The sequence below is a fragment of the Grus americana genome, chromosome 2 (assembly GCF_028858705.1).
Source record: "Grus americana isolate bGruAme1 chromosome 2, bGruAme1.mat, whole genome shotgun sequence".
Classification (NCBI taxonomy): Eukaryota; Metazoa; Chordata; class Aves; order Gruiformes; family Gruidae; genus Grus; species Grus americana.
The window spans coordinates 50400768-50544946 of NC_072853.1; the positions used below are offsets into that span (position 1 = coordinate 50400768).

The following is a 144179-nucleotide window of genomic DNA, read 5'->3' on the forward strand; positions in this document are numbered from 1 at the left end:
TGTGTTTCTGGGGGGTGGGGGGAATCACCAAAAGAGGGGGCACCCTGCCCCTGCCGCCCTGCATCTCCCCGGCTTTCTCCCTTGGGGGATACTGCCCCTGGGGTCAGCTGGGCTTCCCGGCTCCCAGCCATTGTCGGAAACTCAGCTGCTGCTCAGGACTGCAAAAAGTTTAGCCTGTTATAGAGAAAAAGCCTGAAAAGTCAGCCGTCTGCTTCAGGAGGTGGAGGAGCCTCACCCAGGTATAGGGAGGTCTGGAAGAGATGGGTCTCTGCAAAGTTTTCTGAAGTTTTGACTTGATCAAGACTGTAGAGAATAAAAAAAAAAAAAAAAAAAAAAAAGCGCCTTCTGACTCACTCTCTTCCCAAGACTGCCCTAGCCCAGGGCATTTTCCCTGCCTTGGGAAGTGTTGCAAAATTTGAGCTTGCCCTGGAGGTCTCTCTCACTAATTACTGGATATCCTGGTTTTGTGTAAGGACACAGGCAGAACCTTCCCACAGGTTCTTCTTTACGGCATGGGAAAAAAAACTCGAAACACTGATTTCTGTTTCAGCATCCCCAGCAGACTGCTGTGAAGGGCTGATTGCACACTCGAGGGGATCTCTTTCTGGAGCCATCCTCCCCAGCTCTGGGGCATCACTCACCAAGAGTCTCTAAGAAGCGAGGAATTTCAAAGGCAAAAACCAACCTTACTTTTAATATTTGCCCGCTGTACCTGAAGTTTGGGTCACTTTCAAATTTTTCCCCCTGTAATAAAGAAGGCTAAAGCTTTCAAATTAGAAGCAAAGACTCGGAGAGCTGTGTGAGATGAGGCCTGTTGGAGTTCACACTGCCCGCCGGCTGTGCTGCAAAGGGCTAATGAATCGGCTGGTGAAAGGCAGGGTGCAGAAAATTACAGCCCTGGCCCTGACAAGAGGTAGCGCAACCCTGATTACCATGTCAGCTTGACGCAAGGCAGATGCTCGCATGAGCTGTAAGCCTCCATCCATGGTTTATTAACATTAGTGGAGGAAAACTGCTTCAACTCTGAGGTGTTGAATAGCCCATGCTGTATCTACATGTCTTCTGGTATCTACTGTATCTATACATCTTCTGCTCATTCCAGCCTCTTCTTTCAGCATCAGTCAGGCCACCAACTCCTGTGGACAGCACACATATCCCCCCATTCCTGCATCCTGCAGTGCTGCAGCTCTGTGGCTGGACCACCTTCTTGCCACTCCTCCAAAGAGAGAAGATTACAGAGGGTTTCTCCAAATTTTAGGAAACATGAAGTTAAGAACAAAAGCTTCATTGAACAGGAAGCAACAATTAAAGGATTTCTTCCCAAACAGAAATTACTCAATAAGTCTGCTTCATTAAATACATAGCCTGCATACACATACCCACCTACTTTGATGGATTTTTTAATTTTTATTTTTCTAGAAAGGCCCTTTCCTGTCATTTCTGTAAATGAAAGCCTCTGCTAGAATGCATGTAAAGGTATCACCAAAGCTCCTGGAGAGAGGAGCGAGCTCTGCCTACAGTCCTCCGAGCGCCTTCTCCTTTTCCTGCCCTCCTTTCTTGAGAAGTCCCGCTGATCAGCCCTTCAAGGGAGTCTTTATTCTCTGCCCAATTTTGCACAAAGGTATCAAAGGATTTTAACATATTAAAACTTGCAACCTCTTCAAGAATTTGTCTCCTTCCTCCCTCTCTCCTTGTTGCTGGAGTTTCACGCCTGGGAGCTGTTACAACTCAGCCCTTACAAGAAGTAGGGTATTTCTTTTAAAAAGTTACTTAGCCATCCTTATACACACAGTGTACATGTATATTCACACATAATTACTTGAAAAAAAATATTCCCCCTCCTCCCTTCCAGCTTCTAAGGACAGAAATAAGAAACACCTTCAAATAACTGTAAATAATAAACCCCGTCACGCTAAACACTTCAAAGTAGAAGTGCAAATATCTCAAGAAGCTTGGGGAGCTACACATAATTATGAATTAGCTCTCAAAAACAGATACAGATGATCTGTCAGATAATTTTTCATTCCAAATAGATTTTAAAATAATATTCCCTGTGATCTGGTAGAGAGGGTAACCACTTACTGATAAGTGCAGCTCTTCAAGGAAAGCGGAGTGGGACCGCGCATGCCAAGCTGCTGAGATGAAGACGACTTTTTTGCCTTTGCAATACCCATGAAGAAGACTCCCACCTTTTCTCCATCATGCCAGGGCACAGCCCCAGGGGATGCAGTGTTTCAGTGACGCTACTGATGGGCAGAGCTCTGGAGAAACATGTACTGGTCACTCCCTGGGGCCTCAGCGCAGGTCTTGCTACTGCCCAACGTCCAGCTGAATCACGCAAGACATAGCTATGCCCTTTCCTACTTCTGAGACAGAAAGAGGCTGAAGAGGAGATACCTGGAAGAGCTGTGGGGCTGTGAGATGGGAGTTGGGGAAGAGAAGGGATGACTGGCTCTGATGGGGTCTCTGGCAAGAACCTCAGGTGGTTCTGAAGAGACAATCCTACCAGGGAAACATCCCTTGGAAGGTGGGAAGTACCTACTGCTGCAAGGATCTTGTAGAAAACCATTGACCAAAGTAGGACTTAATGGTAGAAGTCTTGGCCACCACGAAACACAAACTTCCTGCGAGACTCTGCTCCCTGCACAGAAAGCAGCAGCCTCAGGGCTGACATGAGCTGACCTGCACCACCACCTCCTTCCACGCCAGAACAGCCATTCAACTTTCAAGTCCAGGATGACAATCCTCCTTGTCCTCCCACCTTCACAGCAAAAACCTTTTCAAAAGCAGGTGTCTGGAGGCAACCTGTGAACTGTGAAGCAGGGAATCCTGAGAAGAGGCTGGGTAGCAAAGTTAGCAGCTAACACACCAGAATAGCTAGAGAGAGCAGGCACGGAGTGACCAGGAAAGAAGAGGTGGTAGGAACAAGGACTGATGTACCTGGAAGGAGAAGACTGGGTTTCTTGCCTATTCCTTCAAAGTGCTACTAAGCCAAAAGGGGTGCTCACCTAGCTTACAAAAGCCCTGCACCAAGTGAAACACTGGCACTGTGGCCTGCAGACAGGTAGCCTGCCTACTAGATGAGGGTAGGACAGAGAAGACACTGACAGGTGGTTACAAGCCCAGCGCCAAAAGTGGCAAAACTGAGAGGTCCGGTGTGCTACGTTCTAGTGTCTTGGTACTCAGTTTTGCACTCATCAGAGGTGCAAAGCCTTCACTTCAGATTGCAGTCATCTCCAGAGCTGCAGGCTTTAGCCACGAGATTTTGGATAACGATGGCTGGATCCAGCTCTTGGAGGATGTAGACGTCATGTGTGCTACATGCAGAGGGAAGCGTATGCAGTGCTTGGCCTCAGACACCCAGCAGCCCTCATTTGCAAAGTTGCTGGGAGCAAGCCCATTTCATCAAGTCCAATCACTTGGACTGTGTGCCCCTTCAGGACATCCTTGTTTGCCTCAGTCTTTCTTTCTTCACCCCAGTGACTACAAATGAAGAGGAAAGCACAGAACAGAGCAAAGAGATGAACCTGGAGCACAGCTGACGGCATTTTTTGCCGAGCAGCGCACTCACATGGGAGGACACAGGTGCCTACAAGAGAGTGGGCCTAGAACAACTCGATGCAAACAGTAGCCTTAAGCTGCTCGTGTCAAAGTGTCCAAGAGAGTGCAATGGCTTTGAGGAATCATCTAGCAACGTCTCAGGGGCCCCCGCTACCTTCCTCATTAAACCTTGCACAAAGCTGCGGGGTGTGTTAGTGCACTCTGGCTGGTCTTTCCCAGGAGAGGAAGGGAAAAGCTGGAGTCAAAGACAGTGCAAAGGGCTGGCTTCAGTGGTAGGACTTGAAAATGGCAATGCAGAGAAAAAGCAGCAGCTGGAGGAGAAAGAGTACAGGGCCCCTTTTGTAACATAAAAAACTCGTCTTACTATGCTTTTCAGATAGCTGCAGACAAGAGCCAGCAACAACAGCTTTCCCCCCCAAAACTGTATATACTATTTTCCCTAAATTCAGAATACTGGAGCAGTAGGGGCAGTTCTCCAGGCAGCTCGGTGCATCAGAAACAGGCACTAGGCTAGCAGGCCGTCTGGACAGCAAGAAGTGCCCGGCGTAAGTTTTAGAGCTCTCGCAGCATCGGTGACATAGACAGCTCTGCTGCTAGGTCCCCAAGCCTGAACATGAGCATGCCAAGAACTAGGAGGCACGGGAGCACCGTGGCAGGGTTTGTCTTCGTCGCCTCATGACTGGGCTTTTGGTGTTTGCATAAGGAGCAGTCCGCCTGCCCATCAAAGGTCATGAGACAGGGAAAAGGTGGGAAGTGAACCTGTGGTCATCTTTTCTTAACTCCCAGTGTGGCTGGGCAAAGCTCAACTGTCTCGCTAAGTGCCACTTCAGAGGACACTTGTTCTTCTCAGAAACAACGCTGAGCTTGAATGAGACGCAGGTAGAAAAAGAAAAGTATTTTTAGCCTTTGCACCAAGGCCTTGTCTGCCACTGTCTGAAATTAGGCCTAAAGACCTGCTGAAAAAACTTTCTGAAAATGCCTGCTATTCCTTACAGGATAAAATTTTGGGGTTGGGGTGTTTTGGTGGGGGGGAAAGAGGTGGCACACAGGGAGGAACTACTGGTGAAAGAGACAAGTTGCTGTGGCAGCAATGAAAGCATGCAATCTGCATCGTAGGCAAGCCATAAAACCACTTGAATCATCTGTCATTTTATATATATCTATTTATCAATTAAGTTATTTTCTCCAACATCTTTCATATTAAGTATCTATCGCATTAGTTTAAAGAAGACAAAGAGGCAGGCCAATATGCAGATGCTCATCTTTGTTCTCCAACCTGCACTTAATTAATTGTGAGTTGCTTTAAAAATAATTTAGGACAATGCTTCCACTGCACATTGCTGAAGTCTGAGACGGTCCCTGTGTTTTTATTTCCCAGAACGCGTGCAAAGTGCTTACCTCTTCCCAGGTGTTAAAAAAACCCAAACCCAAACAACCCAGCCTCTGTGCTGACCAACTGGGGGAAATCAGACAAGTAAGAGGTTGCTGCTTCTCCCTGCTCCCCCCCCTTCAAGTAATTCTTTGCTCTGTCACCTAGTTCTGTTTAAAAACCTTAAAATATAGATGTTTATCTTTAATACGTCACGAGGCAACCGTGCCAATTACGATAGCCGGGGCTCGCTCTCAGAGCCACGCCATTAGTCATGGTGATGACAGCTTCAGACGCTGAATTTCTCACATTAGGAAACAAAGTTACCGATTTATTATTTTTAATAAAATAATTGCTTTAATGCAGTATTTAAAATAATTTTTAACATCTGATCAATAAGATACAGTACACAAATATGGAAAATGCTGCACTTTACATAAAAAGTAAAGCTAAGCATTTAATTATACAAAACAATTTTGCCTGATGCCATCAATATCTTGCAAACTATAGCTTAGTCAAAGTACTGCTTTTCTTATATATATATATATAAGCTATATATACATATATAAATAATTTACAGCATTCATTTACTAGATTTGTTTACTACTGTTCCAACACAAAAAACATAACTGATTCAAAACTTATTGAATTTGAAAATTATCTGCAGTGGTTCTGACGGTGGAGGGCATTTGAATGATCGCTTCAAGTTTTGAAGTAGCATGCCAAATAACCATAGGAAGCCTGTTCCTTCAAAGAAAAAAAAGTTTCAGCAGGAAGCCATTCACTACAGTCAGTGCCCTTCCTACCAGTCCTGGGAAATAGCCATGCTGTACAGCACTGTGTCAGGGGAGGCAAAATGTTTGGAGGTTGGGGAGAAGGGCGACCCAGAGGTTTTTCCTGCCACCACAAGGCAGTATTTACCAGCAAGCAGAAAAATCTTTGCATCTATCCTAGTAGTCTTAATAATCCGGAGTCCAGGCAACCAGGCAACTGTCTAAATACCTTCTATTTGGGAAGTCTCCCTGTTATACCACATTAAGGTATTAAATCAATATTCTAAATAAAGCAGTGAATCCTGTGCTTTGCAAACACTGCTCTTCTCCTTAAGAGAGTCGCCAGCTGCAAAGTTTCAATGCATCTCAAGTCTTCCCTTTTTTGCAGTCAGCACAGATTGCTTTCGTTCATTTCTTTCTACATCCATGCTCAAGTTCAATGCTATTTTTTTATATCTACAGAAAGATAAACTGTTTCTTCTGTTTACCCTTCCTTTTTAGGCTCTTTCACTCCTTGTATTCAAGTTTAATAACTCCAAATTTTTCCCGAACATCGAAGTATGCCCTAACTACACTGTCTGGTGTACTTCACTCACAAGAACGACCTATTTGTGCACCTCCCCTCAGTCACTTTCTCAGAGGAAAGGAGGAGAGCAGTCGAGGAGAGGTAGGGGCGAGAAAGCACCCCTCATTCTTTTGCTTGCTACTTCACTCTCCACTAACGAGCATCCAGTAATAATTCTAAACCCAGAAAATTTAAGGAGATGCTAAGTCAGATAGGCAATACATTAGCATGTTGACTGACTGCTGGTTCATGATTAAATACAGTTGCCATGCTATGCAGTGCCTTTAAAGTGTTATTTGCTTCCCTAAATAAGGTTGGAAGAAGGCACTACATGTAGAACAGATGTTGCAGACACTGGAGTACTGAAGCAAGCGACATACGTGAACTAGGGACACATACCAAGCCCTCAGAGCCTGCAAGACAGTTAAATGCAAGCAGGTAGTTAGGTGCTTGTGTGTGCAGCTCAGTGTTTTCACTGGTTTACAGACTGGTTTAAGCCAAATATTATTAAAAACCCTACAGGTGCTAAGTTAGGTATTTAATAAAAATGTTTATCTGTAAACAAGAGTTATCCTTACAACGGATCATTTTCCAGAAATTGGAATTTCAAGACAGTGCAACAATGCTTCAGTGTTTTCTTTGGCAGTAGACAGCAAGTTGAAATGTAAAATTCAAATCACTTCAGAAGAGCACGGTACAAGGTTAGAGAATGCTTCATCTCCCTCTCTTGTTCCATGCAGAATATCAAGTCCCTGAGACAGACACGGGTTATTCTTGGACAGAGCAGCTGTTTCGTAAGGCTAAAACCTGATGATCCAGGAGCAATTCCATTGCCTTTCAAATCCTAAATGGGGGAGGGAGAGAGGAAAAAAAAACATTAGAATTCCATGTAAATACAAGGTTTTTGACCAAACTGGTTGGATTATACTGCCTACTTGCATAAAACTAGCCTGCTGATGTTCGGCTTTATGTATTGAAAACCAGCAATCCAGAAGTCCTTGCATATTGAATACTTTAAAAGACAAAGCAAGCACTTGTCAGTTAATGGTTTATTTTAGTCAAAGCAATGAAAAGACTCTTAGTACAAAAAAAATAAATTCATGTTTTTAAAAAATATATTATTATGATAAGATAAATAACAGCCATTTCACTGAAGTCATACCACGTAAACACTTGCACTGAGAAAGGACAACCTAACTATGAAGAAGGTACTACCACAGTTCCTATGCAGAGCCTCAGGCTGTGCAAGGCTCTTACTCCCACTTGCAAACACCCAAGCTCCAGATGTTCACATCTCTTCTTGAAGGAAACCATCACTGCGAGTGGGTTCTAGCCTTGAAACACGGCCAGGAGAAACTCTTACGCCAGCCATCACCTGTGAATTGTCCTTTAAGGGAGCAACACACACACACACACACACACAGTCGAAGCATCCACGTGTTCAGAACTCTGTACCCGAGCCTATCCATGTCAGTTGGCTGCCTCGCTTGGTTATGAAAGCGCAATTGGTAGGAGATGATGATGTTTAGTAGTTACACATTCAGGCTACTGGAATGAGCAACCCCCACGCATTCCAAAATGCCCCAAGATTTATTATTAGGGGCGGGGAGGCGGAAGATTACCATGAGCTGCACAATAGACTGGCTACTTATCTTGGAGCCAATCTATGCTACACAGCCAGTCTCTTATCACTACTGGAGGGTTCTTGGTAATGAATGCAATTTGTACAAATACGAGTGCTCAGTCTCTGTAACTTCAGTAAGGCAATGCCTGCCAGCATCAACACCACTTGGAGATGGTGTTGCTTGGATGCCGTGTTAACTATATCAATTCTTACCCTAACACTCTCTGCAAGACTTCAGCAAAATGACTTTGCCCACTTTGCTTAGAGAAATCGGGTTAAACCCCCCATATATTAGAAACAAATACCAGCACTAGACTATCTATAGCAGTGAATGCTACTGTTGTTAGGGGGGAAGCATTGAAATTTATTAACAAAATAAAGAGATTCACCAGAGAGCACGCACTAACCGCAGAAAACCCAGGGCACATTGCAGAAATGGAAGCTGTATTTCTTACTAGCAGCATGCAGGGTATTCAACACCATTTCATTTGCTTTACAGTCGATACTATTAAACACTATGAAATGCCATCATTTGAAACTTTCAGTTTGTTAAATGGCTTGGAACAAATGCGTGCGTGGGGAAGACTGCTGGCCACATCGCACAGAGAGGGCACTGCTGTCCTGGTAAGACACAAAAGGGTCACGGTTCAAGTTTGTCATATGACAACCCTGAAGGATCCAGGGAAAAGATAGCTCTGCAATGCAGCTGCCAGCACGGGTTGAAAAGGAGGTCAATCTAACAGGATGCAGCAGAAGGCCTGAGGCAATGTTATAAATGAAACAAACCCCAAGGGTTTTCAGTAACCCAGCAGCAATGTCCTTTATAATTCAAAGAACTTTATGGAGGTGAAAGTATTTTCTCTCTAAATAGTCATTAGACTAGAAGTCTTACCTTTAAAAAGACACCAAACAAAGCCACCTCAATCTTGTTCACTCCCTTCCAAAAAGGGGGCAGACAGCACAAATCCCCAAACCTGCTTTGGAAGCTGTTGGAGCTGCAAGATGCTACCATAGGGCAGAAGCACCACACTGCCTGAGTTTGAGACAGAGTTATGGATTTGTTTATTCTTTAATTCTTACCTATCATGCCCAGTGTAGAGACGTAAAGCAATGTTATCCTGTAATATCACACCCAAAGCCAAAGCTTATCCTGGACTCCTGTTTGCCAAGACAGTCAGTGCATACTTCTAAGTTTCACGTAGCATCACATGGGCTTATCTGAGCTACCAAGTACAGCATTTCAGGGGCCAGGAGCTCTTTAGTTACTGAACATATCTAAACCAACAGCTGCTACCACATCCAAGTTAAAAGAAAAGGTCCTTCTATCAAATTGCATGATGGTTTAAAATTAAAGAAACCAACAGACAGCCTAGGTCATTCTAGTCCAGACTGGGACTGTGTTGGGGAACGCACTCTGAACTAAGTTTATACAGGGATGAGCGCTAACTCCTTTTAGCTACTGTCCCCTACAGCTGCATTGAAACGCTGGTCTTTGACGGTTTTGTTTTGGACTTTGGACCAAGCAGTGGAGGGTGAGGTACTGACTGTCTTTTTGTAACAGAACATTTAGAGAACCAAAAGTGAAAACGCTTAAAGTTAAGATGTCATCTGCGCATTAAAACAAACCATCACAGGTGCCTCTGTTAATGTCCAAGACCTTATTTAAGAAGCACCCAACTCTTGAGCTCTCCAGCTGACACAAGGGACACTTTAGGGGAGGGTCCTCTGCTGCTCAGTTCTCAGAGCCTCCTCTTGGGCAGCAGGTCATCTTGTCTGGCCCTAAGCAACAGTCAGCAGTCCTCTCATTTACATCTCATATACCCCTTCCTGCACAGAAGTTTCCTCGTGCTGTTTTTGAGCCCTTAATACCCTGGTTAGAACACCACCAGCCCACCCCTTGCTCCCAGACATCTCTATTATCTTCCTCTCAGTTGGGCAGCGACCACTTGTATCTTGCTATTTTGGGGGATTCTTCACTGTAAAAGCCTTCAGCCTACCCTAAGACAGCTTTGTGAGCCTCTGATGAGGGGAAATGAAAAAGTCCTGCTTTTCAACCAGGCCACAGCCAAGTACGAAGATAAGTGAATGTAAAACGCATCCCTGTAGAACCAATTCTAGGAAAGGGTACTGCATCCAGCCTGCATCCCTCTTCTGCAACATCTAATTATTACTGCCTTAACTAGCAACTTCTTTTTCTTTTTTCATTTTTTCTTTTTTTACATTGGGAATACTCCTTCTCTCCACAGGGGAGGCTGGAAGACATCAGCTGTATCCTGAAGTTCCTGCCTTTCACTGAACCCCCAGCACCCCACTTTCCTTCTAAAAGAGAAACAACGCAGAGACACGCAGCCCAGGAGAGGTAACTGCCAGCATCAATACTACCAGTCAACCTGAATATCAACCACCTGGGTATCAAGAGCTGACAGACTCTGTTTGTAAGCCAGGTAAGGCACCGTGCCAATGTGGCTCTGCACCGCTGGAAACCGCCCTTCACAGTACTGAGACCACCAGCTGCCTTAACACCAGCCCCAGGAGGCCACAACAGCTGCCGTCCTGCTTTTGGCCTGTCCTCAGAGCGAAGTAAAATCAGCAACTTTGCCAAAGCAACACGCCGTCACTCTTTCTTGATCCTCAGTGCCTTTTATATACCCCTGACAGAGATCAGTTACTCTCAGTGATCCTGGCAGCAGAAGACATTGTGGAGCTCCTGCTGTAGTCTCATGCCTGCTGTGCAGCTAGTTTTGTTGACAGGTTGTTTCCGAAACCTGTTTTAAGATCTCTAGAGCTCTCTCCAGTGGCTGGACTGAGAATTAAATACCAACTCTCTCTGAACAGGCAAGAGTGAAGTTGATACAGAGCCACAGCTCACAAGAAGGCTCTTCCTTTACCTGAGCTACCATGACCACCTTATTCCTAGTTTCCAAGGTATCTGGAGCATGTGATCCACAAGTCTGGATCACAGGTACTGACAAGGATATCAAAGTTGCTCAGAGCTATTCTACAGGGCCTGACACAAAGCTCAGAGGGGTCAGATGACACTTCCCTTCCCACCAAGCCCAGGTCAGGCTCAGTGAGCTGTTCCTGATGGGGTACATGTTCCCTTCTCAAATTCAATGGCTTCACACCAATCACATTCAAAATGTTAAACTCTTGAGAGGGGGGCACTTTAAGGAAGAGCAAAGTGTTCAGTCAAATGTTAAAAGTCAAGCCAAGAGTTCTCGTTTCAATTTTTGGTGTGGCATAAACACATCTCAGTCCCGGAGCCAAGATCCCAAGAGAGCAAACTGTCATTGCAGCTCTGCTGTGCATTATAAAAATACCACCAGCAGAAGGAAGCAAAGTCACGAGACCGTTTTCAATGACATCTCCAAACACTGAAAAATTACAGCTGTGCGCAGCAGAGACATTGCCAAAAGGTGGTAAGAACACCTAGCAAATCAGAGCAAAAGCATCCAGGTTCAAACCACCCACACCCCCCCACTCTGTCACCTGTGGTCACACTGAGGTCGGTGGTATCTGGTATACCCTGTACATTAGCTGCCCAGCTGTAAAACACAGAACGCATTCCTGTCTCACAGGAAGAAAAAAAAGGTTAAAAAGCCCTTAACACATCGTGGAGTGCTCAAACGCTTTCCTGGGTCTCCCCCAGCAGCAAAGGGGAAGGAAGAGACCCTGTCAGAATTGTGACAGTTTTGCTTGTACTACTAAGTGTCTAATTTAGGCCAGAGAAAACAAAGTGAAAGAAGTTGATATTGCTTTGGTGACAAGCCAGCCTACCAATGCTTGCCTATTCTAACAAGCCTCAGTCTGATAGACCCCACTTTCACAATACTAAAATACTATATTACTCAATATTTATATGATTCTTTTTTTAAAATAAAGTTGGTTGTGTTAGGTGGTTTGGGTTTTGGGGAGTTTTGTTTTTAACGTTATAGACCACTAGGGTAGATCAAGCCAATGTCTGAAAGGCTTAGATCCAGGCTGCTTCTCGTGCAACCGCAAACAAACATGTATATTTATGATGTTATCTGCAGCCTACAAAGAAGCCTCACGAAGCTGTCAGATCCATAGAATAGAGAACGCTATTCAGCTATGCATTTTTCCTCAGATTTCATTGCAACATTCCTACAAGTCCTTTCAAATGTAGGCAACAACATGTTTTACATATTGAAACAAATTACTGCAAATATAATGTCAGTTTATTCACTATTATGCCCAAGATTCATGTACGCATGTCACTTTGTATGGCTACATCAGATGCTTAATCTGTACCTGGAGGTAATGAATACTACACAAATATGTCATTTTAGTTAATAGACAATTATTAAGCTGAAATTTTCTGGCTCTTTGCCACATCATTTTAAGCAATGTATTGTCAACTAAATTATAAATCTCTTGACCCTTCACATGTCATCAACATTTGCGCGTTACCAATATGTTCAGCCTAAAGCTACAACGCAATTAGTCATTTAAATTGCAGATATCTTTCACACATAAGAAGAATTAAGTTCATCTCTAGTACAGAGAAGGCACGATATGGGTCAATGAACTGTATTTCTGAAGTGTGTGAATGGCAGTCGAGAATATTTTTGCCTGTTTACATGGGAAAAAATTCACATCAAGTGTATGGCCTAGACTGACAGCAGCCAGGAAATTCAGTGCTGAAACTGAAACTCTCTAGCTTACAGGGCTGTGCTTAGTTAGATCTTGCAGCAGATAAGTAAAATGCTGAAGCCATATTTTATAATTGTAGTAATACTTTTAGCTCCTCTCTTCCCCAAAGGTATGACCACGCTGTAGACTCTTCAATTGTCCAATAGCTTGAATAAGAAGCAGAAACTGGAATCAAGAGTCTGCATACGTTAAGCATATGCAAAGTATTAAAAAAACCCAAACCCTCCTGCATCACTTTAGATCTATGGGCTGGGGGAAGGGGTGGTAAAGACAGAAAGAGACACAGAGAAATAGAGGGAAACCCCTCAAGTGTAGAAATAGATTTTGTAGTCTGGCTCTGAACACCTACTTACATGCAAGTAGTCTAGGTCCAATTTAAAGTGATTGCTTTTAAATTCATTTTCTGCAGCTTTTAAGAAAATACTTTAGCAGACTATCATGTACCAATGCCAAGCACTAGCCAGCAGCCTCTCTGTGCCCCATGGATATACAGGGAGCAGCAAACCTATCATCATTCACTACAGAGCCAACTTCTGCGTTTAACTCACATTTAGCCACAGTCACATCCTTAACACCAATACTGAAGTTGACAAATTATGCTAGCATGTCCTCTCATCAGAGGAGCTTATGGCCAAAAAAGGCGGCAGTAACTTGTCAAGCTACCACTTGTAAGAACGTAAAGCCACATACTCCTTAACTACCACACATCCCTCCCGCAAATGCCAAAAAAAACGAAAGCAATTTGATTGTCACACAGTGGAAAAAACAAAACTTTTGTCTTCCCAAATCATTTGGAAGAGTCAGGGTTTTCTTTCATTCTGCAGAAAAGGACTTGCTGCTCAAAGGCTTAGCTCTTCCTAGGTCAGCCTAAAGAGCATTTCCAAAGTTTAAACAAGCACAGTATACAGAATATGTTTAATCAACATGCATACCGGCATCCTAAGCTGTAAAGCAAGAAGGGTAAAGTTTAAGTTCTGGTAACAATGATCACATCTGGCAGAGACTGAGCCCTAGAAGAGAAGACAACAAGCTTGTTCTCTCCACCCACAATCAAAACTAAAAATGGAACAATGACCAGTGTGGTAAACAAGACATTTCTCCCATTTCTTCTTGCCAAACTTCTTCCCAGGGGAATACAAGATTATTTGTGGATTGCTGTTTTAGAAGATGTGCTTCACCCTGGAAGTATCACATTGTTTTTATGCATGGTGGCCAGAGCTAGGAGTTTGACATAAAGACAGTACTTGAATGGCTCTGCACTGATCCCAGGATATCAGTTGCATCATTTACTTCTGTGGCAGCTACTTCCAGTAGCCTAAGTTTCCACAGCAGAGTTAGACTACGGGTGGCAAGGCAAGACCTACACTTACTAACAGAGCAGCCAGTCTTGGCAGTGGACGGAACAGCCACAAGCAGTATCTGGAACGAAGAAATTTCCTTTGCCATTGCATCAGGCAAAAAGAAAGAAAAGACACAAGATTTACACGAGTCAATGCAACCAGCCTGGAAGAAGGCAAGTGAAGCGCTTTGCTGGCTTTGGCTGGGATAGAGTTAATTTTCTTCACAGTAGCTAGTATGGGGCTGTGTTTTAGATTTGTGCTGACAACAGTGTTGATAATACATGGACATTTTTGTTACTGCTGAGCAGTGCTCACACAGAGCCAAGGCCTTTTTTGCTCCTCACCCCACCCCACCAGTGAGCAGGTAGGGGGTGCACAAGGAGTTGGGAGGGGACACAGCCAGGACAGCTGACCCCAACTGACCAAAGGGACATTCCATACCATATGATGTCATGCTCAGCATATAAAGCTGGGGGAAGAAGGAGGACATTCGGAGTGATGGCATTTGTCTTCCCACGCAACCGTTATGTGTGATGGAGCCCTGCTTTCCTGGAGATGGCTGAACACCTGTCTGCCCATGGGAAGTGGTGAATGAATTTCTTGGTTTGCTTTGCTTGTGTGCGCATTGTTTGCTTTACCTATTCAACTGTCTTTATCTCAACCCACGAGTTTTCTCGCTTTTACCCTTCTGATTCTCTCCCCCATCCCACCAGGGAGGAGTGAGCGAGCGGCTGCGTGGGGCTTAGCTGCCGGCTGGGGTTAAACCACAACAATCACTTTGGAGCAAGACAGACCGCATCGCTTCCAAGTAGTTAGTGTGTTATCACTGAGCCAGAAGAAGGATGAGAAGCAAGCAGTCTCTCCCAAAAAATTACACAGAAGTGCAGGCGTCCAGCTAAATTTTCCTGTGTAAAGTAGAAGAATGGTCCAATCAGTCTCCAGAAGCTGACCATAAGAGTAACAGCCAGTCTCCTAACTCTACTTTCAAAACATATGTTGACTTTTTATTTTCCTCCCCACTGCACGATACCACATAAACAGACTGCTCTTAGTTCAAGGCCAAAGACGACCTTGAACCCAGGACACCTTTGGATAGAAGGATAGAAAGTTTAAGGACTCAGAACTGCAGTCTGTTTGCTCACAGAAAAAAGCTTTAAATAACTGCAAGGGTTTTCAAACTTCTAAGACTCCAGTTACAGCGAGAATGAGACAAAGCTGTTTCCAAAATAGCTTTGTCATCAGAAAACCAGTAAGACTTAATCCAAAATAATCTTTGACTATTTCTCAGCATTGAAAACATTATGGGGCATGTTACCAACCAATAAAAACTATGAAACAGAACACAAAATTGGGAAAATAAGTCTGTGGCTTCAAGCTTACTTTTTTTCTGATCTGTTTTAGAAGTGTTCTCCCTTCTCAACATGAGTTATTTTTTCAATTCTTCCCACACTTTAATTCATTACTGTTCATCACATGCCCCCAAACTGGGGGAAGACAAGAGGTGGGTACAAATACACAAACCCGAAAACACATATGAATCAAATCCAAAAGCCCCTCCCCCTCATTGTATCCAAAAGTGTCCAGAGGGACCAGAATGAGAGAGATGAAGATATTACCACCTCTGGAATACAAGTAGCACCAATTAACACATTTTCACAATAGAAGGATTTTCTTACTAGGATTTTCTCAAATTACTCTTTCTGAACAATACCATTCAAATGTTAAGTTGCAGTGAAGAGAACATGCAAAACTACCCAAACGAGTATTTCTTACAAGGGAAAAAGAATTCCCATTAAACTGATGCCTTTTTTTCTTTTTTCTTTTTTTCATTAGGCCTAGAGCATTAGCCTTCTTTTTTCATTCTATGATCATCATGGATTTGCCCCTACTGCTATTTCAAGTTTAGCGATACATAAGCATTAATCATGGCAAGATATAGTTGACCCTTTTTATGTTGCTTTTAGGTCCAAATTAGTTGACAGACACTCCTCTGGGCAAGAGCCTCTTTCTTTCTTTGTTACCTGCCACACAATGAGGTGACAAAGAAAGGCCTGGTAAGCAGGCCTCTAGCTGTAAAGCACACGCTCATGCCACCACATGTTCTAGATCCCAGATTAAAATAATCCAAATAAAGAAAGCAGAATTTAAAAGAACAAGATAGGATGTGCAGGAATCAGACATTCAACTACCCCAGGAAAAAGACTTTCCAGAAGAGGTAGAAAGCCAGGTGGTAGAGTGTGGCAAAACAGATACCCAGGGCTGAAGAACCGTCGCAATTAAACCCAAATGCTCATCTGTGGAGAAAAGAAACATGGTATGCTAACAAAATGCTGTTCTTAGCACTTCACACTTACTGTTACTGCAACCATACCAACCCAGTCTGCTGAGCTGCGCTCTTCCAGTACCCATTAATTTTGGTACTGAATAAAGAAAGGCAAATATGCAACAAATTTGCTTACAGAGTTTCACTTTTTTAATACATACTGTAACTGATTATTTCTTCCCTGTCTCCCCAAATACCTTACGGCTTCAGTTTACATCACTAATGGCTTGAAACAATTCCTTTCCTTTAATTATTTCAGTAGGCAATGATAAAAAGAAGCTGAACGGAGTCAACTTTGCTCTAACATGGACATAAGAGATACCATCGTTGTACAAAGAATATTATCCAACAAAAGTTGAAGTCTTAGTTAAAAAAAATCAAATGCAGTTAGCATCAGTGATTTCATTCAATACTGTCAAAGGATCATTCGCATTCAGGAATAACTTCTGCCATCACAACTGTCTACCACGATATTAGGCTTTAAAAAAAGTAAAAAATGGTCACAGGAGTATTACGCACAGATTTACTCCTTTCCATTGCATAGTCAGGAAGTTCTGACATTTAAGATTACTTGAGAGTAAAGCTGTCTGTATTTGCAATTTGAAATGAGAAAGTACATCCTGCCTGTTTAAATTATTCTCAGACAGGTTGCCCAAAAAGATGATTTTAAAGATGCCCAAATGTGTATCTGCCTAAGGCCATATTGTACTTGCTTTCCGTTTCAAAGACCTCCTTTCATCTCGGAAGAATGGAATGTTGTTTACTGCTCAGGATGTTTTGCCATGTTATCACGAATGTATTACGAATGTTCTGCTTCTTGAACTAGAGAGTGTTTGTCAAAACCATTCTTTATTCTATATGAGAAGTCATAAGCCTTTTATAAATCCTGCTCAGATATATTGGGACACTTAAACGTCTAAGTCTAAACATCCTTCTCAAGTTTGCTATCCTGTATAATTTCACAAAAAAGAAAAAAGATCCGCAGAGAGTTGCTTTCCGGTAGCATGAAGCCTAAGTACTAGGTACTGGAATGCAAGATTGCATGCGAGAAACTAAAGTAGTTTCACGGGCAGAATTACTTTCACCTACTGCCCTTACAACTCAGTCTAGTAAGGCAACCTATAGGAGAAGCATCTTAAAATACAGCAGGTAAATTTGTGACAATGATATGCTATTATGGTCAATTTTAGGCATGTTATGTCCACTTCCTTTTAAACTGGCAATGTAAATAATGGATCACCACCTTTCAATAGCAACGCTGTTATCTGTCTCACTTTGGCACAATCTCATAAAGCTTTTAATAAAGCAGACACACCGCAGACGATGAGAAATAACTGAAAAGTACCTAACAGGCAGACTTGTTAAATATTCAGAAACAAATCCGGCAATAATTACAGAAAACCACTACGAAGAACAGGAATAGTTACTCGATAGAAGCTTGGGGGAAGAGGAGAAAAGGATGCGGAAAACTGTTCTTGTGCTAGACTCATTTTTTCAAAGTTTTTCCAGTGGTATTATTAAAAAAAAAAAACAAAACTATACCTTCAGCTTCATGTGAAAATGCATTAAAAAACTTCAAAGAAGTGAAAAATAGCTGCTCAAAAGCTGGGATTGCTGCTTTCTGCAGCTTGTTTAGATACAAATTCCTTCACTTTACTTGCGGGAAATGGGGAGCATTCAAGGAACTAATTGTGTCTCCATGTCAGAAAAAAAAAAATCACGAGAAACAAGTTTACCTCACCTCCTTAGAGAGGTCTCTTGTCACAGTCCAGGCTGAGGGAAAACCTACAGGACAGTTACATTGCAAGTAATTGAGCTTTATTAAAGGTCCTTCCAGACTCCAGTATGCAAAAACACAAAAGTATTTTCAATCCTATCATCAACTTAAGCTTCCTAGGCCACAAGAATGAAAAATACTTGAGGTTTATCAGAAAGGACAACTTTACCACCACTTCTTCCACACAAAAGTTACTTTCCAGGCTTCTGTTCACTGTGCTTGGGTCACAAGCCAACCAGCCATTCACTTGAGCAAGGCTGAGGTTTCACGAGAAAGAGGGGTACAACTGGCAACAACACTTGAACGACAGCCCGCAACACATTTCTCCCATCTCCAGCCAAGATGATTGCTAACAGAAGTAGGCTGTCAGTCTCCTTGGAAAGAATTTCTGCAGCCCCTCAAGCTTCCCAGTGTGGTGGGTTGACCCTGGCTGGAGGCCAGGTGCCCACCAGAGCCGCTCTCTCACTCCCCTCCTTCACTAGACAGGGGAGAAAAGGTATAACAAAACGCTTGTGGGGCGAGATAAGGACAGGGAAAGATCATTCACTAATTATTGTCATGAGCAAAACAGACTCACCTTAGAGAAAAATTCATCTAATTTATTACTAAACAAAACAGAGTAGAGGAATGAGAAATAAAATCAAATCTTAAAACACCTCCCCCCACCCCTCCCATCTTCCCAGGCTCAACTTCACTCCCGGCTTCAACCTCCTCCCCCCTCAGTGGCACAGGGGGACGGGGAATGGGGGTTGGGGTCAGTTCATCACACGTTGTCTCTGCTGCTTCTTCATCCTCAGAGGGAGGACTCCTCACACTCTTCCCTTGCTCCAACATGGAGTCCCTCTCATGGGAGACAGTCCTTCACGAATTTCTCCAACGTGAGTCTCTCCCACGGGCTACAGTCCTTCATGAACTGCTCCAACGTGGGTCTCTCCCATGGGCTACAGTCCTTCAGGAGCAGACTGCTCCAGCGTGGGTCCCCCACAAGGTCACAAGTCCTGCCAGCAAACCTGCTCCAGCCTGGCCTTCCCTCTCCACGGGTTCACAAGTCCTGCCAGGAGCTTGCTCCAGCACGAGCTTCCCACAGGGCCACAGCCTCCTTCAGGTGCCTCCACCTGCTCCGGTGTGGGGTCCTCCACGGGCTGCAGGTGGAATCTCTACACCCCCTCATCCTTCCTCCATGGGCTGCAGGGGGACAGCCTGCTTCACCATGGCCTTCACCACGGGCTGCAGGGGGATCTCTGCTCCGGCGCCTGGAGCTCCTCCTACCCCTCCTTCTGCACTGACCTTGGTGTCTGCAGAGTTTCTTACATCTTCTCACTCCTCTCTCCGGCCGCAAAAGCTCTCTCTAACTGTTTTTTTCCCCTTCTTAAACATGTTATCACAGAGGCGGGCCCGTCTTGGAGCCGGCTGGCATTGGCTCTGTCAGACACAGGGGAAGCTTCTAGCAGCTTCTCACAGAAGCCACCCCTGTAGCCCCCCCGCTACCAAAACCTTGCCACGCAAACCCAATACACCAGGTACCGGAAACAGTTAATCTCCAGTACAACATCAAGAGATTTGTTCAGACCAAGATTTTTTAAAAGCGCCTTCAAGGCACTTTTACAACAAAGCATGAGCCAGAAAAAGGTGATCTGGGTCATTACAGGAACTAAACAGTCTAGCTTTATTTATTTATTTATTGCTTTGTGGGGAGATCTAGCCAAGGCAAACTCACAGGATATTTGAAAAGAGTCCCTGGGCATTGTGCGTGGAAAAAAGTCCACAGCCAAATGTCAAAGGAAGAGTTATTTCAAAAGCCTCATGACTTCAACTGAGGGGCCATGATACCTAGCTGCTGTAGAAGACCACCACATCTTCATTACCCTCCACTGCAGATGAAGTTTCTCTTACCCATTATTTCACTTAGTCCTTTACACGCACTCTTATTCACAGTTCTTCCTATAACACACAATGAAACATCCCCATCAAATTTACCAGAAACAATGCTTTTAAGTATCTTAACATATGGGCTAGTTTTCTTACAGTATGTAACCAGCCATTTCATGTAAGAGAATTCTCAGTTCTTCCTACCGGGAAAGATAAAAGTAATTCAGTATGAAGATACAACAACATGCAAGTCATCTCCGTACCTCCAGCCCAGATCCAACGTTTGATGAATCCAATGGTCTTTTCTTCCTTGGTCCAATGGCTGCCAGAGCTGTGAGGTTGGCTTCTCTTTGTTGCATTTGTGCTAACTCCAATTGTTGCATCTAATTTAAAAAGAAAACACCTATATTAATTATGATATACCAAAGGTCTTGGTTCTCTTTATGGCAGCTTCAGACAGCTCTGCAGTCCCTACTGAAACCATGTATTTCACAGCATCTTTTCCTGTCTTTCTGGACACTTTTGATAGATACCAATACTCAGTCATGCTTACAGCCTTGAAATGCTAACAGCCCTATAGATAGCACTGTTTAAGTAACACGTTATGGAGACTGCATAGTGGTATCAACACAGGAGCATTGCTGCTGGTTCCTCAGCTCATAACCTTTACCATTTCTGATTAACAGAAAATATTGATCAGAACTGGTTTATGAGGCAGGATCAGTATTAAAAGTTGAAGTTATCGAGTTCTGTGAACTGGCCATATTCTTAATTAAAAATCTCAGTTCATGACTGCACAAGATGACACTCAATTTCTTCACGCTGTATTACCTGAACCCAGCACTCAATATTGCCATTCTGAAACATCTTATTATCCAACTGAACAGGATGCTGTCAGGTTCACCGATATTCTTCCTTTTCCCAGTACATATTTGAATCTTCAGGTATATCTGAAGCAAGTTAGAGATACGCTGCATATATTTATTTTCACTCACCTCCAAAAAACTGTTGAACACAAATAAACCCTTAGAAACAACCTCCACCTGGGTTAGGTAAACCCAGGAAAGGAGGGAAACCCATAGTCAAGACAATTAAAAAAAAAAAAAAAAAAAAGAAAAAAGTTTTACCTCCACATTTCAAGGTACACACTACCACATTCTATTCGATAACTATAGATGCCAGCTGCTCTGGAGCTCGACCCAGTCAAGTCAGCCCAATAGACTTACTAGCTTGGATTGGCCACCTTGCTAATGCAATCACGCTGCTTTCAGACCCATCAGCCATCCAACTTGCAGCATGAGTAGGGCGGAGTGCTCTCTCTCTCTGTATTTACTCAGGTTGAGTTTGTCCTTAAACACAAAACTTCTAGGTTTGATGTTAATCCTGAAATGATCTGACGTGCAACTACAACAGCTCCTTAGCCCATGCTCTCCCCACTCTCAGGACTTACAAAATCTGTTTGGATGGGAATTCTCTACATTCATGCATGTCCATGTCTTTAAAGAAAATACAGCTGTATCATGGTAGCAAAGCATCCAACTATCCTCCCTTCCCTCAATCCCACAAATCACAAAAAAAAGAAAATAAATTAATTGGAATTCCTCATTCAGTCAGTACAGATATTTTGCTAACTACGCTTGCAATACACAATGTTTTTGCTTGCTTTTCAGCTCTCAGAGATCCCACTTGGAGAAGAGAAATTCAGCTGGTTAAGAACTGAGCTTGTAGCACTTGCTACTACTTAAGTAAGAATCCATAATAAGATAAAAAAAGCACATGGGGGTTTTTTGGGAGTGTTTTTTTGTTGTTGTTGAGTTTAGGGGTTTTTGTTTGGGTTAGTTTTTGGGGTGTGGGTTTGGTTTTTTTTTTCATTGTTTGGTTGGGGTTTTTTTTGGGGGGGGGGGGAAGTCTGTTATTTTACTTCAGATAGGTAGATTTATTCTTATTTTAGTGATGCTGGTAGCTTCACATCAAGTATTTCAGCCATCTAGGCTATTTAAAGAAAAATGGTATTTTCAGTGCAAGATTCCTAAAAGGACATCCTGCCCTGTAAGACTCAAACTATACACATGTTCAAGATTTTTCAACAGACACCAGGGAACGCAAGACTTTGACATACCTATGTTGAGAATAGTTGGTTTTTTGGTTTGTTTTTTTCTGAAGATGAGACAAATGATTCGGTTACAAAAACAACATCATTTGCAAGAAAGCTTTGATCACACTACATAGGCTTTTCCTTACAGAAATGTAAGGAAAATGTACTTCTTGAACACTAGATACCATCATTCACTTACCACATACGCTATTCTTGCTTTTGTGCGCAGTGTAAACATTTATGACCATATTTATCAGAATTATATCAGTTCTGAATGTGGTTTTTTGTTTGTTTGTCCTTTTCAAAGTATAAAGTATTGCTTTCAAGAATATTTTAGAGACTGTAAGGTTTTTATGTCCCTTAAACTTGAAAACTACAGTTCTGCAATTGTCTGACATTATGTCCAGCTGGCCTATTTGCATAAGATGTTTAAGATAAACTTCCCTTTAATCTCAGTCTTACATATGTATATTTATATTCAAGAACACATTGCAACCAATCAGGAATGGGGGGGAAATAAGACTAAATCTTAAAAAGTAACTTGAAACTTCACAAATTCTGTGCAACACTGAGGCTTAGAACCTATTCACCTTCCTACTAGCAATGTAGTTCAGTCGTCACGGTGGCCAAGACAACAGTGGAAATGCACGTCATTACCATCACCTACTCTCCTCACTGCATTTTCCACCTCATAACCAGTCAAAAGATTTTTCAAATCAGGCAGAACCTCACCAGAGTTTCAGAGCAAAAGAAAAAAAAGAAATCATAGTCTTGTTGCATTCTAGACATCTTGGGGATTTTTCTGAGAACATAATTAAGACAAATGAATTTAAACATTCAATCTCCATAATGGACTCAACAGATCTCCATTAAGCGATATGGGCAGACATCCAAATTACCCTGCTGAAGCCAGCAAAATCATCTTTTCATCAAGTTTTGTTCTATTAAAAAGTGTGAGATTAAATGTCCAAACATCGTGTGAGCAGTTAAAAGCACAGGATAAGAGAAGACAGGCAGATAACATCAAGGGATACCCGAGGATACTGGCTGGCTAACTACTGCTGGATTTTCCTAAACAAGATTAGGAAAGAGCAAGAGACAACTATGTTGAGTCAAATCTTCCTTTAACAGATAGTTCTGTAGCACACAAGTTAGGGCAGAAAGATCACTGCAGCAGGTGAAAGACAGTAAAAGCAGTATATACACTTTATTAAAATATAACAGCTGGATCCAGTATTGTTTCCCTTCTAGGGGCCAGTTTACTAATACTGGTGTCTCCAACTAGAATAGGATACAAATAGGAACTGTCATACCCAGGTTTGTATCTTGAAAAAAGATGATTTATCTCTCTTGAAGACAGAAGCGTGTAATGGCAATTCAAGAGGAGCAGGGGAAACCTACACTACACATCAGACCCACAAACTAGCAGGTTTCCCCTCAACCTGACCTACTTCATCTGCTGAAAGATGCTGCTGTTCCACCACGACACAGGAGTCCAACACATGTTCTGCTCAAAATTCATTCCTCAAGAAGGGCATTGAGAGGGGACAGTCTCCAGGCAAGAGGCAAATGCATGTTCACACTCCTTCTCCCCCCTTTCTGATTTTTACATACACTAAGAATCGCAGTACAGAGAGTTCTAAAAACCTGTGTATAAAGATCAAATTGCTGTGAAAACGTCTCAGAACTTGTAAAATAGTCTTTGTTGCTGCTGGCCTTTTTAATAATAAAAATAGGGTTTAAAGTCTGGTCTTGCAGCAAGCAGGAATCTCTAGGGTGACACAATAACCATTTTAGTTAATCTGACCTGCAGCACAAATCAAGAAGTAAGGTATGTTTTAAAGTCCTCCCTTATAGTGAAATGGCATTTGCAGCATGGCTGTAATCACACAAAATGAAAGGTTTTAAAATTGACCTCTCTGTTCTTCACTCAATCTTCTACTGAGTAAAATATTTCTTTTTCTGCTCACAGAAATTCTATCTCACTTATGTCTCATACTCTACATTTCAGAAAATATGCAAAGTCTATTTTTACTACTACGCCAATGACATTTTTGTGGCATTTTAATATTAAAAATTAAATTTCAAGTTGCATAAGAAAAAGTACTTCAGCTATGAGATGCTGAGACTTTTTTTTTAAAGCAATACTGCAAATTGGCTTTAAACCCTTTCAGTTACGAAGTACATGATATGTGGTTGTTAGCATTATCAGAGCTCCAATAATTCAAGTTATGCAAATCTCTCAAGACTTTCTCTAAACACTGCAAGGAAGAATCCCTTAAATATAACTGAAGAAAGGAAAAAGTATAGTCTACCACAAATAAAGTCAACTAATTCACACCAGCTAACCCATCATGTGTACAGCAGCAGGTGGCTGTATTATCAAAGCAGGGAAATGGAAGAGCTACCTTGCTGAATACACGTTCACCTTTGAAAAGGAGTAACAAAACCCCTTGTGTCTCGTCACAAAGTACCCAAAGCAGAACAGGGTATTTGATACAAGCTTTCGGAGAAGACAAAGCACATGAAACCTTTACTCTCTAGATCCTCAAGAATGGTTTTACCGGTGAAGATTTCTTTATAGGTAGAGACAAGAAATTAAGCATCTGTATTAGCCAGGGCTCACAGAGCAGCAACAGGTCTGAGGTTGAAGAAAAGCCAAACAGGTGGCACTTGTCCAGCACAATGCTGGCAGATGACATGCACTTCAAGACATTCATACCCACTGCCCACTTCTGCAGGAGCTTCAATACGTAAAGTACTAGGAATAAATGGAGAGAGATTTATTTTCTCCACTTCTCAGATTTAAGTGCTAGGAACTTATGTTTAGCAAAAAAAACCCACCCCAAAATAGTCTTGGCAATGCAATAACAAATAAATACAGTCGTATAGATGTACATGAGCGCAGAAGAAATGCTAGGAAGACAGATGGGGAAGCTAAACACCACAATTCTGGACTTGGTTATAATTGATATAAGGGAAAGACTAAAAAGCATATTGGGTTTAATATCAAGAAAAAAGTAGGTATGTCTCCACATATGACATTGTAGGCTGACAGAGTATGGGACAGATTGAATAAATATTTAAAGTAACAGAAGAACTGGCAGGAAAGGAAACCAGGAAAGGCTGAAGTTAATGTATGCCTAAGGGTTATGTGTGCTATCCAGCAATAAGTACATCAGGAGTAATAAAAGCACTAAAGTAGATGAACAAGAATTTGTATAAGACTTGCGGGGGAAAAAAAGCAAGGAATATAAGCGTACAAAAGAGGCAGAAGCATCCAATTCTTTCAGCTTCCACAATAAAGAAATTAAACAATAATGAATATTAAAATTCAAAGTAAGTCAAAGCAACTGTGACCAAATATCAACGTTTACTTTCTTCTAGCTTGCATCAGTGAAAAAGGAACCTGAACACCTATATGGGTAATTACTATTACCCTTTACCAGGCACTTTAAAAAAAACCTAAATATTGAGGTATCTTTTAAGTGGGGCCACTTATCCCACCAAACTGATGTCTGTGTCTTCTTTCTATCCAGTCTTTTTTCTGACCATCTTTTTCAAAGTTTCACTGGGTTTCACTGTGTCCTCCATTTAGTGCTTTGAAAGTTTTCTACTGCTCCCAGTCGCTTCTCCCTTCATTGTCTTTGGAAAAAAAAGAAATTTTTTTTTTGCATTCCCTTTAAGCATTTTAAGGAACTTGTGACGAAAATGAAAAATAAACCTTAAAAATCTGTTTTCAATCCCAAGCCTCTCGCACTGGTTGTCATAAAGCTCAATGAGCATTACTGCCTCCAGCCTCTACCTTTCCTATACAAAATTTTCTGCCCTACAGGTTGAATGCAGCTGAATAGCTGACTTCTCATATGGGGGACATTCTCTGAGGAAAACTGACATTTAAAGGCTCCTCTCGTCTTGCCTATAATGCAATTTCTCTTCTTGCAATTGCTTCCTTTCAAATTGTTTTAATTATCCATACAATTACTTTCCACTGACTTTTCCCTCTGTTGTAATTTAGATTTAACAGCAGAAAGGCAGAATACACATGCACTGGTTTGCTATACAGTCCTAACTTATAACAGGGCTGTATGTTACACTGTAGGATTTCTCCTAGGTTAATATTCCACATGCACACTTCAGTGGCAGAACAGCCCCTACCATGGCTGTGTCCGCCAAGACCAGGTGCCTTGTCTGACTAGAACTAAAGGGTGCAATAAGATGTTTCAGAAAACAGCATTTTTTTCCAGGATAGTCATGAAGTAAGGTACCAAGAGGAAAAAAAAAAAAATTTCTCCAGTTGATATTTGACATTCTCTAGTATATAAACAACTAGGTCCTCACAAAATTTAAGAAAAAAGTCCAGGATGCATTGACTTCTTGACTCCTACTGTTGCCCATTCTTGTTAAGATTTTCTGCAGTGTCTATTTCCCTTTACAAGAGTTTTCTTTGTTTTGTTTAACAATTATTGATGCGTGTCTGTTATTCTATAACACCTGGAGCATACATGCTTTCACCTGTGCAGTCTCATCAGCTTGCCTTACTTGGAGGCCCAGAGAAGTTCCTGGGTGTCTAGCATCCAGCATCAAGCTCTCTCTCTGTCTGGTTTTCACTAAAGACAGTTACTATCATCTTCCAAGCCAGCTGGTGTTAGGGTATCCGACACAGTATCTCAGCTCCTCTTTTCTTATGCTCCTTCTAAACACCAAGAGGATTTCTTCCCTGACTTTCTGCAAGACTCATAACACACTGAATCTCTGATGAGTAGGGCTACACTGCAGGTAACAAAATTTGTGTCTGTTCAATAATCATGCTTCTTTTTAAAAACATGCAGAAGCAGGTAAGAAACACTACGGAACAATAAAGATAATATATAAATCAGATAATTAAGCAGAAGCTCTCAGGATGCCACTGAAGGCTCATAAAAGGCAATTGATTGCGATGAGATCTTACTTTGCTCACAGCATCATATTTGCTTTTTTGAGAGATTATGGTTAACTAGGGAGTTTCTTTTTCCCCTGCCACAAGAGTGGTCTTAAAGAATTTGAACCAGTAGGTCCAGAAGTCTAAATACAGAAGCAGCACAAGAGGTGTGGAGAAAAAAAGAAACAGACAGCTTGAAAATGTGGGTTGGTGACAGTAGGGAGACAAGCAGACAAAGAATCAGGTTATAGTTACTTGTTATCTGAGGATGTGAGAGGAAGTAAGGGAGAGTGTTAGGATGGACACATGAAATAGAAAAAAAAAAAAAGATGATTTTTGAAAAAAAGATACTACAGAACAACTAAATTTCAGTCACTATAGCACCCAGGAACTCACTGGAATCATACAGACTTTTTTTCCAAAGTTTTTGACGGGGGTGTTTTTGTTTCTATAAAAAACCCTAGGGTTTGCTATTTTCCTCCCAGTTGATACTAAAGGTTGAACGTTCTCAACATCTCATCTGCTACCGTCTTGTGACATCTGTGTCAAAATTGTAACAGTAAAATGCACAAGTGCATCAAGCAGGCAGGAACAAAGGACTGGGAAGACCTGTGCAGTCGTATGTGAACAGAGCTGCTGGAAGAAGCAGGAGGAATGAGGCAGGCAAGATCTGCTGTCCATCAGGTGCTCCACACACTCCTTCCCCTAGTTCAAGATGCGGCTGCTCACCTTTATCAACTGATAGATGATGCAAGGTGCCACAAAGTAAGAGCAGAGATGAAGGTAGCTACCACAGAATAAGCAAAGATGCTATCAGTGCAATACCCACTCACCTGCTCCACCCCAAACAGCAATCTTGCACATGTACAATCTGAAAGGTTTGCCCAGCCTCAGCCTTAAGCTTTCTGAAGCCATGCTACAAGCACATTCACTTTTGAGGATGAGAGACAGAAGTACAAAAGATCAGGGTTTATATTTAAATTTACAGTACACACTGCTTAATGCTGACATTTTTACAGGTCTTCTGGGATGCACTGTTCATACAGCACACTTGTGCATTTGACAGTATCCTACACCTACTCAATTTAAATAAGTTCATCTCAGAAAAGGGATGAAGCCAGAGATAAACTATAAATTAAGGCTAAAAGAATTGCTTCTACTGAACATTTTCTTTGTTACTGGAAGTATAGTTGAAAGTAGAACAGGAAATAGCAGAAAGCACCTAAAAAATGTTATGGCTTAAAAGTGCAAGCATCAGGGACAATGCAAGGACTGTATCCTCTCAGCTTGCAGTGGCAGATAAGCCTGAATGAAAAGCAGGGGTAATTCACCCAGACTTTGAGAACGCCTTTGCAAAAGAGCTGGCCCATGAGGTGAGCAAGGACAAAATTCTTGAGTGCACAAAGGAGGAGCTTGGGGCAAGCCTTCCAGCTGTCTCAGAAGGAATGTGCACTTTCTGTAGCTATTAAAATCTGCTAAAACAGGTAAAGGGGGAAGTAAATAAAGACTTAATTCATAGCAAGCTATGTAGACTAAGAATATAGGAAAGTAAATGACTTAGCACAGGGGAAGTTTGAGGCAATAGGTCATGCAAAAAGGGATGAAAAGGTCACAGCAATTATGTATAGCTTTTGGATAAAAGAATCCACTGCTGAGTCTCTGGATGTACTTCCAGCAATGTGAAGATGTTGCCTCCAGCTGCTGGATGACAGCACATCCTGGATTTATAAGTATTCATTGTTAGGATGTACACTCTGCATTTTGGGAAACGTTACTGTAGAATGTGCTCCAGTGCCATTACCCCACACCATCTCCCTTCCCCCAGGGGTCACCATCAACACATAAAAGACAGTTTTAAGCAAGGAAGGCCCATATTCATTCTTAAAGAACTTTAAGTAAATCAGATCAGGCTTTCCAGTGGATACTCAACCAGAGTGTCCTGGAAAGGATCTGTTTCCAGCTGACAGAGGTACCAAAATTCCCAAGTGTGGTTTCTTAGGAGCAGGCTACACTCACAACACAACAAGACAGGCAATGGTGAGCCTTTTCAGGCTTTCATCCCAGTACACACTGTGCTTCTGTGTTACCAGTTTCAGCCTTGGGATATTGGTCGATTTTTATTTTGCTCTTATCCCAGCTCTACTCATGTTTGCATTTTTTAATGCAAATGTGTGCTGACCATTTATCTCCAAACTGTCAATAAAGTGACAAAACTGACCAGCTGCATTTGGGCTCATTTCCACTCAAGCTTGAGACGGTCTCACAGATAAGAAAGCACCCGGGCACAGAAGGTGGGTTTCCCGTGCGGCACGCAAAGCCTGGGGAAGTTCTGGCTACCTCGTTCTCCGGAGAACGAAGCAGCAGGACAGAGGGCAAAGCAATACCAACACAAAGATCTGCGCTGTCCCAAGAGGCACATCTCCTCTTGATGAAGCAGTCAGAGACCATCACTCTGGGAGCAGCACAGCATGGAGAAATATGCAGGACAAATGCGATGAAGGCTGTGTTAGTCTGGCACAAGATAAGATACACAGAAGTGGGTGAACACCAAGAACTAAAATTAAGACTCCTTCTTCGCTCTGTTGGCTCCTTTTTTGTACACCTGTATGCCACTTTTAAAAAGCAATCTCATTAACAATACCAACCAACCTAAAAAAAGATCCAAACCACATACCTAACTTCTTTCTGTTATAAATATCCAAATCACAGAATATTTTTCAAGATCCTACACATCATTGTTCAGAGAAAAAGAGAAAAGAAGCTGCATAAACGAATCGCTTTGCAGTGTTATATTAAAAAGAAAGAACCTTTAGAAAAGACCAGATGATGCACAGGTAAAGCTACCTACAAAACAAGACAAATTAGCATCACCCACTGATTGCTGATCCTAGTGGCACTAGAGGCAAACTGGGAAGGGCTTCAGGGCAACTTTGTACTCACAGATTGTAAGCATGAAGAAAGAGTTATAAGCAGAAAGAAAGAATTAGAAGATAGATAGTAATGCAAGTTCCTTCTCTCTCCTCTTATTTTACAAATTTCTTCTACTATGGCGCAAATCCAGAGCATTGATTCTAATACTATTTTACTGGATTTTCATTTGTTTTGCCTGGGCTCCTACATTAATCCAAACAATAAGGGCCTTTAAAGCATTCATAAATAACCTGCTGCTGCTGCTGGCACCTAGGAGCCAAGTGCAGCAATGTTAAGCAACAACAAATTTCATAGTTCAAGAGGCACAGTTAAGGAAAAAGGTTGCTCAGAAAATCACTCTCATTTAGCACAAAGATCCTTAAAAATTGCATGAAATCAGTCAAGTAACTATAGAAACCAATTTCTTCAGCTCTGTATCACACGTCTCACACCTCAATTGTCTTTATTATCGTCTGCTGTCAGATCCTTAATCAGAAATGTGAACAGGCTTGATGATTTATTCAGCAGGGAAAAGAATCTGTAGGTCAAGTGAAAAATTTCACACACACATACACACGCACACACATCTTCAACCTTAGGTACTTTCATTTCATTCTGTTCCCAGTAGCTCTGGGGGCAACTCCAGTGAGATCCAATATTAAGGCTCAATTAAAATAAGCTCCAATTAGTGGAGCTTTTTTCTCTCAGGCTAGAAAAGTCAGGAAATGGATATTGGGAAATGTAAAAAGTCAGCTACTGAGAGGAGGCTGCAGACATAAATGAACTTATTTGTTGATTTCTACAGTTGCTATGCAGAGGCCTCTGGGAGTAAAAGCTTAACCAGTCTAAGCTATAAACTAAAACCCCTGCAGCTAAACATGAACTGTGTGAAACAAGGGCTCCATTCCAGAACAGAAAACTGCTGGGCCCAGAAAATTAAAAGCCAGAGGCGTTTTCCATTTAAAACTAAATCCCAGTACCGCCTCCCAGCCAAAGAATTATAAGCAGTATCAGATTTACAAAACGAACAATTACCCTGGAAAAATGTAGCCTATTGTACAGTCCCAGATGCTAAATCTCAAAGTTTCTTTTTTTTTTTTTTCTTCTTCTAATCCCACATTATATTCCTACAAAGTATACTGCTACAGTTTACAAAGGACTGTTTCTAGACAGGACTGAAACTACAAAAATAAAATGTTAAAAAAGAGAGCTCATAATTCATTGACCTCATTTGAAGCACTGCCCTTGCCTGTGGCAGTTCCTGTCCTTCCCCAAGGCCTCTGCAAATGGTATGCAGCAGCAAAATAAACCCTGACCTAATTGCCAGGACAGGGCTGCCAACCTTCTCTCAACACACAAAGGCAAGCATGGTAACTGGAAAGTCCTACCTCTTTCGCTTTCTGCTTTAACCGCAGTTGCTCTGGATCTTCTTTATTGGAACGGCTCTACCAAAGGAAGAGGAAAAAGATTGAATAGAAATTGCTGGCATCCAAACACCATCATATCCGTTAAATATTTAATAAATGACAATTTTCTGTGGTGATTGAAAGATTTAGCTCCAGGGGTGAATGCCTCAATCCAGACTGGCTTCCCTCCCCCTCCACGCACATACGCGCACCCCCCTCCTCATCTGGGCCGGCTGCCTCTGCTCTAGCCTGAAGCAAGATTAAGCTGAAAATGATGCTAACACTGTCAGTCAGGTCCAGTCTAGGCATGATGTTGTTCATGTCAGCAGCAGACACTTAAAAAGGACAGGAAGTATAGGAAAGAAAGGGAGTCGTACTCATGCAAGTACAACACAATTCTTTCAAGTCTAGATTAGGCTTCCACCCAAGGGGCTCCAGAATTCAGCTTGAAATAAAAAAAAAAAAAAACCACCCAAAAAACCCCACCCAACCAAAAAATCCCACCCACCAAACAGAAGATGATCAAGTCACACCAGATGGAGCAATATCTACTGATTTATTTATTTTTGCTCCTGTTCTTGAGGGGAGGGAAGAGGGAAGAAGAGTAGCTCCATCAGGGGTTTGCAGATGCTAGGGTACTAGCTCCAAGGCTAGTCCGCTGATCTGACTACAGAAAGCAAATACATCCGTCAGGCTCCAGTTTGAACACGAACAGTGAGCCCATATATTCAAATAGTGCCATACACAGATATGGAGAAAGACATACCAATTTCAGAGCCAGAAATAGAGCCAGGAAGGATGTTTACAGCTACGTGAATACTTCTTTTATTTCATTTTGACCAGTAGGAATAATCTCAAAGGAAGAGTTTACCCCACCACACATTTGAAAGAGCTCCCATGATTTTTTTTAAAGAATGTATAAAGCCAAAATCCTTTTCTGTATGGCCTAAGCTATCCTAAACATTACGGATTTCCAGTTACAGGGTTAATGGTTACTACAGTTAAAGCAGAAATAGGAGAAACTTGAAGATGTTCACCAGTCTAAAGGACACCACTACTTCCTGCGAAAGCAAGAAGTGAAGTTCTTACCTTGGCTGCTCGAAGCAACATTTCACGTTCCTCTTCATCCTTTCTCTGCTTTTCTAGGTGATCAAGCTTTTCAAGAAATCTCAGCTGTGCTCTGGTATCGCTAGATACGATGTACCTATCACTCCCCTGGAAAGAGAAGTTTGTTATAGACGACCAGACTTTTATATACACCGCTAGAGCTAATAAACCCAATGGGAACACCCTGAGAAGAACAACACTATTTTTTCAAAGCTGAAAAGTGTAGGCTGTTTTAGAAAGACTTAAGTGGTAGGTAGTCATTTACACATGTCCTCTCCATTGAAGCACGTTCCCTGGCATCTGTGACTAGTAAGAGTTATTGAACAAGTGACATTAACAATGTCTAGTCTATATTGACTATAATGACAATAAAGTTTTTAAGTCTAAAGGCTAAAATTTTGTTTTAAACAGCAACTTTATAACCTGTAAACATATGTACAAGACTGTCTTCTGGACAGGTTAAGAAGGGAAAAGAAAAAAAAAAAGAAATTGTAAAGCAGTAAAACATCATATTATCATATTCTTTCCCCTTTAAAGAAAAAGGGTAAAGAAAAAATAAAATTTGACATTTTAAGTTTCCAGTCTTTGGTGTTCTAGTTTCAGCCATTTAACCCAGAATTTGAAATAAGCCTCATCTGATATTTCCAAAAAGAAGTTTTATGGAGTAGTGGGGTAGTTTACAAGTAATTATAATGAATCTTGGGGATGGGGAAAATGACATAAATTATATATGGTTTATCATAGCTTTAGGAATATATATTTTTGCCTCAGTGGATGCTCTCAAGTCATAGAAGTGGAAGTCATCCGGTCCAGCCCCCTGTGCAAAGCTGGGCCAGTGAATACTAATGAATAGTTCCAACAATAACTGGACACTCATGCATTGAAACAAGACTACAATCCTTTTGGTCTAAAAAAATTAACAATCAGTAGTTTATCTTTCATACTATTTTTGCCCTCACTGGAAAGTCTGAGTTTAGTTTTACATAGTTCACCAAGTTTCCTTTTACTTTACATCTAAAACGTGGTCAACTAGCAATGAAAAGTTTGTTTTTACTAGTCTGCTCTTCCAAAGACAGGCTATTTAAGCCATGCATTGGCCAGAGGGCATTAGGCAAAACAAGGCAGGGAGCCCATTCTAGATGAGGCATGTCTGTACCACCTGTTTGTACCACTCTTTAATGCACGTCCTAGAGTCATCTTCTTTCCCTGTAACTTTGTGAACTTGTCTTTTCCTGAGAAATTTATCCGTGGGCTTTTACAAGTCAAACACACCATATACTTTCAGCAACCCTTCTTTCTACCCTACTCCAATCTCACACTTTAATGAAGCAACCTTGAGACACAACTGTTCCAGAATAAGCACAACATATTTTACAGCTATATTTTAGGCAAGTGTATATTTTAAGTATATGGACTATCAGTGACTTCCATTGCTAAATTTTTAGTTTTCAAACACACTACACTCAGACTTTTCTTGCTACACCCAGTCACATACTTTTAAAAGCTGGGAGGAAAGTGAAAGTCTTCTGGTGGGGCACCATTGTCTCCCAATCTGAATTCTCACAACCCAGCCAGAGCATGAAATCAATTCCTCTTCTGGTATTAAGTTTGTTCCTTTTCAATGAGCCACCACATTATCATGGATCACCAACTGTGGCTCAGACCACACCATGTGTTGCAACCAAGGAGACTTTTATTCCCAAGCAGAGTCTGTGGCTCTGCAAAAAAAGTCCAGTGAGCCTTTCCTCCTTCTTCTGTTACTGCTCAATTTTTTTTTTCACTGCTCCCCACAAAACATACACTACTTTGAGTCAGTCTCAGTACATTAGTACAATTTCTTTTGAAGCAGCAGTTTATAATAATACACCACCATGTTGCAATCCTTTTAAAGGGACAAAGAAGAAAGTCATATTACTAGAAGATTATTTTTTCCAAAGTTTAGAAGTGTTTTGCTTTGGAATGCCCAAATTTGGAGTTAGATACTTAGGTTTTTGAAGTCAAATTCAAGACTCTACGCCAATCAGGAACACAAACCTCTCAACCAGAAGCACCCCAATGCCCTACCATGAGCTTAGATGGGACAAAAAATGAGTACATTCATAACAGCATTTCAGCTCATCAACAACTGTTTTAAGATATCTTATTTCAGGTCTTTTTAGAAGAGGAACACCTGTGGTTATATTTTGTCCTGCTCAATAAATTTGTTCTCTGTGATAATTTAGCACTGAACTGCTCAGGCGGAAGACATTTTATTGTATACCTGTTCATAATTTGTAGCCATTAGTGTTATGATGAAGCAACTTAGATTCAGTTTTTCTCCATATAAACTGCACTCCAGTCCACCAGGAAAGAAGTTGGAAGAATCCCACAAAGACCAGTTCTCCCATGAAATCTGAACAGTTTAAGTCATGTTGAACAGCCTTGCTGAGGACAGAGCAGGAACGAGGGAGTTGCAGAGGCTCAGCTACTATGCGGGAACCTATATAGCTTTGGCTTTTATACAGTCAACCCCTAAACCAAGTTAATAACAGAAAAGCTTCTGATAAGTTACTTCTGCACTCTGCAGTTTGATGGCAGCATGGGGTGGGTAGGAGGAGGCTGGCTGTTTTCACATCCAAGAGTGCTCACTCCTTCACTACATTTAGAGTTCACCCCCTAAACCAATGCCTATCAATAGCCTAGAGGGAAAAGAGGGCAGGGGCAAGCACTAGGGAGATGGAATACAGGGGTGCGTAAATGCATATATAAATACATAACAGGGGTCCAAAACCCTGTAGTGTTCTGGTCTTGAACTTAGATTTCTAAGTCTGTCAGCAACTCTCACAATAATATTACTCACAAACACAATCCTGTAGGACACTCCTCTGTAATGGAATACCGTTTTCCTAACGAAGAAGGGTACCTGTGCCTCCAGGGTTATTATGCCCATTACTTCGTTTGTTTGTTTGTGTTGTTTTTGAGAAAAGACGAAAAGAAAGCAAGCTTACTGTAGCCTTAAAATCTTATCATTGCTTCGGCAATTCAATCAGACAAAAACCTATCAGTTTTTCTATTGCTTTAGTTCAATGAGAAAGAAATCAGCCCTATCAAGCCCACTGTCCACACACATTCCTCTGTCTGCAAGACACTAAGTCTGACTGGTTACTGAGGACTTCAGCTTCCATCTCACTTTTGCTCATGAACTCTACTGGATTTCCCACTTTGGAGAGACTACACAGAACATGTGCAGATTTCTAAAGAATTCTTATTAAAAAACTCTATACTTTTTCTGTATTGATTTTTTCTTTCTACTGCATCTTCTTCTAGCAAGGAACAGCACACTCCAACTACTCCATACATCACTATAAATACTTGGAAGTTTCCAAATAGTTCCTGGTCTTTACTATTGCTTCTCCAGTGCTTAAAAGACTATAAAAAGTGTTCAGCACAAAAATAACTCCTATCCCATCAGTTAGCTGCTCGTTAAATTTCATTAAGTATAAAATTCCTGTAAAAATAAAAACCCAAACAAACAAGAACTTAAGAGTTGATAGATACATCTGCTCCTAACTTCCAATTTTTTTCTAAAACAGCTTGATACTGAAAAAATTAAGGGTTAATATCTTATTATTGAATGACAAAAAAGGCCTCAAAAGGGCTATTTTGGCCTCTAGGAAGTTATTGCTTCCCATTTGTACCATACAAGCATCTTAAAGGATACTGGCTCACTGGAACCCAATGTACTTAATATTGAATGGAGCTAATACAAGAGGGAGGGGAGAGAATCTTAAGTAGCACTGGCAGAAAAAAAGTTCCAGGAACTTTAAGATCAAAGGGGTGTCTGCCTTCACATGAAGCACCTTCTAAAAATAAAATACTCAGTTCAGTTTCCCAAGGGTTTTTACTGAGCCAATACTGCAGTTCTACCAACAGTAAATGCGTAAAGCAAACACAAGCCCCTAAATCAACCCGACCACCAAGAGCGTTCAAAAATAGCTTTACATTTACCATGCAAGACAGATTTTGTATAAGAGCCACCGCTTCTATGGAAGAGGAGAAACACGTGCATTTACTCTCATGCTGGGTTTTAAGAGCACCTATCCAACAAGTACATTGGAAAACGTAAGAAATAGTTAGAGGCTGTAAACAGTTAAAACAAAATCAGCCTTCGGTAGATACGGAAAATGCGCATATTGCATATGATGTACCTATACTTGGAAGAGGTTTACCTTCAAGGCTGCAAAGCAGGAAAACTTTGGTGCAAAACTTGCTTAATGATTTCCTTTACCTTGTGGGTTGATACTCTGTGCTGAGCAATTACAGTCAGTTTTTCTAGGAGCCCTCGTAATCTCTCCTGTGTAGCGTGGGAGATCAAGTTCACAACATCAGAGTTAAGTTCCATAATGTCATGCCTTTTACCTGTGGAAGCAGAGAAAATCCATTACGTGTTTTAGTAGTAGCTGATAATTGAAATAATTAGCACAGCAGGTATTCTGTTCCCCCTGGAAGTCATACCCATTATGAATAAAGGTTTGGAGATTATGATTTTCCTGGTAAAGTCACAACTTCAAAGATCTTAGACATTACATTAATAAAACTTAGCCTGGAGCTTCAGAAAATATAGACATTGTTTCACTTAGCCTCCAGAACCACTCTCCTTGCAAGGTCATTTATAGGACAAAGTTAATAAGAACACAAATCAAGCTTCATGTTCGGGGAGGGGGAGAAGCGGTAGCTGTAGAAATTAGTGCCATATTCTGTTAATTCCAGTAATTAAAAAAAAATAGAGAATTACATTTTGCCCTACTTGACACCGTGCTTGTTAACAACTCATGACATTTATTCAATGAGTAGGGATGGTTTTTGCAGCACATTCTGAGCACATGGGACCCTCTCACCTGCCTCGACCGACTGGCACAGAGCAGACCAACCCCATTGTCCCATGGCAGCAGCTCGGACAACATAGATCAAGTCGGGCCAGGGTCATCACGCCATCACCTTCAACCTTTTCTCCCAGGCTGCCGCTGCCTCTCTGCATTTCAGCAGCTGCGACCGAGGCTGGCGACAGCTCCAAGCAAAGCTGTCCCAGCCCTGTGCCCGGAGCTGGGCATCACCTTTGCAACCTTCCTGTGGCTGCGGGCTGCTGACGAGGGAAGCCTTCCCGTGGTTGACACCATCAATCGCTCAACGCAACTCTGTCAAGACACCTGGATGGCAGCAACTTTTCCCTGGTAGGCACGGCAGGCAGCAGTTTCACACGCTTCATACGTCATACCCATCAGAAGTGCTTTTCCTTGCCCCTCACTGCATTTACAGCAGCTGTAATACTTTATGATTCAATATACAGCATGGCTTCAAAAACCTATTTTGGTATTTATTGCCAAGTGGAGTGTTAAGAATGGATAAACAGTACACTGTAAACAAAACCTAATCACCTGTTTCATTTGCCTTTGCTACTTCAACTGAAAACGAGTAACAATCTCACAAGACAGGGAGAATCTACAATGTCTTCCCAGATACGAGCAAAGTATTCCCGCTGTTTGATCTTGGCCAGTAAGCATTGGACCATACCTTAGCTGCCTGCAAAGCTCATTTTCCTGAAGCACCTTTCACCACTTTCTCAGCAGTCTCCCACTATATGATCAGAATATTGAAATATCAACTTAAAGATAAACCAAATTCCCTCCAAAACTCAACACCTCCCTCCACACACACTTCCTAAACCAATGAGGGCAAGGTTCAAGAGCAGAAGGGTTCATTTTCTGAATTGCTGTACTCCCTGACAGTATTCCTTTCCTTGCAATCAAAACACTTTTCATTTACAACATGAATAATAATTATTATTATTATAATAACATGGAATGGCTACCATGCCAGTCATGAAACAGCCAGAATTGTATTTTCCATCTTCTGATGAATTGTCTTCACACCCCAAACCAGATACTTATTCTGGAATAAGTCCTTTCCCTTTATGTTTTTGTAGAGGTCTTTTTTTTTCCCTTATATCTACTTCCCATGGATGACCGGTTAACCATCTACTGAATTTTGAGAAAAGCTTCTAGGCACCAGTTTCAACGTGTATTTTCCCTTTTCCACTAGTAGCGCAGCATTTACTTCACTCAACGATGCCCCACACAGCTCAGATGGCACATCTGGCTAACTGGTGTGGGCTGTACTGAGGTAGCAGATAGCATTTGCAGGTTACACTCTCGTCACGGGCTAGCTGCTTAGTCTGGACTAAGAACAAGTTGTGTGTAGAAAGACTTCGCAATCACGTAGTTAAACGACTGTGACAGAATTATGACTGCATGTATGAACTGCAGGCTTTCCTGAACACTCAGCAGTAAAACTCACTGTTCCAGTATGGCAAGCTACCAGGCAGAGAGCAGGAGCAAGGAGTTGAGCAACGTTCATCCAGTTTGCTGTACACAGCAGTGGTACCAATCAGCGTGGTGCTATACAAATGCATGCTCCCTGCTCTGACATAATACAACATTGCTAAGCAACAGTTATTATTTTGCTCAGAAACTAACAGCTGAGATGATACATACACTAAAAACTTCCTACTACAGTTTAGTCTCAGCCATTCAACATACATTCCACAGTATTATTCACTAATACAAACAGCTTTAACATTTTTTGCATAAAATTAACGAAAGATTTTTCCATAGAAGGAGTCATAAACAAAGGTCTGCCCTGTACATATTGGCACTTTGAAACTTCTTCCTCATCACATGGGCAGGATCTATAACATTGGTCAATAGAGTACATATATCTGAACAGGCTGAGGAATGCAAAAGTTGTTAGCAAAGTCAGTGTAATGCATCAAGTTAGGAGGTGCAGAAATAGCAAAGCACACTTAAGTGTTTGATTTGACACTAGCATCTATATGGTGGTTTTGTGTACCATTAACTTCAAAGTTGCTCAGTTCTCACATGTAAAAGTGGCACCAATTTCTTTTTTCTGGTTGTGCTTCAGACTATTTCCATGTAAAAAAGCAGGAAACAGTTGTTTCCTAGAAGGGGATTTAAAAACTCAGTATAGTTTGGTAGAAACCCATGAACTGAGATGGCAGATCTTAACAGCTCCAGCTCCTTCTTCAAAGATTGGAGGCTGGCTGATGGAACAGGCAAGGAGATACTATACACGTACATACATATTATGTATGCTTTGTTCTCACCTATGTTCAAGATCTTCTTCCGAAGCGCTTCCGATGAGAGAAAAGGTTCATCTGCACAAGAGCGGATCACTGTACCAACGAGCTCCGAGTTTGTTGCCAAAATGCACGCATTCTCCTCGTTGAGATTGACCCCAGCCATAGAAGTCACATCATTTATGTCATCTTCATCTCTGCTAAAGAGAAAATCAACATTTTATGCTTGGTTCAAAATGGATACAAACAAAAAGCCTCCTAACTATCAACAAACATTCATGTATCTTGGAGGCTACCTCATACAATAGATGTTTAGCGTGGCCGTGGACAGGGACAGGCGGCTCCCAAGAGCTTTCACACTTCAGTGAAGTGCCTCTCAAAGGTTAGCCTGATGAATACTCAGTTGCTAGGCATGCAAATCCTTTACATGAAACTGAAATTTTGAGCAAGCTCGGAAACCAAGGATTGAGGTAAAGTTGGATTAAAAGTCCCCACAAGCCCCCCACCCTGCACCACCGCTCTCACAGCCTGAAATTTGTTCTAAAACTCTAATTCACCAGGTAGAATCAAGTGATGAATAAAGTTGAATACTGACTCATTGAACTTACAAACAAGCTTATTTTCTGAGATGTCTACCCTACAAACTGAAGCTTTCCCTTAAAAAATAAGATAAAAATGCTCCTTATCAGTGGTATACAGAAACAACGAGACCTTACCCTTTGACTCAGTCCTACCATACAGTACTTAAGTGCATAGCAGGGAGGATGCTACGCTTCTGAAGAACAGCAGCAGAGCTCTAGTTCTTAACATCCCTCCATTAGCTGGATCCTGCTTTAGCAGCTTTGATCTACATGTTCAAACTAAAAACTCAAGTCTGGCATACTTAGGGCTAATAGAGCTAAGGCGAGCTGCAATCATGGCAAAGCTTGTGTTAAGCAAATAGCTTGTAAGCCTCAGCTTTTTTCTTTTTTTTTTTTTAAATCATTTTAGATAAAATACTGAATGAATTTTATATGGGAAAAGTTTTTGCAAGACTTTAGTAATGAAAATACCCAAGTTATTTTCAATTAAGTTTAGATCATCAAAAGAAAGCTTTTTTTGCTTCACAAAGTGACAAAGGTCCTAATGGTAGCTTCAAGGGTTTAGAACTGACGCAAGCCAGCATTATTAATACAGACAGGTGGAAGTACTCAATCCAAAGGTCTTTTGATTTGGAAAACAAAAGAAAACAAAACCAAAAACCACACACTCCTTCCTCCTGAAAAGTATTCTCTGGCAAGGTTTGATAAAGTTCATCTTCAGAAAATACTGTGTGGCCTACATAACTCTTGAACAACGGGTTAGTCAGAAACTTGCCATTCTTAGGTGAAATGGGATGTCTTGGAGGCTGTCTTCTGCCTGGCAACAGGTAGAAACTGAAGTTATTAGAACATGGGTTGGGTTTGAGCAATACTCAAAAGACACAAGAAAGTTGCAGGATTTTTTTCTTAAACTATAGATGCTTTTTCTCCTTTGGGCTTCAATAGGTTTCTATGGCGTAAGTCTTCTCCCACAAACTTCTAGAGAGAAGCCTGGCTAGGAAAGGAGTCCAGCCTTCCCCTACTCCTCCCACCGTTCATTTGTGTGCCCTCATGGCTAGGAGTTTCTAGGTGATTTGTTTGAGGAAAAGGGGACCCGACGGATTCTCAAGACAGCTTCATTAAGCCTAACCAGATATAGCTTCCTGACTAGGCTAAGGAAAGTGTTAAACCCTAGGATTGTCAGAATGGTTACATGACCACAGTTACAATTCCAAGCTGAAGTCACCGCTGTCAGGACCTCTTCCCTCTTCCTACCCCTTCACAACCAGCAGCTGAGCAGTTCCAAGCATATACTCATGCTCTATCAGTCTGAGACCCTGATCTTTCAAGAAGTGTGTGAATGAAGCTTCACTGCATGCTAATTGAGTGCTAACTGATCTTCACAAGTACGCTCCAGTTTCCTCCTCTTAATGACCACTACAGAGAAGTCTTTGCTGGTGGCAGAGACAAGAATCCAATCAAAGTGCAGTGACTGCCACGGATCTGCTGATAAAGGAGATTGCAAAATCAGCACAACTAGCACCAAGAACATGCCACACAAGCTATCAGAGCTGCAGATGCTGGAACCTGTATAGCATGCAGTTTCAGTAAATCATTTCACCTTTTAATCTGGCCACAGACTCCAAATACTCAAGCAAGAAGGAGGTAAACTTCTATACTATACATCTATCCACCTTTCCACATATACATGTTTCAGTTCTCTTTATTTTTTAATAAATATTTTCTTTAATATTTCCATGCACACAGTCTTGTGCATACACACATACAAGAGCTTACATGCATGTAGACATCTCTACTATTTTCAAGGACCAATTCTGACTTCATCACTGTGGGACATAAGTTCGCAGTAAGCCACCAAGTCACTAGCCTGGATGGAAGCGTAATTTGCACCTATGAAAATACTGCTGCAGTTATTTTCCTTAACCCAAAGAAGTTACATTACATCATTACATTTCCTTAGAAGTACAGCTCACTAAAGACTAATGTAAGTTTCAGAAGCTGCATTTTCTGCTTTTTACTATTCTTTTTTTCCTTGCTGTTCAAACAAACCTCAATCATTTTCAGGAAGTTATTATGTACTTTGAGTAAGCTATAAAAATCATTCTACTAAAGTGACATAATTAGAATATTCAAGAGTATATATGCAGATATTTCTATTGGATATGGACTTGCTTTTATTTTCAGCAATCCTTCTGTAAAGTCCCTCTTCTACACCGCTTCCTTTAATACTCTTTGCATTTGATGACATCACATCCAGAAATCAACAAGAAAAAACTTTCCCAGCTGTTACAAGTCTCCGGTGCTTTAAGCTTATCAGGGCAAGGGGGAAAACAGAACATCGAGTTCTGAGCATTACCCTGCATGAAGTCAGGCTCGACATTTATACTGAATACTCCACTGGAAAAGAAGCCCAAGCAATGCTGATGTACCTCACATCTATGAATTTGCCTCTATCAGCTGAAAAGTGAGTTTGTGGCACCCTCTGGTGTTTCATCAACGCACATGTCATCTTCTGAATATTTACTCCATTTTATACAACAGTTAAAGGGAAAACTAGAAAGGCGCACTTAACCCAAACCTCTGGGCACCATCAGAGACAACTATGTGGGACAGAACAATTCCAGCAGAGCAAGAACCACCAGCGTTCCCCACCACTGTGGGGCAGGAGAGGCAGCTGCCCACATGTTCTCCCCTCTGCTGTCTCACTCCTGTTTGTCTGCTAGTGGAGATCACTGATGCCTTCCAGACAAAATGCACAAGTCAGAGTTGTATGTGCTTTGGAGAACAACTCTATTAAATAGAACAGATGTAAAAAAATATTTGATGATGCAAATACATGTCTTATTTTTCCAGGGTGCTCTAGCATATACTTTACAGAAAAATGTAGAGCAGTTTATAAAAATCTTGATGCTTTTAAAACAGACTTCCCTTTCCAATACATGCCATGGGACAATCAAGTGCCAGGATGCTCATGCTTAGCTGAAATCTTCTCATTTCTAGAAGACTTTTTTTTTTTTAATTGGGAGGTGAGGATCACCATTTTTTCTACTGCTTATCTCAAGCAAGCAGACCAGCCCATTAAAGAGCAGACAAGGTCAAATTGCAGCTTATTAAGTACAGCTTGGTGAGTATTACATTCCTGAATCCTAACCTAACCTAGTCACACAGTGGCAAAGGGAGTCAGGCTTGATGGCATACCACAATGAGAAGCCACGGTTTGAAGTGTCAGGTGTACAGTCACATCAGTTACAAGATATGCTCTCTGCCCATTACAAATCTCATCACAAAACCCGAAAGGGGGCCATGGTGCTTCTCTCTGCCTCACAAATGATCAGCCAGTTGATGGATCACAAGTCAGAGAACAGCTGTGCTGGGAATAATAGAAGTCAGGACAGAAGAGAGCAAGGAATGTCTACTGCCCAGGCCAGATTAACGCTATGTGGTGCTAGACCTGCTTGGAGAACATGGATACTCGACCTAGGGAAGCCAGAAGTTCAGGTACACGCTGCCCAGGTTCAGATATATAAAGATTCTCACATGTAGTTTTTCAGGTCAGAAAGTTTGGCTATATCGGTGAAAAGGAGAAGCACCAGGGTTGTATCCAAAGAGACACATTCTTCATAGACAAGAGATTTACTAGAAAAGTTTAAGGTGAGTTAGAGATTTCAAATCTGAATTCTCATGGACTTAAGTTACTTTGAAAATCATAATCCAAAAGCAAGAACAGAAACCCATCTAGGATCACACTGTAAAAGCAGAGTTTTTCCTACACTAACAATTTAACATTTCAAGGAGGGAACTTGAAGAATTCAAAACTTTTTCGTGTCAGACAGTTGATATATTCTAATTGGAAGATCACAGAAAAAAATTGTTTCTAGGTTTTTTTGGTGGGAGTTTGTTGATTTTGGTGGTTTGTTTTGTTGGGTTTTTTTAATTATATTTATGAAGTGATTTCTTTTTCAAACATCACTACCCAAAATTACATCCCAAATTATACTCTGAAGTATATTTCATAAGAGCTGGAGGCAGCTGAACACAGCTATTGCTTTAACATCAAATTTTCATTTCAAATTCTGGCTACCAGTTTTTTAAGTGTTTGGTGTACACAACAATAGCTCTCTGTCTGTATCAGTGCACACAAAACTGTAGCTTTCAAGAGATGAGAAGTCAACTGGTCAACAAGACAAAGGTCATGCCTGCTTTTATCCCTGGAAGAGCAACTTCAGGCTTGCCTTAAAGTCCGAAGACCAATAATAGCCCATACCTCTGTTCCAACATTAGATTTCGGAGCTACAAAAAATAATTTCTGCTTTTGAAAAGTTAATCAGTTATCAGAACTAAAAAGCTTTAAGCATTCTTGTAATCTAAAGGCCTAGACAATAAGCCAGAAGCCATAATTAGAGGTGTAGTCAAAGACTTTCACCTCTACATACAGGAACAAGCTTGTAATAGGAGCTAATAAAAGATTTCGAAATATAGCATAGAGCTTTAGACAGGTTAACAGCCAGTCCAAATAACAGTTCACTGCTATCCGTCCACCTGTAAGAAACAGAGGTTATATCTGCTTTAATCCTATGGAGAGCTTTTAATACAAGGTAACTTTGCTTTAGATTAGTTAATAGTACTCATAGGATGAAGATCAATATGCCTCCCCTATGAGTGAAAAAATTGATACATATTAATGCACACTGTTTATATAATTACGCTCTTGTGATGAAAATCCAACCTCATCAGGACAGTTTTCTTATATTAAGAATAATTAACATCTGCTATGAGGTCAAAAATTTTAGGTTCCCCCTTGCCAATTAGTGAAAAACACCTATCATAAACAAGTTTCTAAAGAAAGTTGCTTTCATCTGGGCTCTGCTCCCACCTCTACGCTTGCTGTCTGTTTCTTTTGTTCCTTCCTATAGTAAACTTATGCTATTGTTTATTTTTACCTGAAGGATGTTGTTCCATTCTCTTTTATTTTAGCTTTCTGAACAGGAGATGCTTGAAGTGACAGAATTTTATTTCCTGGCAGGGTAATTTGTTTCAGAATGGAACCTAAAACAAAACAAAGAACACACCATAGTAGAAAACAAAATGCTAAGAAAACTGTTTAATCAGTTCATACTTCTAACAAAGGCTACTGCAGACTCAATAACAACTCATTAGGTCCATTTGAAAACCAGATACTCCAGAGTCTTACATTCTACAAGTTCTGTACGGCCAAAAATCCTACACGCTCTCAGCGAACACCCTCCTCTGTGCTGACCAATGCAAGGTTTTAGCGAAAACCGCAAGGAGCTTACAGTACTTTAACAAGTACAAATGTTTGACTGACATGCTTTTAACAGGTGCCAGAAGTAGACACAGCTCTGAGTTCTCATCAGAACTCCAAGCAGACAGTAAAGATGTTCAACTTACGCACAGAGCTGGTTGCTCCCGATAGACAACCACCTTCTTACATTCCTACCATCCACCAACAGCCTGCACTTATTTCTAGACCTCAGCAATCCTCTCCCTTCTCCATCAAAAATGTTCCCCTTTACCTGCAGGAAACTGGTTAGTTTGAACAAGCGTATTCAGCGGCATCCTATTCTCAGCAGATGTCTGTAGGGTCAGCGTTGAGGGCTGTGGGAGTGTGGATACTTGCTTTACAATGCTTCCTGATGGTTGTTGGACTACCTGGGAGTGGAATATCCAGTACCAAGAGTGAGAAGAGCTAAACATACAGAGAAGTAAACAGTATCAACATGTTCATTCAGCCAGAAGTGCTGCTGGGCATGCATGCATGTCTAGCTTTCACTTTAAAGCAAACAGCATGCTCAGAAAAAACCTCACCTTTTTTTTTAAAAAAAAAAAAACCAAAAAACAAACCACTTGGTGACAAGAAATCTTAACAACTGGTGGTAAGCTTTAAGCTCCAGCTCATTCAGTGAGCTCTAACAGACACTTCACCCCTACTCTCCATTGATAACCATATTAGACCGAATTTCACTGAGTATTACACAATCCATTACACTAAGAGGCTTTCCTCTCCTTAAGTATTGTTTAACAGACTAACAATTGAATAATGAGTCTGCCTGCCAACAAGTTCAAAAGGGTAGGTATCACATACACCTAGTTAAAAAGAGAAAACACCAAAACAAACAGAAGTCTCGCATGAAATCCTTTTCTTGTCAAGAATTAACAGTACAGATTAGAAAGTTACTAATGCATTTTTGGAGCCACAACATCAATTGTAAATTGAAATGCTGAGTTTCAAAGCGTTAAGCAAAAGTACCCTGAACACATCAGTTACTGGGAACACAAAGTACCAACTAGCAACACCTATAGCGAGTAGAGCCTCTACACAAAAACATCAGTATACACTGCTGAAGGGTACAAAGGAAAGGGGTTGATAGTTTTGTTTAAAGAGGCTCTTGAAAGAAACAAAACCAGACAGCAGGATGTCATCACAACACAGACCTACAGGCATAGCCCCTAAATACTAATTCTTCCTCTTGAGGGGCAGCTATTAAAATGCAAGCAAGTAATAAAATTGCAGCATCCCTAAAAGCCTCATTTCTCAGCCTCTTAGCTAGCAGAATGCGGGCTGCAGATTTTGATACATCCTTTGGAAAAGTTCTTGATTACAAGTAATAGCAAGAATCTTGTGCTTTGGTAAAAACACACAGTTATCAACATCCTTAGCTTGAATCCTACTTTTTTAGCAGTAAAAGCTAATACAAAGGAAATTTCAGAGTAGAGAAACCACTTTTTCTCCTCTACATCTTTTTTTCTAACTTCAGAAAGTCTAAAGAGTGCTTGTACAGTAACACTGCACAAGTTTAATTAAATAAAAAATTGACATTTATTGTACTTCAGAAATTAGGCTGTCTCCTTCTGTCATCTAACTTCAGATTTATCAGTAAACATCATCAGGGTAAGTATCACACATTCAGAAAAGGAGGTACTTTGCATATCAAATACTCAAGATACACCCCACCCACCTCCATATTAGTCTGCAAATAGCATCATGGTTTGGCATAGCAGCAGAACATAGAACATAGAACAACTGAGCTGAAGGTGGTGTTTGAAAACCAGACAATGAACAGGCAGTTCTTGAGAAGAAACATAAGATCTGTATCTCCCAACTTTTTATGCAGAGGAAAGAACCACAGGAGTACAGGGAGGGACTGTGGACAGAGTCAAGGCTCACACAGGCAGCACTGCCTTACACACTGGTACACAGGCTAACATTTGCTTCTGTGTGTTTGATCTTTCTGAAAGATCCAGCTTCCATATGCTGGAAATTGAAAATAATGTTAACAGCATCATTTATATGTTCAGATATTCACTGACCCACCGACCAGCTTGGATAAAGTACACACAGGCTCTGCCAGCACCCACGCTGCCATGCACCTAGAAATCCTCCCTACCACCAGCAAGAACGATGCTTCATCTTCAGCATGGCAAAACACTGAAACAGCACAGGAGGAAACATAAGCGTTCAAGATGAAGGTGCGGCAGACAAAAAGAACAGAGATAACCAATGTTAAATCAATAGCCTAGGTGGAGATTGGGAAGTAAGTCAAGTAACTGAGGAGACTAGATCAACAATAAACCAGAAAGCTCATTTTGTGTTTGCTATTCTAGCTGCTAGACTAACAAACTGTGGAAGTCCTTGGGACTTGCAACAGAACAGGGCAACAATCCTAGAAATTTCAACAAGGATCTAATGCCAGAAAAAAAGTATTAAAAAACCCAGATAATATCTGTAAGAAAGAGCTATTGCCTCTTTTCTTTAGGTTAGCAGCAAGAAGTAATAAAAAAAAAGGGAATGTTCCTTAGTGCCCCGTTAAGTAGGTTGACAGACATCAGAATAAAAAGCACCAACGCTCTTTAGTAAAAAAAGTGCAATGTAGCATCCAGCTGACAGCATAGGGACGGCTGCCTGAGAGAGACTTTGATTAGCCCTACTTGAACCTGTTTTGTATTCATAGAGCAAAGTTTGGAGATCAGCGGAGAGATGGTAAGGTATCACCACAAGCAGTGCTGCTTCATGAAGGAAGCGTCACCAGCTGAATGCAAAAGCATACATCCAGGACTAAAAAAAAAACCAAACTCTTGAAAAATAACAGAGGAGATTCTCTGCTCAACCAAACTCAGCTCTAAGGGGACTCGACACTAACAACAACTCATTAAGAACGAGTGGTTGGAACAGCACAAGCACTTCACTCCTTGCTTCATTCACTAGCAACGTCCAGGGAGCACGTCTCACTGGTAATTGCAGGGACTACACCATAAAACTCTTGCTCTTTATGTTTAATGTGAAGCTGTAGTCTCACAGCAGCTTTCTCACCTTTGGAAACAGCGGCTGGTAATGTAAATTTTAATTTATTTTGCTTTAACAAGAAACAAAACCACACTACAGAAAGACAAGCTTTCTCTCCAAGATGAGACTTCTGTGTATGCCAATGCCCTTAAATGAGGCCGTGTTAAGAAAGTCACTGGAACAGAACCCTATCCAAGATACAACTCTCACAGCATGGGCGTGCCATCAACCCCAACAGCATCCCTGAAGAACAGGTCCCTCAGCGTCCACCATACAAACCCAGAGTTTCAATACTTATGCTACAGAAAAGACAGTTACACATTGCATCACTCTGGTCACGATTTTGGTATTAAAATACTGCAGTGCTGGATTCTTAAGCAGCACCAACGTTATATGGGAGCTGGCACATGAAAGTTTGCTTAAACATTCCCAAGCACAAGAGACCTAAATTAGAAATGGGCATGCAGAGGGAGTGTATGGCATCAGATAACCCTACGGGCTAGAAAGGGAAAGAAATTGCTGGCAGCATTGTATGGACAGATTTGCACAGCTGGCATTTGCTTCCTTTCAGCTGGCAGCAGGACCCTTCTGTTCAGGGAGGGGAGGTCTAGCTTTGTTTTCTTGTGGGAGGAAAACAGACCCTCTGTCCTTTCAAGGAACTGCACCAGGGAAGCCCTAGAAGATAGCAGCTGCTTCTACTAACTGTGCTCTTCATGCTAATACATTGTCTGAACAAACACCAAGCTCCTGATATGGCTAAGCTACAAAGTGGTCAACTCAGCCCTTTAACTACAAGACCAAAATTAAACAGGTATTTTGAAGAGCAAGTATTCTAATCACCATGCCTGGGATCTACCCAAATGAGGATAAAAAGCCCATGTTTTGTATGCAATTCAATGCTCGTAAGGCACAGCGAAGAAAAGCAATTGCAATAGGCTGCCACACAGCAGTAGTTGAGGAGGCAGAAGTCATTTCTTGAGTTCACCAATATCATATTCAAGAAGTGTTTTGACTCCCCAGTGTAGAGTTAAGCTTCCTCGTCTATTTGTACAGATGGTCAACCTTTCCCCTGGATTACATGGCTTGCTGTGTAGCCAACAGACTGCTCTCCAGCCCTTGTTCAACCTAAGAAGCCCTCATTTTCTTCTGGCTGGAATTTCAAATTTAGTCCTTAAAGACAGTAAGGGTATCAACTCCTTTTCCAATTTGGCTTTAGCTACTACCATCAAAGACTGTTAGTGCATGTGCTTGATAACTTTTTAAAACAAGCCCACTCATAAAAGGACCCCCCATCCTCTCCATATAGTTGAGTGCTTTGTTCTTTTTAAGCAAATCTGAGAAGGTGAAAAGCTGGTAGTGTAAGGTCTTTATTTAGAATGCAAGATTCTTGTATTGCATCCACCTTATGCACTTTGAAAGGAAGAAAAAAAAGCAAAACATTTTAGGGGTCTGAAGACTGTTAAATCAAGTATACACAATAAACAAACTACAAAGGAAATTCACACACTAGATACCCTAATATACCTGTGGAAAGTAAATCTTTACAAGGAAGTCCTATTCAAGAATCAAGTTATTTATCTGCCAAAGGGATACTATTCTCTCCCAAGCACTTGAGAACATTATTTGCAGGTAGACCAGTCAGACAGCATACTACTTAGTATCTCGAACACCCATATACCAAACCTAATGTATTTCACAACGTCGCTCTTTTGGGTATACCTGTGATCCACAGTTTGTTGGTATTTAACATTAACATTAGCAAGTAGTTAACCTGTGCCAAGAAAAAAATGTTAACACATTGCTATTGAGGGTATTGTTTTAATAAGACATTTATTCCTCCTGGAATTTGTTAGCTACTGAGGCCTGATAGAAAAAGCTCACTTTTGGATGACTTCATAATTAACATGTCTTAGTAAATTTGGAGGTCAGAACTCTGCTCTGAAAAGCTCCTTGAGCTAGTTTGTACATTTCAGTTAACATATCACTAAACATCATCAAGCCACCTGGTGCCTGCAAAGTATCCAGAGTAGGAACTACCAAGGTAGAGAGAGTGGAATCCCTGGTGGCTAGCTGAGGCACAGCCCTAACAAGGCATCGAATAGTAATTGATATAAGCATCCCACCAGCAATTTCTGTTTCTGACACTAGCGTTTCCTGCCTTTTCTTTCTGATGCAAACCTAGCCTGGCTGCACGCATAGCAGGGGTCAGAACTCGTGTCCCCTCGCGTCTCAAGCTGGACGTTCAGTCTGGTGGAATGATGGTCGGCATGTCTTGCAAGAGACCGAGCTTACAGTTTGGCTTTAGGTTCACCTTTCCAGCAAGGGCTCAATATCCCTAACTATGACAAACATAACTGATTAACTCATGACAGACTAGCTTCATATATTTAAAAAAAAAAAAAGCTAAGATCTAAATTGATATCCTCTTTACAAAACAGTAAGAGTCAAAGTAAAGAAGCCTGGCTACAGAGAAGCAGAGAAATTCATCTTACCAACTGTTTCACTTTAACCACCTGCTGAGCACCCACTGACTGCGCAACGATAGAGTTTGGCTGTGAGATTTTAATACTGATTGGGGTTCCAATGACCGGTTTCAGAGGCTGGAGGGGGGTTGCTGCTGAAGATGCCACTGTAGAGACCAGCAGTGGCTTTGCAGACTGGAGAGAGGACGTTGCTACCGCAGAGGTGAAGACTGGCTTGACAGTTTGGATAGCAGTCAGCCCTGATGTTGCTGTCGTCATGGCGAGGACTGAAGCTGCAGGCCGAAGAGATGCTGCCACCGCTGCAGAGGCAGGAACAGGCTTCACGGTCTGCAGAGAAGCTGTCGCTGGCGCACTGACAAGGACGGGTTTTGTAACCGGAGAGGCTGTGACTGTTACAGAAGCAGACACCGGTTTTGTAACTGGAAGAGAAGTTGTTGCTACAGCTGAGGTTGCCACTGCTATCGAAGGAGTTGGTGCTGCAGAAGTACAAATTGAAACAGCTTCTTGGGTTGGAGCTGGCTGCTGCATACACTGCTGGATAAAGCTCTGAGCATTGGGCATTACCTGCCGTAAGGCAAGCATGCTTTTCTAGAAGAAAACAAAAAAAACCACTGGATGTAACATCAGCAGTCTTCCACAATACTGATACGTTAGCAACTGAATCTGCTTCCTCATCTTCCAATTTAATTTTTCATGAGACAATAAATTGCTTATTCCAACCAAGTTTTGCTAGAATTCAGGCACCCTTAAATTGATGACGATACTGCTCAGTGAAGACCACAAGAATCACCAATACAGGCTGAGCAAAGGTCAACAGTCACCATGGCTTCACTGCATGTAGCAAATGCCACCTATAGGGAAACTCACCCATAACTGTGTTCTTTTGTTTAGATTTTTCAATTTGAAATTTGTGTTCTAGAAAAAGACCATTTTAACTGTTTTACTACCTCAAAAAATTTTGTTTTGCCAAAAACCCCTGCTACATTGTAACAGCTGTGTTTATTCCACTGAGCCTGACAGAGAACTACAAATTATCCAATAAAGTCAGAAACACACTCTGAAGATATAAGTGCTTCTATACCAATACAGCTGTATCTACACTAGGGGGAGATACCACTTTAATAATGCCTGTATAGCTGCAGCAGCACGACTTAAGCCAGATAGGTCTCTGGAACAAGAGAACATTAGTAAAGGTATCTGGCAACATCTCATTTTTACTACAGCTATGTTTGAGAAGGTTAATGGACAGAATAATCTTCAAGCCCTCCACAGATTTTTCTCCTTGACTGTTTACAATCTGTTACGGCTCAGAACCAGGGGAAATCAGTTCTGCAGCTACCTGTATTTTCTCACAAACCCTTTTTTCTCCCCCTAACAGTTTCTGAAGTCTGTAAGAATCTCCAGCACAGTGCTGTTGCTCTGGGCTTCACGTGAAAGGAACATGTTGTCTCACATGCTAATATATCGAGTGAACAAATTGTTTGTGCCTTCTGTGGCACACCTATCTCTAATGTTCATTTCCTTTTCTTTTTAAAGGCTTCTCAGTTTTCCACATGCTCCCGATGTAATTTATTTACCAAAAGCATCCAGCACAGACTTGAAAATCAAGCAGGCTCTACAGCCAAAGTCACTGTACTTTTCCACTTATTGGAATAGATAAAAAACAAAACGCATGCAACAACTTCATAAAAAACCTGCAGCTCAAAGATAAAAGACAACTGCACAGAGTCCTCCCTAAAATTCCACTTCAGTAGCTGGAAGTCAATTGGCAATAAGCTGTATCACATTTCTTTCCAGACTCGAGCTGCAAGTGTTTCCCCCACAAACAAGGCCAGCACCAATCCTCACAGCACCTTAGAGAAGTGCTCCTGAAGGCACCTTCCATTTAGCACTCAATCCTGTCACAGCTGCCCAGCAGCTACACACCAATTAAGTCCAGTCTGTATCAACTACACATCCTTAGCGTATTTCAGAAAAAAAAAAAAAAGCAATCAGGGTGCAAGATGTTTTAAAGGATGGTAACACTATAGTCAGCTAACGTTGTTTAGTCACTGTCATGGTCAAAGTTTTTGAAGTCATAGTATTTCATTGTTAATACAGAGTACAACAGGGAGAGAGCACCTTGTCAAGAATTATGGAGTATGGATACTGCCAAAACAGAAAAGCCTAGATGGGGCCAGTACCTGGCAGCATGCTGCAGGAGAAACGTGCAACACCTCTGCCATGATGGGTCAGGGTCTGAGACACCCATGCTGATGAACCCAACTTAACTTCTGTGGAACTGCCTCAAGGTCTGTGCACCACATGTCACAACTCTCTAAACTGTGGCATGGCTTATTAACTCAGGCTGAGCAGCTCTGAGTGTGTGAAGACAGCACGGTGCCTGAGCTAATAAACTCCTGGGGGACCAAAAAGGATAGAAGCATTACCAAGTGCTGCGCAGCCACCTTGTCTCAGCCCAACTCCTCTGCATGAACTAGTCCAAGGCTTACCAGCCCCAGATGATGTCTAGCTGTGCCAGACTTAGGCTGAGTCTATGTGGAGCTACTGAGGCTCACCTGCACTGGCCGCAAGCACATGCAGCCAGCCCACCTCCAGCAGGGTTCATCAGCCAGGGCCCTGCAGAAGGCAGCTACGCTACTTCTGAAGCCAAACTTCCCTGGCAGTTAGCAGAGCTCTGCCAAGACTCCACGCAGCTCACAGAAAACCTCTGCTGCTCACACTGACCCTGCATCCACAGCCTGGTCCTTCTGCAGCCAGAGCTACACTACATGCAGGAAGGCCTGAGCTTTTTGCTTTTTTTTTTGCCTCCTTTTTTTTTTTTTTCCAAAGCTTTTGCGTGGGCTTTTAAGAAACCTCCAGGAAATTAAACAGAGAATAAGTAAGTGACCAATATGAAAATTTTGTATCAAGCCCTGCAGAAAAGACTGTAGTCTTCTAGACTCATGGCAAACTTTCTAGCAAAGCATCTAAAGGCTGCTGCTGTAACAAAACTATTCATACCACACTTTAACAGATTAACATCAGCCATCTAAAGTAATATCAACATTATCATGTGCATTGTTATGCTGTCAGATACTGAGAAAGAAGACAAACTCCAGAAAACCTCTGTCCCAGCCTATTCTTCCTTGATTCTCAACTATGCCTATAGTGAATGGCAAGGAAAAGTACAGATCTATCAAACCTAAGAATACTATGTGCGTTGCAATTAAATATAACCAAGTTTTCAATGTTTTCAGTAGAACTGAATGCTTGCTATACAAAGATGTTTTTTATTTTGATCATTAATAAATTCCATTCTACCATATGATTTAAAATGTTAAGAGTGCCTTTTTTTCTTATTTACATGATTATTTGCTTGAATGGAGGTAGAGTTATCCTCAGTTACTCTTCCGAACTTGCAGTAGTCCTGTCAGACTTCCTGGAGAAAGGGATTGGGTTTTTTCCACCTCTACTTAAACACAAACCAGCAGACAGATGAGTACTACCTTTATGTAGATTCTCTGAGCTTAAAAACCACCTAAGTTGTACACAGCCTCCGTTGTCAGTCTTCTGTATTAGAACTTAGTATGGTTGCAGTTTTGATAAGAAAATAAAAGGTCATCTTACTATAGCTGCTCTACTCTAGATGCACCAAAACATTAGTCTCCACTAATGACTAGAGGGTAATTTACTCTCCAATTTAAAAACACAGCATGAGTTACTCCTCTGAAATCCTCCCTCCCCCAAAAAAGGTGTCTAAGAGCAACAGTCACTCAGGGCTAGGTTAAATAGCATTTCCTCAAGCAACACGGGCAAACACCTATTTGAACGCTCTCCTTCCTTTCCTTTTCTGGTCATCCCTCCTCCCCTCATTAAATACTACATATCCACAATCACTTACCTTGAGAAAAGGAACTAAATATGGTTGTGGAGATGACTTGAGCTCTATGTATAGCTTTTTTGTGAATTCTTCTGGTTCAATTTTTGCTTCCTAAGAGGAAAGTATAATTACAATGGTAAGTTATAACTATGAATCCAGGACATTTTTCCCCAGGTGTATCAAAATTCATGGAGATTTACATTATTGTGAAATTGTTCAATATCAATACTCACATGTTTTTTTCCCTCATTTATAAACAAAAGGTTTTAGGATAGAATGATGTTGTAATTTAGATACAGTATTATCAAATCAAATTACTTTCTTAAACTCCAGGCAGGTAAGGCACTTAAGGATACTTGTTCAAACACCTCACTGAAGTGAGCTGATAGAAACAAGTTTATAAGTAGCACTGAGTACCTCATTGTTATGCAGAAATATTTAAAATCCACCAAGAATACTCTTTTCTGCAAAAGTAGTTTATCTGCATAAAGATCAATTTAAAGCAATGGGAGACAAAAGACAGCTCAGTAGCTTTGGTAAGACAGTTCTAGTCTAACACACACATAGCATAATAAAGCACAACACTTAACATCTTTCAAAAGCAGGAGAAACTGAACATCAGAGCATCACTTTTGCATACAACTACGGTAACAGCCCTCCAGCTAGGTAACAGTCCTCCAGCTTGCAATGCTTTCCGCTCTACCCCAACACAAACATCTGACTGAAGGGTTTGGGAGGGTTAGGAAGCTGTAGCAGACTTCTGAGACCCCTCACTCACTACTTCAGTGCCACCATGACAGGGCTAAGGGGGTGGGTAGCCCCAGACACTGCTGCCCTGTCTCACCCTCCCAGGTGAAACCCTGCCACAGAGTCACCAAGAGCATTACCTCCTCCAAGAAGGTACAGACACACAAGGAAGAGGGGCCCCAGCATCAATCTCTGTGTCTACAGAGAAATTACTCCTCTCACCCATATTCTCCTTCGGAACAATCGTTCCAAGGAGCAAGGGTTTTAAGGATTGTGTATTCACAAACAGAACTTACAGCACCTCTCTTATTTAGTAGTTTGATCTGCTGCCTGTTAGGTCTCGAGCTACGGATACAGGTCACCGAGGCCTCACTGATACAGATGCAGTGATTTGGCATGCTACATCTCAGTGTATATAAGGCACTTGACACCCACTTCATGAGATGCTGCCTTAAGGACCATTTTACTTCACAGCTGTCATTTACTCATTTCCCTCATGCATATGAAACATTAATTTATTTTGCATTTAAATCATACACACACACTGAATGGCAGAACAGTAGTATTTTTAAAATATTACATAAAGCAAACAAATGCACAGTTAAACAATGTATTAGTGTCTGGTAATAACTGTTCTTAAAAAAAACCATAAGTACTGTAAGCATGAGAAAGAACAATTCTAGTGTTTTTCTACATAATCAAGGTGTACAGTCCAGCAGGGGCACAAAGGCAGAGGAAAAAAAGAGGAAACAAATAGATTTGCAATGGTACATCTTAAAACAATCTGCTCTCTGAAATTACACCTCCATCTACACCACGCTTTTCTAGACTGAAAAGTCCTTTGGTACCACTAGAAAAGTCATCTCCCTCCACCAGCCTGCAGCCTTCTGCTACAGTGGAACAACAAAACAACAGCAGCGGTCAAATGCCAAGACAAGAAGTGGCAGGAGAAATCATTACCAAGAAAACCCAGCTGTGCTGGGGTACAGCACAAAGCACCATACAGAAGCCACCTGCAAGGACAGAGTGAGAGAGGTTGGCAGCTACCACATTATTTTCTCCATCCCATTGTCTAAAGACACAGATAATGTCACGCTTGTTCCACTGGAGCTTCACTATCAACCTGTAAGTTCTGTCTTGGAGTAAAGCAGTAGTATAGACTTAGCACTGCACTACAACCTCCACAGTAACACTTTTGCCACTGGGGACTGAAAACTACACTACCATGAAAAAAAAAAAAAAGCTGCTTAGACCCAGAAGTTGTGGTAACGCTATCAGCTCCTCCTGCTATAGTTACCTGTGTGCTTAAAATGAAACAGGAAAGTGAGAGGGGGAAAACACAGCATGGGATCCAGTTAAAAGTAAGAGTTATAATGTAAGACTTAAAGAGGGTCAGATGCACGCAGCCACAAATCCAACTCTTCAGCTGTTTAAAAAATAAAAAATAAAAAGACAAGAAATAAAACTACAATAAAGTCAACATCAAAACTGACACACAAGTGATGCAGACTTTGTTTAAAAAGAAAAGTCTCACCAATAGATTCTGCACCAGATTCTTCACATTCTGCCCCATCTCAGGGGCTTGAGGTCCACTAGATGCCAGTTTTATTAGCGTAGCAAGAAAATTCTTGCATTTCTTCACATTCTCTAGCATCTCCTAACATGGAAATAAAGAGAAGCCTGTTAGATGTTGCATTGGCTCTCCAACCTCTGATGAATATAGAAAATGTTAATTTTTAATTAAAAACTTTTTTTCTTCCTTACTGTAGAATCGCTGGTCTGTGCTACTGTTGTGCCCTCTGCTTTCACAGAGACTGCCTTTTGGGAGAAAGCTTGTGCAGGTGGTCCTGTAACTGGAAGTTTTACAGGTGTTCCAGTACTCGAAGGCTTTACAGCAGTAACTGTAGTAACACTAGCCGTTGCAGCTGCTGGCTGAAAAGAAAAATTAACAGTTTTTAACCAAAGACTAACGTGACAAACATACCGTATTCTGCTAGCATATAAGGTAGCACCCTCACTCCACATACTATTTAAAACAAATAAACGCATTTTTACCTTCGCCTTTAAAGTTTGGATTGCTTTGCTTTGAGAGGCTTTATTTAATAGAGTAAGTGACAGAACCCCCACAGCTGTAATTGTATTTTTAAATCAAGGGTGGGGGGAAGAAATGACAAAGGCTCACCTAGACTGAAGCACTGCCTGCAACTTCAAGCGAAGAGAGAAAGGTAGGGTTGTCTTGAAGAAACCAACATATTAACTTTGCCAAGCTCCTACAGTCTAAGACTAATGAATTTTGGACAACGCTAAGCCAGGTGATACCACTCTGAAGATAAATACAATCTTAAGTGGTTATTTATCTTCCTTTCTTCCCCTGCAGCTCCTCTCCCAATTGCAATATCCCTTACTCTTCCTATCACACGAGCAGTAGGCAAAAGACGTCGCATCCACTTTTGAAGGATGCATGTGCCAGCAGAAGCAGCCAGCTGAGCAAATGCACCTAACAAGTTCTTCCTGCCTTTACCTTGTGGGCAGCAATTTGGATCTCTTTCTGCTCTGCCAAGACACAAACTCTCACAAAGTTCAGTTATTTTGAGACCTCTTTTTAAAATCTCATTAGAATTTACCGATAGATTCAGAAGCTCCAGCAACAGGAGAGTAACAAAGGTTTTGGAAAAAAGGACACCACAACTACCTCTCTCCTTTGCAAACCAGGCTAAATAGTAGTTTCCAGAGGAAAACCTACTAAATGGAAGTATTTCTACTTCAGATTTTAAAGAAAGGAAAACAATAAAAAAACCCACATTAAAAAAAACCCAACACAGTTCTGATACAACAGAATACAGTATGAGTAAAAGACTTTGCCTTTATAAAAACCACTACTTTCAATTTCTCAACTTGAAAACTGAAAAGCCAGATTGAACCCACAGGTTACGGAAAAGCAAGATTTTCAGGTTAGCATTCAAAACCTGAAGTTGGATGTCGTTTTTCCTCCAAACCTCTCAAGAGAAAGGGAAAGTCTGGTTTTGAAGGCCAAATTCTAGGTTCAGATCTGCGCAACGCAATTGTTTTCACTGACTCTTAACACACTTAAACACCAAAGTTTAGTCCAGCAATCACGAATCAATACTTGCTAATTGCATTAATGATAACACAGTAGCACTAGAGCCCAACTTGCCCTACCATGGATAAAACAAAAACTCGTCAGAGTTGGACAGGCATCATGTAGAATATCAAAGGGCTTTTAAGTCTTTCGGGATAGGGAAAATTAATGAACAAACATTTAAAGCTAAAGCAAAACACTGGTACTTTTGTCATTTATTTATAATTTTTTTTTTTTTTCCCTGGGTGGGTCCCCCCACCACCCAAGCTGCTGCTGGCTTGACATGAAAGAAGCAGGCAGCTACCAGAAAGCTTTCCAGCTTAGGCTCCCACTGTTGGTAACACTTTAATAGCTCTTGGCAGGATCTTTGCCACCACCACTGCCTCTTCCAAGGATGAGGCTCAACAGCTCTAAGACCACAGGGAGGCAAACTGGGCACGAGAATCCCAGAAACAGATGGATGGGAGGAAGACGGAAGGGGACAGAGTACAGATCTGTCAAGCTGCAATGCCCTGGGCTTTTAAAAGCTGAAAACATGAGGTTCGGGGAGCTGATCTCTTGCAAATTCCAGCGTGTTTACATATCAAGACCAGAACGGCATTTTATCAGCTGAGGGAGGGAACAACAGGAAGTCTGCTGGACCCTTTTCCCAAGAAGATGAATATATGGGAATTAACTTCTGTCATCTGCCCTCAACCTTTTTCACTACTGACAATTCTCATTCTCACTTCAAGCAACGCAGAAACAGTCGCCATAAAAAATGGCATTAATCCTGCATATTTTGAAGTCATTTCAAAAGAAGAAGTGCTCTGCATCTAAATGAGAGTGCCCCAGCATGATGCTAATTAGATACTTTGCAGCTTCGTTACCCCATCTGGAAAGAAGGTAAAAAAATAAAAATGTGCAGGTATTTTGTCTAACCTCAGAGCTTAAACATTCAGGAATGTCAAAATGGAAATATTTTCATAGATGAGGAGAATAATCCTGGAGACAGTAACTAGAGTTTTGCAGATAGCAGTGTTCTGAGTTGTACTTAGCACAGGATAGGAGTTACATAGCCAAGCCAAAGATTATTTCTTCCCCGCTGTCTCCCACTTTTTGTGATGACATCATACTTCCACACCAACACTCCTCTCCTGTGGCCTCAAAAAAACTGTCAAGACTAATAGCAAGTTTTTTTACAACTGATAAATGAACTGCTGCTAAGGAAATCAGAACCAAAGACTCTTCCTTTCTTTTCCCAGACAGTTCCTGCAACCTTATGCACAGACTCCCTTGTCAGCAGTCTTCTCTGCCCCAGGGCGAGGAGTGAAGTGGCCCTGTGATGGCAAGATGTATCCATATTGCACCTATTTACTCTTTGCTGTACAGAGGGCTTTGCAATCCTCTGCAAAACAGAGTGGCTCCAAGGAAGTCACGCCAAACAGAATGGCACTATTTTTCCCCCAGAGTCATTGTGCCTGCTGTTTAAATCCAGCCCTATGGCTTGTTAGAAGGGTTCAAGTTTCTACAACAGAAAAAAAAATATGGCTTACAAAGATACTCCATGTCTACCTCCTTAAATATCTCAGAAGAACACAAGTTAAATTGATTATATCAAAACTGAACTAAGTAAGTACAGAAGAACCAAGTCAAAAGGCAGACGTAAGTTTAAAAAGAAAAAGTGGTAAGTCTCAGTGTTTATCCACATGAGAGCGCAAGGATGCAGGCAGCATCATCCATCAGATGGAAGAAATCTTTACCTTCATCTCTTCTCCACAGTGCAAGGGTAGTATAGTAGATGACTACTGCTTTTATAACCTAAAGATCTCTGTGCAAAGATCACAAGCACTTGGTTTGCAAGCTAGTATTCAAAAATAAAAGTGGGTAAGGAATACTCCTTACTGTACTTAGACACAAAGGGTAAGTTGTTTCCATTCTAAGCAAAATAGAAAACATATTAAGAGAAGCCTCTAGGTTTTCCCCCTTCAACCCCAACATTATCCATCTGTAGTGAGAAGGAAGAGAAAAAAGATCAGAGCTGTGAGCAGTTTTCAGTTTCAGATAGAGAAGAACAACAGGAGGAAGAATTTGTAAGTCAGACTGTTAGTTACCACTGTCAGCGAACATATCCCCCAATCCTTCAAATACCCTCAAGGTCAAGAACATACATCCAGTGAGGTTTTTTGAATGACTGATCCTGATCATTTACTGAGTGCTCAGTCAACCGCTACAGCCCAGTCTCCTTCAAGCTCTTGTTCACAAAAGAAAAGGTATGTACAAGCCAGACTTCTTCCCAATTTCTCTTCCAGGTTATGAGAAGAACAGAATATTTCAGCTGTAGAAAGGAGTGGTTTTATTTTCATCACATGTGCTCATCCAGAACTGTGGTCCTCAAGAACAGAAGAAGAATTGTATCTAGAAGTCTCATACTCTACAGGTACCAAGAGCCTCTTCAGAAAAGTCCTACAATATTTTTCTCTGGAAAAAAAGAAGTAAGACCTAAGAAATAAGACAGAAACACTACCTAAAAATAACAAGGCATTTCCAACCACTGTCTATTTACAGTCATATCTGTGGAACCTGTCTTCCAAATTCAATTAGATAACAGACGTCTTCAGCTATGACCTTCCTTCAGCTTTTAATGAGGGGGAAAAAAAATGTAGACCTGAAAAAAGAGCTTGACTAGTGCAGACAGCTCATCTTCCCCTCAACAACATTCCAGGTATACTTTTTCCCCCCCCCAAGGAATCAGGGAATCTGAACAGGAGAGAGCATTAGGAAGTCTCCATTCCCAGAAAAGCATCAGCTAGAGCTTGAAGGAGTTGTGTCATGGGGTACAAAACCACTGGAAATAGCTCTCTGAACTATTTATTTTATCCATTGTTCATGCGCTTTCCCCTGTAGTGAGAGAAGATGAGCTGACACACACTAGAAGCATAATTAAATTATGCGTTTAAAAAGAGACATTCAGGAAAGAATTTATCACGAGGACAAAAGTTACCAGCTCAGTGAAAACCACATTAGAGTTAGAAATAACAAGAATGCATCCATATTTTCTTCACTTCTCTGTGTCACTTATTGTTATCCCACCGCACTATAAAGCTTGCCACCTACCTGTATTACAGCAGGTGGCTGAACAGTAGAAGCCACAGCATTTGTTGTTTGAGATAATGGTTTCACAGGAGTAGCTGCTACTTTTTTTAGCAACTGGGTGCCAGAGTTCTTAAAAACAAAACAAATCAAACACAAACGTGCAGAGAACAGTTGTCAGACAAGCCAATAACAAAACAGTCACTGAAGTTAATACCTGCTCTTGTCCGATATAAGACACCCACTCTCACAGTAACAATACAGTCATCATTCACATAGCCCATACGGTTTAAACACTGTTCAAAGCAGCTATGTGTCTATCAGTTTAATACTCAAGAACAGATTCAGAGACATTTAGATGCAATGCCTAATCAGAACAAAACAGTTAAAGGATGAGCATGGTGGCAAGACCTATGCAGATGGCTACTTTCTTCGTACCCGCTCTTACTCTTGTGTGCTGACTACGTTACAAGAGATGGAAGAAAAAGCCAGCAGACCTCAGGGAAGGAGGAACCTCCAGGGGACATGGGAAAGGTCCTCAGCTTCAGAGAAGTATCCCACCAGAGGATCACAAGGTTGCAGTTACTAGCAGTAACCATTTAGGTAGGTCTGCTGGCTTGGGGTTGTTTTGGGTTTTTTTTCCTTAAAACGCTTTACATCACCATCATCACCAGCAGAGAGGAATGCCTTAATTTGAACTATACCATATGTAACAGCTAGCAGCTTTTTCAAACTCAGAAAGCAAAGCACATAGTGATGTTTATGTCCAAACACCATCATGCTGTTCGGAAAGCATTCAAATGCTTATTTAACCCTCCATAAGTTATTTACAAACTCTGTTATAACTACATAACATACAGCTACAACAAATTAAAGCTATGAGAGAAGTTACCTGTACAGCACATATTCTGATTGCAGGTGTGCTGGTCGGTGCAGATGGTCTCACGCTTGTGTTATTTTGTGGCTGACTCTGTGCTCGTGCTATTGCTTGTTGAGATACTAGCATTAGTTGGCCATTACTGCTTCTGATAAGAACAGTTCCTGTTGGAGAAAAACATCCAGACTGTTAGAAATTAAGCGATATGGCTTTCCTGTGCTTCTGTGGAAGAAATAACTAGACCACGCTGATAAGATAATGTAATATTTAGTTTCTTACTCCAAGGAACAGCTGCCAAGAAATGTAAAAGCTAAGCGTACATCAGCTTTACTCTGCATTTTATGACAGAAAATAATTCCTAAAGTCAAGAGAAAAACTTAACTAGACAGCTACATCGAAACACTACATGTATACAAGACTCGAACTGCAAAGCAGTACACCATCTGAGTCAAAAAGATATTTTGGACATTAAAAAGACAGGCACACCTCCCCCTGATAATCTGTGATTACTTTAACGGCAGTTCTTCAACCTGCAAAATTCATTACCACTATCAGACTTGGTTGCTTCTATACATTTTCACTTTCTGAACATTTAGGCATGTTCTTACAGGTGAAGATATGGCTTAAAGAAAACCTGCAATGGGAACTGAAGCCTGATTGATACCAGTTGACCTACCTATATCAAGACCATCCCTCTTGGTCAGAGGGCAGTGGTCTCCAATGAAAGCCAAAGCCACTCAGACATTTGAAGCTGTCCCTCTGTCAAGGGTGTGTCCAAAAGCATTAAAATGTGTGGTTTTAATCACAGCAGCTTACAGTCAAATAAAGAGAATCCAATGGGGGGGACACCAAAACAAAACTCTTCTGCCTTGTTTCCTTGCTTTTTTGTTTTCCTCTCAAACCTACAGCTATGTCAGCCCAGCACCATTCAACTCCTATCACCTTTCTCATACCCCATCAGCTATAACGACAAACAAACAGTTAACAAACAATGAGTATTTTTACTAAAGCTTTCAAATGAAAATCCCCCTAAGGAGAATCAGGCAGATGCCACAGCACAGTCCCATCTTCCCTGCATTTGGAAACTATTCAGCTACCAATGCTTCATCCTCTTCCCCAGGCCCCTAAGGGCTAGGCTCTGGAAATTCCAGACGTCTCATCAGGGTCACAAATACAAAATGCAAGCTGGATCCCTGGCCTGAATTGATTCCGATCCTTCAAGGGAGCTACAGAGCACCTTATCTTTGCCGATGCCTCACCTCCTTTACCTTCAATAGCAGCTGCTGCAGAGTCCACCAGTAAAACTACCTCACTTCACAAAGGCTTTTCGCATAAAAAGGGGGAAGGTACAGGAGAATGCCAGATACATAAATAAGAGTATACCTCAACATTTTGGGAGGATTAAACTTTCTTGCAAGTCATCCAATATCTGAAGAATCCCAGATCTTCTATGCACACTTATAATCTTTCCCAGTATAAAACAAGCCCGCATCAATGGAACAGTCTTTTTACTACCTAGTTAGTCTGAAAGCTGTCAAAATATTGCTGTACGATACAGCCTAAAACACTGCTTCTCTCTGAGTTTAAATGAATACAACAGGAAAAGCCACAAGCTCCATGAGTTGGATTTTGTTTAAGAAGAAAAAAAATCAAGCTATAACCACATGCTTAAAAACAGCTTTTCATCCTCCACATCTAAAAGCATAAGAGGATATTGCAAGACAACACAAAACTTGGTATAAAACCTGTAACGTCAACATATTGCCATTTACATAGCACACACAAACTGAGACTGCAAGAGTAGCATCTAGAGTGATTCCCTCCTTCTGCAAGCAGCCTTTACTAGAGGGCAGATGCGCAAGACAGTTGCTTATTCAGAAAAATACTGTTACTCCATCTGACAACTCAACTTTCTCCTCCTCCACTGAAGTCTTAACTATAATTATATTTAGGTACAGATGGATCTTTTAATTTAATCAATGAATACCCAGAATCACAGAAAACATATCAGATTTCTGATTTTTTTTTTCATGCCATCTTATTTAGACAGTGATTCAGAGCATACAATTTATCATCAGTCAAAAAAGGGCGATTTTTTTCCTTGTTCACATCACATGCTTATGGAGATTCTAGGGGAAGAGAGAAAGCTGATGATACCACACATTTTCATAGCAATAACACTTCTCTCTGCTTTAGGTCTACATTCAGGATGGCAGATGCATTGCTACTGGATGTTTTAGGCTTTGCTTTTCTAAGCTCGCTTAAAAAAGTCATTGCTAGCTCTACTCTTTGAGAAGGCACATATAAATTTATCATTTAATTCCTTTAGAGATTTGGAATGCATTAAGTGGTTTTTGTTTTCATGTATTTGGATATTTTGTCATTACTCGTTACATTTGTTTTCTAAGCCAAACTGTCAGAAGCATAATTTCTACTTCTCTGAATCATACTGCATACCAGAAACAGCATCATTACCAGTCAACTCAGTTACAGGGTTGGGTTTTTTTGGCACTACTGTTCTGAAGTTTCAGTTAGCATTTGCCAGAGAGGGAGGCCCTGCCTGAAGAGTATCCCATCCTCCAGTCACCTGAATGGGGAGTTTCCAGCAGGCTCCACTTGACAGGAAATTAACTGAAGAGCAACACAGCTAACAAGTTTATGCAAATTCAATACCATTCATACCCAAATTCATAAACACCTAAAAAAAAAAAAAAGGTAAACAAAAAACAACCACCACAAATATTAACAAGTCCAAGTAGCCCCTTTACATTTGACCATGACTGCAATGATCCCCAACAGTGCTGTAACCTGAAACTTGAATCAACTTTCCTCCTAGTAACAGGATTAGTCAACACAAGGATATCCCTACTTCATCAAAACAGCATAAAGTAACTTTAGGCTTATTCTTGTTGAGAGCATCCACAGAAGAAGTTACCTGAAGCCACTCCAGTGGCCATAGCCTTGATTGTAGCATACAATTAAGATGTTTGCTGTTTACTTCCATATAAGTTATGGCAAGAACCTGTTCCACTTGGAACAAACATTAGTTTCCTTATATTTGTTCAATTTTGCAGAATTTTTAATATGGTGGTAGCTTTTTCATGGCAGTACCCTTTCACGACAGCTAGCAAAATTAGAACTCCAAAATCAGTATTACGGTAATCTACTAACTACTGGTTTTGCAGGCTTAATACTGTAAATGCCTGATGCTAGCACAAATAAAGCTGAAGGCAAATTTTAAACGATTGTCATAGCTACAGATCCGTATAGTGAAGAGTTACAAGACATCACTTCAAGCATGAAACACACTGTTCTGGGCAGTTACAACCTAATGTCGCAAAGTGACAGTAAACTGACAGGTGGATTGCCTGAAACAGTTTGAAAGCTGTTGAGAAAGGCATTTATTTTTCACTTCTGGTAGCCACAATTTACTTATTTACTTTTCACAACTTAAAAATACCCCTAATCTTTTGCTGCTCCCTTTCTGCCTTGAAATAAAAGCAACAACCCAACAGGTTCCAAGAGGAGACACGAGAGGTGTCTTCTGCCAGAAGAAAAGGTTCCACGGCACTCAAAACCAATGCCTGAAGTCTCATACACCACGTACAGCTGCACCAGTGTGAAATGAGGGAACAGCAGGGGATGGTAACCTTGAGGTTCTCAACAGAAAGATCACATAAACAGACTCATGCAGCTACCAAGATGTTACCATCAGAAATGAAGACAAGCGCAAGAATCCACATTCTTCACTTGGGCGGGGGGGGGATAATATTTCTTATCAAGAGCTGTTTTCACATTCACTAGAAGGCAATTTTTGCCAAACTAAATGTGAAAACAGATCAGGTCTCGCAGTCATCGCAATTCCACAGGACAATGCGGCGGGGGGGAGTAAAGTTTCAGCTAACACCACTCAGCACAGCATTTAAAAACAGAAAAGGTATCTGCAATCTCTGACCAAAATATCAGCACCAACCGTAGTTAGTGAACAGCAATGAGGCACCTTCACAATGCCAAAGGTGCCCTCTTTCAGGCAGCACTTCCAAGAAAGCACCGTTTACAGGATAGACAGTTTGATAGTTTTACTGAAGTTGTTTCAGAGAACAGGAAAGACTTCCTCACCACTCGTGCACTTTGATAGTAAGGCACAAACCCTTTGGGGCTACAGGGCTGTTCCTATTTTCAGATCACAAACAGAAAACCTAAGTGACTAGTTACCAGCAGGGATCAGTTCTTGCACGCTTTGCTGGAGGACTCGGGTGTCTCTTGCAGATTAACAACAGCCCTTTTTACAATGACTTGAGACTTCTGTCTCTAGATATTCTGCCTGTCCTGCCAAAAAACATCCTTTAGAAAGTTATTTATTTTTCTTGCCAGCCAGAGAAGGCAGTTAAAATAAAATCAGCTATTTCAGCCCTTTGTTCCCTGCACACCTTCCTTCAGCTGCGATTCTGCAGAAAGGCTGGGGGGGGAAGGAACTGACAAAAGAAATCCAGGTCAGCTTCCTCCAAAGCTACACAGAAGGAGCTACGCTATAGCTTCTTACCTTGAAGGGGTCTCACTGAGATCTATACCCTTCCTCCCCAGTGACTTGCCTTCTCCTGGAACAGGGTGTCCAGGAACCATGAGTACAGAAAGAATGCCCGGCATCACTCCTGCAAAGCTCAGGCAGCCACCACCCAGAACAGCCTGTACCCAGGCATACCAGCAGTGCATGCCATGGAAAACCAGAGGCCTTCTATTAAAATTCCATTTGCTGCTCAAACCTGAGATACCTCCACTGTAAATTTTTGCTGTCCCAGCACCACCAGCCAAGGAAATCCAGCTTTTTCTGAACTTGGTTATAATGTACTTCAAATTTTCTAAGCTGTAGCAGTGTTGAGCATCCAATCCAGGAATGAAGAAACACAGATTAACAGGAGCAGCACCTTACAGATACCTCTTCATTGTAACTACACACAGAGAACCAAAAACTCACCAGAAACATGCACAAGATGCTGTGGGATCACGGAAGAGATCTGTTCATACCACTGTATGTAAGGCCACCTGCATGGGCTTCACTGTATTTCGGGGAATAGTGTTGAGGAAACCACACTGTTGTTAACATAAAGCTGTGCTGCCAACCAATGCTCAGGGTTTCATCCAGCAGCACTGAACACCAACATATGCTAAAAGCATCCCACCATAAGGGCAACTTCCACCATTACATTTCTACCACATAAGACAAGCCTGAGGCCATTTCTGAAGGGGAACATCCAGAAGGAATTTCCTGAGATGAACCAGCCAGTAGGTATTCTTCAGTGGAGATACACCATATGCCCTATACGTGAAGCTGAAGCTGTCAAGTTAAGCCACCACTTCGATTACATGGTTTCCAACACAACAGCTCTTCGGAACTGCTGGCTGGGGAGCAACATGAGGAAGTGAAATCTGCTCCTAAAACAAAATACAAGCAAGAACCAGCTGCATTAGACCAAACTCATATAAGAGAACACAAGTTACAAAAGCTGCTTTGAAAGAAGGGTAAGTTGAGCTTATTTCAAATCAAGGGGTTCCTGCATCAGGGTACCTTGCCAACCTTAGTAAAGCTCACTTTAACACCCATTACAAATACAGGGCTAAAGGAGACTTTCAGGTCCCAAGTCAGTAAGTGAACAGTTTAACAACAAAAATGTTTTTAAAAAACAGTGATCTTTCAGTGCTCTCTGTTCCTAAACAAATCTCATTCTTTCACTGAACTACTCAAAACAAAGGGATAGCTTTTAAGGCAGTTACAAGGTAAGACCAAGTTTTAAAGGGAATGTTTCAGTAGGAAACTGAATGGCAACTAGAAAGGAATATTGGTTTTAAGTTTCTGAGCCCGACTATTTAGGAAGACTTGAAATTCAGAAAATAAAGGGCCAAATACTACTAATCCGTGCAACAGCTTTGAAAATAGTTTTTCTCTCTAAAGGGATCCTTTAAAAAATACACATTTTTTTCTTCTTCAATCCCATTTATTGAGCCCCACAGAATAGGCCACTTAAAAGTTACAAAAACACATTACAGGACTGAATAAGACAGACCCAAAACATTATTAGAGACATCGACTGTTTACGTAGTGATCATATCAAGGTGTATTATGTTGTAGACTGGCCGTAAAAGACTGCTAAAGAGGCAGAAAGCATTAATGAAATGCTGTGAAAGACATGACATGTAAGTCTGATACTGAACTGATTTGACTTACATAATAACCCTTCTAACGTGTTGGGGCTGTATGTTTTCAGATGAAGTATGGACTGTACCACATGCTGGAGAACTACTTATTTCCCATGACCCTTACTTGGTATTTCAGTTTTCCTAGATGTCTACTGCAGATTTCTGTACTGAAGATGAAGAAACAAAGATGACGGCCCAATCTGGAGGCAACATCTAGCTGTGCTTCTCAGTCTTAGGAATGAAGCTACAATGAAAATTTGGCTGCCATCTGAGGTTACCTCACCACAGGTTCCCAAAGATGAGCTCTAACTTCTATTCTTAAATCAAATAGAATTGACTTCGGACAACTGATCTTCTAGGAAACCACAGACATTGCCTGTTTGGGGCTTTTCTTGGGAAAACGTCTCCGATTGCTCTTAGATTTCCCAAGATAAGCAGGGTAGAGGGCTCACCTACACCGTGTGGATCGAGTTGTTCAGCTTGTACACTACATCCACAAAGCATTTCACTCTGTACGACAAATAATTGCAACCTTTGGAGGTCAATTTTAGTTGATGCAAGAGGAATTCAGCAATGATCAACCCATGATTAACACTGTTATGACAGCAGCCAGAATCACTCACCACATACCCAAGCCTTCAACCAAGCCATTCCATTCACATGTCATTTCACTAACCAAATAATTACGTATCTCAGCAATCACCTTCTGCACCCTTTCCCTCTGCTCCAGGGAAGTTTCTATACTAACAGGTCTTTGTAGCAATAGCTCAGGATCACGACTAGCATGTAGATACTGTAGTGTCACAATGAGATGCCTGATTTTGAATTCCAATGAAAGACACCTTGTTTTGCCCATAGATATGGAATTCATTAATTTCCAGGTCAGGAGAAAAGTTCAAAGGGCATAATCCCAATACACTTTCATGCTACAACAGAACACAGACAGGCTGAATAAAATACAATGCAATGTTATACCCGTAAGTTCTTTAGTTGATTGCATCTTTACCAACTGTACAAACATCACACTGCAGATTCTTGTAGACTCTGGCCTACAGCTTTTAAGGTTGCACTAGCCTCAGATGTCTGACCACATCTCATCACCTTTTCAAAGCCAGGGACCAGCCCTACTTGCAGACTGTCCAGTTGATAGCACTGTTTCACTAGCATTACTGTTTCCCAGATTGCCAGGGTTGCTGTGAGCTGCTTTTTAAACCACCATGCACCCACAACTCTGTCACACTGAACATCTCAAGGGGCATACAACCCCAGTGAAGTCTGCTGCCTCCACGAACTCCAACCTTTCTCTAGCAAGGTTCTATGCTAACAGTGGGCACCAGCTCCTGAGTATAGGCACAGCCTTTTCAAGCACAGGGAGCCAGGAAAGGGATGAAGACATCTCTTCTAGGCAGGGTGGAGCAGAGTCTGATAATCTATTGTTTCAAATAGTCTCGAATAATGGACTCCATGCATCTTTCTGCAGAGTCTAAACAACGTACTCTCTCCCTCCCTTCCTCCAGGAACTAGACACAAAGTGCTAAAAATGCAAAAACCTGAAGCCAAGTTTCACACACTGCTTAATCAGTAAGTCTCATCCAAGCTGTTGGAGGCTAGCTGCTCATGAATGCATTTTGGTGCCCAGATGGATATCTCTATTTAACAAACTAGCAACTGGGCTCCCATAGCGCTGATGCCTTTTCACAGAATACAGGCCCATGTTTTAGAGCTATGAGTTCTCCTCGACTGCACGCACAGTTGAGCTTCATTACTTGAGAATACATTTATATCCACGCAATTTCACAGTTCTAGTAGAACTCTTGTGCAAAAATATAACTGTCCCAGTTGCAAGGTAGTATACCTTTTATTTATAGCAAACAACAGATGTCCATACCAACCATCTAAAGAAAATCTGGACATTGCATTGATTCTTGGAGGGGCTGTAAATAACTGACAGGTCATAGATGTCTTCTGGGCATAGTTCCAAGATGGCACTACTGTTTCTATTCGAATCCAAAGTTTATTTATTACACTTGAATCCCAAGAGTTTTTTTTATTGTGGGTAGGCATATGGGATTCCTGCTGCGTTCCACAAGGCAGAGTCTTATTTGATATTGTGAGAACATCTAGCTCTTGTCCTTGGGCCATGTCTTTCAGCAGCTGGGATCATTTCCCATCAGCATTTCCCCATCTCATCTTTGTGGTTTGCAACTTTGCTACTTGAGGCTTGGTTGCTTTCCTCTACGAGTAATCAGACAGTTCCAGGATTGTCTACAGGTAAGATGATCTGACTTAAGAGTTCTCTAGGACCCAAGTTACCTCCTGACGGAGCTTCAAGTATTTGCAGAGGACTCAGCTGATGGCAGTGAAATAGTAACTCAAAGGAGCCAAAGTGACACTTCCTTTCCTTCAAGACAATTCCTACTGCACTGAAAAAGGCAGTGAATGAATCTATACACCACACCCTCTTCTAGTTTTGCTGTGTACTCCTAGTATTCACTGGAGTCAAATTCTTTACATATCAAATTAGATGCTCAGCACATTACAGCCATATATATACAGAGCATAGCTTTATAAGGACCAGAAGGTATGCCAATACTCTGCACTTACCATTTCTAGAACACCGTTAGCTATTAAGCTGTTACAGAGAAATCTGAAACTTACAGACTGTTGAACTATAAATATTAATTTTAAACCAAGAGATCCTAAAAACATTACTGGTGTCTTGGTAGAGTTCTAATAAAGGACAAGATCCCTTTAAATTTCTGTATCCTTTAAATAAGAGGAGAATCAACTCAATTCATCCAGATTCATTTTGAAATGAGACACTTTTTTCCTTGGTGCTCACATGGGGACCAGCAGAAGGTTCAATTCCACTTAATTTCCTCTAACAGTACGTATTCACCCCTCTGTTGGATGGATTTTCACTCATTTCAGAAGGACAAACAAGGTCTTAACACTGAATTTTAACACTGATTACTACCTTGCTTTAAGTGGGATGGAGCAAACAAAAATTCTTGTAGAAGACAGCAAAACCTTCATGAAAGCATTAACTTCTGTCTACACAGGTACTGTGGAAACTGTCACCAAAATTGTGTGATATTGGTCAAGTGGCTAGTATGTAAGCCATATGTAAAGATGTTCTGAATACACTTACCCCTTCAACACACACCATCAGCTGCTCCAAGCAGACTGCCCAGTAATACAGCCAACCAGGGCACGCTATTTCACCCACTTGTTAATCTAGCTTGGACATCCACACAAGGAACTTTGATTTCCCAGGCAACTTCTAGGAGCAGCCAGTACTAACAAAGCCATCATCTCCTCTGCCTCCACCAAACTGGAAGTGTGTGCTAGGTCTGCAAACACGAGCTAAGAAAACCAAGTGCCATCACAACATCTGACTGTTCTTAGTTCACCAAATCACCACAGTAAGATTACTGAGCTTCACGAGCTCTCCAGCCTTAACAGACCCTAGATTTGCTCATTAGCGACAAGGATCTTCCATCTGCTGCCATTTTTACCCTGCTTCAGTTGTGATCAGAAACTATTTGCTCAAGACAGTGGTGGAAAAGATCCATTAGGGGACTTTGTTCTAAAGGTGACCCAGATGGCAGAACAGACCTCAATGGTGACAGTTTGAACAGCAAGCGACTTAGAAACATCTATTGCAATCTTTTCCACTTTGCAAATTACACACATTTTGCTTCTGAAGTTATCATAGTTTTCAGAGAAGTAGCTTCATGCAGAAAGAATTCCAAAAAAAGTATTTGCCTTTGGGTTTTTGTCTAAGTGGTTAGGGCAGTACTAATTATTCATCTTTGATAGTTATCAGAAGCTTTGCAACTTACAGCAAAACTGGCATATAGAACTGTAACACACAATCCTGTCCACTAAGCACAGCACAGATTTCTACCACATGGCATGACATATACTTGGTTCTCCAAGACAACTTAAAAAAAAAATAATCTGGTGTTGCAAACTACTCAAGATAACTCATGAGCTTACCTACTTTATCATTATCTTTGGGAAAAGAATACTGAAATATAATTAGTATTTCTTCCAGCTGTCACTTGTGTGTGGATGATGCTATTTTTACTGCAGGACGGTCCTTTAGATACTGCAAAAGCAACAGAAGTCAGGCTTATATTCTCTCTCTTCTAAGGATTAAAACATGTTTACTATTCACCAATCTGTAGTTGCAATTCTTTGCAATACCCTCCAATCGATTGTAAAATCTGAACAGCATTTAACATTAGTTTTACTGAGCATCATATTTCAGTGCTTCAGTATTCAGAATGCATCTGGGGTTTTTTTGTGAAAATCATAAATCTAGAAGTTAGCTTTATATCTTCTGCCAAAGTTTAAATCATAATTCCTACAGGGCTGTGCATTTAATGATATGAAGGCATTGTTTTGCTAGACACATTCAGTCCTAAAAGCAAAACTAAGTCCTATAGTGCAGCTGAAATTTCTACTGAATTTCTACAGCAGAAGGCATTTACTAACTATTTTTTAAGTTTGACTTAGCTCTGCAAGTCCACCAAAGCTTTGCTCACTCCTCCTCAGGAAAAAAGTTGACCTATTGTGAAGAGAGAAGTTTGCAAACAATCCATCCTGATAAACCTGCTAAAGAGAGGACACTATTGGGATACAAAAGGTTGCAACCAAGTATTATTTAATCCCTACTGATCATCCTACAGCACAAGTATTATGCTCAGACTTCATGAGATTATCAACATCCAGAAATAGCAGACTCTGAAGAGAGTTTCTTGGGTTTTTGTCTTGTTGAAACAAGAAATCTTTGGATAGCCTCCTCCTACCCAAACAAAATATAAACTAAGTAGTATTTTAAAATCAGCTCTTCCTCCTATGCCAAAGTGAAGGACCAGATGCAAATATGAAAATATCAAATTCCTCATACGATCTTACAACCAAGAAATAACAACTAGAACATGACGAGGGAGATTCAGAGTACTGTACTTGAGAGGTATTAGGCCAACTTCAAAAGCAGAAAGAGGCAGCATCCTGATGTTTACCAGCCCATACCTCTTCAGGTTACCTTAGTTTCTATATCCAACGAAGAGAAACCTGACAAGATCAGGCTCCATATCACCCCACAGCAGTTTTGGGATACCTCCATCAGCTCTCTCCCTCCTACCCGCAGGTGTCCGCACACTGACTGCTCGTCCCTTGCCACCTGCCACAAACAGTGGCAGTACTTTCTGAACAGTTGCCTACTATCAGCCTAGATAAGCTGTAGGCAGCACAAAACCTGCCAGGGACAAGCCAAAACATCCAAGCGAATACAGCTGAGCTACAAACAGAAACCAAGAACCTGTGCCTGCTGCCATTCCCCTCCAAGTCGGATGCAAAGGCATGCGGTGGCCATGCCTTGCACCAGGTTACTACTACAAATTAAGGCAGAGCCAGGGCAACTTCGCTTTGCTGACACCGTACTTGTTCGGGCCCACTGGTGTTAGCAATAACAGAAAGACAAACACCAGGGGCAGCTGCTGCCACAGCCCCGTAACCAGAAGCAGTGGCATCAGGCAAGCTTTTTGAACAGCTTCCTGCTGTAAGCAGATCCTAAGGTAACAACAGAGGATCCCTAGCATCCAGTCGAGTTCTGTAATTTTTTTTGTCCCTCCACAAGAGAAGCAGATACACCTGCTAATTGTCCTTTCAACACCTGCCTGTAATGAGCATTCCAGGGGCAAGGATAGCATAAAAGCCACAAGGACACAGAAGAGAGAAAACTAAGTGCAAGAAAAGTAAAGGAGAAAGAAAACCAAGAAACAACACTTTACTTGCTATTTTTATGCTTCTTTTCTATCCCCCATTTCTCCAAAGCAGTGTGGGGCCCAAAGACACTAAGGTGAGCTACAGACTTTTGTTATGGCCTATGAAAACCTTGTCACTCCTTCCCCTTCCCAAGCCTTTAACTAGTTCCTCCTGTTAATAGCACAGCCCACCCCCCAACATTAAGCTCAAGCTAACCCCTCCTTCTGTGTGTATCGTCCCCCCCCCAAGGACACAATTTCTTGTTAAGCAGATGGTCCGTGACACAAGACATTTGCAGTTTTTTGAGCAGCAGCACAGGCCACACGACCAGCAGAGCTCAGGACTGAGGCAGTACTGCCCTCGCCATGCTGCTCTGCTCTCTGCGAGTCCCACAGACTTGTTTGCTACATGCAAAGCCTTCTGCAATGATGCAAACGTGTTCTTGACAACACAAGGGCAATTGAGGAAAGGTCTCTTTGGTAGATCATACAAATTCCCTTCGTTTAGGAAGGCATAGCCCAAGCATTCAGTCTAAAAGTTGATGGTACGTAAGGTCAAAATGCCACAACCAAGTCCAATGCCAAGGCAGAATCTGTCCAGCTGAAGGTATATAAAGGACACAGTGCCCAGCTGGAGCCCCACTGTCTGCTAAAACCCCCAGTGGTGGCCGGCCATAAGCCGGGGCAGACTCACATCTCCTGACTGCTAGTACAGCAGATACCCTGAGGGTGAAGGAGGAAGACCTTGAGTACCTGCACTGGTCTAACAGCTGGCTACTCAGCCAAAAATTGGCATTTTGTAGAGGAAAACGTAGAAAGGTGATGAAAAACCCTTGTTACTCATGAGCAAGTCTGAGTCCTGCAAGACCTGGAGAACTTGCGAAGCTCAGTGATCTTCCCTAGGCAACCAGGTAAAGTGGTACTTGGCAGAAGGACAATCTGTGCTTAGAGAGGTGAAGTCATACCTGGTCATCAGCCACTACTTTTCCCACTGCCAGGCTTTATTCTGGGCAAGAGGGAGGGAAGGTAGAGATGGAATAGAAAGAACAGCCTAAATCCATGACTTCCATGAACCTCCACCACCCTACAAGCCATGGGGACAACCGCAGCTCCCCGGGTACCCTTCCTTCCCCGGAGGGCAGCCCTATTGAAGCTCTGGGCCAAACAATGTCTGCTCTGGGCCACAAGCAGCTGACGAGTACTTGAGGATGGCCACTAAGGGCAGTGCTGTCCAGCCTTCCTCAGAACAAGCCAGCTCAAATACCTCCCTCTGAAACTCAGGGGAGGATGCTTTCCTTATGCATTTTCCTTAACAGGTGCCACAGGTTAAATGCCATGATTTTAAAGCCAAGTGCATCCTCCCTTCTGTGCTTTATTTATCCTGCATGGATAGATTTTGAAATACAAACTTTTTGAACTTAAGAATTTGGTGGTTTCTTCCAGGGTCTTTTCTAAGTATACTAACACTTGTAGCTTAATGGTATTCATTTTGCATTTAAGTTTGTGAATGATTTTATTATTCATTAATAATTGAATCTACATAGAAGACAGAGGTAGAATACTAACACTCAAGCCAGAATGCATTTTTAAATCTTCCTTAGGACAATTATTTAGAGGAGCTTCCCTGAAACATTGATCCATTTGAAATCCAACAACTGCTGTGCTCCTTCTGGAGCATTAAACTCCATACTGTTATTTTTAATTTACTATGCTGTACAGAGTACCAGCACTTCTGAACTTCCAATACAAAATCTGCTTGCTTTGTTTCTTGCCCCAGGAGCAAGGAAAACAAGCTGATGCAACTGAAGGGTAACACTATTTTTGTTACACCTGCATACAGCCACCATACAAGTCAGATGACATTCAGCAGTATTCCTTGATGTAATCAAGCCCAGGGTACTAGGAAAACCAAAAGTTTTGCTAACTTATAGTTCCCAAGCTACAGGTAACTCGCATGAGCATTCACCACCACAGCAAGATGTTTAACTGAATGCCAACACATTCCAGAAAGCCAAAATACTAGATAGAAAACCAGAAGATCTGGGAGCTCTACTGCAAAAAAACCAATATATTTCTATCATTGTTCATTTCAGAAGAAAGTTGTCAAGGATTTAGACTCATCCTTGACTACTGACTACCTAGACATTACAGCATCATGTGAGTGCTGGGAAATCCATAGTGAAACTACTGATTAAAGACAGTATTTTTTTAAAAATTACATTAGCATTATGTATGTCCTTGAGAGGTGCATGCCTTTGATAAAGACATGGGGGGAAAAAAAAAGAGGAAAGAAAGAAAAAAAGAAAAAATGTAAATATGCCCCAGCAGCACAGGAATTAATGTAAACCCAGTCATCCTTTTAGGCAACATCCTACCTGAAAGTAATCAGAACAGATGCTCCAACAAAGGAACTGTCCTGGCAGAAAATAATTATAGCAACAACAGCAATAAAGTGACTACATATTTTGGAATGTCAACATAGCAATACCAAGACCAGTGGAAGCAAAACCACCTTTTTTTAAAAAGCATTTAAATACAGCCTGACAGGGAAGAGCGGGAAGTTTGGAACCAACAATGCCTTCTTCCTCTTGTGAGAAAGCGCAGGTAGGAGCCCTGGCTAACCCTCTGCTGCTATCCAAAGTATTAAGCCATCTTTATCAGCACTACGCAATTCCTACATTAATATTTTCTTTGCTGCTATAGGAAATACATCCATAAGCGTGGTACCTCTCTAAACTCTTCCTTTCCCACGTATGCTTTATAGCAAAAAGTGTTTCGAAGAGCAACACGTAATGAAATTTCAACATGACACTCCTTATGCAGGGTAATATTTTGTTTCGGTTACGGTTCACATCGGCCTGGTTGTAATAGCGAAAACAATTCCTCCAGAACAGCTTGTTTGGAGGGGAGCAGGAGCAGTATGATTCGCATTGCAAGTGGGAGTTACTTTGCAGTCGCCAACCCATGTTCACGCTTCCCTGTGTTACTCGTTCATCCAAATTCCACGAAAGCCTCAGTTAGTCTTTTTCAAGTCACAAATTACGGGAACTTGGCCACTGAGTTTTTGGTTACTCCTCTTGCTCCTCGTGCTATCCAGCAAAGTTGCCTTAATCCAGAGACTTCCAGATCCATCCTCCAGATATGCTATAAGCATCCCAAGTGCTAAATGACTTCACCCATTTACGTTTCCAGTGCCCTGCGAGACAGACAAACACCCCGATTCCCATAGCTTTGGGGCAGAAAAGCAACTCGCCCCAAACTTTCGGCACACCCCTCCCGTAGCGGCCGCCGCTGTTCCCCCCCGCCGCCCCGTCCGTCCTTGGCCACGGCTCGTCCCCCACCCCAAGGGCCGAGCGGCCGGCTCCCGGGGACGCCCGGCTGCCACCCCGTCCTCCCGACCCGCTCCCAGGCACGAGGGAGCGCGACGTGCCAGCTAAGTCGCGACACGGGACCCAGCCCGAAGCTGGAGCGGCCCGGCCGCCCACTCACCTGGGGGCAGCTGGAAGTTGGCAGGTAACTGGAGGGTGGCCGTGGGCGGCCCCTTGGGCGCCACCGGCCGCGGGCCCCCGAGGGCGGGCACCCGCGCCACCAGGGTTCCCAGGGGGGCGGCCGCCAGGCGCGGCGGCGGTTGCGGGGCGGCGGAGGGCGCCGGGCCGCCGGACACCTTGGCGGCGGGGCTGCCCCGGTCGGGCGCCGGGCCCGCGGCGGGAGCGCAGATGAGCCCCGCGGGCGGCGCGGCGGCCGCCTGCTCCGGGTGCCCGCCGGGCATCAGCCTGAGGGGGGCCGCCGCCGAGGTGCTCATGGAGGAGGAGGTGGCGAGGGGACGGGTGGCGGCCGCGTCGCGTAGAGCCCCGCGCCGCCCCGCAGCATCGCGGGCGGGGGACGCTCAGGCGCTGCCCCGGCCGCCGGCTCGCTCACGGAAACACATGGTGGCCCCGCTCTGCCGGCTCCCGGGCGCCGCGCACGTGGGCCCGGCCGGCCCGGCCTCCTTTGCCGGCGGTGGGAGGGAGGGGAGGACGGCCGGAGGGCGGGCCCACGCCGCCGGCGCGCCCTACTGCGGCGGCGCCCGGCCCGGCCCAGCCCAACCCAGCCCCGCCGCCCCTCAGAGCCCGCCCGGCCGCGGCGCGCGCCCCCGCCCGCCGTGTTTATAGAGCCATGCGGACCCCCGCGCAGGCGCTGAGGCCCGGCTCCCCCGCCCCCCCAGAGGTGCGGCCGCGCGCGCGGTGGGGCGGAGTCGGGCCGGCGCTGAGGAGAAAGTTGGCAGCAGCCTGAGACGCCCCCTGCCTCAGCCGCCGCCGGGGGTTGGCAGGGTGGCTCCACGGCGGGGGGGAAGGAGTCTCGCCCCGGGGAGACTACTGCGTGGCCCCGCCGGGCCTCCCTCGGGAGACGACGCCCACACTTCGCTGCGGGACCCGGCTCTTGTCCCAGCCGGCTCTGGGTCGTACCACCCGGGCGCCCTCAGAGCCCCGATTTGGGTCTGTTTGAGTAGGCAAAGCGCGGGTGACCACAGCAGAGCCGCGAAGCCGAAAGCCGTATCGTCCGCCAGCCCTGCCTGGGGGCTGCAGGCGTCCTTGAGGCTCCCATGAAAAACAAAGGAGCTCCACAGCAAGCGCAAGAAGTTCCCCGTATCGCGATCAGCTCAGGGCCGGAGCTGAACTCGCTGTCAGGCTGGCAAGGCGAAAGCGGCGCCTACCTGTAAGGATGAAGGGGGCTGAGGTGTCCCGTTTGACCTTCACGGCCAAGGCTCGGTCTGAAGGAAGGCTGAGGACGGACGTGCAGCTCGCTGCCCTTGTAAAGCAAGTGTAATTGTTACAGGATACATACAACACAGCTTTTAAAAACAAGTTTTCAGAGTATAACTGGAAGTTTTTGCTCATTTGATAGGGATGTCAGCATGACCTTCAGTAATGCTGGTTTGAGGTTTTTGTGTATCATAGCTAAGTTTGGACTAAATTTCAATAGGTTTTGAAGCATGCTCATGCATGTGCTTCCCTTTACCTGTAAAACTTAAGGGGCATTGCTCATCTGCTCAAGTTGAGCACAGCGTTAAGTGATTACAAGGCCCGGTGTACAGTTCAGTATAGTGGTATAAAAAGCACAAAATCCAACAAAATGTTAGGAGAGCAACAGATAATTTTAATTTTAATTACTCCTGCATTAAACATCCCTTGCAACTATGTTTTTCAGGTAGAAATGTAGGCAAGAAATTCTCATACTTGAGGATACACTGAAAATCATGTAAAGTGTGAAGAGAATGCAAAAAATTATACAACTCTTTCCCCATGCCCTGATAGATAGTTCCACGCACTGGTGCTTACAGGATGTCAGACCGCAGGAGCCAAAGGAACACTCCTCTCTTAGACCATTTCCATTCGCAACCTGGCTTGATTTCACAGTATTACTGCTTCAAAGTGCTGTCAGTAGCCACTGAAACAGCTACAGAACAGAAGCTGCTTGAGATGAGAACTGAAAGCATATGGCCACAGCTTAGTTTCCAGTGAGGTCACAACGCAGGTAGCTGTACCCTCCCAAACTCCACTAGTACAGGTGACAACAGGCACGAAGATAACTCGCAGCAAGTCGCTGGATAAATGCCTTAATCTTTCACATGCGCGTCACACTCATTCTACCATGCTTTCACCACTATTGCTACGCTGGTAGCTTTAACAGATTGCAGAAAGTGCAGCTATCACACTTGCATCTGCAAGATACAGAGTAAGAAACACAGTGCCACAGAAGCCTGTTTAGGACCCAGACATAGTATTTGCTCTCTCACACAGCATCCCCTCTCCCTCATTGCCGCAGCTCTCCTCACCACGCTGACCATTCCAGAGCAAACAGCTCCAAATCCCAAAGAGGCAGCAGCAACAGTAGTTACAAATCCCAAGTGTGAGAGCAGGCCAGGAAGACAGTGGAAGAGTAGGTGATGGAATAACACAGGAGTGAAGCAGTCTTTGTACCCCTTAGAGCTCTGCTAAGTCTGAGCAAATTACACCACTTCTTAGGGATATGAAGCTGTGTTACACACATAAAGTAACAACCAGTGAGTTACCTCCCACAAGCTAGAGGATGCTCAGAGACCAGCAGCCATGGAAACTTCAGTTCCAGCAAAGACCAGCAGTGACTGACAGCCAGAGGAGAAGGATGCAAGGGAAGGCACGTTGGCCACTGTTCCTGGACTTAAGAAAGATTGGAGTTGGCTTAAGGCTTAAGGCCAAATTTTTCTCTTCTTGGGGCCATTTAACTTCTGAAGGAATCTCTGAGCCCCCTCATGCAAGTGCTCAGGACTGAAAGCATACCTGGAAGAGATAAAAAGAAACAGCTGAAGACAGAAGCTTGTTCACTAAAGCTGCAAGGCACAGCAGCATGGAAAGAGGAAGTAGAAAATACAGCACTGAGAAGAACATACAGAGGCTGCAAAAGGAGAAAAGGAAATTATATGAAAGACAACCCAGGAAAAGGTATCCCCAGTGATAATAAGGGGGGGGGGGGAAGAAAACAACCCACACTGAACAAAGCCCAGAAGATTTAGAAATATGCATATCTTAAAAAAACCCAAACTGGGCTAAGTTAAAGTGCTGTAAGTGTCCTCTCCAAACAAAGCAGATGCACCCATCATTCTATGAAACTGCACAGGAAATAAGAGGAAGAGTCTTTTTTCCACACTGGAAAATTGTGTTATAATAGAGGACTGAATATTACCAGTATGCAGTCTTCATTACCCAAGTTAAGAGAAATGCAAAAAAATCAGAATAACAAGGAACAAAGAATCTGGAATTTTAAAGCTATTTTCATAATTGAACAGGTTATAGTACATGTAAGGAAGGTTACTTTTGTCACTACCTGGAGTTTCAGGTTTTTTTAAAAGTCTTTATTTTCATGGTTAACTGCTACCACCAAAAACACCCATGCATTGAAAAAACCTCTGAATTAAGTCATCGTTCTTGTCTACAACTTTTTTTCCCCAAAAAACCTTGTCCAGGAGATACTGATAAACATCATAACTGCTTTTCAAAGTCAGCTGGAGATGTGCCTAGCTGTTCATTCCATGAATGCCCAGCCTTGGCAAACTGACCTGCTTTACCTCTTCAAATAACCCGTGAACGGACTCATCCAACACTCGTGTAGAAGTATCTCCTGTACCTTCTGGGCATGGGGGAGCATTACTGCAAACAACTGTTCCAGATTTCCTCCCCAGGAGCTATTAGGTGATACAGTGCCCATAGTTGGTCTGCATAACCCCTTTCCAACAGCTGAGACTCATACAGCGCACACTGAATCCATCTCTGCTGTTCCAGGCTCTCTTGAGGCTTTCAAATAGCATATTTAAAATACAAACCAACTACCCACCCTCCAAAATTCCTGTCCAGACAGCCGGCCTTAACTCTTCCAAAGACAGATCTTTATAAAGTCCTGAGCTGTTAAGTCAGTTTCACATCCAACACTTCGGTTTTGGTTTCCTATAAAACCCATCTAATATGCCTCAGGGGTTTTAATCTGTCAGTGATCCTTTTTACAAAAGTTTTATTTTCTCTCCAATTGATAAATCGTCAATTAAATACAACCAGCAAATTGGCTGAAATGAGAAACTTGTAATACTTGCCTTAAGCTTTTCTTAAATGACAGAGACTTGGCAACACTACAGAATTAACTTAAGCATGTAACTGCAACCTTAAGGGAGGCAATATGTGTGAAGATCTAATCTCATTAGTTAAAATAGTTACTTTTAATGTGAAAGATGAAAAGCTTACCATGAAACAAGTTTCATAGTAACAGAGAACACTAGCTCTTCAGGAAGAGATGCTTAAAGAAATGCAATACTATAAATAAGAGTAGTAAAAATCAGGAAGAGAAAGTTTCATACCAAAAAAGTGAGAATGAGTTAGTTGGAAATGCAGAAATAGAAGATATAAAAAAAGGATTAACTAATGGGAATACAGTTGCAAATGTGAATTTATTTACTAATGAAAACAACCAAGTGTAATCAAAACTGGCTATTTAATATCATCAGTACTTCTACAAAAAATTTCTGATTTGAGTAGATTTTTTTTTCTAAATGTATAGTCAGTGTTACAGTCTGCCCTGTTTTTTCTGTCTTGACTGATGATCTTTTACAGAGGTGCCTCTTTCTTTTGACAGGTGACAGATGCTAAACCAAACCCGACACTTACATAAATAAGTCAAATTCTTTGTTCCATGAGGTACAATGCACTGCAGCTTCAAAACCTTATAAAACATTTAAAAGTACAACAGGAAGGTGCAACAAAAGAATTAGGCGAAATACTTTTATGTTGTTCTAAGCTCTAAAGCTTGGTTGACCAGACTGAGCTACTAATAACGAGAAAGCTAACTGAACAGTGAGACACGTTAGGTCCCAGCAGAGGAAAGCCTATCTGGCTGTGCAATTCCTGCTGGATTGGGGAACCCAAAGTTACATCGTGAAGCCACAGAAATGATCTGATGTGGTGGCAAGATCAGGGAAGCACATGCACCTCACAGCTAGGCTTTGAGTGAGGAAGGAAGATCAGAAGGCTAAGTGACCTAAGGGAGAAAGATGGGAGGAATGGGCACAAGCAGTAGAAATGGGTAGCTGAAAATATACAGTAACAGGAAATAGCTATAGTTAAAATGCCTCTGCAAAAGAGATTCACAGTATTAAAGGCTTAGCCATTGGACACAAATATATTCTCAATGGAACACAGAGAGTAAAAAAAAAATTGATCTAAGATTTAACATTTTAAGAATTACATAACTGTATGTAGAAGTCATACTGGATACCACTTGCTATCTAGTAAGATTCACTGAAAGAAAGCAGCTTTATCACTGAAGTTGCAGTGGCCTATAATAATACAGCATTATGTAAAGTGACATTGCTGATCTATTTTTCATTAATAATGTACAGCGGTGCAATGCTTAATAAATGAAACAGAACAAAACCCAGAACTTTACTGGACTCATGATACCACTTAGCAGTAATTATCCCATTTGCAAAAAGTTACAGTAGAAAAGGGGGGGGGGGGGGGGGGGGAAAAAAAAAAGGGTGTTCTGACAGATTTTACTTATGTTGTACCAACACTAACCAGGGCAATCATCAGCTCCTGGAAAACACGTTCATAACTTTTTGTGGCAAAGACACGTGTGAGAAAAAATGAATAGGTGACTATATGCCCCTTTGCACAGTGCAGGATGAACGAGCATATTGGGTTTAGCAGAACTGCAGCTCCATCAGGTTTCAGGAAAACTACAGAAATCAGCTTGGGAAGAAACAAGTTCATTCGGCAACTCTGTGCACTGACAATTCCTGCCTCTTAGAACTTCAAAGACATTACAACAGCTATCATAATTTTTCTGTGACTTAGGTATTTCTCTCTTTTTCTTTTCAGATTCTTTTTCCCTTCTCTATTTCTGCAACTTGTCTGTCAATATCTTTTGCACTAAAAGTCTGAATGATTAACACCACCGATTTCCAATTCTGATGCTCTAATCTATTTAGTTACATTCCATAGCAAAAACTGTGCTGCTAAATATTTGTAAAGCATTTCAAAGCAATGCAAACAGAGTTGCCCAGGACCATGTCCAGCTGGCTTTTTAGATGTCTCTGAGGATAGAGACTCCACAACCTCTTTGGCCACCCGTGCCAGTGCTCGGTCACCCTCACAGTGAAGAAAAAAAAAAAAAAAAAGTGTTTGCTGCTGTTCAGAGGGAACCTCCTGTGTTTCAGTGTGTGCCCATTACCTCTGGTCCTGTTGCTGGGCACCACTGAGAAGAGCCTGGCTCCATCCTCCTCACACCCTCCCTTCAGGTATTTGTAGACATCGACAAGATCCCCCTGAGCCTTCTCTTCTCCAGGCTGAGCAGTCCCAGCTCTCTCAGCCCTTCCTCATAGGAGAGATGCTCCAGTCCCTCATCATCTTTGGGAGCCTTCGCTGGACTCTCTCCAGTATGTCCATGCCTCTCTCACGCTGGGCAGCCCAGAACTGGACCCAGCACCCAGGTGTGGCCTCACCAGTGCTGAGCAGAGAGGAAGGAGCACCTCCCCCGGCCTGCTGGCAACAGTTTGTAGTACTACATAAGTATTAAAGTAACAGTTAAAAAAAATGAAAATACTGCATTCTGATAATATTTTTAATGTAAATTTTTGTATATCCTCTAAAGCCTGTATTTTCCACTTGTAACAGAAACAGAAGCTATTAAGCTACAAAGGGATCCCAGCATGTCAGAAATACTGTGATAAGGATCACTACAGGATAAAACACTGCTATCATTTTCATCATTTTCACACAATGATAACGTCTTATACAACCCACACAAGTAGCATGTTGCCATACACCTTCCTACACAGCTTCCTGCATGAAATGTTCCCAACAGTGTCTTACACTATTATAAATTAGCAATCACTATAGCTCCCAGAACTATCAATCTACAGAGACACTACAAAAGTCACCTAACATTGTACCACCAGATGTTAGGGGAGATTTCATACATCAAGTTGAATGCACCGGTGTCACCTGGAATAATTTTTGTGAGAAGATTTTGTATGCCAGCTATATACTTGTTTCCTATAAAGTCATTAACACATACCTGTGGTGGCTGGTTTCTCCCTATTATAGGAAGTCAATCTTTTTTCCACCAGATTTCACAGCGTAGCATATAATGAAATCATTAAAACAAGTATTTTTAACAAACATTTCACATTTTCATGAAGGAAAGAAGCCCAAACTTTTCTTGAAGCATTTATCATGTGCTTTGTACTGGATTACTTCTTAGCAAAGCTGATTGCTAATTCAATGGTGTCCTTTTGAGCTCCTGTAGCTTCTTTCGGGCAATTCTTTTCCAAAAATTCTTTCCCGGTTTTTGCATCACCACAAATTGCATTGGCCTGTAGAGGACAGAAAGGAAGTTATAAGTCTCACCACAACATACATTAACTTACCTGCTGTAATCAATCTTATAAAGGCTTGTGTGCATTTCATACTGGGACTCCCTCACCACCACTATGCAAAATGCAGCGTGCAGCTTGCCTGTGTCTGCCAGGTCAATGATTTCCCCTTGCAGGCTTCTACTTAAGCTCTGCTTATGTTCCCTGACACCCTAAGATCAAGTAGTGAAAATTAATATATGAGAACAGCGGTTCTCAACTTTTTCAGGCCACACGTGTTTTTTGCTTTCTGTAAACCATTCTAGCAACTCTGTGTTTGCTAAAACCTCTTCTGGTGTAGAGCTAGGGGAAGGACAGAAATTTCAAAACCATTTAACAGTCCTGTGAGCAATTGTTGAAGAAATTCACATTAAATTCTGTCCGTGGGAGAAGCATTCAGAGCAAGCCAGGATGTAGAATTCTTCTCTAACTAATGGAGATCCATATTCAGGGTTTTACAAATGCCATGTTTGTGGTGGGCTTTTTTCAGTTAAGAGCCAAGAAGTTCTGTCTGGAAGAACTGCCAAAGCTTAGTACCTATTTCTTTACATCAGAGAGGGAAAAAAAGGCATACATGTGGTTTCTCTCAAATGGAATTATAAACTTTTTTCAGTTTCACTGGCGTCTAAATTGCTACAAGAGCTTCCTGGTGAATTGAGGAGTGTCCACGTGGTCTGGTGGGCAAGAGTGGCTTCTGGTGCTGCGGCTGTTGTCTTTTCTTGCAATATCTAGTGAATAAATATTTGTAGTGATTCAAGGATTATCTTCCCATCTCTGAAGCTGTGGTGGGTTGACCCTGGCTGGATGCCAGGTGCCTCCCAAAGCCGCTCTATCACTCCCCTCCTCAGCTGCACAGGGGAGAGAAAATATAACAATGGCTCACAGGTCGAGATAAGGACAGGGAGAGATCACTCACCAGTTACCATCACGGGCAAAACAGACTCAGCTCAGGAAAAAATCATCCAATTTATTACCAAGCAAAACAGAGTAGAGCAATGAGAAATAAAACCAAATCTTAAAACACCTCCCCTCACCCCTCCCTCCCTTCTGGTCTCGACTCCCCATTTCTCTACCTCCTCCCTGCAGTGGCACAGGGGGACAGGCAATGGGGATTGTGGTCAGTTCATCACATGTTGTCTCTGCTGCTCCTTCCTCCTCAGGGAGGAGACTCCTCAGGGTCTTCCTCTGCTCCGGCATGGGGTGCCTCCCATGGGAGACAGTCCTCCACTAACTTCTCCAACATGAGTCCTTCACAAACTGCTCCAGCATGAGTCCCTTCCACAGGGTGCAGACCTTCGGGACCAGACTGCTCCAGTGTGAGTCTCCCACGGCAGGGGGACTGCCAGCAGACCTGCTCCAGCTCTCCACAGGGCCACAGGTCCTGCCAGGATCCTGCTCTAGCATGGGCTTCCCATGGGATCACAGACTCCTTTGGGGATCCACCTGCTCCAGCATGGGGTCCTCCATGGGCTGCAGGTGGATATCTGCTCCACCATGGACCTCCATGGGCTGCAGGGGGACAGCCTGCCTCACCATGGTCTTCTCCACAGGCTGCAGGGGAATCTCTGCTCCGGTGCCTGGAGCACCTCCTGCCACTCCTGCACTGACCTGGGTGTCTGCAGAGTTTCTCACATCCTCTCAATCATCTCTCTGGCTGCAAAAACTGCTGCTAGGTTGTTTGGTTTGGGTTTTTTTTCCCCCCTTCTTAAGTCTGTTATCACAGAGGCACTACCACCATGGCTGATGGGCTCAGCGGGTCTGTCTTGTAGCTGGCTGGCATTGGCTCTGTTGGGGGGAAGCTTCTAGCAGCTTCTCACAGAAGTCACCCCTGTAGCCCCCCTGCTACGAAACCCTTGCCACGCAAACCCAAAACAGAAGTTTAATGATAAAAAAAAAAATATTCTAGTGTAATAATAATAAAAAACCCACTAACATTTGTTCACTTGAAAGGGAAGTGGAAGGTGGGCAGAACTTTTATTTTTTTTATTTACTGAGGAACTGATCATGACCATCTCGACCCATACCGTGACTTTGTCAGCTAACTGTATCCCTGGTGGCCCAACTGCCAACACACCTCTGCCAATCCTGCAGACAAGGTTCCATCAGCATTTTTTCAAATTAAAATGAGAATGGCAAGAATAGTGTCTTGCAGTGTTTACGGTGAAAAAAGTACATTCAGGAAGTTGTTCTTCTTTTTGTATTTACAACACTGTCATTAATAAGCCAGTTGTCAGATTCCGTAAACCGTCACATTTTCACAGGCTCATTGCTTGATCTATCCAGCATCTATCTTCATGTCCCAGGACTCTTTCCCAACTAGCTCAAAACCGCCTTTGAAATATTGTGATAGCTCATGAGCACAGCAGTCCGTGTTTTGGTCCGAGTTCATTAGAGATGAAAGAAATCCACAGGACAGGGGAAAAGCAGATGGTGGCTAGGACTTCCCTGCTTTCTGGCTCTTGGGAATCAAGCAGAGAACATGAACTGTAATCCAATTAACTACACCCTTGAGGCAAAAACTAGAGAATAAGAAGCAACTACTGGCAGGTCCCAGCAGGACAGGGAACCAAGAAGAAGGCATGATGCGCGCATCATCATATAGAAAAAATAGAAGACTGCAAAGCAAAAACACTACCACTTGCTTGCATTGGTAGGTAACTCAATACTCTATGCTCATCTTGGGAAAAATAAAAACAAACAAACATGCAATAATTAAGAAAGGAGGAAAGAAGGAATTAGGACTTCTCCTTCCCATTTGTCCATAACCTCTGAGTTAAGAGCCCAAACCTCAGAGCAAAAGGGAGTTGGAGGGGAGAGAATGCTAACAGCAACAATGGCTATTACCTGGCATATCAAATTATCTAAAAGGTAACTTTCCCCACAAAGTTTCTTCAATGGAGACAATGCAAAGTGTTTACTTACTTGACAGTTCTAGCAGCTACGTTAAAGCCAGCATTAGCATTAAGAGGTGTAAGAAAAATGGCAAAAAATATAAAATCGATAAAACTAGCATTTACATTATCAACAGAGTAATGAGAAATACTATATAACAAAACTATCCACTTTGAAACAAAGGTAGGTCAATACAGAAGTGATATTCACTATTCAACTTTCTCTTTGGATTTTTTATTTCATTGGTGGCCAAAGACAGAAAGAAATTCATAAAATATGCAGAACATACATTAAACTAGTGTAAGACTTAAAAGGATCTTTATGCGCTTCAGTCCTTTGCCTCAAAGCAAACGTGATCTTTGCATTTGCCTTCACCAAGGCACATACACTTACAGGTCTGGGCAGTTTTAATCCATTCTACAGAAAAATTGTTCAAGTTTATACATAACCAAAGCACAGAAGCTAATACAACATGCTGACATGCTATCTTCCTCCCTCCTTTTCTCCTACTAAGTTTGGAAGATACTTGTTTTTCAAAGAGAATTAATCCAAAGCCTCCTGAGCAGTGAAGGTGGACACCGCTCCTGTCTGCACTGGGGAGACCAGTCCCCTGCAGCAGCTTTCAGCTGCCTTAGCTATACCGATGCCAGAGCAGAAAAGCCATCAGCGCATGGATCCCAAATTATCTCTATTGCTGCAGTTGTCTCTGGCACACACAGGGAGCAGGCAGCCAGGACACAGCTAGTCCATTTTGGAGGCAAGGAGAGACTGGTACGAACACGGTCCTGGGGACAAGAAGTGGGCTTTGGCAGTTTTGTTCACTAATGAAAAGTGAGCTCTCTCACACGAGCTCGTGCACCGTAAGGGCTTTCAGCAACTGCTTGGCACAAACTCAGCAATGAAATTACACCAGTAATTTAAAGTGGTAAATATCTGATTGACTGAGTACAAAGTATGGACACCACCACCTGCTGGCAGTTGCGACCATTCCTTTAGCCAGAGGACTTCCTCAACCCTGCCTCTACCTGTCTTCATATAATATACAGTCACGATACCCTTGGTCATTGCCTCCACGACCAACCAACACATTCAACAGTTTCCCTGCAATTGGAACGGAAACCTAAATATAATCATCTAGACTGCGCTCTCGCTACTGCTTCCAGCGGCACAGCTGCAGCGCCGATAGGGAGAGCTTCTGGTGTGAACAGAGCGTAGACAGAAGGGTTCACCGTATTTGTTCCAGTCCTGCTAGAGTCAATTACAAAAACCTGCGATCAAGAGCAAGGTACGACTCAAAATTCTTTGGCACAAAAACTCCAGTAACGGCTTAGTTGCTGTTTGTGTTCTTTCAAATACAGCCGATATGTGAGTTTTCAGTATCTATACAGAAAAGTTTCTATAAAAAGTAACAGGTGAACAAAAGAATTGCAAAGAAACACAAGACACGTTTCAGATGGATTTTTTTTCCCCTCTGCTTGAACAGGTTACCATTTCTTGCAGTAAGTATTAAGCTTCTGTAAAGCTTTTGCATCTATTTATGTATTTTTGCTATAGTTTATTATAACTTTATTTCCAAAGCCAAATATGCTTCAGTGACTTAGTCAGCTTGAACCTTCCTTCTCATCCTGTTGATGTTTTATTCAGAATTCAACATCCAAAGCCAGAGACATGCACCAATTATGCAAAAACTTTTAATGCACAAAATTGATTCTTCATACAGTCCATATATGCAGTAATTACATATATACTAAGATACTTACAGACTATATATATATATATAAAGTTGACACTTCCAAGACTGGTGGAATTCAGGACTCCCATTGCTATCAAAGCCCACAGTGAAGGCAGACACAGCAAAAGGTCTGCAGCCACAGCTTTGTGTGCAGCACTGTGGGAAAGCTGACCACTTTTGGCATCCCAGAAAATGAAGAAATTTACTGGCCCAATACACAAGCAAAGCACAAGATTGAAAAAGATACAGGTACTTACCATGAAACTTTTAATTTCCAATATATCAACAGCTCATTTCTGATCTTCAGAAGTCAGGTCACAGTTGGCATTTTAATTGTACAACTGCATTCAAGTCACATGCAAGTAACTGAGGTAAAACAGACTTCACCATAAAAAAACTTTCCCTGTTAAAACCATACAGACTACAGGAATTAAGGCTTAATTAGATTATCCTTTAACATGATCTCAGGCACAGTTGTGAACAGATTTGAAGGAACATCTCAGATGGTTGCAATCAATCAGCTTGCTCACAGGTGTTCTGCCTGAATGAAATTATACAATGAAGTTCTTCACAGATCTATACATCTGAGGAACAGTTATGTTTGCTGGTGCTCCTTAAAATAAAAGAGCTTGTAATGGTGATTATTTTCTTGTGAAAAATGGTTCTTTTTCTCAAGTGATATTCACTGTTTTTAAGAAGTCGTGCAAAGGAAACTTAACCTGACTTCCCTTTTTTTACAGATAATAATAGAAACAACGGGTTTGTTTTCAATACTCAGGATCATCTGACGTTTTTAAGCAAAAACCTAAAAGTGTCAAACTGCTTACCTGCTAAAGTTGCAAGGCAGCGTGTCGTATATTCTGTTGTGACTGGACCCTCAAGAGTCAGTTTATGGTGCTGTTAATCACTATTCTGGCACCAGCAGCCAGGTCTGCATAATCATAATGATAAAGTCATCACAAAGATTCTTTCATTAACTGACAAAAAATTATTGTCCAAGAAGGATCAAACCATTGCAACTTTTTTTTTTAAAAGTCAGAAACTGCTGAAAAAGCAATGTAGGTGAAACCAGAAATAAATTCAAAACAGTACACAGAAGTAACTTTATTCTAACTGAGAAACAGCAATTTAAAGTAAATTCCAGGCTGTAACAGTTTCTAAGTTTACAGAAAGTTAACTTACAGAATTAAATATGGATTTAGCCGCTCCAAAACCACATATGAAAAGTACCCTGCTCCCTACCATATCACACATCATGGTTTTGGTATCGTACAACTCCCTCCACCCCACAGTACCAGGAAATTGGTGTTACAGCACCATAATAGCATGTAAGAAGAGAGGGTTGCTGAGGTACATCTTTATTCTTCTTCATTACAGGCTACTGTAGAAAATCCAAGGCACATTTCACATTATAACTTTTCTGATGGTAAAGTCAGTTGAGTAGGTTCCCGATTTCCCAATTTCCTCATCAATTATTCACTCAACGGTGTAGCTCTTCACCCTCCTGTTCTCCCACAAATTCACCTGCTTGTGAGGCCAGTGAAAACACTCAGCTCCCAAAAGTAAAAGATAATTTTTAACTTTTTTTTTTTTAGGTTGGATCATTTTGATGAGCCATTGACTACAAAAAGCTGAAAATTTCTTCTACCACTTGGAATCCCCCTTCTTGGGGAGCAGCTCCATGTTCAGCATCAGGCAATCCAAGAGCACACTGCTATCAAAAGAGGAGGTTGCCCCATCTCCTGTCCTTCACTGCATCTTCTCATTCTCTCCTTGTGTTAGGACAAGCTGTTCTGCAGCTGTTAAGTCCGATCAGTGTGTTGACCCAACTCAAAACTATTTTTTTTTTTACAAGCTGAGTTTTGTTTTCATTCCTTCTGAAAGCATGCAGAGAAGACAGTTTCACATCCTGACAGCATGACCTAAATGGAGATTGCCACAAAAAGCAGCAATTCTCTTCTTCCCAACCACTTCTACACAGACATTCCTGCAGCTTTCCTGAACTGGATTTAACAATCACACAACTTCGTGGCAACTCCCCAAAAAAAGAATGCACTTTGCATCAGATCAGTGAGTTTAGGATTATTTTCTTCAGTAGCAGCTCACGTGAACAGTTGGTTAGGTTTAACATCAAATTTCACTCTCAGTGGGTGGTAATAATGGTTTGACCACCAAAAAAATGACAATTCCATCTCCTCCTCCAACTTCCTTCACTCCCCTCTTCCCTCACAGAGTTAGAGGGTTCATATGGTTGCACAATGAATCAATTCAGCAAGCAAACGAGAGGGTTTTTTTCTGTGAGGTTAGTGAGTTCTGTCAACTCACGAGGGGTCAAAGAAGCATCAGAAGGGGCACCAGGGAGGAGATGACAGTGCCTGGGGTAGAGCAGAGACAGGAGCACACACTTGTATGAGAGTTTAGACTGATCTAAACCAGTGCTACCGTGGCTCTGGTCTGTGAACTGCTCCCCTTTCCCCTGAGCCTCTGCCGGCTCTCGCCTGACCTTGGTCAGACACTGCAAGAAAGTTTTTCTTCCTGGCTTCTCTCTCTTACCACGCCTCAGCCAGGTACAAAAGCCAGCACAAAAGTGACAGTGGAAGAGCACAGCCAGGAGTAAGACCTTTGTCTTGCAGTGGCAACTAGCCGTGACCAGTCAGTTTAGTGGTCACACAAAACTGTACATTGAGATGAGACGTACGCTCTATGCAGTTCTGCTAACAAATTTGCTGGGTTTCCATGCAGCTTTTCCTTCATTCAATCCTCATCTGAAGGAAAATATTCCTTGCAGAGGCAAATGTTCCTAAGTGCTAGTTCATATACAGAACAAGGATCTCATGAGATGAGCGTGTCAAGAGGTGGTTTTGAGGGCAGAGGAGGACACAGATTCAAGCTCAAAGTTGTCTTCCAACTTCCAGTATCGGCCTCATTTGTTTTGCTGTATTTGATCTCTAGGTTTGCCTTTCTCTTCCCTTTCAGTCTGCTTATTGCTGTTGCAACCAGTACAGAGCGTCTTAGGCTATCCGAGGGGCTTGTCTTTGCTGAAGAGATGCAAACAGACCCAGAGATGGTTTAAAGAAACGAGAGAGAGACCAATAAGCTTTAAAAAAATCAAAATAATTCCCACTGGCCACATAAGAATCCTTCAGCTATATTCAAACCAGTTATGTAGGAACCCAAGCCTTCATATTCTAGTACCAATCTCACAAACCACTGTGTCCATCTTCACAATGTTTTTCAAAAATCCAGTCTTTAAAGGCCTTTTGCGTACTCTATACCTGCAATGGAATGTATTGTGGAGCCATAACACCAGGAACAACACCTGCAAAAGCCAAACAGACGTGATCACCAAGTGCATACATTTTCCTCACAGTTCTTCCCTCTTGAAGCTTGGTGACAGATTTTTTTGTGTACCCAACACAGCTGTATCCAGCCCTCAATATATAGAGAATATAGAAATTGCTATCTCCAATATTAACTTTATTTATGTTATGCAGAGGCCATGTTATAATACTAAGGTTTTTCACAAGGACATAGACAAACAGCTATGTGGATGCTCTGTCATCCTCCACAAACAATAAATAATGTCTGACATCTGTTAGGAAGGAAAAATGATAAGGTGCGGTAAAGATCACAGCAAAAAGTTTCAAAGTTGCAAAAGTTGTGGTTTACAAATGCAGTACAGAAAGGCAGCCCCTGCACAAAAGGTTTACAACCAAAGTAGAAAACAAAGGAAATAAGGTGGTTACAGACACAAGAGCCCAGGGAGATAGCAAAGCAACACAGATCAACGTGATAAGCAGAATTCTTTGTATGCTCACTGTTTATAGGTGCAATCATGGCTAGGCTGATCTAAAAGCTAACTGCTGACAAAGAAGGGTAATTCTGCGCCACTCTTCTGCCCCAGGAATCGTCTCCCCTTGCTTTGACATTGAAACTCATCTGCTCCCAATTTGTGAAACTCCAACAGGCAGAAAACTGCTTTTATAGAAAAGCAATTGTTTTACTGCTAATTTAGCTTCCTTAAACAACTTGCTACAAGGTCAGATGAGTAAAAGTGATGGCACAGAAGACAGAGTGGGAACACGTGGCCACAAGTGAGCGTAGAGGGGGCTGAAGGAAAAACATGGCTCTTGGTAACAGCTAGCTGTGAGGTTTACTTAGCTATAGGATAATGCCAGACTGCAACTTCAGTGCTGTCCCTGGTTTCATAGGTATTTTGGTGGAGAAAACTTTTGAAGGTAGACAACAAAGTACTGCAGACATTGATGAGAAGCTCCTTTCATATCCACAGGTAGAAAGAAAGAAAGATGAAGACTGCTGCTTTGAAAACTTCTAAGAAAGACTAATGGAAAGGATGTTATGGTCAACATCTCAAGCGCAGGTAAGAACGTTGTTTCTTTCTCAGTTGGTTTGAAACTTGGTGTTTCCCCTCACAAAACCTTTTCCTTAGAAGATGCAGATCAAAAGGAAAGAAAAACTGACCAGCACTGTGTCAGGTCTGACAATGGGCTGAAGAAAATAAATGAACGATATGATCAATGATAAATAGACTAGGATTTGGAGCTGAAAGCCTCGAGCATGACTGGAACAGCACATAAGCATCCCCTCCTTTGGTTTGCCAGTCTTCCTCAAAGATGCTCTCCTACCACAACTAAGGAATTGATGCAAAAGAGGGCTGACAGGAAGATGAGTAGTCCTTTCCTTGCAGAAATGGATCATCTTATCCAGCACTCAAGAAAGAAAAGCTCTTTGAGTACACTACATACAAAACTCATCCCTTTTTTACGTGACTTCCTTGTGATAAATATTCTACTTATCACTTACCTAAGACCAAAGCTTTGCTACATCACAACCAACATCAAACTTCTCAGTTTCTGTGACTATTTTATATAAAATACATAGAGGGTAAAATATTACCTAAATGAATGCAGAAAACTGTATGTTATCAGCTTATGACATAAGCTGATATCTTTGAGCCTTTAGGAAGAATAACAGACTATAGTTTCATACTTGTCCTATAAAATGTTTGCTCTGTAAAAAAATCCAAACCAACATGCAATCTAGCCATCAATTCTACTTGTTTCAGAGCTCATACAACTATTTTAAATAAGCCAGCAAAAATTTTCATAGGCAATTTCTTGTTGCATTTTCAATCCATTACAAGTTTTCTCCTCTGTTCTAGCCCTACCATTTATTATTTTGCTTACAAAAATTAGATCTGAACTAATAAATATCAATAAACACAGGAGGTTTTATCTGCTTCTCTCACCTGATTTGACCACTACCTCTTCCACTTGGCTCTTCTGGTCATCATTTCTTATGAATTTCAGACTTTTGTTTCCTATCCCCAGAGAGCAAAATTACCTCTATTCTTGATTCATGGGTTATAGTTTCTTGTCCATGCCAGTATCTAGTCAACTTTTCAAGTTGATGCTGACCAAACACTATGAGGAAGTCTGGGAAAGACAAAGATCAATGAAAAAGAAAATCTATACTTAATATTTTCAATAAATACATAAACCCGAAATCCTACAAAACAGAATTATTCCAAACGGAATTATTCTTGATAGCTGAATCAGCAGGGTAAAATGATGCATCATATATGGCAGAATCAAAGGCCCACTTGGAACGAGTAAGAAAGAATGTAGCATTTAGAAAATGGCATAATTAATTTATTTGAGCAACAATACCTTATTCCTGAAAAAAATACACCCTAATAGCAAAATTATTGTATTTAGAAAGTTATGCAAAATCCCATTTTATCATTATCAGAAGCTAGTAGTATTTAATAATAAAGTGTAGATGATATCATTGAATAAAAGACTCATTTTTTATTCCTATAGAATCAATACAAGAGAGACATAGGTATTATTATGACTCACATTCCCATCAAGAAGGCTTCTAATTAGTCTTTTAAATTAGATTTTTTCTTACTGATATCCAGAGCAAACTCAACTTGATTTTCAGACTGATAAATTGCTATTTCACTTGCAAAAGAATACATAGCGATTATGTAATAACACTATGATACTTTTCTAGAGTATCTTTTTAGACTAGAGCCTTGCTTTAAAATTTCATGCTGAATAAAAGGAAAAGATGAAGAGTGGTAAAAAGCATTGCTATGTCCTTAAACAAAATAAACGCTAGAAATCAACACAGTTACTTTTTTTTTCTGGTTTCATATGTCACTTAGAGAAAATTTCTCCTTGTAGGGTAGTTCAAAGGCAATTTACCTATTTCTAGCACTCATCCTTTGTTGCCCTCATTCTAAAACAAGGGGAGACCAAGGCCTATCGTTCCTACCTTGCAAATACCAACTATACACATGGTAATTACAGTGTATGGGTGTGTGCTCCCTGCTTCTCCTGGAGCTCAACCTTCCCACCGCCTTTTGGTGTGCCTACTCCTGTGAGCACCCAGGGAGGTCCTCCCAGGCATGCAGGAGGACGCCTCACATGACAGGGGAATATCCAAACATTTTGCCATCATTACAGATGTCCAGATCAGTTACGCAGCTGCTTTCCTCAGCAGTGTAACAGGGAAAGAGCAGTGCTCCAGCAGCCATCATCCCTACAGGCCAGGCTTCTCCCCATGGATGCGACCTCCTGTTTTGTACAGCAGACCTACTGTACCTTGGGTGCCTCTTCTCACAGACTGCACTCACATGAAGCATCTTCCTTCTCTGCCCTTTTGCTCCTGCTTGAAAAGAAACACACATGCATAGACACATATTATACATATATATATGTCTGTATATGTTTACAGTAATGCAAGTTAGAGACACTACCATTCCAAGAAACCATTCACTGTACCTGCACAGTCTATGGTTAGAAATTTGGACTACATAAAAGAAACATTTCTGAATATCATAGTTGTTTTTCCTAATTATTTTCCTGGCTCTTGAAAATACATACCTACTCAGTCACTGTATTTCCACTGATGATGGAACTACTCAGGACAGAAAGACATAAATGAATAAGCTTCCACAGGAAAGGAGTTTTGTCCTTCAGTGAATCACGTGTCTCTAAGCATTCCCAAAGACTAAATCACTGCACACATACCAAATACAGAAATGGGGACAAACAGAAACGGGACCACTTCTGGAAGGGTGAATTCCATGGTACAAGCTGTGTTGCAATATGTGTCTTCAGTATAAATTTATTTTTGGTTTTTTTTAAACATTATAAAATATGAATATACTGTATCTGTAATTTCACGCTAAGAGGAATCATCGTGCGTAATAGAAAGGTTATAGAACCTCACTCTGCAACTGGATCTCCAGTCATCATAATTTTATCCTTGAAAATACTTGAAAAGTGGAAGAAAGCAAGTAAGAAGCAAGAATCTCACAGACATTAAAAGCAGAAAACAATAAATGTACATTCAATACAACAAGATTTTAGTTAGAGTACATTTTTCCAAATTAGTTTCAAGCATAGTAATACTCACAAAGCATATTTACAGAAATGTGAGTATATTGTTTCTTTTCTGTGCTTTGTTGTCACTGAGGTGCCACGTAAGAGCAATGGCACCACTGGTTATTAACAGTGACAAGACTACCTCTGTAATCTATTTCTGGTCAAATATAATTGTACTCCCTGCTTTGTATTTCATTGTATAATTTATTAATTTTATTTATCAAAACAATTAATCTTGAAGACCTTCTGATACCATATACAGTGGCTTTGAGATACACTATGCATAGAAAGCTAAAGAACACAATGTTAAATGGCCATTATTGTTCTTCTATGATTTAAAAAGTAGTATATAAAGTATACCAACAAAGAGAGAAGGCAGAAGAGAACAAAACCAAATGTTGTTTATGTGAGACAGCAGCAGGAATGGAGCATGGAGCTCTGCTTTGGGACGGATGAGGAGTCAGCTGGGAGCTGGTGGGGCAGAACAACATGGGCGAAGTTGTTTTGGGTGTCTGCTACAGACCCACTGATCTGGAAGAAGGAGTAGAAGAGGCCTTCTTCTTGGAAGAAACTTTATGTTTGCAGGCCCTGATCCTCATGAGGGATTTTACCCACGCTGGTGTCTGCTGGAGGGGCAGCAGGGCAGGGTACAAGTAATGCAAAAGGTTTGGGGAGTCCATTGATGACAAATCCCTAACAAGGGTGATTGAGGAGCCAACAAGGAGAAGTGTTCTGCTGGACCTCACACTTACAAACAAGGAAGGACTGGTTGGCGATGTGAAGGTCCAGGGCAGCCTTGGCTACAGTGACCATGAGAAAATGGAGTTTAGGATCCTGAGAGGAAGGAACAAAGCAAAAAGCAGGATCACAGCCCTAGATTTCAGGAGACCAGAATTTGGCTTGTTCAGGGACCTCTTGAAGGAGTTCCATGGGATGCGGCCCTGGAGAGTGGAGGGATCCAAGAGAGCTGATCAATTTTCAACATCAGCTCCTCCAAGCTGATGGTCCACTCCAACCTGCAGGAAATTGAGCAAGGAGGCCTGCAGGGATGAACAAGGAGCTCCTGACACAAACCAAACATAAAAAGGAAGCATACCAGAGACGTAATCAGGGACAGGTGACCTGGGGCAATACAGAGACACTGTCTGAGCATGCAGGTAGGGGACAGCAGTAGATTTTATTTTAACCTCTTTAGTAAGGTTTTAGACAGTTATCTCCCATAACATTCTTATAGGCAAACTGATGAAGTACAGATGAAATATGTGTACAGTGAGGTGTACCGAAAATGAGCTGAACTGCCAGGCTGATAGGGTTGTGATCAGTGGCATGGAGTCCAGCTGGCAGCCAGTCAGTAGTGATATATCTCAGGAATCAATACTGAGGCCAATACTGTTTAACGTCATTAATGACCTGGATGACAGGAGACAGCATGCCCTCAGCAAGTTTGCGGATGTTACAAGACTGGGAGGAGTGGTTGATGCACCAGATGGTTATGCTGCCATTCAGGGGGACCACAACAGGTTGAAGAAATGGGCAGACATGAACTTCATGGAGTTCAACAAGGGGAAGTGCAAAGTTCTGCACCTGGAGAAGAACAACTCCAGGCACCAGTACCTGCTGGGCACCAACCAGCTGGAAAGCAGCTTTGCAGAAAAGGCCCTGGGGGTCCTGGTGGACAAGGTGAACGTGAGCCACTTCCAGCAAAGGCCAACAGCGTTCTGGGCATCATTGGGAGCAGCACTGTGTGGTGGGTTGACCCTGGCTGGGGGCCAGGTGCCCACCAGAGCCACTCTATCACTCCCCTCCTTCACTAGACAGGGGAGAAAAGGTATAACAAAACGCTTGTGGGGCGAGATAGGGACAGGGAGAGATCATTCACTAATTATCATCACGAGCAAAACGGACCGAACTTAGAGAGGGAATTCATCTAATTTATTACTAAACAAAACAGAGTAGAGGAATGAGAAACAAAATCAAATCTTAAAACACCTCCCCCCACCCCTCCCATCTTCCCGGGCTCAACTTCACTCCCGGCTTCAACCTCCCCCCTCCAGCGGCACAGGGGGACGGGGAATGGGGGTTGGGGTCAGTTCATCACACGTTGTCTCTGCTGCTTCTTCATCCTCAGGGGGAGGACTCCTCACACTCTTCCCCTGCTCCAACATGGAGTCCCTCTCATGGGAGACAGTCCTTCACGAACTTCTCCAACGTGAGTCTCTCCCACGGGCTACAGTCCTTCACAAACTGCTCCAGCGTGGTCTCTGCCACGGGGTGCAGACCTTCAGGAGCAGACTGCTCCAGCGTGGGGTCCCCCACGGGGTCACAAGTCCTGCCAGCAAACCTGCCCTGGCATGGGCTCTTCTCTCCACGGGTCCACAGGTCCTGCAAGGAGCTTGCTCCAGCGTGGGCTTCCCACAGGGCCACAGCCTCCTTCAGGTGCCTCCACCTGCTCCGGTGTGGGGTCCTCCACGGGCTGCAGGTGGAATCTCTACACCCCCTCATCCTTTCTCCATGGGCTAAAGGGGGACAGCCTGCTTCACCATGGTCTTCACCACGGGCTGCAGGGGGATCTCTGCTCCGGCGCCTGGAGCACCTCCTACCCCTCCTTCTGCACTGACCTTGGTGTCTGCAGAGTTTCTTACATCTTCTCACTCCTCTCTCCGGCTGCAAAAGCTCTCTCTAACTGTTTTTTCTTCTTCTTAAATATGTTATCACAGAGGCGCTGATTGGCTTGGCCTTGGCCAGCGGTGGGCCCGTCTTAGAGCCGGCTGGCATTGGCTCTATCAGACACAGGGGAAGCTTCTAGCAGCTTCTCACAGAAGCCACCCCTACTACCAAAACCTTGCCACGCAAACCCAACACACACTGCCAGCAGAATAAGGGAGATCTTTACGCCATGAGATCAGGCTTCCTGAAAGAAAATTGCACTTGATACAGTTATCTTTCTGTATTCCCTCAGGAAGTTGTTGATTAGGATGGTGACAGTAAGGGAGAACTACTGTCCTGTAGCATTCAGTCATCTCCTCTGACCTTCATGGTCATGAGTCAGGCAGAAGCTGAAGATGATGCAGATGATGCAGAAGTGAGAGTCCTCAGAAGTATGTCCAGAAAAATAGTATACCTCTCCATTGCAAACTGTTGCCTTTAACAGATATGAATATTCAGATCATCAAGGTCATTGCTACCTTTTCTTCAGTGCTGCTTAGCAGTACCTTCTCACGTTTATCTTTTCTGCTTTGCTTTCAACATTCAAAAAATGAGGAAGTTAATGAACGATAGTACTTTGCTTCTGTGTCCTAAAATAAAATATTAACCTCTAAGAATTCTTGAAGAATTTTCAGCTTTAAGGAGGCTTCAATTAGACATTTTGCTATTCTTTATTTATAGCATACAGTCCTAGTAGCTAGAGATTCCCTTCTGTAGAATAAAATCAAGACACAAAAAGATTTTCTCACCGCAGCTGTTGCACTTACTCCCATTACTGCAAACTGCTGAACACGTTGTGAGTTTCTTTATTCTAAATATTTATATTTGCAGACTAAAATGACAGATATTAGAATAAAAATTTAGCATCCCAATGATTTTTTTCTGGTTTTGTTATTGTCCTTCTGGAACGTGGCAGAGCCACCAATATCCTTGTAGCGTGCAGTGCTGTTTGGGTACTTCGCTCTATATCAGAACATACAGGCTTGCACTTCAGGTGCTACTTCTTATTAATATTCTCTACAATAACCAGTGCGGAATATAAATGATAAAATTGAAAAAAACCAGACAGGAAGCTGACAGAATAAATTCAAGACGAATTTATCCTGTTAGTGCGATGTCTTATAGGAAGTGAAAAGCACCGTTTACTCTACCAACAGTCTGATATTGTTGTGTATTTTGATAACAAATTACCATTTGTTAAATAAGGAGAACTGGAACAGTTTTGAAGATTCAACCATTTACACAGGCAGGCCTTCAGGTGCAAGCACCATTTTGCAACACGATGGATTAACAGGAAGACTGGGCACATAGAAAATCCCACCAAAGTTACAAGGTAACACCAAGTTCAGTTGGTGAAGAAATACTTACCCCAAAATACCATTTCTTCCTTTTGCTGTCTTCTTTTTTCATACACCGAAAGACGCTCCTTCCTTGGGATCTGCTCTGTTACCTGATTGTATTGCTGATATTACAAAACACAAAACACATGCATAAACACCTTTTTTTTTTTTTAATCACAAATTGAAAACGTAGTCTACCCTGAAAAAGAGACTCAAATTCACCCTGTCATCCTACTAGCAATAGACCCTGAGCTATCATAGTTGCTGTAGTAAAATGTTTTCTTTTTTTTTTTTAATTAATTTGAAGCAAATGCACAAAATGAGGTGCTGTCACCAACATGTTAAAAGGCTTTATCTGAGAAACGTCTAATTCTCAGGAATCATTCTCAACTTTCATACTGAGACCTTTAGTCAAGCCAGTTTAAGCAGATGGTGCTACCATAAAATTCTTTGCTGTCCTCTCTCCTGTATATATAGCTTTGTAAATGCCAAGTTTGAAATTTTAATTTTAAATGTAAATTTGAAAATGATGATGAATCAGCATTCTGTATTTTCCAGCTTGTAGATGGGAATGTCTGCTGGTTCCTTCTCTTGCTTCTCTCTTCTATTCCAGAGAATTTATGGAAAATCAGATAATTAAAATGGCAGAAAATATAGACAGAAACTGAAGATTGCTTACCATTTTTCTCAGAATTGTTGGAAGACTGGATTACTGCAATATTACAAGTTTCTCCAAAACTAAATGAATTCCTCTGCAATGAGGAATTGTGACACAATCCTGAGAAGACTGAAATCTCTCTACTGTTAGCACTTCATTTCAAACAGATAGCTTTCTCTAGGAACTAAATGTTAATGCTTTCCAGACCCGAGTCTCAGGAACTGTATCTACCTACCACTTGTTACTGAGAAATACAGGTTGGAAACACGGGGAAAAAATCTCTCAGAAAAGGACCCATCCTCCTCTGTCTGCATTCTTTTCTCTCTCTCAAAAAACCGACCTACACAAATGCACATCAACAAAAAAGACACTACGCTGACAAAAATTGGAACAGAGGTGGAAGAAGATCTGATTGAAACGTATTTGCATTTGAAACTCTTGATGATGGTCTAGATTTATGCACCTAAATTACAATTAAATAATGTTAAGGTTGTGAGCAACTCACAAGAGCAAAGAAATGTGCAATTAAAGAGAAAATATACCATATGTCCTTTGATATCTAGGCATATTGCAGTGCATTAAGAAAGTCATAAAAGAGACACCCTGTTGTGGTTATGTGTTCTGAGACATGTGGCACATTTCCATTGTAGCTATCTATTTCCCTGCTTGTATGCATCTGTGCCATTATTTAAATGTTGATTTTGAGTGCGAATTTCCCTTTGCATGGTAACAAAAAACAGAGCTGCGGACTCTTTTTTTCAATGTTTCTTTAGATCTGTTGCTATTTATGAATGTGGAAGTCCAAAATGTTAAACACATGAATGAAAAATCATCGCAAAGGGGAATAAATGGATTTGATTTGATTTAATTTAATCGTCAGACAAAATTAGGCAAAGGAGATGATTTTACTTACTATGAATGAATGAATGATCTTATATCATCCTCTAAAAACTGACACAGTTGAATTCCAAACACTGTTCTCCTGTATTTTGCATGGAAATAGGAATGTACTAAAAAAATTCACATATTTCATTTGGACCGTTTGGGGAAATACATGGGAAATTACTCCTTTAATTTCAAGGTTCCTCACCTGTGCCATCCTGCAAGCCTATTTTTTTTGCTCCACTCAAAACCAGCCTGAAAATGTGGGAGAATATGATGGGGCATTCAGATCTTAAAAGCATTATTTATGTGGCTGACATCTAACTCACATTGTCTCAAATGCTGCAATCACCAAGACACCCCAATCCAAAATATTTTATAAACAGTGTTTGGGTAACCAGAGGATGAGAGCAAGACAAGTTATACTTGTGGGAAGAGAAAAACATTCGGTGGAATTCCCAGTGTTCAGAGTTTTTCATGAGAACATGTTTGCCCTCCAGCTGCTGAAGATGCCTGCAGCCTTGGGACACTTTCAGACACATCACCAGTTCTCCAGAGCTAAGTATATGCTAAATAAATAAGTCCTCGTCATTCTATTTGTAACTGGCTAGGAGATGGTACCTTCTGATGACATGCTGATTTGGCCACGGCTGTCTTGCATTCTTCATTCCTAGGATTCCTTGTCATGTGTAGTAACTAGAAATAGTATCAATTTGAGCACAGAGCTATTACGACAGTTATTCTGAGTTCACTCCAAGATCATACAATAATAACCATGAATCACCATGAAGACTATCAACTTTAGAAAAAACAGGTTTCTTCAACCTTTTCTTTTGGTTTCCTACAAGTATCGTAGTGGTGGTGACGATGATGATGATGATGATGATGAAGTAGTGTGCGGGAGACAGAAAAAAAGCACCCTACTAGTATAAAAAATGGACCCAGATACCATGGCGATGAGTGGAATGGTTAGAAACACAGACAGCCTAATGGATATGCTGGCGTCTCTCCTCCTTAGCATGACCTTCAGTCCAAGGACTGGGCCAGAGACATTTTCCAGAGAGGAGAGCAAGTCAGATTAGCATCACCTCAACTCAGGGTCCTGTATAATCTGAAAAGACAGGACAGAAGCAGTGCCATGCTGGAAGCAGAGAGCATCGGGCCCAGGTGGTGGGCACCTGGAGAGGGGGATGCTGTAGGAAGGCAGGAACAGCTTGGAGCCAGCAGCCTGGGAAATGGTTGTCAAGGGAAAAAGGCAGGGGGTGATGGGCAGTCACAGTCAGTCCTAGGACAGCAGAGCCAGGAAGAGTAATGTCCATGGGGCTGGGGAAAGGAGCCAGCCTAGAAACAGTCTGAGGAGAAAGCATGCCAGTTGGGAAGCAGCTGTACAGCCACGGGGTGGCCATGGATGCCACTGACAAATGTGTGCTGTAACCAAAGGAGTTAGGGCTTGCGGGGAGAGCCAGGCACTTCAGCCAGTAACAGCTGAGGAGCAATGCACTGAGGAAGCAACAAAATTCACGTTTCGTGGTGTGGCATCACGTCACCGAGTAGTGTCCCATCAGCCGCAGCAGCACACATGTCTGCCAACCGCAGGAGCAGCCATCAGCTTAAAGAAGGCCATAGTTTGGGAAGGAGACGGCACTCACAGCCCGCAGTGCGGCACTGAGAAGCACACAGGCTGAGCAGGGGATGTGCCCGGGAAAAAGCAGATTTAAAATGCTTTAGTTGGGGATTTTCAACTTTACTGTACCATTACCCTTTGAAACTCTCATCCTTGGAAAGTATAGTCTTAGACTTTGCAAACTTGTATATGAGGATCTGCGGTGAAACCGAGATTCCCTCCAGTGGCCGCACTGTAAAAAATCAAGGCTGACTTTAGCATTTTCAGCGTCTATAATTTATTTAAAGTTGCAGCAGCAACTGCTTCTCCTTGCTCCGTCTCGTTCTCACGACAGGGAAGCTGCGGCCGCCGAGGTCGGCAGGGAAAGCCGCCCCGCACCAACGAGCCGGGGGTCGCACAGCGCCAGCTGCTGCCCTCCTCCAACTTTTTCCTCATGGTTTGTCTCCCCCCACGGCCACCTGTCAACGCTGGCAGCGGCGGCAGCACAGGCGCTGCTCAAGCAGCGGCACCGCAAACGGCAAAAGTGTCACGGCGGCGGCGGCAGCACCTCCCCCGGCGGTTAGCACCGGGTCCGCGCCTGCCACTCCCCTCGCAGGCCGAAACCGCCGCGGCCCGGCTACGGGAGAACAGCACCGGCCACCGCCGCCACCTCTCGACGCTTCCCCGAGGTGGCTCCCCCCGCCCGGCCCGGCGCTGCCGCCAGAGCAGACTGCCCGGGTGCAACCAACTGTCGCGGCGGGTAGAGGGGGGAGGAGAGCGCGCCGCTCGGCACAGCCGGAGCGCGTCCCTTGTAACGTGCGCACCACAGCGCTCCCATCCCCCCCGCCGGCCGTACCACTTCGTTGCCTGTCCGGCGCTGAGGCGCGTTGGGCAGGAACGTACCAACACCGCGGAGGGAAAGGGGTAGCCAAGAGGGTCGCGTGACAAGGGGAGGTTACGTTCAAACGACGCAGCGCCGACTCTCGGTCCCATTGTTTTGGCCGAGGGTTGGAAGGCGGCCCCGGCCTCATCGGGGCTCCCCCTCGCAGCGGGAAGCGGGGAGGAGCAGCCGGTCCTTCTTAACCCTTCCCCGGCAGGACGGGGATGGGCCGTCCCGCTGGGCAGCCGCTCCGCCCCCCGCGTTCTTCCCTGGTAGCTGCCGCCTCCCGCCGCTGCTGGGTCCGCGGGGCGCGTGAGCGGGCGGGTGGCGGGGCGGACCCTCCTGGTTAGCGGCCCGACATGTCGGTGGCGTTCGCGGCCCCGAGGCAGCGGGGGAAGGGCGAGATCACGCCGGCCGCCATCCAGAAGGTAAGGGCGAGAGGCAAGGAGGGGCCGGGCCCGGCCCGGCCCCGGGGGCTGCAGCTGCTTCCTGCCGCCGGGCCGCGCGGGGAACGGGGTGGCGGCGCCTCGAAGCGCCAAGGCCCCGGCTGGCGCGGGGGGGGGGACCGCGGCCGGGCCGCGCTTGCCGTGCTTGGGGTACGGCTCGGCGGGGGTGGCGGCAAGGCGCTGTCTCTCGCGCTTCGGCGCTTGTTCGAGGGTCCCGGGCGCCGAGCGGGCGGGCTGCGGCGGGGCGCGGAGGCCGCGCGGGGGTGGGGGAGCGGCCGGAGCGAGTGCGGCCGATGGCCTTGGGGGTCCCCGGCTGCCTCGAGCGCTCCCGGGGCTCCCCCAGGGCCGTGGGCGTGAGCTAATCCGTAAGGACTCGGCCTGGCGCGGTGGGGAAACAGAGGAGTCGAGTAACTCCTTCCTGTGAGGGCTGCCTGTAAGTCGGACTTCAGTCGGGTTGTTACTAAAGTCTGCCTAGCTCTGCACTCTGCCTCCGCGGGGTAAGCGGCGACTGCAGCTCCCAAACTTGATCCTCCGGTTTGTAAGGCTCCCCCTTGCCCCCTAAACTTTGAGCGTTATTCAGGAAGAACATTATGGTCGGAGCCAATGACAGCGACTCCGGACGACTCCATTTAAGCTTTTGTGGGAGGGAGCAAGTTAACTCGCTAAAGCAATCCGAAAAGCATAACCAGGATTTGTGATAATCCACGATGCTTTGTATCAGCAGAAGCAAAGGAGCGTGTTCAAGTTCAGTGGTAACTTGGTGGTATTTTGAAACTTAAGACTCGCACTGTTATTGGTGTAAATAACCATGAATCAAGCTGATTTCAGAGTACTACAGGCTCCTTGTGTAGGAGCCTTTTGGGTAGATATAGGTACCCTGTGATTTAGTAAAGAATGAGAGTGTCAACAAGGTAGGCGTTGCAGGGATTGGGACCTCAGAGAAGACCCCAGAGTTATAATGGACACCTCCAAGGTAGTGTAGCAGAAGTCAGTGCTTGAGAAGTGTAGATGAAAAATACATACCCACTGGGTGGAAAGCTGCCTAAAGGTAGTCAGTAGAGGCTTCAAGTCACTGGGGTGCATATAGAGAATGCAGGCAATTAAATTTTTCTTGTGCTGTAGTCAAACCATTAATTTGATGGTGGTGTGCCAGCAAAACTCTAGTATAGTTAAAGCTGAAGGATCTTTGTAATATACGTAAGTTGTCAGAAGCCTTAGAGGTATCTTCATCCAGCTGGAAACTAAATTCTCTTTTAATGGTAGGTATTTATAACTCTTTCAAAGAACTATGTCAATTTTGTATCAGCTCAATCAAACTTGTATAAAACAGTGGCTGCAGCCCTGACCAGGATACAGTTGTATTCCTTCTTGTTTGCTTTTCTTTTGGCCTTAGCATTTCTTTTTTTTTTTAACCCCCAAAGAGGTTAACCCCCCAAGCTTACATGATGACGGTGAAGAATGCAACTAACTGGGAGTCTGAAGGCCTACCTGTCTGCTAAGCTTTAAGTGTCTGCTGCCTTCCTCTGGAAGGTGGGAGACATTCTGAGGAAAGCCTTGATTCAAGGCTTCCTTTGCAAGTGCTCTCTCTGACTTTGCTACCAAAGTCAATTAGCTCCTTTTTCCTTATTTTTTTTTTTCTGGTGAAAATGGCCACTGTGTTTCTTATAAAATTTGATGTTGGTACATGTGAAATGTGTCTGTATAGCACTGTGTTTGTGATCTTCAGAGTGTGCAACTACAGTTCTGCTTAGTTTCTGAGGCTCAGACAATAACTCAAAATACTGCAGTTCTGTCTGTGTTTAATGCCTAATGACAGTGTTTCCAGATCCAGCAGTTTCAGGCAAAATAATTGCTCAGGGATTGTTCTAGTCAGTTCTGGTGAATTATTGGTTTGATTTCAGGAGGACTTGGCTGGTTGTCTCATTCTTACATGGATAGAAGTCCTGAGTGGACTGCATGAGGTTTCTGACTTCATACCTTTTTTATATTAGAGATGGATTAGTCAGAAGAAAAAAAGTCAGCACTTTTTTTTTTTTTTTCTACCTCTCTATAGAATTTGTTTAGGTTGGATTTCTAGGGAGGTAAAGGTGATGTAGTGACAGTGTTTGTGCTTTCCTTGTAGAAGCGTGAACCTTTTGGCTAGTCTCAACCATGTTTGGAAGAAGGCAAGAGTCTTGGAGATGGTTAAGATCTGGTTAGTTCTGTGAAACTCAGCAGCTGAGTACAGTAAAGGGCTCTAAACTAGCCTTCCACCGAGAGGAAGCAAAGGGATGAATCAATGCAAAATTTTCCATTTGGCAGTAAATTTTCCATTTAGTTGAGTTGACTTGGGTAACTTGGCTGGTAGCTCAGATTAGCCATGGTTCTGCTGACTCTTGTCTGATCAGAGTGTAGGAGGGTGGTTAAAAAGATACGAGTGTGGGGATGTACAGCTCTAGGAAACCAGGCTTTATTTTATTTTTTTCCCGTTTATGTAGCTTGGAACACCTTGAATTTTTGAGCTTTTTGTAAAAAGCCATGAGATCTGTAATTTCCCATAATTTTAGGACTACTTTTTTTTTCTTTTTTCCCAGAAAAGTATAATTGACATATGTTAATATTCCTGGATGCTTCTGAAGTATAATAGATCTATTGTGCCTGTTATACAGAAAACTTATAGAGTACGGTTTAGAGATTTTTAATGTAAATATGACCTAGCTTTCCGATGCATTTCCTTGAAACAAACCTGTGCAGTATGCTCAGTTTCTATCAATAACAATTTCAATGCCTTTTATTATTAAATTTTTGAACAGTTGCAGGCTTCAGAAGGAGAAAGGAAATTTGGGGCATAAATTTTTAAGTAAATCTCTTTGTAGAGATCACAATGAAGAAATACGAAAGTTTGAAAACTTCATAAGAACTTGGTGTACAACAAGCATAGGTATTTGAATGGGAAGCTTCACAAATGTAGCTATAATAGTGACTTGAAACCCTTAAACCGAAAGCTGTAAAACTAAATGGGGGGGGAAGATAATTGGTTTATGTAGAACCTTCTGGAATACTACTTTGTTTGCTTTTAAAAACTCTGAGAAGAGGAGCAAGACTCAAATTTATCTTAATTTTTTTTCCATAAAGAACATGAAACTTACTCCAACCTTCTTTTTTATCGTTTCAGATGTTGGATGAAAATAACCATCTTATTCAGTGTATAATGGACTATCAGAACAAAGGAAAGACATCTGAATGCTCTCAGTAAGACATTAATACAAATCTACTGCGTACTGGGTGATTTTCCATCTAGATCACTATTCTTGATTTGCTTAGCTCGCCTTGTACGAGAACTGTGCTGTGAAGAATAGGAAAGTATTGCGGCAGATACTACACTTAAAATTGATTTTTGTATTTGCTATATGACTATCACTTCTGTCACTGAAATGTTGCAACTTGACTACTGTGAGTTGATACCATGATGATGACACTCATAAAAATGAGGACTGTATAACCAAGATCTATTTCCTCTGCATCATAATTATACTTTGGGAAAGAAGTAGTTTTCTTCTCAAACCTTTCAAAATCATGTAGGAATGGACCTTTCTTCCTGATGACATGTTTAAAAACTACCTGTTTACCACTTGCCCAAGAACAAGCTTGTCTTAAAAGTTTAGCTTTCCAGAATATCCCATGTGGACTTGCTGTCTAGTGGTATCTCTGGAGAGTGGTCTGAGAGAACTGTGGAAGGGGTGAATTATTGAGGAAGTATTTTCGCATTACTCTTATCTGGCATAGGATGATCATGGTACCCTTGTCGTCAGACAAATGCTCAGTTATGTGACAGATGGGGCATCACAGTATGGCTCTTGAGAACTGGTAGTCTGGGGGGGGCACGAGTGGGGGTCATAAATGGTAGGTATTTTTGCTTTAAGGGAATGCTTTTATTGTAGCACGGTTACTGTATCAAGCTGTATGCGAGCCTGTAGTTATGTATTCATGATCTGTTCCTGCTTTCAAGGTTGTTATTGTGACTGTGGGCTAGTTGTTGAGACCTTGGAATATGATTTTGTAGCAGAAAAATTATTCCATAGCAAATTTCCAAAGTTCAAGGTCCTGATGAAATGGTTGTACTGCTCTTGGTCATGATTCCCATAAATTTGTGATATCTTGCATCTGGGGACATAATAAAATGTGCTCTCTTTCCTTAGTGTTTGTGATGGAAATGACCACAGTCATGCACATGTGTCTCCTGGTGACTTAGTTTGGGGCAGGAAGTGAAATAAGTGAGACCACTGTCACCCAGCTTTAGGTTTTCATAGCAAGACAGAAGTTGTAGAGAAGATGCAGGCACAGATTTGATGGAGACATTGGGAAAGATTGGGTAATAGTTGAGACAAAAGGCTTGTGATTCCTAGTAATGGTACTCTTATAAGTCTCTTGAATCTGTTTTTACAATAGGTAACTTTCTTTACACGTGTAGAATTAAAGTAAATTCTCATGTTACTGTATTAATGACTTAAGGTCTGTTTTGCTTTTGTTTATTTTGATAGATACCAGCAGATGCTGCATACGAACTTGGTTTACCTAGCCACTATAGCTGACTCCAACCAGAACATGCAGTCTCTACTTCCAGCAGTAAGTACAAAATTGTGTAAAAGTAGGGAATAGATTTCATTTGGGTTTCTGGAGGAAAAAAACCAAAAACAAACAGAAGTGTTTGAGACAACGTCCAAACATTTAGCCTCTGATTTACTCTACAGTGAATACAAAATGCAGTGTTGCTTCATGCTATATCGGGAGTCTAGTAATCTCACTGCTTAGGTCTTACTCAAAATTCAGCTTGCTTAATTGAAGACTGATAACCTGTGCACTGCATATTTAGTTCAGAATATCTGGCCTGCCTGATAGTCTTAGGGGTTTTTTTCTCAACTAAGAACTCTAGTGGTGTGGCTTTTAGTCAGCTGCTACAACAGTACTCTGGTTTTCCCCTTACGCTAGGGGAAGGTGGGGGAGTGGGGTTTTTGGTTTTTTTCTCCCCCACTGTAATATCATCCATTCTTTTGCATCAGTGGAATGAGGTTGGGTAAATCTCTGTTTTTCTGTACTCTATATGAGTCTCTTAAATTCTTTATCTCTCTTGTATATCAGGAAGCAACCTTTTTTTAAGGTGGATAATGATAACATGCAAGAAATAAGGTTGCAAAGGTTTAACTTGAAACACTGCATTGCTTTACAAATGAAGGATTTCTTGGATAATAAATAGTTACTATCTTTTTTAACCTCGAGTTTTCCCAATCTGTATTCCTGAACTCTTTATTTTATAAGATACCTCCAATTTTCCCCTCTTTCCATTGTTTATGGAGCAGTAAGAAAACATACAACAAACACTGTCTGTTTGCTTTTTGTGTTAATAGGAAAGCTTGGGGAGTTCATTGTGAGTAACACAAGGAAGTTCTTTGGTTTTGGGTAATAAGACTTTTCTTGAATTAATATAGCCTTGATTCATTTCTGTAATATGAAGCTAAAAAGAATGTCTATAAAACAGCCATTCCTAGATACTAGTTTTCACCAACTGAAATTGAATTACTTTTTCTTTGGTCTCTGGAGAAGTGTTCTCCAATCATTGCTACTAGCGAAGCATCCTTTCAAGTTGGTACCTAGAGGACTATAGAAACAGTGCTTCATTATGTCCGACCTGTTGTGCCTGTAGAGGCTTCTCTTTTTATAAATCCATGCTTGTAGCTGAGGGGGAGGGAAAGAAGCATTTAAGAGGGCTGTGTGTATTACTCAACTAATATGTTTTTGGAGGCTTAATTCATATCCTGGTTCTGATGACAACTGGAGATGAATTTGACCTTATCCTAATCCCTGGTGAACAGCTCTGTGTTCTTCCGGTTGAATGTGGTGACATTCTGTTTTTAAAAGAAAATGAAGATAGGGCTGGCAAAGACTTGTGCAGATCAGGGCTGAGGTGCATTTGTGATCTGGAATATAAGGAATATTCCACAGTAGTGAGAAAATAGCATAGTGGGTTTTGTTTGGGGGTGGGGAGGAGTTCCCTTTGGACAACTGAGCAGGGGTAATAGAACGGTAGCTTCTTAGTTTTTCTTTTAAGCTAAAATACAAGTGTTTGGTCTTACCTAAGTGTAGATGCTCTGATCTACCAAGTCAAATCTTTGAAGATTTGCCTGAAATGTGGTAACATAATTGGATAAAATGTTTTTTTTCTTGGGATTTTTAGAAAAATATTCTTTAAATTCTTGCTATTATCTCATCAAATTTTAGCCAGAAGAATTTGGAAATGTGAGCTCTGCTTTTTTCAATGCAAGATAAACTGCTTCAGATTCTCTTCCTTTATTGGCTTTTCATTTAAGAACTGATGAGGCTCAAGTTGACTTGGAAGTATTATGTTTCTGTTCACCATGCTTCTGTGTCAGCTGTTGAACAGTCTTACTAAATTCAAGGGTTGTGGGTGGCAACAGTTAAATATGGAGCAAGATAGTATGTGTGTAAACATCTATTTTTAATAGTAAAATATATCAACTTTATGATATTACCATTGCAGTAGTTTTCCACGTAACTTAGGAGGGTTTGAGACTGAACAGCTTGTGAAGTTGGATTATATCTGTTTTATATCTGGAAGGCTGTTTCTCCTAGCTTACTATATTTTTGTTTAAATTTTATCTTTTTTTAATCAGATAAATATACTAAAGAAATTTCAGAACTTAACTAGTAGTTTTTATAAAATGTTTTGTGTGATAAAATGAAGTTGGAAAGAAAATACTGCTGTTAAGATGGCATTCCCACTGAACGAAAGAGCTAAATGATCGGGTTCATTGAGGTTTTTAATGTAAGTTAAAATGACTTGGACCTGATCATAACTTCATTGTATCCTCTGACAGTAGTCCTTAGACTTAATGCTTCATATTGCTGGGAAAAATGCTTGTAGGATGTTCTCCCTCACATTTTCTGTCAGGATGACTCAAGATAGTTACTGCCTCCTTCCTGTCTTTTGTATTGGACATAAAGGTTGGATTTCATAGAATCATAGAATGGTTTGGGTTGGAAGGGACCCTAAAGATCATCTAGTTCCAACCCCCGTGCTGTGGGCAGGGACACCCTCCACTAGACCAGGTTGCCCAAAGCCCCATCCAACCTGGTCTTAAACACTTCCAGGGATGGGGCCTCCACAACCCCTCTGGGCAACCTGTTCCAGTGCCTCACCACTCTCACAGTAAAGAATTTCTTTCTAACATCTAATCTAAATCAACCCTCCTTCAGCTTAAACCCATTACCCCTTGTCCTGTCACTACACTCCCTGATAAACAGTCCCTCTCCAGCTTTCCTGTAGGCCCCTTCAGGTACTGGAAAGCCACAATTAGATCTCCCTGGAGCCTTCTCTTCTCCAGGCTGAACAATCCCAACTCTCTCAGCCTCTCCTCATAGGAGAGGTGCTCCAGCCCTCTGATCAGCTTCGTGGCCCTCCTCTGGACTCGCTCCAACAGCTCGATGTCTCTCCTGTACTGGGGCCCCCAGAGCTGGACGCTGTACTCCAGGTGGGGTCTCACGAGAGCGGAGTAGAGGGGCAGGATCACCTCCCTTGACCTGTTGGTCACACTTCTTTTGATGCAGCCCAGGACACGGTTGGCTTTCTGGGCTGCAAGCGCACACTGCTGGCTCATGTTGAGCTTCCCATCAATCAATACCCCCAAGTCCTTCTCCTCAGGGCTGCTTTCAGTCCATTCCTCGCCCAGCCTGTAGTTGTGCTTGGGATTGCGCCAACCCAATATTTCTTAATATTAAAAAAAAAGTCAGCTTCTGTGCCCCTGTCCACATCTTGTAGAATGCACTATTCTAATCAAATGACTGTACGTACTTTCAGAAAGTGTAGTGTTGCCTGTAGAGAACAAGGTAAATCTTACATTAAACAAAAGTATAGTGGACCAACTGTGTTGTGCGGGCAAGTGCTTCTGTAAAGGGGAAGTGAGGAAAAGGTGAAACAGGTGAAGCAGGCTTTGCAGGGTGTGGGTGAAGGGAACTATAAAGACTTTGAAACTCCAGTGCCATAACAAAGCTCCTGTTGTCTTTGTATGTGTGGTAACTGTGGACTATAAAATTATGACTTCTGGGGTAAGAGGCTTTCCTTCACGTCAGAAGGCGAAAGAAGTGCCGGGTTAATCTTGAGTCAATCAGTCTTTTCTCAGCCATGTGAACAGCAGCATTACTATGGACAGGGCTGTTTTGTCTTCCCAGCTGGATGAGAGTTGTTGCTAAGTCTGCGCATAAAGTTGATGCAGCTTTTTGCTGCCTCTTTCCAAGGTATGGCAGATAATCTTTCTTGGACAGCAGTGGAAAGTCTGTTTATCACCACCATATGGGATAGGCTAGCTTCCCAAAAAGGGCTTGTGTGGTGAGGAACAAAACACTCTTGCATTCTTTTGATTTCCACTGGTGCTACTTTTGAGGGAGGCGACAGCAAAGTATTAGTCTCCTTGAACTGTAGAGTATAAAGATGCAATTAAAACTGGTTACTGGAGCTTCCAAGAGAACTCCCAAAAATAGTAATGAAGTATTATGTGTGTTTCTAAACGCATTAAATCTCAAACTGTAGAATGGGCCTCTTACCCTCCCTGTATTTAATTTTTTGGTTTTTTTGAGAGAGCGTGTCTTACTGACACTAAAAAGTTATTGCAAACTATTGAATGAAAACAGAATTTTTAACTTGGGCACTTCCCCCCTCCCTCCCTGTATGTCTTCATTTTGCCAAATGTTTATAAGAAAACAACCCATGATCATCACTGTATTGAGAAAAGTAGAGGAGGTTTTTTTGTCCTGCACTTGAGCCTTTTCATTTTGGCATTAATTTTATAACAGGCAAATATTGAGGTCTGCAGGAATTATTTGATTGGGAATTTTTTTGGTTTTGTTTTTTTTAAATGCAGAAAAAGTGATTATTTTCTTCCAGAGTTTTTATTACATAATACAACTTGCCTTCTGTGAGCATGCAAAGCACTTGATTTTGGTGTGTATTTCAAGCATGTGTTCAAAACAAATGGTCATGACTATTACTCACTTCTATGATGTACCAGTTTTCTTTTATACTAAAGTGCCAGTTTCTTCCAGTAGCAAGCTAATTTCTGTATGTGAAGTGACTGCTAAGAAAACTCATTGTGTCTGAGTTGTAGCAAAATGTGCACATCTCATTAAATTATTTTTCTTAATTTCATAATATTGGAAAGTTTATTAACAAACTTAAGTAGTTTTTTTCTTCTCAAAATAATGCTTTTTGTAGGACTTGTGAAATCCTTTAATCTATGCTGTTCCCGAACTTGTCATGCAGATTAGGATGGAGTCCATGCCGTTTTAGTTATAAAACATTTCTATGTAAAATGGTAATTGCTTTTTATAAATACCCAACATCAGTACCCACTGAAATGCTGGTTACTTGGAGAGAAACTACTTCAAGAGGTAGAACCATTAAACATCATTACTATTGCCTAACTAAAACTTTTCTTCAAGTTCCTTATTGGCAGACAATTGTTTATTTGTGTTTTGGCTTCGGTTTTTTTTGTTGTTTTTTTTTTTTTTTTAGCTGCAGAGTTCAGTTGGCTAAATAGGAGTCTTCAATGTAAGAATGGTTTTACTCAATCTGTGGAAAGTCTCATAAGATCTTAAATACCCTTTAGTACTTTTCAAAGGAGTGATGTTTAATATTTTAATGTACTTGTGATTAGTTTGTAGAAACAATTCAGAGTCTTAGGAACTGAACAGTGCACTCTGCTTTTTTTAGTAGCCTTTATTCTGAACATAAAACTTGTCTAAAATATTTATGTTAATTGAATTACCTTGATACTGCTTTTTTGGAAAAAAAAAGGGCAAAAAAAAAAAAAGGGAAGATGGCATCCAGAAAAAAACATTATGGCTTAGTTTTAATAGCTTAAATAAAACTTGCAAATAAAACTCCTGTTACTGAAGATGAGAGGAATCCTAAATTAATAAAATTCTCATCCAGTTGTGTAACAAATGCTTGAGAAAGTCTGATATTTGTGGTAGTATAGCAGAATACCTGTTAGTGGTAGCTTCTTTCTTGCCAATCACAGCTGGCATTGATCTTTAAACCTCTGGATTAATTCAGTGTATATTGCATGGTAGTATGTTGATTAAATTAATTTTAAAGCAGATACACAAAGCAGTAGGGTATATTATGCTGTATTAGCCTTTCAGAACACAAGTCCATGCCAAATTCAAGTTCAACTATTTGTAAACTGAAGAAATAGAGAACAGAGCAAAATAAAGGTTGAATGTTACCTGACAAGAGGCAAGTGAGCTATTAGTCAGAAAGTGGAGCTTGGATTTTGAAGAATAATTGCTCTAATTAAATGTTTGTTAAACAGTTTTCAAAACCCATAATAATTTTTAAAGACTTTTAAAAAGAGAAACATTAGCTAGCAGATTTTTTGAGAAAGGGAGGAAAGATGTTGCATTCATACCCACCATATTACTCAAGTACAGTCAAAGGAGGATTTCTAGACCATGTCTGTAACAGTGATTGTGTTCTGCAAAACAAATTTGAATGCTTCTGTGGAATTTCATGTTAGAGTAACTTAACCAAAAGAGTAGCTTTCCTGCTGCTCTTTAAATGAGAGGCAAGTAGGTTTCCACTGTGGTTGGAAAGGGTAAATGAAGTTTGGCTTCACATTCCTGTGTTGTTATTAGAAACTATCAAGATAGTGCAAATCCGTAATTGATAAAAGCTAACCTATTTGTGTATGTATCCTTCCTGAAGAACATAATTTCTTAAATTATTCCCTCCTCCAGTGCTTCATACTGTACCTTTTTGTTTGCTATATTGATTTTGCATAGCAAAAAATATTTCCTGTGTTTCATGAGCATGTGGGGTGACCCTCTTTTGCTAATAGTCTTTAGCTCACAGTTAGTTAGGCTTTGTCACTAAAGAATGGGAAATGTAGGATACTGTCGTGGTTTTACCCCAGCCGGCAGCTAAGCACCACGCAGCTGCTCACTCGCTCCCCCCATCATCGGGATGGGGGAGAGAATTGGAAAAGTTAAAGTGAGAAAACTTGTGGGTTGAGATAAAGACATTTTAATAGGTAAAGCAAAAGCCGTGCACACAAGCAAAGCAAAGCAAGGAATTCATTCACCACCTCCAATGGGCAGGCAGGTGTTCAGCCATCTCCAGGAAAGCAGGGCTCCGTCATGCGTAATGGTTACTTGGGAAGACAAACGCCATCGCTCTGAATGCCGCCGCTGCCCCCCCCCCCCCCCCCCTTCCCCCAAGCTCCTTATAAACTGAACATGACATCATATGGTATGGAATATCCCTTTGGTCAGTTTGGGTCACCTGTCCTGTCTGTGTCTCCTCCCAACTTCTTGTGCACCCCCAGCCGTCCCGCTGGCAGGGCAGTACAAGAAGCAGAAAAGGCCTTGGCCCTGTGTAAACACTGCTCAACAATAAGTCCATAGAACAAAAGCATCTCTATATTATCAACACTGTCTCCAGCACAAATCCAAAACATAGCCCCACACTAGCTACTATGAAGAAAATCAACCCTCTCAGCTAAAACCAGGACAGATACTTAGGTTCATGTTATAGTACCACATTACGGTAAGAATTCAGTGTTACTGCTGTGTTTGAGTGATCTCAGAGACTCAGCACTTAGAACAAAATGGTAAATAAGACTTTTCCTGAAGTTGTACAGTATTACAGGTCTGTTAGAGATGAGATTTAATTCTTTATTGCTGTCAGTAGCCTAATTCTAAGGTATGACTGCAATAACCAGTCATAAACGCAGTGCATTATGATCTAGCTGTGTAAGTACTTAGAGAGGTCTAGTGTGTTTATATCACTTAATTGTCTTTGCTCCAAGGCCATCATGTGATCATCTGTATTTTCTTTCTTTGAGGCTGTGGATGCTGTTTGACTTGTGACCTCTCAGTGAACATTCTGATTGCCTACGGGTTCGTTTTATGTACAAATGTGGTTATAGGATATTAACCAAAAGAGAATTAGTTTTACAAATAGCTACTCAGATTTTTTTTTTTGGTGGAGCATGAAAGAACACATTCATTGCTTATACCAGGAAACTGAAAAACTACTTGTTATGGGAAGGAAGTCTTGGAAAATTATCAGTAGTAAAAGCTTTTTAGAAGACTTAAAGGCAAAACATTTCCTAAGATTTAAGTTTTGTGGGTTGTTTCTCCCCTAGCCTATTTGTTGAATCTCTGTAACAACACCAGTCCTTGTGTTGGTAGTGTTTTTGGGGGCTAATAGTGTCATCCTGCTTTAGGAAAAGAGAATTGGGTATGCCGCATTTCTAAAAGAATTTTCAGATTGTGGATCCTCTGTTTATCCATGTATGCAATGGCCTTACAATAAAAATTGTTTTTCGAGGTTGTTCATTTTGCTCCAGAGAGGCTTTTAAATGTTGGAAAGAAGTCTGACTGATGTTTCAATTTCCTTTCAACAGTAATGGTTATGCTGACATAACCAGAGCCGTACTCTGGTCAGCTGCGTTTCTGCTGTGTGATGTTTTAAAGTTGTTGTATGATGAACCAGTCTGGAGAATCAGTCCAGATTAATTAGGTGGAAAGGGGAATATTTTTGTTCTGGATTAGTTCAGATTAACCGCAGGTCTATGTAAATGGCTGTGTTGGCACAACTGAAAGGGGCTAGTATTGGGAAACAGAGAGCAGCTGGAAGGAGCTTCTTAAGCCAGCAATTGTATTTACAAAAAAAAAAAAAAATTGAATAAGGGAATTTTAGTTGTTAGCATGTTAGGAGCAAATTCATAGACCACTAACGTACTTCACTTTAAGAGGATCACTCTTAATTTCTGTAAGCTACTCTGCATGTATTGCTAATCAGGTGTGTCCACATGGGGAGCTAGTGCACTGTACACAAAAAACCTACTTATGTTGCCTACTAACTTCTGTGGCTGATTTAGAAATCAGTAAAAATAGCAGCCAATTTGAATAGGAATATGTTCTAGAGTGTAATTCTTTCATACCTGAAGGTGTGATTTGCCTTTCTGTAGTGCAGTATCTGCAGAATAAATACCTATTTCAACCCCAGACAGTTTGATGAGAGTTGTACCAGGCAGTCTGGTAACATAGATGCTGAGTCTTTTAGCCTGTATGGTTTTGCTCTTTCCCCGATGAAATGCTCTGAGGGTTCTGCAGGATTCTTGCTGCTTTAATTGAGTTTACATAAGGTGTTCTAGATGGAATAGAGGTGGAATTTTTCTCTTAGGCTACCAAATGCAAGCAAAACCTGTAAATATTGGACCAGACATTAAACTATCTTAAAAGCTGAAGAAGCAGGAGGTAAACAGCTGTGGAGCAGAAAGCTCCTGCTTTTGAGGACAGATATGAACTGCATTTTATGGGGGAATTAATAGAGTACCTATGAAGTTGTCTAGTTTCTATAGCTCGGTGTTCCCCAAGTTAATGTCCACAGTTAACTTATTCCTAGTCACTTAAAACTATCTGAATTCGTACCAGATTGTTTAACTTGTGATTTAAATAATTTCTAGTTACATCAAGTAAAGAATTTTGAGTGATTATTTTTAGGAAGAGCTATTGCTATGTGGACATTAAGTATTTTAGGGTTAAATTTTCTGTTTGTTAAAATGATGCTAAAGAATACTTGTACAGTGAAATATTTTTATATAGAGAGATAGGCGATTTGAAACAACTAAAGATTCTAATATCCTGTTTAAGTATTACATTATGCACTATTTTAACACTTTGTTCAAATACTAAGAGTTTCTCTGATTTTTGAAGATACTGATGTAAATCAAGATTTAGAAACTGGTTGTAATTGTGAATTCAGAATTCATTACCGCTAGTGTCACAACTGGTGTTCCGACAGTGAGAGCGCAAATTCCATTTGTAATTAACTTTACTACTTAGACATGATTGTAAATGCTTTTCAAGTAGAAATCCTACCTACCCCCAAATATTACACTTGCTGAGAAATTATATAGGTTCTTTATTTTTTTCATTTAAGATATTCTCAGTACCAGAATACCCTGCACCTTGCAGAAGAAGAATTGTAACCCAATAAAATAAATCTCGCCTCTTTTGAATCTCAAAACCGTATTCCTTTATGATCTTATTTCCCAGCCTGACACCTCAGTAAGTACTCTGCAGGTACCATCACCACCTATCAATGGAGTGCTGCTCTTGGAGACTGCTGCAATATTAGCAGGGCAGGGTACCTCCTGGGATGGGGTATTTTGCTTTGCACAAAATGGTATTTGAGAACTGAAAACCAAGATAATTGATTACACCCTGAGTTACAGCTTCTCTTAGATAGATTGGAAGGCTTTTGTGTTTGTGTTCCATGTAGCTTTTAATTGTTATTCTGAGAGAATTTCAAGAAAATTGTATTTTTGATAGTGTGCTTCAAAGATCTGTTGATATTTATATTGGTTAGCAGTACTGTGTTTTAGTGTGCTTAACAGTATTTCCTGTCTTTTACATTTTATTGATGACTGAGTTGGTATTCCACACCGGTTTTTATAACAATGAAAGTTCCATAAACAAATCTTTCAATCTGCTTTTGATGGTAAGAAAAATCTGATAGGGCAGAGAAGAGATGACAGGTGAAAGTTCCAGGTGCACAATTCCACCATGGCAGCTTTTATTGTTTGCTGTCTTGCATTTGATCTAAGTTATTATTTAAAAGTAAATCCTCTAAAAAAAAAAAGAAAAAGGCAGTTTGGCTATTGTTTTAAGTGTAAGCTTTCAAATAATTTTTGGGTTTAGTAGGATTTTGTTTACTGAAAGTTATCAGTTAAAATCTAATGTTTTTTTCCCAGTGTCTTTTTTTTTTTTGGTTACAACGACAGGTCAATTTCAGTCTTTTTCCAGTTCAGATTTCCAAAGTTGGACAAAATAGCTTATAATTTTTTTCATGCTCTGATAAATTTTAAATGCTCATAGCAGCTATAAATTGTAATCTGTGTGTTTTGGGGAAATGAGCCAAAAATTAGTGTTTAGCAAGTGAAGCTATGTCTAACATCATCTAATTCTTTAATTTACTTTTTAGTAAAATATTTAACATTTTCTACTTCATAATTGGAATAAAATCAGCTGTGATTTTAATTTCTATTCCATCACTCATCCAGCAGAAAAAGGGAAGTAGCCTTTCCTTTAGTTTTGTTAACCTAACTACATTTGGATGTCACTTCTCCCTTCATATCTAGACTGAATGGGTCGGATTCATGTTGGGTAACTTTCCTCTCACAGAGTGTGGGGAGTTTCTTTTTCTTAGTATTTGGCTTTTGAACACTGTGTGGTCATTTTGTATTTTAAAAGGTCTTTATCATGCATAGTGCATGTTCCTCGGGATAGTAAATTTGCTTAACTTCTGTAAAGAACAAAAAAGGTTAAATGACCCAGGTTTTGGGGGGGGGGGGTTTGTGGTGTGTGGTTTGTTTGTTTTTTTTAAAAAGATAATTTAAAAGAAGTTTATCGCCTGTAAAAGCCTGGATTAACTCTGATAAATAGGGAAATTGCCATTTTAAAACAATCTTTTCTTGTTTTCTTCTGGCTGTGGCCAGTAGAAAAATACTCTGGAGAAATTTCACTGGGGAATAATTGTATCTGCAGAAGACATTTCTTTTTAATTAGTCTCAGGTAGTGATTGGTTTATGACCCTGACATGAAGGCTTATAACACACTTTAAAAATACCCTGTGTAGTATAACTGTTTCAATTGCATATATGTATAATTATTTCTGAATCTTATTTAAACTTTGTTCTAGTGTCTTGTGTTGATAAATTCCTCAGGTTTATGTGATTTATGTAGTGTCTTGTATGGTTAATGTTATTCCTCAATTTATTGACCGTTCTCCTGGGTTTTCTTTGTTGTTAAAGCATAAATTGGATGATCTACTTTTTTGTATGTATCATACATTAAATTGCAATTCTGTTACATCCTCTTATGTTCATTTCCTTTCTATGTTAAAAAAAATAATTAAAAACCTGTCCTTTTTGACTTGTTTTAAGTGAAAGACATTCAGAGTCTTTAATCACTGGCCACTTGTCTTCAAAATCCTTTTACTTTTACATTATCTCTTTGTGATTGCTTTCCTCAAATTGAACATATATCATGATCACAAATACTGTGGCATTTTTTTTTTTCCTTGCATATTATACCTCACTCCTGATCTTTCAGGTACTGTGGATAATCAGACAGTGAACACAAGTATTTTGAACAGCTTTTATGGATTTTTTTTTTTCCCACCAAACTGTTTGGGTAGTGGTCAATTTATTTTTTTTTTCTGGATTAGTTGCAATAGGAGTTCCCTCTTTCTGAAGAAAGAGTGGTTCAAAATTCAGTGTAATTGCTGTATATTTATCCATGTTGAACTTCACCTGGCACCATTCTGCTTATTCTTTCATTTACAGCTTTCAGTAATTAATGTCACAACATCGTCAAATGTTGACATTTACTCAGAAATATTTTCATGTTCCTTTATTCTTTGAACTTCATGTAAGGTTATTGCTTATTTCTTCCCTTTGGGCAGTTTCTGATCAGTGAAAGTGTGTACCCCTGGACAACATATTTTTCAAAATGGCTTTGTCAAAGAACTTGTATTTGGAAGTTTTTGTTAAATACGCAGCTAAGTGGTTTAGCTTACATATTTGAAAATTTATAGTAGATTAGAAAGATACGACTTCTTTATATTGATACTTTACTAACTCATATTTGTTTTTATTGTCCTTGGAGTTTTATAATACTCTAATTATTTTCATCAATTTACTTGTAGCTTGAGGAACGAGGCTTACAGATTTTGATTCCTAGAATTGGTCCTAGAATTCTTTTTTTTTTTTTTTTTTTTAAATAAAAAAAGAGGTACAGTGTTTGCCTACCTTCTAGTCATCTTATGGGGTAGTTTATTTTAATGAAAGATTGAATTTCTTAGTAGCTTGGACCTTTTTCATGCATTCTTTTCAAGAATCTGAAATGGGTTCACACAGGTCTTTGGGCTGTTTCCGTATCCAGAAGCTCCTCTTGCTAAATTATTTTTTGGTAGTACCTTTTTTTTTTTTAAATTACTTCCTCAGTTCTCTCAATTCCCTGTGGTTTGTGAAGTCTCCTGCAGGTTTTTATATCTAGTGGGATTTTAAAAATCCTTAGTACTTTTTCCTGTCCTTGAATGTTTGCACTTTCAATGCTGCTTTTTTATCACTGCAGTGTTTGTCTTACTGTTAAACAATAGTTGTTTTGAAAACTTTCAGAATAAATTTCAGAGTTGTAATATATAGTTTTGTCTCAAATAACCTCTGGAGGATTTTTGTCCATCTTGCCATGCATAAGGGCATGCCTGTGTTTGTGCAATAACACCTGCAGGATAGCTAAAACCTAGGTATGAGCTCATATTTTTTAGTACTTTATAGTATTTTTCATTATCAGCATGTTGTGTGAACGTTGGATTTACTAATGACTTATGTGTGGAATCCAAGAAGTTCATTTGAAGTCTGAAAAGACTTCAGCTCGTATTGTTTTTGGCCTTTCTCTCTTAGCTGATGTGGAGCTCTTCTTACGCTCTGAGCACTAGCTGCTCGTGTGGAGGTACCAAGGGTGTTGGTTTTGCTGGTATTCAAAAAAATACTTTCTATATAAAAATTAAAAAATAGACTCGTTGTTTTCTTTTTTGTTTGTTCTTCTGTATATCAGTTTTAGATAACTTCTGTTAGATGCAAAAGCATGATGATAGTGAGCTTTTGAAGGTGAAGGAAAGGAAGACTTAGCTGAAGCAGCCTTGCTTTGGTTGCTCACTAATGGAGGAAGATCAAGCAAAACTCATGCTATTCAGAGAGAAGAGCTGTCTCTGTCTTACCTTTTCCACCTTCTGATACTTCTGCTGTAGGATGAGGAGTAAACTTGCTTATAAAAGATTGTTCTATTCATCGCAGAGGAATGAAAGGAATTTAGTGAGAGAAGTCGTCTACTTGCTTGCGTTTTCCTTCATCTCCTTTTTCCTGCTGAAAAAAAGCTTTTTTGCTAATTTCTTGAGGAATTTTTTTTAAATATTGCAAGGAAAATAATACATGCTTTATCTATTTAAAGACATGTCAAGGAAGTAAATTAGTACTGTTCCCCCTCTCCCTGGCAAGTGAATACACGTGTGTCTGCGTTATCCTGATGTTGCCTCTTCCAAGGCCAGAAAGGGGTTTCCACCTTCCACTCATTTGGAAAGAGTGAGTCTTTTTGACTGTATTACATCTTGTCTTTATGAACCTCCTGATGAGTAGGTATAGGTATAAGGGGGGCTGGGCTAGGTGGGAATTTTGGGATCACCCCCTTGGTTGTTGCTATGAAGAGAATGTTGAAAAATACACACACAGTTGTCTCACGGGAAGGGTTTTGTGTGAATAGTTACGTCCTCAAAAGCCAGACACCCAGGCATTCACTCTTGCAGAGATGATTTTTATTCCCCTGAAAGCATTTGGCTAAGGTATGTCAGGAGGATTGTACAGTCCCACAGGTGTTTTTAATAGGAAAACGAAGCTGGCTACTAGCAGTTTCTGTCTCTCCTTACATTGCCGTGAGTAGAACCTAATAGTAAATTCCCCCTTGCATTTACTGTTTTTCTTGCTCTCCCTCTTTGAACTCTCAAGGTTATTCTGTTATTTTCCTCACAATTTCATTAGGAAATTTGCCAAAAACATCCTTTCTAGGCAGCTGTCTCTGGACCTTTGGAGGCCAGCACTAATGTGCTTCCAGTCTGTAGGGGGTGTTTGGCACGAAATTATGAACTAGGCCTTCAGCGCTTCGGGGGGGGGAGAGGGGAAGGGATCGCAAACGTTTTACCACACCCAGGTGCAAATTTTGGCTAGTCTATGAGCGTTCAGAGGGTTTTGTCTCTTGTTGTACCTGTTTTGTCCTCGTGCGAGGTCTGTTCACAGCAACAAATTGTTGATGAGAGAGAATTGTAATGGAAGAGTTGGTTTGTTTTTTTTTTTTGTTCACCAAATGTTGCTTTGAAGGAGAGCTTTGGGCGGGGGAGGGAGCGACTCCAGCCATCTTAAACTGTTCAGATGTAATTTTTTTAATGAGACATTGATTTGTATTTTTTTTTTAAATTTTAAAGCGGTGCTTGAAGGTGCTGTGGTGTTGTCTGCGTGTAATACTTCATGTAAAATTGATTGAAATATTAAACGTTTTGCCAAAATTAATACTAGGAGGAGTTAAACCTGTCAGAAAGAGCACGAACTGCGTTTCAGTGCTTGCTTTCATAGCCAGCTTAACAATATAGGCAACTGCTGTACCATATGTACATATAATATATTTGTCAGACTAACTGCTTCTCGTGTTTGACTAAACTGTCTCCTTTCAGCCACCCACACAGAATATGCCTATGGGTCCGGGAGGGATGAGTCAGAGTGGCCCTCCCCCACCTCCGCGCTCGCACAACATGTCTTCAGATGGTATGGTAGGTGGGGGCCCTCCTGCACCACACATGCAGAACCAGATGAACGGCCAGATGCCTGGTAAGTTTTTCTCCTCTAAGACATTAACACCAGCGTTGCCTGGCAACTGAAACGACATGGGGGCTCAAGGGATACTAGATTGTTGATGACAAAACTGCTTTGAATGCCCCCGAGTACAAGCTCTCTTAGAGTTTGTTAGCTACAGAGCTACGTGACCTGTATTCAGTGTTTATCAGGCTGCCCTTGGGCTTTGATGTAGCTGACACACAGCATTCCTCTGATGAACAGAACTGGCTAAATTTAGTCTGTTTGAAACCGTGCAGTACAGCTGGCTTTAGAAGGCTTATTGGGGAAAGGTATTGGCCTGTGGCTGAGCGAACACAAATCCTTCCATAAAAAGATAATGTGAAATCACCATAGCTAAAGAATCAGATAAAATAAAATAGATACATCTTAAGGAGGGCATTTCAAATGTGGGTAAATGTTAAAATAAAAAACCAAAAAACAAAACCAACAACAAACCCCACACTTTTTGACAGAAAGTCATCCAGCTTCCACTAATCCTCTGTGTTCTTCATTATTGAAGATATGTTGAATCGTAAGGGATTTGTAAAGAAATGGCCTCCAGATTGTTCTAGGTGTAAATTTAAAGTCAGTTTTTATGCCATCCTGTTTTGTAATAAAAACAAAAGTGCTTGTGAAGTCAGAAACAAAGCAGTGAAACAAGATGATAAAATTCCACATTGTACCTACTAGTACTGGCTTCGGGGTAACTATTCCCTTTAGCAGTCAGATCAGAATGGAGCAGGCCCTGGAAAAGCTTGCTTCTTTATATAGAGGCTGTTTTCCAGAATTTCCACTCATAAAGTCATACTGCCTATTTCATGTGAATTGGCTTTCAGCTTAAAATTGCATTCCAGGATTGCTTTTGTTCAGGACCCCTTTGTTTTTTTTGTATGGAGGAACTTTTCGTACAAAAGCCCTTCAAGGTATTGATACTTCCAAGAAAGGAAACTGCTGTCAAAGGATACGTGAGCATTCATCTCTCAATGGTCACAAGGATAAGCTCCAGTAAATAACTGTGCAAAACTTAATATGAAGTAAAAAATAGAATTGCTGTAGTCTCTAATTTCTGTGCAAATCTTGATAAAATGAACCTGATAGTGGCAGCATTTCTGAATGGAGTAGCTGAATAGCCTCCAGAGGCTATGTGTAAGAAATGATCTAGAGAAGAAGTCAGTTTCATCATACATGTTGGTCATTGCTCTTTCCACTTCCAAATGCAGGCAATACATGCAGCTGCTCCCTAAGTAGGGCAGAGGTATTCTGGTTGTGGAGTTCTCTATCATCTGAGATCCATCAGCTCCCATGGAGGATAGCATTGCCTCTCACAAATCAGTCTCTTTGACCCTCTAGTGTAATCATATTATTGTTATTATAATGATCTTTTTCCAAGGAGAAGGATTACTAAGTCACAATGTGAGCATAATGACTTCACTGCAGAGCCATGGGGGAGAAAAGTCACTCCTTAAACATACATACTTTGTAATTAGATAGAATAAGAAAAGAGCTCTTATGAAAGTATGTGAAAGGTAAATAGGTTTGTTTTGGTATTCACCTAGACAGATACTTAAACACAATTTCCAACTAAGCTTTAATTTAGCCTTTCTTCCAATATACTCCCTTTTTTGAATGTCTGTTCCTTCCCTTCTCTGTTTAGGGTTGTCTCTGAGGATGCAAAGATAAGCAGCTTAGGATGAGGGCATCTTTAATATCGGAAAGACATGCTGAAATCATTTCATAGTTAGGTGTTGGAAAAGGAGAAACAGAATCATCTTGTTAAGTAGATAGCTGAATGATTTTTAAGTGTTTGCTAGTTTGCCTGTGTGTGAGCCTTTCTGTATTTCATCGATATGTATTTGTAATAATTTCTGCAGTGTATGCATTTTCTTTCTGTTTATAGGGCACTTACTCTAAAGTTATGTAGACACTTTGTAATAGAAGCCATACACAAAACCTTAAATAACTGAAGCGATGGATCTGTCCAAAAGGAATACAGTCACTAATGTGCAAACCAAGAGAATCCAGGGTCGACAACTGTGAGTTGACCAGCCTGGAAGAAATAAAATTCAGGCTCTTAAAAATACCAGCTAAGAATTTCATCATGCTTGACCAATCTGATAGCCTTCTATGATGACATGACTGGCTGGGTAGATAAGGGGAGAGCAGTGGATGTTGTCTACCTTAACTTCAGCAAGGCTTTTGACACTGTCTCCTGTAACATCCTCATAGGTAAGCTTAGAAAATGTGGGTTAGATGAGCAGACAGTGAGGTGGATTGAGAACTGGCTGAATGGTAGGGCTCAGAGTTGTGATAAGCTGCACAGAGTCTAGTTGGAGGCCTGTAGCTAATGGTGTGCCCCAGGGGTCAGTACTGGGTCTGGTCTTGTTCAATATATTCATCAATAACCTGAATGAAGGGACAGAGCGTACCCTCAGTAAGTTTGCTGATGATACTAAGCTGGGAGGAGTGGCCGACACAGCAGGAGGCTGCGCTGACATTCAGCAAGATCTTGACAGGCTGGAGAGCTGGGCAGAGAGGAACCTAATGAAATTCAACAGAGGCAAATGTCGGGTCCCGCACCTAGGGAAGCACAACCCCAGGCACCAGTACAGGTTAGGGGTTGACCTGCTGGGAAGCAGTTCTGCAGAGAAGGACCTGGGAGTCCTGGTGGACAACAAGCTCTCCATGAGCCAGCAGTGTGCCCTTGTGGCCAAGAAGGCCAATGGTATCCTGGGGTGCATTCAGAAGAGTGTGGCCAGCAGGTGGAGGGAGGTTATCCTCCCCCTCTAGTCTGCCCTGGTGAGGCCACATCTGGAGGACTGTGTCCAGTTGTGGGCTCCCCCATTCAAGAAAGACAGGGAACTACTGGAGAGAGTCCAGCAGAGGGTTACAAGGATGATGAGGGGACTGGAGCGTCTCTCGTATGAGGAAAGGCTGAGAGAGCTGGGTCTGGTTAGCCTGGAGAAGAGAAGACTGAGAGGGGATCTCATCAACGTTTATAAATATCTGAAGGGTGGATGTCAAGAGGATGGGGCCAGACTCTTCTCAGTGGTGGCCAGCAACAGGACAAGGGGCCATGGGCACAAACTGGAACACAGGAAGTTCCACCTGCATATGAGAAAACTTCTTTACATTGAGGGTGACAGAGCACTGCCCAGCGAGTTTGTGGAGTCTCCTCTGGAGATATTCAACACCCGCCTGGATGCGATCCTGTGCAACCTCCTCTAGGTGATCCTGCTTTAACAGAGGGGGTTGGACTAGATGATCTCCAGAAATCCCTTCCAACCCCTACCATTCTGTGATTTCTGGAAGGCCTGAGTATGGGTAGAAGGGTTGATGGGAGGAATAAAAGAACTGCGTATTGATGATCAGGCCATGAGTTGATTTTAAAGTTCTGCCTTAGACCTGTGCCATTACCTAAAGGGCAAAAGATGATTTTTCTCATGCTTGTGTTCCGGTTAATAAAGGACCTGAAGTGCTGCTGAGGCCTTTAATTGCATCCCCTGGGAAATGAGTGTCTGTGTCCTCTTACCAGGGAAGACAGCCATGATGAACCTTTTTCAGCCTAGGATGGACTTGAGTGTTATCTGTACCTGTGACAAATTATGGCTTTTCCTGAAAAAATGACTGTCTGGAGAGTTGCATTGACTGAGAGTTTGTGTGATGCAAAGTAAGGGTGGTCTGGATTTGGAAGGAGATGAATTGGGTTGTGGTGGTGGCAAGTTACTTTCCCAATTTCTTGAGTTTTTTTTATTGTACGTAGAAAGTTGAAAGGTAAGACTAGCCGTAGGGTTCTCTGACCTTTGTCCTGGCACTGGTAGGTGACTTTCCTGAGTAACAGGTGCTTGTGTATTACCAAGAAGTTCTCTCAAAGTCGTCTTTCCTTCCTGCAAACGTTGTCTCAAATGCACTTAGGCTGGCTTACAGCTTCTCAGAGCTAAGATACTGTCCATGAGTGGTTAGGATAAAGGACTTCTGTTTATGGTCAAGATAGATACTTATTTCACTAAATTTATTATTCCACAGAATCTAATTAGTATAGCATTTAAAGCAGTTATTTTAATGGCAGATACGCACTTCCTGTCTCATTCATATTTCATTTATATCCTGTTCTTCCTATTTCATTTGTTTGTTAAAAAATAATAATCACCTGTAATGTCTTTATGTGCAGAAGAACCCTGTGAAATATTTTGGCAAACTAAAAAAAAATTATTTAAAAAGCGTTCTTACTATTTTTCATTTACAAGGTTTTTTGATACTATGGTCTTAGCTTTTCCTCTGTTCCTGTCTTCTAGCTTCTCACTAACAAAGTACCTGATTTTGACCCTAGAACATATGCATGCCTGGCATTTGATGTGCCAGCTTTTTCTTAAGAGTGCTTTCTCCTATTTTGGTGCTACCTGAGACATGAAGTATAAATCAACATTTCAGAGAAGGTGTTTTATTTTTTTAACTTCTCTCTTGTGATAATTTTTTTGTTTTGCTTTGTACATTACCAGACACTAAAAACTTATTCCACTGTGTGCTTGGCTAGCTCTCTGAAATCTATTATTGACAATTTCTTCCTTGGAATAAAAAGGAACAAAAGCACTCCCAGGCTCTGACTTTCTGGCGCTAGCCCTCTGTATTCCTTCCTTTTCATAGGAAGGAAATGAAGACAGTAGTCTTCTAGCAGTCCTGCAATAGTTGTTTGCCACTTTTTTCACCTTAGTTTACTTTAAAACGTTGATCTCATGGTTAGAGATTATCTCACTTTTTCAGAATTAAACTGTCCCCATGTTCTCGCTATTACAGAGTTAGGTAGTGCTGAAGAGAGGACAGTATAGACATCTATAGTTCTCCGTCGTGGTCATAATCCTTTTCACTAGAGCTACTTTTTCTGTAACTTGTGGTGGATCCACCTTTGTACAATTCAGCAATCTCTGCTCACCTTGTTTTGCAGGAACAGCGAACTGCATATATGATACCTTTTTCAGCTTTTTCACTTTCCTTGATAAAATAAGCTTATCTGTTCACTTCAGTAAGGTGTCTTGAAAAGGACAAGAGGATAAACATATTTTTAAACATGTTTCTTCATGTTGGATTTTGGTAGCTGTGTTCCTTGATCATTGATATCTTGTTCTTCTGCATCTTTTTGTTTGCAGGTTGGTTGGTATTGCCTCTGTGACCTTGTGTACAACTCTGTCCTTATTTTTGCTTTCATTCTGTCCTAGATTAATGCAGTTATTTCTTTAGCCAAGTCAGGACTTGGGAGCTGTTCACATCTGAAGGCAGAACTGGGCTTTTTTTTGGTTTAGTTTTTTTACAGGGAGATATGTAACCAAGTCACTATGTTCATACAAATCTACTGGCATAGTTTCTTTTAAGTTCTTCTAAGTTTTTTGTATTTCTTAGGGTTTTGTAGCTTAGCAAAAAACCTGTGGCATGTTTGGCAACAATGGCACCTTCTTGGTGAACTCTGTATATACTGACGCTTGCCTTGTTTACAGTTGACCTACTCTGTCACGTGCTGTGGTTGTGGATATCGTCATAAACTCTTCATGTGGTGCTTGTCATACGTGTAATCCTTGCATTTCATTTTTTTTTCAGTTGTCATATTTATATCCAGTCACACCTCTGACTGACTTTGACTGGAATAAGTGAGCAGCTACTAGGAGTAAAGTAATGAGTAAACTGATCAGATGGTATTGTAATGTTTATACTTTTTAAAATACCCATTGACAGTAGATTTAATTCGGAGAACAATCCAATTCCAACCTGTGTTGTCAGGAAGAGGGGAAGTAAAGGGTGAAGAGGCATAGTTGGCCTCATGGATATATGAACAGGTTGCTCTTTCTTTGCATCTTTGCAGCTGTGAGAGGTGAGCTGATAATTTGGTGGCTGTCCTTCCAGTCATCTTCCACCCTAGTACTCTGTAAATACAGTTGCAGAGTATTGGCTATAGATTATATGTTCAAACAATGTTAAATATGCCTTCAGCCATCTTTATTCTACAGGTATTTGTACCATGTCAATGTTAATACTGCCTGACTATTGAAGAAAATAAAAAATAACTCTTACTTTCCGAAAAGTGTCTAGTATGGTTTGTTTGAATAAACAGAAATGTTACAACTATTATAACAATTATATAGCTGCTATAGAGCTACCAAGCTGGCTGTTAAACTGATCTTGTGCAATTCAGATTGAAATTCAGGGTGTGTTGCCCAAGTACTAAAAAGACTAGTTTTGCATGCAGTATGGATTTAGGATGAGCTATGAGATAACGTACACCTTTGTTATAGTAGCTTCGGCTGGTAGAGCTGAACTTTGAACAATTTTTTTTTTTAAATTTAAGTTGGGAAATCATGAGCAAACTCTGGCTTAGCTTTGTTTTAATGTAATTTAATGACTTTTATTTTTTGTGATTCAGTGTGACTATATTTGCTTGTTTTATGATACTTAATGTAGAACCTTTTCCCGTGTTTTCTTTTCTGAAGGACCTAACCATATGCCTATGCAAGGACCTGGACCTAACCAACTCAATATGACGAACAGTTCCATGAACATGCCTTCAAGTAGCCATGGGTCAATGGGCGGCTATAATCACTCAGTGCCATCCTCACAGAGTATGCCAGTGCAGAATCAGATGACAATGAGCCAGGGACAGCCAATGGGTAGCTATGGTCCCAGACCAAACATGAACATGCAACCAAACCAAGGTAAGTGAGGTGCTTGTTAGCTTCTGTTAAAAAGAAAGATCTCAGGTATAGACTCTTTTTTTAAAAGGTCTTCTCTTGTGGATTTCCTTCTCTAAATACATTTGTACCCATGTTTGGGGGAATCTACGTCTCCTTTCTCCCATGTGCCAGTGACGTTTTATTTATTTGCGGACACCAAACTGTTTTCAGGTATTGTGTGAGAATCTGGGAATGGATCTGCTTTCATCAGTTTAAGTTTGAAGTAATGTTTATCTTTCTCAAACTTTGCACTTCTATCTAAGTGTCGTTATTGCTTAAGTTGATAAAATACATCTCTACTCTTCAATCTCTTGGGTAAATTGAAAAATTAAAGTCAGGTAGCCCTCAGATTTTTGTAACTAATTAATCTTTGTTCTCTGCTGCATGCTGTTTAGTGTGCTATATCTGTTAATCTTAAAGAAATAAAATTTCAGGTCCAGGAACAAATTCACTACTCCCTGCTGTTTTCAGGAGATGTCCTTGTGTATATAGTAAAATTCAAAACTGATTTTGTATCTAGGATATTTGCATAGTATAAACGGATGATGTATCCTGTTGACAGTATGGTCCTTGTTGAAGTGCAAGGATACTGCAGAATTTAAATATTACATTAGAGTCACAACAGACCAAATTATTACATTGTATGTATACTGCATATTCTTATAAATGTGCTTTACAAGTCAGCAAGCAGTATTTTCAGTTTACCTGTTAAGTCTGTTACTGTACTGGAAGTGGACATATCACCAGCTAGAAGACATACTGCAAAATTTGTTAAAAAATAATGCTTCTGCCACATCTATAGCAAGTATGGTTTTTTTCCCCAGTATATATATGTGAACTCTTTTATGGATATATTAACTGGAGGATATGACTTGAGTCAAGGTTTTCATCTCTTTTCTGATGCTGTAGGAGAACGTGGTTTTCTCTTTTTCTAAGGCTCCCTTCCTGGACATAGTAGAAGAAATAATCCTCCAGTGGCATAGGTTCTTCTAACTGCAGTATACCCTTGTTGGAGACCGAAGCTCCACTTTGTTAGGTAGATACCATTTGTTCCTGAGGTGTACGAACAGACCAGGTCATACTGATCAGTGGGATTATTAAATCACAGAAAGGCTCAAAACAGAGAAAAGACTAAGTTAATGAGAGACCAAAAATGAGTCAGGACGAAACGGCTTTTTCTGCAGTTTTCTTAACGGTAGTGAAAGTGGGAAGTCTGAGTCTTTCATTGTCCACATGATTAATGGCATTTTTGTTAAAGTTTAACAGCAGAGGAAACAAAAGATAGCCACATAGCAGAGGAAACCATCACAAGTGGGAATATTTTTGACTGTCTCTCTGAACTGGCAAGTTATCTGTGTGTTCTGGGAAATACACAATGGAGTAATTTTGTAAATGTTGTAAGATGCTTTAGAAAAGTCCTGTGCATGCTCAGTTGAAATTTTAGTTGTAGAGAGTTGGCAATAAATATGCAGCAGTATCTGTGAGGGAGTCATCCACTAGTCACTCTACAAAAAACAACTTACTCTGTGTGACTGGCTTACAATTTAGGTCTAGCGATTATTCCATCTCAAAGTAGTGGTTTTTTTACTCTTCCTCATTCCCCTGCTGTATTTTCAGTACTGTGTCAAACTTGAAAATTGCTCATTAGAAATTAGGCAGAAAGATACTTAAAAGGTTTCTGTTCTGAACAAATAATAGTATTGAAGTGGCTTTGGGGAATAAAGAATAAAGCAGTATCTAACTAAATTATATGTTCAAGAACGAGAGCAAAATCTCTAGTTAGAACAAGAGCTGATGCCATTGTCTGCACTTAAGGCCACAGTAAGTTTTCACATTGGGTGATTCTAATTTTGCCAAACTTTGACTCTTTAGGCTGAGACTTTTTCCATTCCAAATGTCTGCATCAAGGCTGATTTTCTGCAGGCGTTTCACAGAAGTGGAGAGCCATTTCTGACAGTGGGGTGAAAGATTACATTCTTTAAAATATTTCAATGTCTTACAAAAACATTAGTACGTAGAGCATTTCATATGTAAATGTAGGAGTGCAGGTGCCCCTTGTTTTAGAGCAGGGCTTTGAAACTTGTCTGTTACGCCAGCAAGGTGCTGTTTCCTGTTTCAATGAAAATATTGTCCCAAATTAGTCAAATTTTAAATATCTAAGGGGGAAGAAGTCTTTAAGTCTGAAGATGTGCTTGTTTGTTCTGTATTGGTAGGTAACGTTTATGACCTAAGAATATTCCCAGTCAGGTCTACTTAATACATTTCCTCCATTTTCTACTCTTAGTTGTTGCATTTGTATTAAGATTTGATGACAAATTAGTGGAAATATTTTTGTATCTTCACTCTTGTGACTCCAAGACAGCAGGGGAAGGAATGGCGGAGAAATCTGTCAGACCATGAGAGATTTAGATAAGTAGCCAAGATCTGGTCTGGCTGGGCAGAGGGTCTTGGGCCAAGCACGGACACTGGAAGCTTCTCATCTAAGTAAGGAAACAAGAGTGAGCTGCTAGGAAATGCGTTGAGATGCAGATTAACAAAAAGGGAATAAACAGACTGTGACTTGAAGATTTCTTAATTGGTAGCATGTGTTGCCATTCAGAAAGAGAAATAAATGAAAATTTTCTGACCCTCGGTATTGTTGTCAGGAGGCATTGGTGAACCTCTACGCACGCATTCTTACAAAGGGGTGATCCATATGGAGAATGAGAGATCCTATTGTATTTATCAGTTAATAATAGCACTAGCTAAATATAATGCTAAATATTCTGCAAGATAAGTTCTTAGCATTTCAAGTTGGCTGTTAAAAATTAGAAGCTGTTTTTGACCTTAGTCTTTCCCTGCATGGGTTCCCTATCTGTAGAGGAACGAATCTGATGGTAACATTATAATACCATCTGATTTCACAGGAGTGTGAAAGTATATTCATTATGAAGATTTGAACATTTCAGTTGAGTGCCATAAGAAAACCTATGAGTAAATTAATAATTCTGTCTTCAGTGTTTGACTAGGCATGGCATCTCACACAATTAGGAGGAAACAAAATATTGAAATAGCTTTTCAGTGAATAATATCTAATGTGTACTGAAGGATACTAGTACTTTTAGAAAAAAGTATACTATCATATAGATAGACACCATAATGCGCAGAAAGGTTTGATACAACTTTTGGGTGGTTTTAGCATAACTTTTAATGTGTGTTTCCTAACAAAACATCTTGCTGTATATACATGTTTTGAGGCAGATGTTAGTAAGAAAAAATGAAAAAGTGCTAATTAAGAAATGAAATGCGTAGTAACAGAACCCAGTGTTGGATTTACTTTGTCTCCACTCCGTACTCATTGTTGATTTGCACTAGTTTAGAAAATGCTAGCCAGAGGAATATCTTAAATGAGAAGCAACATTTTCATGGTATTGTTTCTGTATAGTCAGTCCAGTTAGAAAAATTTTAGTAATTTTGTACTTTGGAAGCAGAATGTTTTAAGTGGAAGATTCTGTAGATGACTCGATTTAAAGAGCTACTACAGCAGCTACTACAGTAGCAGCCTGGGCCATCTGCAAGGAATATTGACTACCTTTTTTGGAAAAGATAGGAAAAGCAGCAGGAGCTGAGTGAACGTGGAAGAAACCCTTTTCTCGTGGGTGCATTTCTTCTTTTGTATGGGAAGCTACTTATGTTGAATAAAATATTTAAAGTCTTGCCAACTTTTGCCTTTTCAGAGGGGAGGTGTAAGCATGATTTTCTGGAACCTGAAACTTACATGGAACTTCCTCTTAACTATATTGAACAGATCTTTTGCAGTCAGAGAATAATAATAAACAGTAGAATTCAGTACTTTAAAAGTAAAGACTAAGAAATTATAGCTTGGCTGTCTCAGAAACTTTGTTTCTCACATCCTTTTGCTAGGATTCTGTTCCCTTGCCAGAAGCACTTGAAGCAAACTTGCCCAACTCCCCAGTCTGTACTGAATGAGCATTTTACATTGCTTGGGGTGAGAGAGGGGAACTTGTTTACTCTTAACAGGTGAACTCTATATAAGAATATCATGTTGACACGATCATTTGCCAAAGATGAATTGTCAAATCTGGTGCTGAGATTTTTTTTAATGACAGTTTAACAGAATTTTTTGTAAGTTTATATAAATTAAAGTTTCAGAACTCTTATTACAAGCAAATACGAAGAGGTCATGGAGACAGCAGAGATGAAACAGGTGCAAAATTACTATTCTTTTGTTGTCTGCATAAAGAAAGGAACATAAAGATAGGAACATCCAATGTTATCTGAAATATAAACATATTCAGAGGATAACAGATCAGGATAAAATCATTTCTGAGTTTGAGGACCTTTTGTGGATGTCTTACCATCTGTTCATTCCCATGTAAGCAAAGGCTGTTGGTTTCAATGCCTCAGGTGATTACAGTAGCCATGGTATCATAGACAAATGTATTGGGTTTGTGTGGCAAGGTTTTGGTAGCAGGGAGCTACAGGAGTAGCTTCTATGAGAAGCTGCTAGAAGCTTTCCCCCTGTCCAACAGAGCTGATGCCAGCCAGCTCCAAGATGAACCTGCCGCTGGCCAAGGCCAAGCCCATCAGTAATGGTGGTAGCGCTCTGGGATAACAGAGTTAAGAAAGGGAAGAAACTGCACAACAGCAATTGCAGCTGGAGAGAGGAGTGCGAATGTGTGAGAGGAACAATTCTGCAGACACCAAGGTCAGTGAAGAAGGAGGGGGAGGAGGTGCTCCAGGTGCAGGAGCAGAGATTCCCCTGCAGCCCCTGGAGAAGACCATAGTGAAGCAGGCTGTCCCCCTGCAGCCCATGGAGGTCCATGGGGGAGCAGATACCCCTGCAGAGGACCCCACACCAGAGCAGATGGGTGCGCCCAAAGGAGTCTGTGACCCCATGGGAAACCCATGTTGGAGCAGGCTCCTGGCAGGACATGTGGCCTGGTGGGGAATCCATGCTGGAGCAGTCTGGGCCTTCAGGAACAGAGCAGTTGAAGAACTACAGCCCATGGGAAGGACTCATGTTGCAGAAGTTTGTGGAGGACTGTCTCCCATGGGAGGGACCCCACGCTGGAGCAGAGGAAGACCCTGAGGAGTCTCCTCCCGGAGGAGGAAGGAGCAGCAGAGACAACGTGTGATGAACTGACTGCAACCCCCATTGCCCGTCCCCCTGTGCTGCTGGGAGGGAGGAGGTAGAGAATTTGGGAGTCAAGCCTGGAAAAAAGGGAGGGAAAGGTGTTTCAAGACTTATTTTTTATTTCTTATTCTCATACTCTGATTGATAATAAATTAATTTTCCCAAGTCGAGTCTGTTTTACCTGTCATGGTACTTGGTGAGTGATCTCGCCCTGTCCTTATCTTGATCCTCAAGTTTTTATTGTATTTTCTTTCCCTTGTCCAGTTGAGAATGGGAGTGATAGAGTGGTTTTGGTGGGCACCTGGCCTCCAGCCAGGGTCAATGCACAACAACAAAGCAGGGCAGTCGCAGTTGTTTGGACGTCTAACCTATTAAAGAAAAACAAAATTGCCTCCGTGTTCTGAAGTGCCACATTCTCATGCTATAGCTGGATTTGTAGGATGTCTAGCTGTAGAAGACATTGCAGTTCTCTTATCTTGGGGGGAAAAAAAAAACCCCAAAGATATAAACAGATGCCATAGTGCTGTTTCTTTCATCTTTCTTCCTTAATGTCTTCATTAATGCCATGGAGGCATAGGTAACTAAGGAATTTTTTGATTGACTTACTTTTATGGGTTTTTTTAATTGACATCTGAGACTATGGTTCAGTTTGAGGTGAGAGCTTTGTGGAATAAGCAAATGTAAAGAAGTTTCTACTACCTTTAATGTGCAGCCTAAATCACACAGTTGGAGTAGCAAAAATTTTTGTATCCTCAAATTCTTTTGAGATTGTTTTAACTGCCCCTCATGTTAAAACACCTTTAAGATTTTGGTTCATTTGACCAACTACATCTGAATTGTAACTCTTGTCAAGAATCTTGAGAAAATTGAAAGTTAAGTTTACCCTGCAGTGGAATTCCTAAGCTAGCTCTTGCAAGAGTTATCAACATCACTTATGTTTAAAAACAAGCTTTTTTTTCTTAACAAGAAGAAAAACAACAAAAAAGGTTTTGCTGAGGGCTGCTGCATTGCTAGGTATATATTTTATTTATGTAACAGTGGACACGATGAGATTTACCATGGTGTACTTTGCTGATACTCTAGATGTGGATATCAGATTGCTTTATCAATACGAGTGCATATTGTGAAATGCCTGAAGAATACACTTCTTAGCAACAAAACCAACATATTTTTGAAGACTGGAGAAACAATGTATTGTACTGTTGCTTTTTGGTTATGTCTAGCTGCTCCCATAGCTCCTTAATCAGAACAGCAGAGCCATCAGTTCATTTGTGAGTGTAGTTCTTCACTTCTCTGCTTCTTCAGAAGTTTCAGCTATGTCAAGAGTTACTCTTGTCCTCTCATAGCATTTGCCACCGGTATCTGCATTTCAGCAGAAGAGACAAAGCTAAGGAGATGTTTTTAAACACAAAGTTTTTCTGCAACTCTTTCAGTCTCAGTACACTTCTGGTGTCATATTTGTTAGGTTTGTCTGGGACCCACTCCTAGTTTGCATTTCTGTTTCTCTCTGTTCATCTTACACATCTAAAAACCATGTTATCAGTTTCCTTAATTCAAACTGCCACTGGGTCACTGCACTTACAAGATGAGGTACCAGCCCATTTTTGCTTAAATCCACATATCTTTTCTTCCCTATATGTGAGTATTCTTTATGACACGCTGGCTGGAGCAGGGACAGGTTTGGGGTTTTTTGGGTTGTTCTTTTGGAGGTTGGTGGTTTTTTCTTTTTTTCATTTAGTAGATGTAGATGACTTTGAGCAGTTGAGCATAATGGTGTGTATTCTTTATAATGTAGACTATTTTTAATTAAATTGAACAATGAGCAGTTCAGTTTTGATCTACTGTCTGGCTTGCTTTATACATTTACTTATTCCATAAGACTGATCTGGGTCTAGGCTGGCCATGTTTTAAAATGCCTGTTGAATCACTACCAAAACTACCCGTACTCCTCACAGGACCTGTGGTGTTACTTCTTAGCATCTTTTTCTTCAGACTTTTATCCTAGGAATGCTTCCAGTATATTGACATACAAAGGCTACCTTCTGAATATACAGAAACATTTACAAGGCTTTTGTTAAAAGTTAAAATATTTTATTGGAAAGACGAGTCTGCTTGTGTACTTGCATATTCACAGGGATAGTCCTATGCAGTATCTTCTTGGACTTATTTTGGACTCTGTACAAATCAGATACTTTGTCTTCTCTGGAATAAATAGTTCTAGAAATTCACCAAAAAAAGTGTTTCTAGGGAGAGTTTTCAAAAGCAGTGAGCATTCTCGTGCAGCATACGGTTTTGTGAACTTCTGTGCGTGAAGTCTTACCTTCGTCTGGAAGAGATCATGACTTCCACTGAGTATAGTTTGTTAGGACCTGATTGGGGATACAAGAGCTGTACTTTAAGTGAGCTGTAAAAATATGTGCTACAAATATTAGAAAGTCTTAGATCATGAACTAATGGTCTTAAGTTTTGTGAAGGGGTTTTCTAGGTTAGCTTTATATTAAGTATTATATGATGAATAAATGTAGCTTTATTGTAGGCTTGATTTTTCAAAAGAAAAAACAAATTCAAAGTTCCGTCACCCCTCAAAACTACCTTATAAAATAGTTCTGTTGCCTGAGATGATAAAGACCATGGTTCTTCTTTTAGGTATCTTCTTAATAAGAGAGAGATGTGAACCAAACTGGAAGGAAGCCAGACACTCTGTTATTAACACAATACACAGTCTGATACAGGGTAGTGAATTCTCATTGTGGCTCTACAAAGCGTTAATGAAGTTCTAATTTAAAAAGCAAACAGAAAACATCTACATTGCACCATGGGGACCCAACACATTTTATCACATTGTATTGTGACTAATATTAATATTGTTAATTAACAAGCTTTCTTGAGATCTAGGAATATTATGGCAACAAGTTTTTATTTTTTTTTGAGGCTTCCTAATGTTTCTCAGTACCTCCAAACAGAGGAGCAGTGAAATGGAATGATCTAAATTACCTACTCATTCAGAAGATCAAAAAATGAAATATATTTTTGCTAAGTGCAAAATAATTACAGTATCTCAATTAAAACGATTTTTTCTTACTTTAAAATTGGAACACAGACACTGCCACACTGAAGGATTGAAGCATAACTGGATCATTTTAAAAGCGGCCAATCTTCAGAGAAAGGTGAAGCTTAACAGAACTAAGGCCACTTCTCACTGAGAGATTCCGCACAGGGGTTGAATGGGATTTAACTAACGCACTTTGAATTCATACCATAATTAATTTGGCTTAACTTTCTCTCATAACCCCACATAGACAGGATGTAAGTGACTATTTATTCCTTCCCTTATATAAATCCATTTTCAGTATCAACTGTATCTAGGTAATTTTCCAGCACTGCTGTTTCTATGTAGGATTTTCTGCTTGTGCTCCAGCACCTAGTTATTTAAAAAATAGTAAACGCAGTGGCAAAATCTAGCATATAGAAAACTAGATGATACCTTCCTTTTTTCTCCTGGGATGGGTCTAAGGAGTGGCTGTGCTAGTTAGATGTTTTGATTTGTTTTGGTTTTTATTGAGACTAGTTAATTGTCATCTTTGTAGTTTACAAATTTTTTTTTTTTAAAAAGACATAAAAAGCTTTGGGTTTTACCATTATAAAGTGTGCAATATGTGTTAGTGGTTTGAATTAATGTATTATAAAAATATGTTGTTTAAGAAGTTTAGATCCTTGTCATAACTCTTTCCTCTTAGCATTTTTAATACTGGAGTAACTCTTTTCTGAAGTGGTACTACAGAGGAAGTAAGGAAGCTGTTCTTTGTTAGGAGTTATATCAACCTAACCTGTAATCCCATATAATGGAATGGCATAATCATAATTTTCATTGCTGTATGGTGTCAGTAGGGTGCTCTTTAGCTGTCTGTTTTCATTACTGAAGTCTGCATTTCTCCAAGTTCAACCTTAACTAGATTTTCTCAGTTGATAAAACATGGACAGGACTTGATCTCTCCTGGTTTCTTCCTGTGGCTCATAGAAACTTAGTGCAGCTTGGTATGAAAGAAGACTCTTGTTACAGGCTGCTTGGGACTGTTCAATGATGGGCAGAGCATGTATTCCCATGGGTCTTTCTGTATACTGCCTGTTGTGTGTGATAGCCTGACTCACTGGTACGAGTGGTTTGTCTTTATGGGCTAAATAAAATTGTTTATTTTGTGATAACAGCTAAGTGGCTCATTGATGGACTATAACAACACTACACGTGTATTAAAACTATGCCCCAAGGAGCTCATGACGTTAAATAATTTTTCTATGACTTGTCAAGGTTTCACCATCAGGTTTTCATCTAGACTTTCTTTGCAGATGCTTTTGAAAACAAAGAATGGTAGAAGTGTTTCATTTATCTTTGTAGATGAGTAAACTAGCGTCTGTGTAGCTTGAAGAAAAATTGTCTAGAAAGCATCATTATTTAGGCTGAGTTCTATTTTGTAATTTGGTTACTGAATTGATTGCCTGTGTTTGCATAGGTCCAGAAACAATGCATGCTTATGATAGCGCTAGAAATACAGAGCCTTTTTTGTTCCATTTTTGAAGGTTGAGTTTTCTGTGTTCATTCTTTTTGAAAGATTTAATCACAATTACGTGTTACAGAAGACACATTTGCTACTTTTCGTCATGCAGGTCCAATGATGCACCAGCAGCCTCCCTCCCAGCAATACAACATGCCACAAGCAGGTGGTCAGCATTACCAGGGGCAGCAGCCACCGATGGGAATGATGGGCCAAGTTAACCAAGGAAATCACATGATGGGGCAGAGACAGATTCCTCCGTACAGGCCGCCACAGCAAGGTAGGACTTCACTTCAGTGTTTTTACATTGATTTTATATAACCATCTTTAAAACTATTTTAAATCACTTGCTTACACCAAATTTCAATCAAATCATTGGGTGTCACAGACTTTGTTTGCAGACTCTTTTTGTTACCCTTTTAAGGGTGGTTTCTTGCAGCAACAGATTACTGGTATCACCATGAAACGTGAAGACAAGCATTTCTTTTGTTTTGAATTCTTTCTGACAAAAGTACCTAAAAATATGCATCTCAGATATGCTGATGCAGAATTCTGTTTTGATATTTAAATGATAGGTACAGAAAAGGAACAGAGTACCTGCTTGGTTCTGAATTAGTTACAAAAAAGGAACGATGTTCCACAATCCTTCTTCTCTTTTTTTCTTTTTTTTTCTTCCCAGTCCTTTTAGAAAAGGAGTAACTGTATTTTTAACACCTTAGTCTGTTATGCACATGCTCCTCAAATGAGCTCAAAACTGAAGTTTGATATATATGTGCTCAATCTAGTACAGCCAAACAACTCTGTGTCTGTGTGTATACATATAGATACATTATTTTTTTTTTTTTTAAGTAAACCAGATTACATATGTTTGAAATGCAACGATATGGGTGGGGAGTACATTTGAGAAATATTTCTCATACTAAAATCGGAACTTAGCAGGCTTTATAACAGAGAAAACAAGTTATTTACGTATTGACTGGTTGTGGTTTTTCAGGCCCACCACAGCAGTACTCAGGCCAGGAAGACTATTATGGGGACCAATACAGTCATGGTGGACAAGGTCCTCCAGAAGGCATGAACCAGCAATATTACCCTGATGGTAATCTCTCATAAATGTTAACTTTCCCATTTTCTATACCTGCCCGATACTAATGTAGTCATATGCCCAAAATTAGGGAACAAGGCAAGAATAGTAATTGGATATCCTACCTCACATCTACAAACCCTTCTAAATTCAGAATTGTTACTACAATTTAAGTTACTGTGACTAGTTAATTTTGCAACTTATTCAAAGCATGTAATTTGTAACACTCCCATTTGAAACTGTTACCAACAGTTTTAGTATTTCAAAATGAAGTTCTGTCATTGGTTTAAAAGTATGGAGGGTTCCTAAGGCTATCTAGTAAAATTGAGGTGAATTAAAACAGTCATAACTTTATTATAAATAAAAAAGGGGGCGATATCCTTTTATTAAAGATTTCATTGAAGTGGAAAAACTTGCTAAAAAGATCTGGGGTTTCTGTAAATATTCTATTTTTTAATTTAGTGTTTAGTTTTCATATAAGTCGCACAAATGTGTTATTACTGCTATGGTATGGGCCTCTAGTTTAATTTTTACAAAGGAATAAAATGGTCCCTGCCCTGAGGAGACTGTAATTGCGAATCCTCTTTAGAAGTCCCCCCAGTGCTTTCAAGACAAGACCAGAACTTTGAATTTCATAAATCTGTCCTCCTTCCTCTTGGAATTTAGAGTTCTGAAGGCTATTGGATTGTGTTATAAGTTAGAAAAGTTGCAATTCACCTGTTTTTAGGCTGAGCAGAGAGTAGGAGAACAAAGATGCTGACTCATGACTACTGTGATAACCGTGTGTGCAACTTAATGGTATCTTACAAAGTTCAAGGAATGTGGTAGATGTTTAAAAATGTATAGAAAGCAAAGCTGTGTAATTGCCAAAGCAACTACTCATTGCAAATAAAAGGATATGAGTTTGTTGTTTGAATTTTAATTTCTATAAGATATATCAAGCCACATCTATATAAGCCTACATGTGTTATTTTTTGAGATATACATGCAGAGTTATTGTACAAGTTGAGTTAACTTGTAATTATTAAGCTTATGTTTTGGACATTTTATGTTATATACATGAACTTTAAATGCTTACAGGCAATTTACTGTAGTAAGGGCAATTCAGTGTTACCATCAACAGCAATTCAGTGTTACCATCAACAGCTCTGTGGCAGCACAGATTGCTTCTCTAAGACCTATTCCTTATAAAGATTCATTCTTTAGTATTACCTCATTATTCTCTTTACATTCTATGTGAGAGTAATATATTACAAGACTTGTTTTAATGGTTATG

The 144179-nt window shown here is 41.3% G+C and overlaps 2 protein-coding genes across 4 annotated transcripts in view; one reads left to right on the plus strand and one right to left on the minus strand.

The window, feature by feature from the left end:
- Window positions 1–5525: 5525 nt before the first annotated feature.
- TAF4B (TATA-box binding protein associated factor 4b) lies at window positions 5526–78421 on the minus strand. Its single transcript, XM_054816334.1, has 15 exons — window positions 77932–78421; window positions 62486–62634; window positions 61618–61725; window positions 57186–57353; window positions 56956–57078; window positions 54696–54785; window positions 50822–51400; window positions 45562–45697; window positions 44968–45073; window positions 39474–39646; window positions 36582–36712; window positions 32297–32422; window positions 31190–31246; window positions 20139–20258; window positions 5526–7112 (listed from the first exon to the last, which is right to left on the minus strand). The coding sequence occupies exons 1-15, from the start codon at window positions 78242–78244 to the stop codon at window positions 6945–6947; spliced, it is 2547 nt and encodes an 848-aa protein (XP_054672309.1). The 5' UTR covers window positions 78245–78421; the 3' UTR covers window positions 5526–6944.
- Window positions 78422–105553: 27132 nt separating this feature from the next.
- SS18 (SS18 subunit of BAF chromatin remodeling complex) overlaps window positions 105554–144179 on the plus strand; it is a 46194-nt gene continuing 7568 nt past the window's right edge. For 2 of the 3 annotated variants that reach the window (XM_054815987.1, XM_054815988.1), the window contains exons 1-7: window positions 105554–105899; window positions 109072–109148; window positions 110438–110522; window positions 125260–125413; window positions 131893–132114; window positions 141932–142099; window positions 142814–142918. In XM_054815987.1, coding sequence (XP_054671962.1) covers window positions 105831–105899; window positions 109072–109148; window positions 110438–110522; window positions 125260–125413; window positions 131893–132114; window positions 141932–142099; window positions 142814–142918 — 880 coding nt within the window. In that variant the 5' untranslated portion in view covers window positions 105554–105830. The remainder of the gene's footprint in view (window positions 105900–109071; window positions 109149–110437; window positions 110523–125259; window positions 125414–131892; window positions 132115–141931; window positions 142100–142813; window positions 142919–144179) is intronic. The other variant, XM_054815989.1, reaches the window with a different exon arrangement.

Bases quoted from the DNA above. Each gene is read 5' to 3' on its own strand.
- TAF4B (XM_054816334.1), bottom strand. From the start codon at position 78,244: ATGAGCACCTCGGCGGCGGCCCCCCTCAGGCTGATGCCCGGCGGGCAC. The intron at 51,401-54,695 runs GTAAGTGATTGT...GTTTTCTTCTAG, and splicing joins ATTTAGTTCCTTTTCTCAAG to AAAAGCATGCTTGCCTTACG. The intron at 32,423-36,581 runs GTAAAGGAAATC...TTCTCTTTCCAG, and splicing joins ACAGAGTATCAACCCACAAG to GGGAGTGATAGGTACATCGT.